Source organism: Manis javanica, chromosome 5 (genome assembly GCF_040802235.1).
Source record: "Manis javanica isolate MJ-LG chromosome 5, MJ_LKY, whole genome shotgun sequence".
Taxonomy (NCBI): domain Eukaryota; kingdom Metazoa; phylum Chordata; class Mammalia; order Pholidota; family Manidae; genus Manis; species Manis javanica.
Genome location: NC_133160.1, coordinates 18,518,727 through 18,640,967, shown reverse-complemented (window position 1 = coordinate 18,640,967; position 122,241 = coordinate 18,518,727). Strand labels below are relative to the sequence as shown.

At 48.1% G+C, this 122,241-nt stretch overlaps 1 long non-coding RNA gene across 1 annotated transcript; it reads left to right on the top strand.

Moving 5' to 3' along the window:
* Positions 1–4,846: 4,846 nt before the first annotated feature.
* On the top strand, positions 4,847–62,121 carry LOC140849754 (uncharacterized). The gene is made up of 4 exons (XR_012131938.1): positions 4,847–5,053; positions 6,798–6,899; positions 25,011–25,232; positions 61,950–62,121. It is a non-coding gene; the product is annotated as an uncharacterized lncRNA (long non-coding RNA).
* The last annotated feature ends 60,120 nt before the right edge of the window (positions 62,122–122,241 follow it).

The window sequence follows — 122,241 nt, the reverse complement described above, 5'->3', positions numbered from 1 at the left end:
GGTTCTATGTAGAAAGGCAGAAAACAACACGGACCCCAGCATCCTAGGGTATTGCAAGAGGCAGCAGGGTGCAGCAGAGAAAGAGTTTAGATTCTGGCCCAGACCTCCTGGGTTTGGATCCTGGTTCTGCTACTCACTGGACTCTGTGCCTCAGTTTTCTCATCTAAAAAATGGGATATAATGGTATACACCTTATAGGGTTATTGGGAGCATTACCTGAGCTCATGGACACAAAGTGCTCAGAATGGTGTGTAGTACATAGTAAGTACTACATAAGAATTAGATCTATTATTGCTCTGCTGGGTGGATTTACCCATAGAAAGTTCTAGGGTAATGATGCCGCCCAAGGGGGTAGAGTTGGGCTTGTAGGAGGGAGATTTTCACTTTATTTTATTTAATTTCATATTGTTTATACTTTCAAAAACAAGCATGTAGCACATGTTAAGTTAAAGCACCTAGAATATTTTAAAATAAATATTTAAAACATTTTTTAACTCTTTAGAAGCAAAAGATGAACTTTTGGAAAAATGATAAGATTTGCACCATTTAATGTAGAATACAAGACATGACAGACTCTCATCAATCTCCCTTTCATCGCATGTGTGCTTTGAAAGCAAAATTGATGAGTGGGCCTGGGTTTGAGGTTGAACTCGCCTAGTCCCCTAGATCCTGGGTTCCCTAAACTGCCCCTGCTGGGTATGGTGCAGGGACTGAGCCTGGGCCTGCAGCTCCCCACATCTACCCAGTGTGGGCCTCCCAGGGCCCCCCACCACACGCACCTCTCAGCACCTGCCCTGGTTGCCAGGGAAACGGCCTTTTATTGAGTAGAGCCATCCCCAAACCCAGCCCAGTGATTTGTCCTTGTCTAATTATTATTACTCTTTGCATTTCTCCTTTGGATGAGTAATGGGGGAGGGTCGGGAGGTGGGAGGGCACAGGAGCCGAGGAGTAGTGATTTGTGGGCTTGGCAGCTCATCTTTGAGAGGAGGACATTTATCTTTCTGGAAGCAGAAAACAGCCCAATGGAGATGAGTTCAACAGTTCCTGTGTGGATCTGTGTGCCCACATACTTGTCAGGAGTCATCTGCCCGGAATGTGCGTGCACGTGGACTCATGGTGTGCGAATGTGTGCCGGGTGCGTGCATAGCTAGCAGACCTCTCGGAGCCACGAACCCCGTGGGTGTGGTTACTGTGTGCTCACCGTGAACAGCTCCTAGAGCTGTGTGTGGGTGCATCTGCCTCTGTGTGCACCCTTCATACTGAGTTATGTAACCTAGGTTTGCCCGCTTGCGTGCATTCCAGTGACAATGTTGTACATGTTGTAAACAAAGCAAGGGAACCCTGTATGTGTGCCCATCTGCCTATGTACATGTTGGGTACATTGCTATCAAATGTGCTTGTGCCTTTGTGTGTCTCTCCGTGTACATGGACTACATGGTGTTTTCAACCGGGGACTTGTCCTCACGGGGCTAAGGGCTGTGCACATGTCTGCGTGTGAGCACATTGTGTACATTGTTATGGAAATGTAGTTATGAAATCAAATTATGAAAACTAGACCCATGAGTCTTAGTGCTGCCCTTTAATCAGAGACACCCACCTTCGAGGAAGACATGGGGTTGGGTAAATTCATAGGTGTGCACACCACATGTTTTGATAGCTGGGACGGATTGCAAAAACGTCCTCACTCCTTGCTTCTGCCTCAATCCATGCCCTTTGGATGTGACTTTGCAGTTTCTCCTCCTAGAAGCTGAGGTCTGTTTCCCCACTGCCTGAAACTGGCTGCACTTGAGACTTGCTTTGGACAACAGAGCCAGGTGGAAGGGACAATGAGCCTGTTCTGAGTCTAGGCTTCAAGATGCGTTGCAGCTCCCTGGCTGTCTTATTCCTCTGCCCAGCTGTCACATGCACAAGCCCGAGCTAGCCTGGTGGACCATGAGGGGCCAATAGCGAGCAGAAGGAGAAGAGCCCAGGTATCCAACTGAGGCCAACTGAGCTCGACACATTTGAGAGTCCAACTGCAGCTACCAGCTTTCCTGGCTGTTGGTCAGAGACGCAGGAGCAGGCACTGATGACCCACAGACCTGTGAGCAACAATAGTTGTTTTAAGTCTCTGCATATTGGGGTGATTTGTTATGTAGCTTTATTGTGATAATACACAACTGGTGAAAGCGAAAACCCTTCATGGACAGCTAGCTACACACACAGAGAAAGCCTGTATACAGATCTACATGTAGGATGGGTAGCTCTGCATACTAGGATTCTTCACTAGTTATCCAAATTACCCCTCAATTTGGAAGCTTAACACAGCAAACATTTATCTCACAGCTCCCATGGGTCAGAAATCAGGGCTGGGCTTCTTTGAGTGCCTCCAGCTCAAGGTCTCTCATGAAACTGTTGGGGCTGCTGTCCCATGCTGGGTAAAGCCTCCTTCTGTTGGGAGCCTGAGGGTCCCCGTCCCTCCTCAGCTTCAGGATACATGCCTGGAGCCCCAGTCGGGAGGCCCACTGCAGGGGATTCCTTTCTAGACAGAATGTCTCAGCTCCAGTGCCAGGACCAGGACTCTGGAGAAACGAATGTTTATTTCTATCAAAAAGCATATACACGTACACATGGGTGTGCATCGCAGTTTGATTCATAACGACCCAACCCAGAAAAAATCCAAATGTGTGTACCGGGAGAACAGATAGATGGTGGCATATTCCTTCATTAGAATATTACCCAGCAGTGAAAATGAAATATTACCACAGAGAACACCACGAATTTCGTGGACAGAATGTTGAGCTAAACAAGCTGGAAATAAAAGATGCTATAATGTGAGTCCATTTATGTCAACTGCCAAAAACAGGCAATGTAACCTGTGACCAGAGTGTGGGAGGGGCTTGCTCTTGTGGGGGGGTGGCTGGAAGAGGAGATGAGGGGCTTTGGGGTCCTGGTAATGTTCTGTTCCTCCCTTTAAAACTCTGGGTGCTGGTGTCATGGATGTGTTCACTTGGTGAAACTCCACACTCACGGCTTTCGGCCTTTCCTGTACGTATGCTACACTTGAATAAAATGTGTCTTGAACAAAAAGTCATACTAGAGAAAGTGAACAGTGGGGGACTGGGGGCATGTGGGGGAAGAGAGAGGTGACAGAGCTGGCACATCAGCAGGAACCTGATCATGTTGGGACTGAGAAGCCAGGTTAAAGATGCTGAGCTTTCTCAGGTGAGCAGGGGAGCGGTGGGGAGGTGCACAGGGGCAAAGCACATTCAGGCGTTCGTGGCAGAACTAAGGCCAGGAACTGGGGCTGAGGGGGGATGCTGGGGGGGGGAGCAGCTGGGAGGTGGGCTAGGAGGTTCTTGGCACCGTCCTGGGGGAGACAGTGGAGGCCTGAGCTCAGGGAAGGCAGAGGGGATGGAGGGGAGTTCGGGTGGCTTTGAGGGACACCTAGGAAGTTGAGTTGACAAAGCTGGGAGAAGCCTGGGCAGGGTGGGGAGGGAGAGGGCAGTGAGGGAGGAGGAGACACCCATATTTCCTGCAAAGCCCATGAGGATAAGAGCTCCCCGGGCATTTGGCTGCGAACGTAGACTTTAACCCCTGCCTAGGGTTGGGAGGCCACTCTGAGGCTCTAAAGGTACCTGCCTGCTGAACTTCCAGAAAGGCAGGCAGAGCCTTAGCGGCAGAGAGCTGGGTTTGACCCCTCACCACATTAGGGACTCCCCAGTGTGCCAGACTGTGTCTGACCATGTCCATCAGGCTGGCAGCAACTTCCTTCCCTTTTCTCCTGTCTTCCAGCCTAAAGATGAAAACTTTCTTGAAGTATAAGCTACATAAAATGAAACTCGTACATTTTAGGTTTAGAGGTCTCTGATTTCTAACAAATGTATACACACCTGTGCAAGCCCTACTCCAACCCAGAGGGCGTTTCCATGACTCTGGAAGGTTCCCTCCAGTCCCCTCGCACATCCCCCACCCGTCCCTCACCGTCCCACTGCCATTGATCTGATTCTTACCACTTTCCTCAAATCAACTTTTCATTTGCTTTTGTGTTTGCAAGTCTGTTTCTTTTCTTCTTTTTCTGTAGAGCACATACTTGTTGGTAAAACAATATTCATTTTTCTACCGTCTACCTTCTTTAATCATTGTTGATAATGGCCAGATAAGATACATACACACAAACACACACACCTACACATACATACACATTTACACACACACAACACATTCACACTTAGATTTACACACATGCATGCATGCAATACACCAACTTACACATAAACACACATACATTTTAGGTTAAGGAAACTTTTGCGAGGCTCAGCAAGACTTAGGTCGAGGTAAGGCCAAAAACAGTCTTGTTTTGACTGAAACCCTTCATGTTAGTGCACACACAAACACACGCACGCAGCTTCTGAAGCCAAGACCCATTTGCTACCTCCTGCTCCCCGACAGAGTCAGAGCAAGAAGAGAAAAATAGGAATTCTTGCCCTGTCTCAAAAGTAAAAGGGACAAATTAGTTTCTTGTCAGTGCACTGCAATAAATACATTGTCATTTTTATCCCCCAGTGAATCATAGTCTCCATTTCTCCCATAACTATTATACAGTCTGCTGGCACTATATCATTTTTTGGTAATTTTATTTTCACCAATTGTTTTATGAAATTTTTGAGTTTTATGGACACTAAAACAAATCTAGCCTGCGAGTGTTATAGCCCTTTAAATCATCAGCAGGAAATCTCAAGGTTCCTCCAGACTGTGGCGGAAGGAGGCTTTAGGAAAGAAAGATTGCCCCTAGCTTATAAACTGAGCAAAAACCTAGAGATAAGTTTGTAAAAGGGACATAGATCACAGCGGGTGAGAACTGGGGTGTAAAACATCTCCCTGCTCAGCTCGTATAAGAATAAAAATGGACTTTTATTTAGCAGAAACACTAAAGTAGTTGGAGGGAAGGACGCACAGGTCTTCCCTGCTTTCTTAGCCACCACAGCCCTGTTTTCCTCTCAGGCTGGGTGAGCCCTGTGTCAGCTGCTCACAACCAGGGAGAACCGCTGAGCCACAGACCACCCTGGGGAAGGTAAGCATGTTCATGATATCCGCACAAAGCACCCCTCCCCACCCCCTGCAAATGTCCAAGTCGCACCCTTGGGATGAAAAACAGGATAAAAAGTAATTTTAGAGCACAGTAGAAAATAAAATCTCAAGAAGATGCGAATAGCTGAATTGATTTGGAAAAAGGTTTGCCTTACCAAGTATTAAAACGCATTCTGAAGCTACCATAATAAAACCAGTATGTTACTGGCATAAGACTAGACAGGAGAATCAGTGGAATGAAGTAGATAATCCTGAATAAGAACTGAGCCCATGAAAAATGTAGGTTCACATATCAGTAGAAGAGGGATGGATTATTCAGTGTCATCTGTAAACCTGGCCATTCGGAAAACAGTCAATTTAGATTGTCATCTCATTCTAGAGACTAAAAACTAAAAACTAGATGGGTAAAATAGTTGAAAGTGAGAAACAAAACAATAAAAGACAAGAAGAAAGTATAAAAACAATAATTTGATCTCTGGAATGAGGAGGGTTTTATCCATGACCTTGGATAGAACTGACAAGGAAAATGACAGACAGATTTAGCTTCTAAAATGTTTATATGTATTTCAAGACATATTCCCTAAGTTAAGGTTTAAAGTCAAAGTGACAAAACTGTTTTACAGTTATGGTAGCCTAAGATTAATGTATATACATTCATAAAGAAAACACTGGCACTTAATAGAATGGGTAAGGGCTAAAACCTTGTAATTCACTGAAGAACAAATATCTCTAAGCATGCATTTCCAACTGAACTGGTTGTGATGGTCAATTTTATGTGTCACCTTGACTGGGGCATAGGTGCCCAGGTATGATCAAACATTATTCTTGATGCATCTGTGAGGGAGTTTCTGGATGACATTGACATGTGAACTGATAGACTGAGTAGAACAGATTGCTCTCCCCATTATGGGAGGGCCTCACCCAATCAGTTGAAGGCCTGAAGAGACTAAAAAGGCCGATCCTCCTGTGAGTAGGGGAAAACTCCCCTTGCCTGAGTGCTTTTGATTTGGGACATAAGTGATTTCCCCCACCCTCACCCCCCCACCTTTGGATTTGAACTAGAATAGCAACTCTTTCTGGGTCTTGAGCCTGCAGACTTTCAGACTGGAACTATACCATCAGCTCTCCTGGGTCTGCAACTTGCTAACTGCAGATCTGGGGCCTTGTCAGCTTCCGTAATCATATGTGCCAATTCCTTATAATGAATCTTGTTTTCTGTATCTCTCTATCTCCATGTCCTATTGGTTCTGTTTCTCTGGAGAACCCTAAAAAACTAGTCATCAAAGAAGTGTAAACTAAAGTCCCAATGATAGGCTAGTTTTTCCCCTGAGTGATTGTGGATTCTCTTGGGTCCTCTGCATTGGCATCTAGACACTGTCCAGACTCCTCCAGCTTAAACAAAGCCTCTCTTTAGTCCCATAATCCTCTCAAACCGTGAGCCTCTCTTGTCCCTTTCATAGCTCAGGTTCTTTAGACGGCCCTCCAAATGTACATCTGCCTTCTGTGCCATCTGATCACCAGGCACTTCAACCAGGTTCCCCGCCCTCCTCCGGCAGACCCGAGGTCTTATCAGCATTTCTGTGCACAGCCACACAACTGCAGGGGGCGCCGTCTGCATAGCCTTTGATGTAAATGATGCCCAGCTGTGTAATACAGATGCCCTGCTAGAAATCTATGGGGCCCTTCAGCCTTCTCCTCATGAGGGTTTTGGGTGCATTTTACTGCAGGCAGGTGGAGATGAGGTTGTATGGAGATAGAAGAGAAGAGCTCCTGAGACGAAGACCCTCCAAGCAGGCTTTTAACCAGCATTTCTGTTCCACTGTGTGCAGGTAAATGGGTACATGTCTTCTAAAAGGTTGTTTCTGGTTGTCTGTCTCAGGTAGGAAACAGAGGTTCCAGAGAACCAGCCTTTTTGTTTTTATTTGTTTAACTTTGTGTTTAAAAAATGTAGCAGATATTCAGTTAACCCTTGGAAAACATGAACAAGTTTTCCCCCTTCTCCTCACTCCCCACTTGTCTGCACACCCCCTCCTCATCTTTGCCGATGTGCACATCACAGCATGGGTGCACGGGAAGGCTGCAAGCTCTGCCACTTGGACCCGTGTTAGCCTGGTTTCAAAGTCTGTCATTTCTCCTCTGGACCCTTGTCACCTCCAGCCTGCTCTCTACCCAGCAGCCAAAGGAGCTCTCTAAGACACATTACTAAAATCCCATCACCACCCCAGTTTAGAAGCCTTTGGAAGCTTCCATGTGCATAGAAGACACAATTCCGACTCCTTCCAGGCCTTGCTCCTTGCCCGTCTTTGCAGGCTCTCTGTCCTGCCTTCCCCCAGTACAGTCCGGCCCAGCCACATTGGCCTTGGTCATGCTTCCCAGACACATAGCACTTGCCCATGGCGGGACCTCTGTCCCTGTCTTCTGCCTCTACTGCTCGTCCCCCTGCTCATCCCCCTGGGCTTCCTGGGGCTGGTTCCTTTTCACGGCTAGGGTCCAGATGACCTCACCTCACCAGTGGGGTTGCTGGGCAGGCCGCTGTCTAAGCAGCTGTGGGCACCCTGTGTATTCTTTATCTGAATTTTCTGTTGGTTCCCTCTTCAGCATTCACCTCGGTGTGCGCTTTCTAAAGCATAGATTGGCTACTTGCTTGTGTCTTGCCTGAATGTCCATCAGAAGGAAGGTGCCGCGAGGACAGGAGACTGCTTGCTCATGGTGGCACGCTTAGCACCTACCAAGCTCTTGGTACACAGCAGACAATATGCATGTTTGACAAACTGATTGATGGAGAATAAATGAATGAGATAAAGTGGTTGGAAAACACTGTGGCTTATGAAAAGCACACCTCCCCTCCCCTCAGCACTCATAAACACGTGACCCTGGAAAGGCATGGTTTCCAGGAGGGGGCGGGGGTAGGAGGGGGCGGGGGTGGGAGGGGACCGGGCAGGCAGGGGTGGTCAGTGGTGGAAGGTCTGCGGAGCAGGGGGCAGCTTGTACCAGGTGTGTGATTGACTTACTCTTGGGTCTCCCGCTATGCTCTGCAGCTCTATGCGCACAGGACTCGTCTGGCTACAAGGCAGCGTCTGGTGCAGTAGGTCTGGGGTGTGGCCTGAGATTTGGCTTTTCTAACCAGCTTCTGGGTGATGCTGAGGCTTTTGGTCCAGGGGCCACACTTAAGCAGCGGGACCCAGTCAACAACCAGGTGATACCACCATTAGGGAAGCAGTTGGTTTGAGAGGAGAGTGCTTCTGTAAACCTGTTTCCTCCTCTGTAAAATGGGAATAATAATATGGGCACCTTTGAAATGTTTTGAGGAACAAAAAAGTTGTGAGTGGATGTAGTCTTTAATATGCTGTATAAAAAGGAAGCTCCATGTAGCCCTTAGAACATGGTTTGCTATTTTACAGGGCATGGCTTTTGATAGACAAGCGTAAAGGAGGAGAATAATTTGTTAATCTAGGTTCAAAATTATCCACCAGTATACGAAGAGACACTCTAGATCAAGCGCCACCTTGTGGTAGGAACTTGAGTTGCAGGAGTAGGAGCAGAACTTGTTTTGATAGATAATGGGTGGGATTAAACAGTATCAACTCCAGCTGAATTTTTTTCACCTGCATTTTTGACATCTTGGGTCAAATAGTTCTTTGTTGGGGGGAGGGGTTATCTTTTGCAAGGTAGGATGTTTAGTAGACTCCATGGCCTCTAGTACGAGATAGCGCCTCTTCCCTGGAGGTGTGATAACCAAAAATAACTGCAGACTTTGCCAAATGTGTCTGCAGGGGCTAAATTCCCAGTGGTTGGAAGCCACTGAGCCACAGCAAACAGCAAACAGCAAACAGCAAACACCAACACCAACACCAGTAATAATATCTGCTAACAGTTTTTGAGTGCTTAGTATTTCCAGTATATTGCCTCAATGTGGGCTGAAGCAGCAGGCCAGTGGGAAGGGGAGGTTGACCTCCCCACTCCCAGCTAGGGCACAGTGCAGGAGTCCAGCGGCTGGCAGGACCAGGCAGCTGGGGGGCTGTGCATGTGTGCATGAGGGTTTGCCTAGTGAGGGTCCCTGTACCTCAAATAGCAAATAAAACCACTGCATAGGTCAAGACAGAGAGGCCATGGAAGAAAGGAAAAAAAATTATATTTTAGTACTTCTGGTGGCACATTTTTCTTGCATTTTGAACAAGGGGCCCCATGTTTTCATTTTATACTGAGCTCTGCAAAGTATGTAGCTGGCCCTGGTGACAGAAGTGGGTGAAGTGGGCCACCAGGTATGGGGACTTTTACATGAAAGCAGACGAATAACAGAGTTTGGGAGCAGTTCTATTGGTGGGGGGCAAGGTAGGGAAAATGAAGGATTATTGCCAGGATGCTCCCCTGACCCACTGTGCACGTGCAATGCTATCTCACACTTGTGATAATTGGCCTACTGCACAGGCGCAGGCTTATACACGTGTTGACAATGAGCCATTAAGGTCTGTGTTGCTATATAAAGACCTCCGCCCTATGTTGAAGGTGGATGGTGGATTGCCGGTTTGCTGCGTGCAATGCAGCAGATGTAATCTAAGCGATTAACCAGTCACAGGGGAGAATGAAGCTGGGTATGAACCCGTTTCCCAATGCTCTGTTACTGTTTTTCCGTCTGGCCGTATCCGGAGTGAACTTGCTTGGAGCTGAAATCCGGTGTTACAGGGGCAAGCAGAATGCTGACCCCAAACTATGACCCTGGAGAGGCTCACCCTGATGTAGGGCCTGGGGCAAGAGTAACAATGGAACCGCAGGCTCTGCCTGCTACAGCGAAGGGTGTTGTGCGCATGTGTGCGGATACTCAGGTCTGCGGCCAACCTCTGGCTACACCGGCAAACTGCTGCTCTTGGGCCACTCGCCCCGCGGGTGCCCTCCGTTGCCCGTCTTGGGAGGATGGACCTGGAAAGAAGCCTGTGTACATTCTGGACATGAGATCGAGGCCATTTGAGCAGAGAATTCTGGGGTGCACGTGCCAGTAACATGGCCAGTGCGGAGGATGTGGGCTCCCAGAGGGCATGACCCGTGGCTCCGTAGACGACTTGAGTGGAAGGTGAGCTTGGAAGAGAGTCAGGCAGGGGTGCCGGCCCAGGAGGGAGCTGATGCTGAGGACATGGATGGGCAGGGCAGGGCAGGGCAGCGAGGGTTCCTGTTTGTGCAGTGGGCCAGGGCGGTAGGCGTGGCCGAGGAAGAGGAAGCCAGGGAGCCTGGGAACCCTGCCCCCGCCTCCCCCCGCCCCCGCCCCAGCTGTGGGCGGAGCTGCGGGTGCGGAGCCTGCAGCCGTCTGGAGAGTGGACGGCCCGTGGCCTGCCAGGCAGGCTGCCCCGCAGCACCTCCTCTTCGGTTCCCAAGGGGGCTTTCCTTTGTCCTCTGGCAAAATCTCCTTTTCTTCCTTTGCAGCTCGTTTAATGAGACCAGTCTATTTCACCCATATTAAAATGTGGGAAAAGCATTTCAAGGGGGTGGGGGGAACAGCATGAGAAAGTCCCAGAAACAGGAGACATGTGGGCAGGAAAAGGAGGTGACAGAGAGAAGGGTGGAGTGGGGCACGGCCACAGAGAAGGTCTTCCTGTGCGGGTGGGAGGTGACGTTTGCTGTGTGGGTGATGGGATCAGGAAGTGTTCTAGCAAAGGAGTGACACGGTCAGAAGGAGTGGTGGTGACGGTGGGGAGGCTGTGGTGGTGACTTGGAGAGGGGTCTTTGGACATGGGGAGGCCTTGGGACATGGGGAGGCCGTGGTGACACGGAGAGGGGCCTTGAAATGTGCGGAGGCTGTGGTGGCGATGCGGAGAGGGGCCTTGAGACGTGGGGAGGCTGTGGTGGTGACACTGAGAGGGGCCTTAAGATGTGGGGAGGCCATGGTGGTCACACGGAGAGGGGCCTTGAGATGTGTGGAGGCCGTGGTGGCGACGCGGAGAGGGGCCTTGAGATGTGGGGAGGCCGTGGTGGTCCCATGGGGAGGGGCCTTGAGACATGGGGAGGCCGTGGTGGCAATGTGGAGAGGGGCCTTGGGATGGCAGGGAAGAGATGGGTGATGGGGCATAGGGAGACATCTGGGCAGGACTGAGGTGTGGAGGGAGAGGGTGAGAAGCGTCCAGGAAGCAGCCCGGGTGTTTGGCTTAGGAGATGAGTGGAGGGCCAGTGGATGCATCAGTTTGAGCGGGAAACTGATGCATTTTCAAACCAATTAATTGAATGCTGTTTAGTGCAGGGACCATTCCTGTGCTTGTAGGCAGGTGGAAGGAGCCCCAAGGGGCAATGGTGCACTGCCCCAGGGTAGCCACAGTGGGGAGACTTTCCCACCTGCATGAAGGAGCAAAAGCAGGGGAGACCCAGGGGAGAGCTGTGGGAGAGGGCTCCTTGGCAGGGCTGGGCCCTTGGGTAGGCGAGTAGTTACCTGCAAGGACCCTGCAGGGCAGGAGCCCAGATAAATACCCCAACCTCTCCTTCCTCCCTCCACCAGTGCCTCCCATTGTCCAAATCCAGCCAGAAGCCAGTGGGCAAGCGGTCCCTGCAGGTCATCCTCCTTGGTCACCTAGCAGGGGCTGGGGGCTGGTGAGAGGGCCTGGAGGGGCCCATGGATATAGCTGGACCAGGGAACTACTGGCAGGAAAGCTGGAGGAGGGTCAGGTTGGGGGAATGTGTGCAATTCAGGTCTGGCCTGGTGATTTTTGGCAGATGGAGCAGTCTGGGAGAGCTGGATTTTGGAGGGGAGGGCTCTCAACATTTTGATCTTTTCCCCCCAGCCTTGCTCACCCAGGCTGGAGCAGACCCAAATGTGGAATAGGGTGTGGAAGCCTTTGCAAGCCTGTCCTGTAGAACCCACTTTCCCTTTTGCCCTGGAGGACCCTGAATAGCAGCCTCTGACTGGGAAGGGCTTACCATGACCCTGCAGCCTGCCCCCTCCCAGTAGGGCCCTGGCCTTTGCCCCAGTCCTGGGGCTGGGGCAGTCTCATCTCTCCCTTGGCCTCAGGCTGGCCTGGCCAGCAATAGTTCTGTCTCCTGATGTCCGGGCTGCCAGGATGTGACTAGCAGCAGACGGCCCCTGATCAATGGACCCTGTCCTTGAGCAAGGATGGTGGGACTGGGGGCAGGATGGGGGAGCAGCCACTAATGGATGGGCGCAGGAGCAGAGACGGATGGGCAGAAAGAGGCACCATTTGTCTTGGGGAACTGAGTGGCTCCAGGGAGGAGGAGGAAGGAGGGTGGCCAGTGGGCTCGAGGGTAGAGAGAACAGCCAGGAACGGCTCTTTCCTGCCTTAAACCTGAGCTCCTAGTCCTGGCCAAGAGGATCCCTTCCAAGTGGAAGATCCAAAGGGATCCTGTGAAAATTGAAGTTAGATGATAACCTCCCCTTGTTCCCATCCAGGGTAAGTCAAGTCCTGCCTTATATTTTAGGAGCCTGCATGGTCGCCCTCACCTCCCCGTTTACCTGCCTGACCTTGCCTCCCACTTCTGTCTCTGGCTCATGCCCCACTCTAGCCAACACACTTGCTTATTCTTCCTTACGGGCCTCGGGCCTTTGCCCCAGCTGTGCCCGCTCCTGGAATGCCTTCTCCCCAGATGTCCACGCTGTGCTCTCTCACTTCCTGCAGGTCAGATGTCAGAGAGGCCTTCCCTGGGCACTCCTTATAAAACAGCAGTGGCTCTGTGTCCCGTGCCTCTACTGCCTGACACACACTGTCCCCTTTACCTTGCCTTACTATTACTGGGTGTTTTAGTACCAGTCATCTGACATGCCATTCATTTGGCTACCTGCTCGGGTCTGTTCCCCTCCAGTTGCGGACTCCATGAGGGCGAGGCGTGGTCTCTTCTGTTTGTTGCTCTATCCCAGCACTTACAATAGCGTGCAGGAGGCGCTAAATCATTCTTGCTGGTTGGATGGGAGGTTCGAACTCCAGCTCTGACACTGGCTTTGTGAGTTTGGACCCTCTTCCAATCCTCAGTGTCCTCACCTGCAAGATGAGGGGGACCTTCCCTCTTCCAGTCCCCGTGAAGTTTACACCGGGCAGCTGCATCTGTGAAGGGCCTGGTAATGGCCAGTGCCTGCAACTTATCTGTTATTACCAGGGTCTTCCACTGACCCTGATCACAAGGTCATGTCCTCTGCCTGGTCAACCCAAATCTGTGCTCTCCCCTCAGGTCCCCCTGGAATGCTGGCCTCTCCTGTTCCCCTTGTTCTCTGAAGAAGATGCTTTGACTCATTCTTCCACTGAGGGTTGGCCCTGGTGCTGGTGGCTCCCATCCCCTCCTCCACCCCAGTGTGGGAACCTCCATATCCCAAAGGTGTGGTTGAGATTCAGTCTGGCAGAGCTGGATTCAAATCCTTCTGCTTCTAACTAATTTTTGCTATTTGATCCACGGGGTGACATTTTCTCTTCTCTCACCATATGGCTGCGTCTTTAGCATACTCAAGTTGGCCAAACACCTCTTGAATCATGGAATCCATGTTCTAGGTGGGGCAAGGGCACTATAAAGCTATACTGTCACCTCCTTCTTTATACCTGTGTTGATGAATCCCTGTGTTAATGAGTCTCCCAGTCTCAAATCCCATTAGCTCCAGTGGTTCCTACTGCATTAAAGGGGGAACTTGCAGCACTCATCTTTTTTTTCCTGCTGTGCTGTATTTGGTTCCCAGGGCAGAGCATCTCATGTGCCCAGGCCACTCCAGTGGTCTGATGATAAGCTTAGAGCTTCAAACTGTCAGGGTTGTTACAGAGTCAGATTCTATCACCTTAGACAAGAGCACTTGCAAAAGAATCTGCTAAACTATAGAACTGTGAGAAATAACAAGTCATTGTTTTAGACCACTCAATTTTGAGCTGATTTGTTTCACATATTTGTTAAATTGATACAGAAGGTGGTACAGGGAAGGGGGTGTGGCTGTAACAAAAACCTGAAACATTTGGCATTGGCTTAGGTGCTGGGTGGTGGGCAGAAGCTGTGGGAATGCAGAGGGGACTGTTAGCCTGGAGAAAGGGTGCTTGTGTTATGCAGGGGTGGAGCAATTGGCAAACCTGTTGCCTGTGGTAACTTACAAGATTGAAAATGTACCTATGAACTTGGGGATCTACCTAAGACTCTAGACAGAATGTAAAAACCACAGAAGGTTGATTGCCTTCTCCTGCCTGCAAATAATAAGATGTGAGAAGAGCTAAATAAGGAGCAACTTGGTTTATAAACAGATTTGAGAAAAATACAGAAGGCCAAGGACTCGCTGTGGTTGGAAAACAAAACTATCTCTTATCCCTATCCAGTAAAAAATTCTTTAAGTGAGGTGAGACCTGGAGGCTAAAGATGAAATTAGTGATGTTTCTGTAAGACCCTTTGTTAAGACATCTGAAAGGTTTAAGGTGGTAATAGTAGACCCTCTCAGCCACCAAATGGCTTCTATGAATCTTAAAGAGAGACAGTGAGGGAAAGGACTGGGAGAAATAGAGAAAGAAAGAGGGAGAAGGGTTAATCCTGACTCAACTGTAGTGAACCTCAATCAGATCATGGGAAACCCATGAAGTTTTCAGGAGAGTTGTATCAGTGAAAACACTCAGAGCTTGGATGAAGAGTGACTGCAGTTCAAGATGAACATAGGTCTTTGTGTTGCCAATTTTTTGTAATCATAAAACAGGCTGAGAAAACTATTCATTGAAAATATTAGCCATTTTTTGCAGAAAAATGGTTGGGAGGAGAGAATCAAGAGTTCAGCGAGGAAAGCTAAGAGCTGTAGAGAACGATGGGTTGGGGAATCACTCCTAGGAGCAGAACTGGACCCTACCCAAGGGCTGTTCTCTGCCTGGGAAGCAGAAGGAATTGGCCACATGTCGCTGGCTGGATTTTAGTATTGCATGGAACTGGGGGCTTTTCCTCCTCTTTTTGGCTTGGAGTGTCTGTTGTGGGCATTCTGTCCCCTTTTCACCTTTATATGCTGGGCCTTGGGGACGGTGGTAGGATCTGCCTATGCACCTGATTCTGAATTGTGGACTAATTGCTCCCCCCACCCCACCTCCAATTAGTATTTTGAAGCCCCAACACTCCAATGTGACTGTATTTTAAGATGAGATAAATAAGGTTAAATGAACTCATAAAGAGTCCTAATCTGATAGGATTGGTGGCCTTATAAGAAGAGGAAGAGAGAGCGGTCTCTCCCTCTTGCTGTGTGTGCACCAAGGAAAGGCTGTGCGAGGATGAGGCGAGAAGGTGTCTGTCTGCAAGCCAGGAGGAGAGCCCTCACCATAACCTGGCCATGCTGGCCCCCCGATCCTGGGCCTCCAGCCTTAAAACTGTTGTTTAAACCCCCCGGTCTGTAGTATTTTCTTGTGGCAGCCTGAGCTAAGACAAAAAGATAAGATCCTGGACATTAAGTCTGAGCATGAAATCCTCTCGGATGAATTTTTTTTGGAGAGAGGGTAAGCATATTTTGAATGAAGGAGGAGTGAAAGTAAGTGTGGCAGAGAGTAGACTCTGATAAATTGAAAATCATTGACACAGTATTTTGTAGTCATTCCCATGAAGAAATAGAGCCTATTTTCCCATTCATGAACCTAAGCTGGCCTCATGACTTGCTTTGACCGATAGACTGCAGTGGAAGTGAAATATCAGAAAGAACTCATATGGCTGTCGGGAGACACTGGCTAAGCAAACAATGGCACGTGCATATGGTGGAGTGCCTCATAGCAGTTAAAACAGTGGGATGGATCTATTTCTATCAAGATGGAAGTATCTCCAAGACATACTATTGGGTTATGAAAGCATATTGACCGAATGGTAACTTGAAGTAAGATTTTATCTATGTTAAAATAGAAGCATGCAAAACAGTACCATTTAGTTCTTGGGGCCACCCAGGTGTGTGGGTGTGCCCACACATGCATCCTGTACGTGTAAGGTCATTAGAACAGAAGAGAAAGAGCAAAGGTCTGGTAGGAAACACACCAAACTGATAGGGTTTAACTCTGAGGAGAGAGAGAAATTGGGGTTGGGAGTGGGTAGCGTGAGAGGGAAGTTTATCTTTTTACTCTCTATATCTCTGTATTTCTCTTCTTAATGATAAGCATATATTCATACATTAATTGTGTAACTAAGAAAGTTGAAAAATGAAGAAAAAATACCCGTCAAACCCAATCCAGAATCTGGCCCAGGATAGATGTCCTCCCTGGCCTGTGGTCAGTGGGAACAGTAGCTTCTCCCTCTTGGAGAGAACCTCTCTGGGGCCTGGAGTGCTTCTCCTGGGACCCTGAGTGCTGTCACCCACTCTTCCTGCCGTCCTGGACGTTGGCTCCCTCACCCTGATGTCTGCAGCGGGAAGGTCATTGTCTCTGACACAGAAGGCACAGGCCGAGGTGTGGTGGGCTCAGGGTCCCTGCCATTGCTCATTGGCATGGTGTCAGTCCCAGCCCCGGCTTCCCACTTCTCCTGGAGCCTCTTGCCCTCCTGTCACTAAAACAACGCATTATCTTGTCCTGGGCAGTTTTTGTGGGGAGCCAGAGCAATGGGGAGGGAAATGAATGGGAGGTTTGGCTTGCATGGTCTACGGCTATTTGTGCAATGTTGGGCCGGCCAACACCTCTCCGCAGACTTTGCTTTTTATGAAATGGGGGCTTCTGTCAAGATAAAGGGGCATGAGGCAGGTGAAGCACCCCACACAGTGGCTGGCACAGTGCAAGTATTTATAAGAGGACTTCCCCTTTCTGCTGCTAAGTCCAGACCTGGTCATGGATCCCTCCATAACCGTGTGACTTTAGGCGAGTCACTGAACATCTCTGGGCCATACCTGTCAAATGGTGATAATGACACCTACCCCAGAGAGTTCATTCATTCAGCAAATATTTTATCAAAGAGCTACTATAGGTCAGGCACTATGCTAAGAATTAGAGATACAGTGATGAACAAGACAGACTGAGTCCACGGTCTTAGGTGATGATTGTTTAGTGGGAAAGACAGAAATAGAACACATGACTGTACAGATAACTGTCAGTAGCTTGAAGATGAAGCAATAAAGTGCCTGGAACCAGTGGGTGCTTCAGGGGGTCAGTCACCCATCACCCACTGCCACAGTCATGTCTGTGCTTTGTGAAACTTCTACTGGAGCCTGAGTAGAGAGCTAACTCCTGCCACCCTGGTCTCAGCCCTTCAATACCCAGGCACCTTCTCTTTTGTCCTGAGGGACCTCTCAGAAGATGTGGTTTTTCCCCAGGGCTAGAGCAGTGCTGTTCTGAGCAGCCAAGAACCTGAACCTCCTTCCCAACCTTTCATTGCCCTTTGCTGTGGGCTGTCTGGTTTTCTTGTGAGACATTCCTTCCATTCCCTCTAGCATGTTTTCATCGTCCTTGCAAAGCCAGAGCGTGAAGAGGTCCTCAGGGACCCCTTATCCTTGTCTACACAATAATAACCATCCATCGAGCATTATGACGTGCCAGGGCACTTTACACTCATTATCTCCTCCAATCTCAGAGCAATGCTGGGTGATATCATAATTCCCTTTTTACAGAGGAGGAAATAGGCACAGAAAGGTTGGTTAAAGTCCTCATGGCCGCATAGCTGGTTAGGGGCTGTGTTTGAATTCCGACCTGGACCCTCTCTGCTGTTCTGATGATAAGCTGCAAAAAATACATTTGAATAAGAGCTGGGGAGAGGGGATGGTGTGAGGACATGGGGGAAAGGTCCAGGGGCTGTGTAGAGGGGTGTAAGTCTAGAGGTGGGACCCAGGCATCCTTGTCTGTAGCCCGTTTGGGAACAGTACCTTCATGCCCAGGGGAAGAAAGGAGGTGGTGGAGAGGAGAATGGATGGGGAACGCCTTGAATATTTTGGTCCCAAGAGAGTATCTGACTCGTCCCTTGTGAACAATTGCACAGGTTGTACACTGCACAACTCAGATGGCATTATTCACACTGGTCCATGAGAATAGCACCCTATAAGGATATGTCATTCACATCCTCTGTTATAGGAGGACTTCTCAGCAGTCCTGGCTTGATGCCACTGGTAGGAACAGGGCCTCTGGGCTCCTGCATAGGAGAGAGATCATAGAGGGACAGCCCATAGCAGGCCATTGAGTCCCCCAGGAAGAATGAGGTGGAGGTACAGGCCCTGTTCCTCTAGCAAGCTGTCCTGGGTCTCCCCTTCACCGTGGTGCCTGCTCACAAGCAGCCGGTGGCCCCACCCTCTGCTGACCAGGGGCTGAGGTCCCCACATGCCCACACCTGGGATTGTGGGGGCCGGAGCCCAGCCTCTGCAGGGATGTGGGCTTTCTAGCCTTGCCTCTGGCCCAGTGGGTGCCTCTCCCTGCAAGCTCCCCCCGCTGGCCTCTGAGTGTCCCTCCTCTTTTCCTCAGGATGGCTCCCAGGCCCAACCTGCCCCTTTTCTCCAGAACCCTTCCTGCAGCCAACCTGGGGGTTAGGGAGGCCCAGGGTCAGTAGAGGGAGCAACTTGCATGTCAGCCCAGGCATTGATTGGCTTCAAATCCACCAGCTCTAAGAGCTTAGCTCTTAAAAAGCAGGAGAGCCTTGTAGCCACTGGCCGTCTCAGTGCCCAGTGGCCTCGCTCACCCACTCTGCTGTGTAAATCCCCAGGCCCCCTCCCCGCCTGTCAGGGACCGATTTCAGCCCACAATGGTGATGCTTTATTACAGCTCACTTCCTGCTGTGAGTAAATAAGTTTGTCTCCTTTAAATTCCCTGGGCAATTAGGAGAATGAAAGACTGAGCTTTGGATTAGCATTTATTTCCTCCAAACGTTTATATGAGGCCATTTTCCCACTGACAAATTGTGGGGCAAATTGTTCTCGAGAAAGTCTGTCTGCCGCAAAGGTGCTATGATTAAACGGCTGGTGTAAATTTGGGTCCATAAATCCTTTCCCTGGGTTAACAGGATTTATTCTCAGGAACTGCCATTATGGGTTCAAAGAAATGATAATAAATGAGGTTGATTTTGCACCTGTTTCAGGGTAATTAATATGCACACTAAAGGGAAAGGAGGCTGTTTTTACAAACTGTCTGGTTTGTAGCTCAAAATTCGGAGTTGTTCTGGGGTCCTCAGGTCAGCGGCCAGTTTGGTTCAGGACCAAGACCTGGGGGCCACAAGGCAGGGCAGTCTGGGATCTGACCCGAAGCTTTAGTGTTTACCCTCAAGCCGGCCTGAGTAATGGGGGGTTCTTATAAGGGCAAGGGGGTGAGCAGGCCATATATGAAACTCACGTGTGGATATTGGACAGAGCTCATTGGTTGCAAGTGATAGTAACTCAAGACAACAGAACTCCCAGGACTGAAGGAAACGGGTCTCAGGAATTAGGATGGAGACTTGGGACCACAAGGTCTCACTCGCAGTTTTACCCACACCCTCTCTCTCTCTTTTTCTCTCTGCCTCTCAGCTTGGCTCCTCTTTGCTCCCTCAGAGCTGGGCCCTGCCAAGAGGCCTCTCTGAAGGAGTCGGAAATTCTCATAAACAGGGTGTTATGTGCCAGCCCCAGTTTCTCTTTCCTGAGTATGGATGGAAGTAGTTATTCCTGGGGCACCTGGGAGGGGCTTAGCTTTTCTAGACCACCTCATGCCTACCCTGGCCAGAGGAGGTCTGTGGACATTCAGGGTGCTGTCCATCACGCGCTGACCCCCCGCCTGGCACCACTGCCACCGTTTTGTCCCTGTGCCTGTATGCCCTGTCTTCTGCTTGCAGACCTTGTCCTGTTCCAGCCCCTGTGCTACCAGGGTCTTCCATGCAGCCCTGGTCAGATCCTTGTCTGGGAATTCTGAGCCTAGGACTCCAACCAGTTTCATTATTGCTTCCAACACATGCATCTTAAATCCTATGAGCTGAGTCACCCCTAGGTGGGGCTTCCTCGGAGGGGAGAATGGACCCTGGACCTCTGGCTGGGGACAATATCTGTTGTGATTGCCTCTGCCTGTTCAGGTCCTGTCTGGCCACCAGCTTTTCTCCCTCCCTTCACCCCTGGCCTGGGCGGTTGAGGTCCTGGCAGCTCATCACCCGACCCTGTGGGAAAACACTTGGAGGGAACTGTCCAACACCAGTGTGATTGTGGCGTTTCCCTGAGCGGCAGTGGAAGTGCAGCAACTGTGAGCTTGGGCTCTGGAGTCAGACTGCCTGGGTTTGAATCCCAGCTCACCATGTCCCCGCTGTGCTGTCCTGGCCAAGGCCTTTCACTGCTCTGGCCCTCGGTATCCTCCTCTGGTAAATGAAGTTGACAGCAGTGTTCAGCTTACCTGCCATTTTTTCCCCCCAAAGTGTAAATGAGGTGGATTTTATGACTGTGCCCAGGAAGAAAGGGAAGGGGAAGGGGAACAGAAGCGGAGAGTGTTGCTGATCCTCGAAGCCTTGCTGGAGAGGCAGAATAACTGTGTACCTTGAACTCAGACCTTTCTCTTAGAAGCCCCTTGGGAAGGCTGGGGTAGCTAGAGAAACATTTACAGAAGAGAGAACATTGGGGATGGGGCTTTGTGGTTGAATAGGAGTTCTTCAAGTGGAGCCAAGAAAAAAGGGCATTACTACAGACAGAGACACCAGCCTGTGCCAAGAGGGAGGGATAGAACTAATAGTGTGTTCAGGGGACAGTAAGGAGCACAGGCCAGGGGGATGTGCTGTTTTGGAGCTCACAGCAGAAACTCAGATGTAAAGAAAACATCCTGTAAGATCTTTTCTTTAAGTCAATTAAATCTGACTTTACCCCTTGGCCCCTTGAACTGGTGGGAAATCCAGTGTCAGTCAGAACTGAGGCCCTTTCTGGGGTCTCAGCAGAGTGCAGAGGGCTCGGGTGGCATGTGACAGCTGGGGCACACCGTCGCATCTGTTCTCCACGTGTTCCCCTTCGCTGATGTCCTCCTTGTCTGATCTCGCAGAAGTGCCTGACACCCTGTGACTTCCTTGCACCTGGGGTTCCCATCTGGGTCCAGACTGGGTGTCGCGGGGCCTGGGGTCTTGCTTGGTGTGCAGCGCAGTTCCTCCCTGGCCTTCTGTGGAGGGTCGGGGGCTGTGGTGAGTCTTCTTGCCTATCTCCTTGCATCTGGGAGGAAATTCTCTCCTTCCTCCCCGTCGAGGATCTCTTCTCCCAATGCTCCTGCTCTGGGTTGCCTCTCCAGTGGCTCTGAGCTTGTTTTAAAAGCCAGGAAGACAACGGGCAAGGGGCTATTTTTTTCATTCTACAAAGTCCTGGAAGCAGGGACATAAAAAGGCTCTGGGCACAGGGTCAAAATGCAGAGAAAGAAAAAGAAAGAAAGGAAAAGGTCAGGCTAGTTACCAGTGAGGATTTGCCCCGGGGAGTGAACAGAATGTAGTACTTATGCCTGGGACCTGCGGAGGTCCTGAGAGGCACCACTTCGATGCCCACAGGTTATTCCAGTTCCCAAGACACTTGAGCCTGCGGACAGAGGCGAAGCTAGGTGTTCAGGTGAGAGCTCTTGAACCTAAACCCCAAATCCCTCCCTCCTTTTGGGATGGTTGTGGGAGAACAAGGGATCATGGCAGGAGCAGCCCCACGCTGCTCTTGCTGGCATGTGTCTGCAGGGTCTGTCAGTGTCTCAGCCTCCTGTAATCGTCTGCCGGGGCTGGTGTAACAGGTGCCACAGACTGAGTGAGTGGCTTAAGTAACAGAGACGTATTTCCCTCCAGCTCTAGAGGCCAAAATCAAGATGTTGGCTGGGTGGGCTCCTTCTGAGGGTTACGAGGGAAGGGTGTGTTCCAGGCCTGTCTCCTCGGCGTGTTGATGGTGGTCTTCTCTGTGTGTCCTCACGTTGTCTTCCCTCTATGAGTGTCTTGTCCAAACTGCCTCTTATAAAGCCACTGCCCTATTGGCACACCCCTTACCAAGACCCTGTCTCCAAAGAAGCACACGTTCTGAGGCCTGTGGGGTTGTCACCTCAACATAGGAATTTGGTGGGGGGAACACAGTTCAACCTGTAACCACCACCCTGACAAGCCCATAAAAGGTAGAAATGATTATTATTTCACAAATGAAGAATGGGAGGTTTAGAAAGGTCAAGGAACTTGCTCAGGGTTGCAGAGCCAGTGAAGGGACAGGCGGGGTTTAAACGCAGGGCCATTCATTGGGTGGTGATTCCCCCGGGTCCCAGGTCCCTGTGCAGGCAGAGAGCTGGACTCCTGGTGGTCCAGTCCCTGCCTGGCCCCTGCCCTGGGTGAGCTCAGGGCCAGACTTCTGGACGGCTGGAAGGAGACAGGGACGAGAGGGAAGGCATTTCATCCGAGAGTCACTTCGCTGGCCCTTTGTCTCTCCGTTCATTGCCTGCAATGTGCCTGCATCTTATTACTCAAGCTAGGTAGATTTTTGCTTGGCTGAGCTGAGATCAAAAAGTAATTTTTCTTTTTGCAACAGCCAATTAGAAATTCATTTATTTTCACATTACAGACATTTGGCAAAAATTTCTTTGGCAATTTAGCTCCATTTATATAGTCTGCATAAAGGGAGACAGTAAGGCCGGGGAAAAAAAAAGGCAAGGCCCGGGGCAAAAATTAAATGCAGAATCATGTATTAGAAATGAGATGTATTTACTATTGTTTTTGAAAATTAATGGTGCATTTTTAGCTTTTATAATGTAATTTAATGATGCAATTCATCTAATAAAAAAAAGAGAACCCATTTTAACTCAGTCACACAGACCTACTGGGGCACAGCTCTGAACACCTTTTCCATGGATAGGGGTGGGAATGGAGTGCTTGGGGCCTTTCTCTTTCTCTGTGAGACAAAAAAATAAAAAAGGAAAAGAAAAATTGTGTGTGTGTATGTGTGTGTGTGTTGTGTATGTGCACACGCTCCTATCTAGAGCATCAGCGGAAATCAAATAAAATGGACATTTTTCTTTTTCCATGCTGGTGTTTGTGCTGTTATCTTACATAGGAGCAGCCACTGATTCTGGGATGTTGGAGGGTATTGGCAGCCCCAGCGTGCTACGGAAGCTCTGGTGCTAAGACCCTGGTGGGTGGGAAGGAGAAAATGGCCCCAGAGCTGTGTGGGGGTCCGTCACTCCTGGGTCCTGAGTGGGCCTGGGGCATCCATCCGGAAGGGTTGACCACACTTGCACATTTGGGGCCCTGCTCGTCTTCCGGTTACAACATGTCTTCTCATGTTTATGTCAGAGAGCCTGGTTTCCACTTGCCACTGGTCCCATTGGGCATTAGGGCCATAGAGGCCCCTCCTGTCGTGCCCGGGATCCTGGGAGATAACCAGGGAAGGCAGAGAGGAAGGAGGGAAGGGGCAGAGGGCAGTGGCATGTTTCTGTCACGAGTGGGCACTGTGGTGGCTGTCCTGTCACCCCACTGCCCACTAAAATGACAGCTCCTTGAGGTGGGTTCATCCCTGTCTCATCCAGCTGAATCCCCAGCCCTCTGTGTGCTGCAGGCACCCACCAGGTACCATTTGCCCAGCGACTGGGGGATGACCCTGTGCCAATGGCACGGCACAGAGCATCTCACTGAGCCCTTGCTGCAGTGCAGTGGGGAGGTAGGTCCCGTTCCCGCCCCACTTCAGAGGAGTGCACGCATTGGCTCAGAGAGATGAATGAACTTTCTCAAGTCCAAAGCCAGCTAGTGAACAGCCAGCACAGCAGGGACCTAATTCAGGGTTGTCTCACACCAGAGCACCTGCTTGTAACTGCACAATGTTTGCAGTGAATGAATGAATGAATGAATGAAGTGTGAGGGAAAGGCTGGATGGCTTTTCCCAAGGTCACCTGGGATTTGAACCCAGATTTTCTGATTCCAAGTTGAGAACTACTTTCCTCACCTACTCTCCCCTCAACAGGAAGGAGAAGGTTGTGGATGGGAAAGGGAGTTTGGGGGTTCCACTGTGATCATGGGGTGGGGTGGTGATGAGAGTCGCTAGTGTAGAGGAGGCCAAGGGACACACAGGCCTAGGTGGGAAGGTGACCGGGAATGGGGTATAGAGGTGTCCCAGGGGTCAGGTAAGTGTCCACCTTATTTTCATGCATTCATTCCGCAGTTACTTACTGAACACCTACCATGTGCCTAAAACTCACCTGACCTCTTCAAGCCACAGTTTTCCTCACCCGTGAAATGAGGTGAATCCCTCAAAGTGTTTCTCAATGGGGCTCATTGGTGACCTGAGTGGGACAATCTGTTTTATTCTTTGGTGGCGGGATGCGTCCCGACCCTCCGCTGCCCCTCTCCCACCAGGCCTGCATCCAGCGGCAGCCACTGTGCTCCCAGCTGTCCCCACCCCACCAGCCACGTGGAGACCTACGCTTGGGTTCTGCCTGGATGCTACGGCCTCAGCAGGCAGGAAGGAAAGTTAGTGCTTCACTTCCCGGGAGGGCAGCTTCATCCCTTCGGTCCCTGCCCCTGCGCTATGCCAACCTTCGATATTATATTGGAATTTAGCATTTGGGGGCTCCCTAGAGAAGTTGCCAGGTGGGCATGGTAAAGAGTGTGTTTCTGGAAGTCTAGAGCTGCACTATGTTAGCCACTGGCCACCTGTGGCTCTTGAGCACCTGGTATGAGAATCGAGATGTACCGTCAGTATAAAATCTATACCAGGTTTTGAAGGCTTTGTGCTGTTGAGTACAAGCAGTTGAATGTCACACTTCTTCATTTTCCTGGATTTCATTGGAGTGGCTGCTTGTTAGACTGACAGGAAACCATCATCATTTATGTAAGATGGTTCTTTCCCTTCTCTGAGCTATGTACACCTTTAAACACCATCTCACCAAACCCCCAAAGTTGGGATTCTGACCACCCACCACTGAGCATCCGGAGTCTGTGCACTTCCAAGGGGCAGAGGGAGAACACACAAGCCCCTCCCTCTTCTAGGCTCCCAGGATTCCTGTGGAAACTCTCTTCATCCCTGAGGCCCAGCTGGAGAGCCAGCATTTCTATGAAAGCTCCACTCCTAGTATTGGGGTTAAGGCTTCTTCCTGGGACCTCAGAGTGTTATATGTACCCTATGTATTTAATTCTAGACCTGTTGCTCACCATGCCTTGCTTGGCTCATTCTCCTGGGTGCTGCACGCTGCCGGACTCACCTTTGTGCCTCTCCACCGGTCCAGGTGTGTGTCTAACTCCCAGCAGTGTGGTTTGGAGTGAACTGAGGCTATCAGTCCCACAGAGGCATCGTAGCGAAGGCCCTGGAGGGAGATACCAGACACAAAACTGACTGAGATCACATCCTGGAGGTCAGGCAGGTAAGTGCTAGTCAGGGAAGTTTCCATTTCTTGGTATAGGTTGGCCGCATACACTGAGAGTCACCAGTGGAACAGCTCACACCGACTGAGCGCTTGCTGGGCTCTGTGCTGCGTGCCTTGTACACATTAGCTCATCTCTTGCTCACAACAGCTCTGTTGGGTAAGGCCGCAATCATCCGCACTTTGCGCTTGAGGAATTGAGTCTCACAGAGGTTAAGAAAACTGCTCAGAGTCACATAAAGCAAGAGGCAAAATGAGTATTGATCTCCAAGCTGTGTGACCTGACAACCTGGGTTCTCAACAGCATGGCAGATTTGCCTGTTGCAGACACACATGTACAGACTCAAGGACATGTGAAGACACAAAGCCACATAGGTATACATATAGGAACGTGTATATGAAAGCAGAGATCCACACAGATATGTCTTCAGGTGGACAGGCCACCACATTCATGTGGTTCTGCAGATACACCTACACAGACACCTACACCTACACCTATGTACCCTTAGATACACCTACACATGCATCTTCAGCTATACCGACCTGTACATCAGTATATACACGGCTATCAGGAAGGGACACACACAGTGCACGGGTTTGCATGGGCATGCCCACGGGTATGCAGAGTTGGAGGTGACCCCCCCACTGCCCCCACAGCGAAGAGATGTGTGCACACCCAGCTGGACACTCACACCTTCACAAAGAAACACAAATACACACGCACATCAGGACACGCTTATAAGGGCACCCACTCCCAGGTATAAAGAACACCCACTCCCCAGTGCCACGCTCCCAGCCACTCAAGCACAATGATCCAATTTAAACTGAAAAGAGAAAACCAAGTTGGAAATTAGGGGGAAAAAGTCCTTCAGAAAGTATAAAGCTAATAAGCTGGAATTGGTGAGCCTGCTGCCTTCACGATATCAATAACTCAGTATTGGGTTTCCAAAAAGACATCACATAATTTTTCAATGAGAAATCCATGAGCCCTGGAGATGCTGTTATGGTGTGAATTACAATGCACGCGGCTTGTCAGCCGTCCCCGTCAGCACTTTCTCGGACGCCATAACGGGCTGGGAACACTGTGCTGCAGCAGGCATGGTTATTGTTGTTATTATTTCTTTCCTTGGGAGTCTCAAATTAAGAACCCAGGTAGCCAGCAGGTCCCTTCATCCTCCCCTCCCCACACTGTGCCCGAATCAGGAGGCAGTTTTCCGGCCTGACGTTTTCTGCAGCGTGGCTTCTCAGCTTTACGCGTCCCCTCCCCTGTCCTGGACTCCTAATTCTGAGAAGGACTGGCTCTTGGGGCTTGGGAACTAGGGTCAGGATATGTGGGCGGGGGCCACCCTCCCTTTCAGAGCCCAGGCATGCTGGAGACATCCTTGAATGCAGTGGGAATGGGTGAAATTGAATTCTCTCATTTCTGTCACCGGGCCTGAGCAATCTTATTTAGCAGAGCAAGTCTACTGGACACTGATTTCCCCTGAGGCTGCCTTTGGGCAGGATTTTAGTTTAGGAAGACAGGCAGAGGCCATGGGAGAGGCAATAAGGGATTATCTGAGTAGAGGGCCTAGGACATCTTTGCTGGGTCCTATTAGGAGGAATCGGGTGGCTGAGGGGAAGGAGATGAGTAGACCACCTGGGAGTAGGAAAAGGTAGGGAGGGGAGGACTCCTTGGGGAAGTGACATTGAGCTGAGTCTCGGGGAATGAGGTGACAGGCATGGGAAGATGTGGGTAAGAGTGTCCTAGGCAGAAGGAACAGAGAAGAGGATGCTCCTGTCAGTTGCTGGTCCCAGGATGTGAGCCACGTGGACAGACCTGAGCATGGCCTGCAGGCAGAAGCAAAGCCAGCCCTGCTGGCCACAGACTGGTGAGCATTACTGTATAACAACCAGGCTACTTGTTACACAGCATTAACGCAGCAGCAGTCTGACTAACAGAGGGGCCTCTCCTCTGTACTTCCAAGACCTCTGGACTTAGTCCCCTGTAGCACTTACTATACTGGTAGCTCAGGGTCTGGAACCACCCTTGTCACTAATGTGAGGCTTAAGGGTTAAGAGTGGGGGCCCCCAGAATCTTGTTCAAATCCTGGCATCTCATTTGCTGTCTGTGAAGTCCTGGGTAGGTCAGTTAACCTCTTTTTGCCTGAGCACCCATTTCACAGGGTTAGTTCCTCTTTCCTTCTCCTCACTCAGGTGGTGACCAGGAGCACCTGGCCTGAGAATCAGAAAAAGCCCAACTCCTTCCCGGCAGCCACCCAGCTTGCCCAGCAGTGGGACACAAGCTCCACGTCCTTTTTAGTGCCTCCAGGCCATTGCCGAGATGGCTCCCTCATCCTGGAATTCCACCCTGACATGTTTCTATAGAACCCTGGGGGTCTGGATTCAAAGGTCGCCTGTCTTGCCTGCACATCCTGAAACAGGTGCCAGTCTTTGAACACCTCTTTGCCACTCTCAGGCTCTGCTGTGGAGCAGTTACTCGTTCGGTGCTCTTAGGCCTGGGCTGCGGCTTGGGATGACATCAGCTGACCTTTCTGGCTCCTTGCCAGTTTTTAGCAGGAGACACAGAACCAATCCCCTCTTTCTCTTTCTCCTTAACTTAAGATTTGAGGCACTGTTTGCCAAGGGGAGATGAACTGATTCTGCCTGCTAAGCCACTCAGTGCACAATTACATACCTGTCACAGCACAGGGCTTTTTGGTGTAATCATTCCAGCCCTGATTTCCAGGGTGTGTGGGTCTGGGGAGGAAGGGTTGGCGGGCTGGCCTGGAGTTTCCTAGGAGCTCAGGCTGCTCGTGGGTAGCTTGGGGGCAGGGCAACTGCGCAGAGACCTCAGCTCTGGTCTGGACCTGAGTCATTTCTCATCTGGCTTGAAACCCACCTTCAAATGTTATTTCCTTTCCCGGAGCTCCTGGGATCAGCTCCACCACTGTAGAGCGGTGATCTGCTGGGAGTATGTTTTCTCTGTCTGGCCTCACATGGCACTGGGTCTGTTTGCTACACAGGCTGTGTCCTGCACAGCCCCAGGGGCACCTTCACATGGTTGATGATGTGAGCTGCGCAGCCAACAGATGAGCCCTGCCCTGGTCCTGGGTCTGCTTCCAGCTCTGTGAGCCCCGGCTGCTGGCCTGGGTGCCCTCTCCAGCGGGGGATTAGCTCCTGACCCTATGGCTCCCTCCGGAGTTCCAGAACTGGTAGCAGGCATTGTAAAGCCTGAATCCCTAGGCTGGCTTTGGGACGTTCGTTCGTTCAATAAATAATGACTGAGCTCCTTACTTTGTGCCAGGGTCTGTGCTTGTCATAAGAAAAAGGTTTCTCCCTGTTGGAAGAGCATTTAGTCTATTGGGAGAGAGAGAAAACAAATAAATGTGTGATTAGAAATTGACTCCAGTGCCATGAAGAGATTCGATAGGGAGCTGACATGGAGATAAGGGGCTGCAGTACCAACTGAGACAAGGTAGGGAGGGGAGGACTCCTTGGGGAAGTGACATTGAGCTGAGTCCTAGGGAGTAAGGTGACAGGCATGGGAAGATGTGGGTGACAGTGTCCTAGGCAGAAGGAACAGAGAGTGGAAGGCCCTGGGGCAGGAGAGAACATCACGTGTACAAGGACTTAGGGAAATGCTGTTGTGGTTGGAGGGTCATGGGTAGAAGTAACTCGAAACTTCAGAAAACATCCCAAAAAGGTTCACGTCAGGTGGATGCAGGCATCTAGCCCGGCCCTCAGGCTCCATGTCTGAATTCCCAGGAGTGGGGCAGAGTGTTAGGATGCGGGCCTGGAAGTGAAGGCTCTAATACATCCAAAGAATTATCAAGTATCTCCCACTGAGCTGCTGAAATTCTAGGCTGAGTGTCCTTGGCAGAGGCCAGACATATCCCAAAGCAATTCTAGATCCTGTAACAGAGAACCTTCCAAATGTCAGTCACTTAATAGCATAGACGTCTAATCCTCACATTTAAACACCTGTTAAACTGGGTGTTCGGCACGTGCCTTTCTGTGTGGTAGTGCAAGGACCCCGATGCCTCCCCCCAGTTGCTCTGCCATCTCGGGATCTGGGAAAATGGGGCAAAGAGAGTGTAGAGCCCTGTGCAGGAGGTTTTTATGGGCCAGGTATAGATGTGTATGTCACTTCTGCTCATGTTCTCTTGTCCACACCCAATATAACTACGATGTGTTGTGTTCTTACCCGGTGCCAGACTAGCGTGGCAGAAAGGAAAAGATAAGGAGCTCCTTGGAAATAACATGGTTGCGCTTCAGCATTCTAGGGAAGGGGTGCCTTTCTCTCAAATGGGGAGGCTCTCTGGCTGTGCTCATGACTCCTCATGACAGATAGGCGAGGACCTCACCCGGGCAGGTCAGGGTGGGTAAGGGCAGGAGAAAAAGATGGTGACATTGCTCAGCTTGGGTAGAAAACCTTGACATTCCCAGAAAACCATGTGAGGAAGAAAGGGCAGGTGTTCCATGGTAAAGAGTAGGAGGCGAATGTGTGTGGGGACGGGAGGGAGGGGGAGAGAGTGAGCACAGGCATCTGTGCTCATTGGGGCCGTTGTCTCCGCATGGCACTGGAAGTTGCCCCCTGTTCCATGATTGTTATCTTACTCATAAACCTTTAATAAGACTCCTATATACAGCTTCTTTTTATTCTTGTCTTAGTGGTGTCTTGAAGGAGTAAAGGAAGGAGTTGGTGTGTTAAGAGTCTTAGGTTCAGGCAGGAAAAAATGGATCTGACTAATTTCAGCAGCAAAGGAATTTATTAAGGGAATATTGGATAAGCTGGTGACATTGACACAGAGACTCAGGGGTCACCCTTCCAGCACTGGGTGGGTGTGGCTGCCCTTAGGCACCTCATGCTTCATGTCTTTAAAACACCCTTTCCTTCCATCCCTCTGATAAGATAATGGGCAAGAGCAGATTGATGCAGGGATGGCAAATTGTATGGCTTCTGTACTTTATCCTTGGCAGACATCACTAGCTGCTGTTGGTGCATATTCTCATGGATCCCAGAGCAGCTCCCTCAGCCCTTTATATTCGCTGTTCCAGGCAATCATTACCAATAGATCACAGATGACACACAAGATAAAATTTATTTCTCTTCCAGGGTTAAATACGACGTCCCCTTCCAAGGCATTGTATGTACAATTTATTGTCATTGTCATCCCAAAGGGGGCAGGATTTCATGCCCTGGGAGTGAAGGGTTGGTTGCCTGGCTGGGGGCCCACTGCTATTGACCCTGCTGAAGCCTAGAGGCTGCTGTTTACCTGCAGAGCCATTGATCCTTGGGCAGTTCACCTAAGGACACCAGACAGCACAGCTCCTGGTGGGTGTCACATCCTCCTCCTGACCCCGGCTCCATCTGGGGAGGCCTAAGCTTGTGCTCACCCCTGCAGTCTGTGGGCTGTGCTTTGCTCTAACCTCATGATGGCATCTGACCTCAGGGGCTCTGTCCCACAGGCAGTTATTTGCTAGCTTCCACCCAACCCTTGTTTCTAGTCAAGCCCAGGGCTACAGAGATTCATGGGGCTGCCGATTTAGCCAGGCTGAAAGGGAGTTGCCGTCAGACACATCTCAGGCAGAACTGTTCCCGCCAGCTTTGCCTCGATTGTCCTAATGTGGCCTCTAGTTGGAGTTCATTGGTTTGCTTTCCCACCTGCGTCCTCCCAGCCTTCCTAATTACTGTTAAGCCTCGATCCCTAGACTTTGGCAATTCCTACCAGTGGATGTTTTGCAGAGGATAAGAGAGAACAGTAAGATGCCTTCAAAATCAGGGCGTGGGTGACTTTATGTCCTGAGTCATCTCTTACTCCCTTTGTGACCTTGGGCAAGTTACTTTACTTCTCTGAACTCTCTCTGTAAAATGGCATAACAGCCTTCTGCTGGGATTTTGGGAGGATCAAATGATGTATGTACTTGGCACTAGCCTCAGGTGCAGGAGAGGGTTGCTGGGAAGAAGGAACTGGGAGGTAGCCAGGTGGCTGGCCTGGGCCAGGAGCGCCCCTCCTCTCTGCCAAGGAGCAGACCCCGTAAGGTGGATGTGAGAGATAGGGTAGCAGGTTAGTGCCTGATGTGTACTAGTCAGTAAGTCAAGGCTGCTCTTGCCTCTAGTTACTCTCCTTCTTGTTGCTTGGGGCTGAGGTCAAAGGTCTGGCACAGGGCGCTGTGCAGGGACTCGTACACTCTTTCCTCCTAGAGCTGCTAGATCTGAGCTCTCTCATCTATTCAAGGAAGATATGACACCAACTTTGTGTTAACAGAGACAAAACCCAAATAAATCATCCACAGGGGGACCAGAAGGCTAATAGAATGTTCTTAAAAGGGCCTTTTGTTTTGTCAAATTGCTCTAGTGCTGCTGAACCTTGGTTGCCATTTCTTCACAGTGTTTCTGGAAGGTTTGTTTGCAGGCGAGGAGAAGGGGCTGCTCTGATGTTTGTCCAAGGAGGGAGCTGAGAGTTTCTTTCCTGTACCCCTTACTCCATCCCCCTGCTCCTGTCAGCACCCACGCCAGCTGCATGCCCACCCCATTCCATGCGCAGGAGGAGCAGGGGCAGGTGGGGGCCCGCGGGAGAAGCATCCCTGCGTCCTCGGTGAATGCCACCATTAGAGCAACCACAGCCCGGGCTTGCTGACGGGGCCCATGCCCATCCCCGGCATCATCCAGGCGCGCTTTCTCTTCTCTCATTTTCTGAAAAGCTGTGTGTCAGCACAGGCGTGGCAGGTGCATTCCTCGCCGAGACTGCGCCTGGGCCCCAGCATGGAAGGAAAAATGCCGACTCGCAGAGAATCTCAAGTCAGGCGCGCCTGGCACTAGCCTCGGGTGCAGGAGAGGGTTGCTGGGAAGGAGGCACTGGGACGTGGCCAGGTGGCTGGCCTGGGCCAGGAGTGCCCCTTCTCTGTGCCAAGGAGCAGACCCCATGGGTGTGAGAGACAGGGTAGCCGTCTCCCTCCCTCCCTCTCTCTTCCCCCCTTCCTGTCCTCCAGCTTCCTTCCCTTCCCTACGGTCCCCCACAGTGCTCCTTAGTTCCCCAAGCGGGACACAGCTGCAGGGAGAGAGACTGCCTCATGGGGAACCTGGTGGCTGCACAGATGACATCGGCTGCCTTGTGATCCATGCCCTAGTGAAGGTCCAGGTCACTCTCCCGGGAGCATCGCTGTGTCTGGAGGGGCAGAGAAAGTCCCTGAAGAGCAGGGGACATTTGGCCTGCTCAGTTTTTCAGTGTGAGTTGAGGGACAGGTGTTCCTGGCAGAGGGAACAGCTCATACAAAGGCTAGGAGACAGGGAAGGGCTTGGGGTATCTGAGGAAGCCACGGGGGCCCTCAGGGCGGCCTGAGCCAGCATTGTGTTCCTGGGGACTTTGTGCTGAAATGGGTAAACAATAAACATGTATGTACTGAGCCCTGCTACGTGCCGGTCACTAACATAACTTCAAGGACGGACAAAGATGGTCATGAAATACCAGCCACAAGCCCACAGACTGATGGGGGAGAGTCGGTGACCAGTGGCCACTCCCCCAGACTTTCCCACTGGACACACCTGGGTTTCAGGCCCGTCTCTGCCCCTTCCTGTCAATGTGACTGCCAGCCAGTCATTTCAGTCTTCAGAAGCCTCAGTTCTTTCACCTGTAAAATGGAATGACAGCACCCGTGATATCCTGGAATGTTTTGGGAACTGAATTAATTCTTGTATGTGAATGTGTCTAGCACTATCTATGTTTTATGTTTTCTCATTTTACCTTTGTGAGGACCCTGGCAAGAAGGTATGATAATCTCTCCATTTCACAGATCTGGAAATGGTGGCTCAGAGAGGTCAAGCAACCTGCCCAAGGCCACACAGCCAGTAACATTGGAGCTAGAAATGTAGGCAGTGTGACTCCCAAGCCTGAGCATTCAGTAACAACCTCCCACACGTCAGCTCACAGACTTGGAACAATATGAATAGATCAGTGACATGGGCTGCACAGAACAGGCAGGGTCACGGAGACAACTGCAGGGGTGGCGGCTCTTCAGAGCTTTGAGGGGCCACGGGATGTTCTTTCTATCTGTGCAGCTTCTCGCCATCCCGTCAGTCATGCTCTCCTGGCCTGTCCAACAGCTGGAGGAGGAGGTGAGGGAGGCGGAGGAGGAGCCCTTTGTCCCCAGCCGGGTCTGGCTCTTTCTCTCTCTCCAGTTTCCTAGCATCAAGGTGTCCCTGGAACGTGGCCCTCCAGTAGGGGCCATCTGGGTTTCTGCCCTTGTAGCCGTGCCTTTGCTGCTCACATGGACTTTCTTTGTCTTGACCTCCTTTCCTCCAGGAGCTTTTGGTCTTTACAGTTCGGCCTCTATCTGAGGCCTCCCAGACTCCCTGGGCACTCTTTGTGTACCTTTGCATTGAACCCTGCCTTCTGTTTGTCCTCTCTCCTCTCTATCTATTCCCATCCCTCTCAGAGGGTGAGTAGTGTGGCTTTTTTGGTCTAAGGAAGGGCTTGGGCACCATTGTATTCCCGGACTGAGGATCAGGGGCCTTAGGAGCCAAGACTACGCGGTCCCCAGAAGAGCCCCTGCCCTCATTACATGGGTCGGCCACACGGTGGCGCCCTGGGACCATCAAGCACAGGGCCCTCGTGTCCCTGGGCCTCTGGTCCCGTCTTCCAGTGACTATTCTCTCTCTTAAATATTCCACTGGCACCAAATGGTCTCTGCTTTATCTTATCGTCGTCATCCTCCCCCGCCCCCCCCCGCCCCCCCACGCCCGCCCCCGGCCCCACTCCTCTTCCTCGTCTTTGTACCTGGGCAGCTGACTTCTGGGTGTGCTGCTTACTCTGGACAGACTCTGGTTACTTCTGGCTGTGCTAGAGAGGAGGCGAGTGCAGAGAGGAGAGTAGGGGAGAGGAAGGGAGAGAAAGAGGCTGGCCAAGGGCTGGAGGCTGCAGCAATAGGAAGGGAAGCGGAGTAGCGTAGGGGCTCAGCCCTCTGTGGACCCAGCCACCTGAAGCTGGGCTCTGGGAAATCTTCAGGAATGGAAATCAGGACCTGCGTGTCCATCTTAGGGGACCTCCAGCTGCCTTGCTTGGGGCCCCAAACACAGGTCTCACCTCCTTGAAGTGTGGTGGCCACAGCTGACACAGAAAAGGATGCCGTCAGCTGCTAGGAGCCTGAGAGGAGCTCTAAGAGCTCCCGGCTCCAGCTGGAGGCAGCCGTGATGGCCGACTGGCTGGGGCAGCTGTGGCCCTTCCCTGGACATGGCACGGAAGCTGCTGAAGCTGCAGGAGCTGCAGGAGCTGCTGGCCGGGATGGCAGGGCGTGGCCCAACTTGGGCAATGAAAAACAAGGCTACTGTTACGGAAAAAAAAAAAATCTTGGGTGACATGACCAAGAGTGAATTTTCACACATGTGCAGCAAGTGGTGACAAAACAGGACATGATACTAATGATAACCATTTATTGTGTACTTACTGCACGCCAGCCACTACTCTACGCACTGTACATGGATTATTTTGTTTACATGGGTTACCCCATAAGATACATAATAGAAGAGGATTTCTAATGAAAATCCAGCCTGGAAAGGAGACAGTCTTTGCTTGAGGGCCACAAAGCCCAGGGTCCACGCAAGCTGGAGATGAGCCTTCCTATTGAGCGCTGTCTGATAGTAGGGGTGGAGAGAGAAAAACCTCTCCTTTTAACTCCCAGTGTACACTAGGACCTGTCATTGCAGCCCCTTGCATTTCTAACCGTTTCCTCCTAGTGGGAGGAACAGTCCGCAGCTGGAGTTGGATCCTGATTTAATAAGGCAATAACTAGAGAAATGCATTTCAATTGATTATTAAGCATTTGTTTATTAGGGCTCAGTAGCTCTGACCCAAATAGCTGCTAAGCAGTCATTAAACACCAAAGAAGATGTTACTCTTTATATATTTTGTTTATTTACCATCATGAACAAACATTATTGCATCAATTACACGTCGATTAGGGGCTCCTGATTTGAATTAGATTATATGCATAGTGTCAAATCATTTTTGTGTTTCTTTTGGAGATATAATCCGTTGCTGTTTTAATATTAAAATATGGTTCAATCCATGTTAGAGGCCACGGCTAGTTGGGGGGACAGGGTGGTTTCTGTGCACTCCTAGAACTGATCTTTCCTTTTTTGGTGTGTGTGTGCAGCCTGGAAGCGTGTGACGGTGGCATTCATTCATCATTGATCATTCATGGCAATGCCTTTTCTCCATTGTGATTCTTTGCTTTTTTGTTTAATTTCTTAAAACACAACAAGAAACAAAACGAATGACCCCTCCCCACCACAATTACAAAATTCTTAAATATTCATCTCCAGGTTGGCACAGTTGAGTCGCCAAAATGAAACTAAGTTCTCCAAAATCAGCTTTGAAATCAGCATTCAAATCAGGAATGATGCAGTGGAAAGAACATATCGTTATCCTAATCACTTAGCTCAGAAGCATTGAAATAACATTGGTTAACAGCTTTTTAAGAATAATTCAAAGGAGAATTTGGAGAAATTTCTAGATTTATAAGAAAAATACTTAAAAAAAATAAGATCACATATGAATCTTTTTTTAAGTCAGAGGAGAAACCGAAGGAGGTTTCCTGGCTGGTGAGGCCACGTAGAGCTCAGAATGGAAGTTCCTTGGTCCCTAGAATATTCCCTCCTTCTAAGATAATCACTGGGTTGGCTGAAATAGGGCCCCTGTGGGAACCTGGGGCCTGATAGATCTTCCAGGATGGGAGCTGGAGGCAAAGGTGGGACGATTGAGCCTTCTCCCTTACCTGGTCCCCAGCCCGGCCTAGAGAGGTCACTGAGTAAGGCCAGCCCTGGGGAGGCCACGTTCACGCTGTCCGGGGTCCGTCCTGCTACTGGGTGGCATGCAGGGTAGAGGGCGGTGGGGCCAGCTGGGATCTGGCTCCAGCCACAGGGAGCTGCAAGGCTCAGCTCAGTGCTAGCTGGGGAGGGGCAGCCCTGCCCCTCAGGTGGGGTGTAATTTGGGATAAAGGGGAGAGTGCAGAGGACAGAGGTGGAGAGCAGTGACCTGCCTGGAGAGGCCGCTCATTTGCTTATTGAAGAGCTTCTCAATCCTCTTCCATTGCTAGCCCAGGCATTCTCAAGTGTTGTTTTTTTTTTTTAAAGCAATAGAACTCTTTTATCAAATGACAACCTTTACAAAAGTCCAATATGTAAAAAGTCTAAATACAGTTGGAGCACTGGCAGGGTGGGCAGGGTCCTTCCTACTTACCTCCTCCGTCCTCCACCCCACCGCACCCGAGGGCATCTCTGAAGAAATCCTCTTGCTCTGCAAAGCCCTGCATCTGTATCTGGGGCGACTCTAGTCTCAACGCCAGGCCTCAGCCCAGGTCTGGGCTGACAGCAGGAGAATCACCGGCATGACACCTGCTTCTCAGAGGCCCAGCCCTGCCCGTGGATATTCTGATTCTCTAGGGCTGGATTAGGCCCAAGAATATAGTATTAACAAGATCCCCAAATGATACCAATGTAACTCACAGTGCTGGGGTGAGAGGGTGAAGCAACGCTTGCTGTCAGGGGCTGACTGTGCACCTGCAGGGCTCAGAGAGTGAGGGCGCCTTAAATGCGACACTCTCGGCCCTCCTTGCCTGACCCCAGTCCTGGTGCTGGCCGTACCCCCAACACCCACCACCCGTTGAGGGTATACCTGCTTATATTGGTGCTCAGATGGGGCTGGAATGAATGAAAGCTATCCAGCCTGCCATGCGGCCCACCTCCTAGTTCCCCAGACAGCAAAGACATCAGGCTGGTGGTAATATTCATAGCAATTTTCATTACTGTTGTTATTCTAAATTTAATGATTGATGCTAACAAGGTATATGATACAGTGAGAGACAATTTATAAGCATTCCCAAATTTTACCCTTTTACCAACCCTGTAATATGAAACCCCATTTTGTAAATGGAGAAACTGAGGCTTTGAAAGTTGAGCTTTTGTCCAAGTTCACACTGCTGCTTGGTGGTGGAGTTGAGCCTCACACTTATGTCTAATACATTCCTGAAGCATGCAGTCTTTACCTTCATGCTGTATTGAGAACCTGGGCATATGGACTTTCCTTAGCATGGGGATGATGTCCCCAAATGACCCTCACTCTAATGTAAAGGGACCCATTATGGATGGTAGTAACTGCATACTTGTGTCCAGCAAGCATCCCCATCTACCTTCTCTGAAGCAAAGCTCACGCCAATCCCGGCCACAGAGGTCACATTACCTAGTCCAGGCCAGGCAGAATCCCACATTCTCCTAGACACCACGATTAGTCCATGGGAGGACAGGAGACCCACGTCAAAGCCATCACATGGCTTCCCCAGGATTCTTCAGTTAGGAGCTGGAGGAGAAGCTGTCTGGCTCTTGGGTCCCTGTGCTGGAGGGGGCTGAGGGAATCATGGCCACCAGAGTCCTAGGAGAGAACGCAGGCAGAGAGAGGAGGAGAGGGAGCCAGACCTGGTGGCTGAGTCTTGCTGGCAAGGTCCACCTCCAAGTCTGTGGGTTGTCTGAGCATGTGCTATTCCCAGCTATGTCAGAAAATTTCACTGTCTGCTTTGGGCTAGTGTTGAGTTAGTTTTCTGTCACTTGTGACCAGAAGAATCCTGATTAATCCAACATCCAACATTAATACCCCAGTCCCTCCATTCCGAGCTCCCTCTGAATCACCCCTATACCCCTGGAGTCCCAGAGGTATTTGTGGCTCCCCATCTCCGCTGTCCACGGTTTTTCACAGAGTGGCTAAGGGTTCTCTCTGAATACTAGTTACCCTCAAAGACATTCCCAGCACCACCCTAAAGCATTTATTTTTCATTTTTCATTGTAGTCGAATATGCACAGCATAGCATTTACCATCTTAGCAATTTTTAAGGGTACAATTCAGTGGCATTAGGTACATTCACGTTACTGTGCAGTCATCACCGCCATCCATCTCCAGAGCTCTTTGCATCCTGAAGGATTGAAACTCTGTACCCATTAAACACTAACTCCCCATTCCCCACTCTCCCACCCTTTGGTAGCCACCATTCTACTTTCTGTCTCTACCAATCTGACTTCTCTAGGGACCTTATATACATAGAATCACACAGTGTTTGTCTTTTGTGACTGGCTTATTTCACTTAGCATGATGTCCTCAACGTTCATCCATGTTGTATCATATGTCAGAATTTCCTCTTTTTTAAGGCTGAATGATATTCCATTTTATGTATAGACCACGTTTTGCTTATCCATTCATCCACTGATGGACACTTAGGGTGCTTCTACCTTTTGGCAATTGTGAATAATGCTGCTATGAACGTGGGTGACCTGGGTGTGCAAATATCTCTTCCAGATCCGGCTTTCAATTCTTCTGGGTATATATATCCAGAAGTAAAATGGCTGAATCATATGGTTATTTTATCTCTAATTTTTTGAGGGACTGTCATACTGTTTTCCATAGCGGCTGTATCATTTTGCATTTCCACCAGCAGTGCAGAAAGATTCTAATTTTTCCAGACCCTTGCCAATATTTGTTATTCTCTATTTTTTTTCATAGTAGCCACCCTGATGGGGGTGAGGTGATCTTAGTGCATTTTTCATAATGTCAATGATATCAACTTGGCTGCCTAAAAGCCACTCAAAAATCAGGAGCTGAAAACAACTACGATTTACTCAGCTCATGATTCTGTGAGTTGGCAAAACGGGCTGAGCTCAGCCGGATGGCTCTTCGGGTCTTGCGTTTGTGTCTAGGGCTAACGTTAGGGTTGACTGGTCTAGGATTACTTTAGCTGGGATGACTCACTGGGGCTTCATCAAGTTGCATGGCAAAGGGTCACACATAAAAGCTTAATATGGTGGAGTAGGAATTGGGACCATCAGCATCATCTACCATATTTATGCAGAGGAGTTTGGAGGTTGAGGTATTGGGGTTAAACCTACGTTGTGTGCAGGGGAAGGTTCATGCTTACTGGGAGTGTTTGATAAGCAGTTGGGCTGGACCAGCGGGAGGCTAGTTATAGGAGGAACAGGAGTCCCAGGAGAGTGAGCTTCTTCAGGGGTAATGCCGCGGCCGGCCCAAGGCCCTTACCCGAGTAACAAGACCTCCAACTGTGGAGAAAGGGGTGGTTCGGATAGACTTCTCATTTCCCCTGCACCTGGCTGGTTCCTCACTCCTGACTCCTGACTGGTTCCTGGGGAGAGTTCATTGTTTCAATAAAACTGTGAGAAGCTGGAGCCTGGGGATCGTCATTGTGCACACCCTGTGGGAGAGTCAAACATAAAGGGGGAGACGGGCTTTCTTTCCTGTGCCACAGCCCTTCATGTGGGCTCTGAAACCCTTGTGGCTCCAGAGCATCTGCACCAGCTGTGCTTGGCAGGGGGCAGGACAAGGAAGTGCCCTGTGGCAGCAGAAACAGCATTCCAGAGAAGCAGGGGCACCCAATGGTGGGGCACTGGGGCCTGCGTGTCTGCAGTGATGGTTGCTAATGAGAGGGGAGAGGCAAGACTGAGGAACGGGTGAGCACGTGCCCTCGGGCTGGAGCCTTGGAGACAGCGCACTCACTAGCCCTGTCTTGGTGTGCTCTCCAGTGCATGAAACGGTCTCAGCCACACTTAGGTTAGGATTTAATGCCTTGGCACCCCTCCCAGACTTTAGAGATGATGGGTTAATTCAATCCTATCAGGTGATGACAGAGATGGCAAACATTTTTTTCAACATCATTCCTTTGTTCATTATGTATCAAGTACCTTTTCTGTGCCAGGCACTATGGCAGGGACATAGAATCAGAAATATTTCCTGCTTAGAGAAACTCAGAACCTGGCATAGAACAAACTATGGTCTGCGGGCCAAATCTGGCCCACCATCTGTTTTGTAAATAAAGTTTTATTGGAACACAGCCATGCTCATTTGTTCGCATGTTGTCTATAGCTGCTTTTGTGCTGTAAGGGCAGAGCTGCATTGTTGTGACAGAGACTGTATGGCCTGTGGTGACTAAACTGTTTACTGTCGGCTCTTTACAGAAAAAGTTTGCCAGTTTGTTTAGTGACAGACAAACAGATAAACAGGCAATGACAATATAGCAGGACAATCCTGTGACAAAGTAAGTACATGGCTGTGGGGGTGGGATGTCAGGGAAGGCTTCCTGGAGGAGGTATGTCTCATATGAGACCTACAGGGGAGAGATCTCAGGCAGAGGGAAGCACAAACAGGCTGGAGGGAAGAGAAAACATGGGGCTGGGGTTTGGTGTAGCTGCAGCTACGGTGACTCGGGAGCCTAGAGAAGAGGCTGCCAGGGGTGTTAGCAGGGCACCGGGGACTGAGCGCCGTAGAGGTAGTGGGTGTTTGTTAGCACGGGGGCGCTCTGCACCATGCTAGTGATATGAGAGCATTTTGCTCTTTATTCTTTTTAGGGCTGGATTTTATTGTTTCTAGTTCACCGATGGGCATGGACAATACAAAATGGACATTGAAGTAAAGGAATGGTGTTTTTGGGAGGAAAGATGGGCTGGAAGGACGATTCAAGTGTGTATGCTGCATCCTCGGTGTGCTGGGAGTGAGCTCTGGTGAGGAAGTTGGGGCCAGGCCTAACTGGTGACCCCCGCGGAAGGTGTTTTGAAGACTTACCCCAGCTCCAGAGCCTCCCGTGCCTGTGCTCAGCCTTCCCAGTGGCATCTCCACCTGGAACACGGCTCCCTGGGCCGTGGGCTCAGCTGCAGGTCAGCCCTCCTCCCTCTTCCCTCTCATCAGACCTGTGCCCTTTGCCCTCTGGCCCTGTCTTTTCTGGGGCCAATGTGGTCTGCAAATCCACACTTGGGAAAAAAACGACACAGGGCAGCTGCCCTTCCACGTGTGACTGGGAGCCACAGGCGTCGTCACTCTGCCTTGTGCCCAGGGCCCACTTGCTCCGGGATCTCTAAACTTTCCCCCTGGGTCCAGACACACCTCAGAATCCTGCTCAACACACTCCATCCATCAGCCAGCGTACTTCTCATCTCTTTCTTAATCCAGAGGATGTTTAGCTCATGTAGTGCTTTCAGCACAAACCTAATCCCCCAGGGCAGCCAGCCTTTTCATCCACTCTGCTTTTGACCCAGAATTCAACACAATCCAACAGTCACCAAGAATCCACTAAGTGTCAAGGAGTGGGGATGAATAGACACGGTCTCTGTGCCCTAAGGAGCTCACTTTCTGATGAGAGATGTTCATGACCTCAGCCACCTCTGGAGCAGCCGCTTCCTTCTGCTGTTGTTCTGGGCACACTCCATGCAAAACTGAGCTCAGCCTTCCCCATCCGAGAGGGGGCCATCCGTGCATGTGGCCACGTGTTCAGGAACTCAGCATCTGGGCCTGGTGGGGCAGGAGAAAGGCAGGTGGGGAGTAGGGGAGGACCCTGGGAAAATGGCCGAAGTCAAGGTAAGAGATGAAGCCGGGTTTGGGCCAGGCGGGGATCAAGAAACAGTGCATCTGGCCTGAGCAATGGGTACAGCACCTGGGTCTCCAATATGGTAGAGACTCTGGCTACCCGTCCCCTCCAGGCCCAGAGGAGGAAGAGCTGACAAAGAGCTAAGGTATCAGGGCATCAGCCCCCAGAATAGGAACCTACCAAGAAGGAAACCGAGGCAGGGAAGTAGCAGCCCAGCTCTGGCCAGGTGGGCACACATGTCAGGACCCCCGAAGATTTGCCAGGCTTTAGAAAGATGCCGGCTCTAGGAAGCTCGAGGGCTGATTCTTCTGGTTTACCCCACACTGCCAAGCCCTGGCAAGGACACTGGCCAATGCGGTCTCCCTGTGTCAGAACTCCCCACGGGAACCTCTTACAACGTTGCCAGGTTTTCTCTTTGGCAAAATGCATGGCTATTTCAACCTCGCCACTGACTGCCGCCCCCAAGATCTGATGGTCACGTCATTCCCAAAAGGGACACCCAATGCCTTCTCAAACCTTGTCACAGTCTTTAACTACTTGCCTTTCTATGGCGCTCTCCAGAATCTACTAAGTAGATGTCATAAATAGGCAGAGAAGGGACTGCGTATGAGTGTGTGTGTCATGTGTGTGCCACAGACACACACACACAAACACAATCAGATCTACTTCATCTGTATCAGTTCGCAAACTTCATTTCTTGAGGATGAAGAGAAAAGAAAGTTATTATTAGCATATCAATGGCACCTCTATGCTGGGAACAAGATTACTCTCGGGCACACCAGCACCCAGGGAGGCACAGGCGCTGGATTTTAAATGTGCTCTGTCTCCACATTGTGTTCTCCACCACCCTGCCCCCACTCCCTGTTTATTTTCATTTTTTAATTTTTTTATTCCTCCAAGCTTGTTTCTCTTGAAATTTCCACCTTGTGGTTGTGTACTGCTGACTTCACATTTGCTGTGGTGTGAACTCCACATCTGTGAATGGATGACAGGAAAGATTAATAGCCCTTCTCCCTTCTCCTTGACTGTGGGCCCAGCTAATGAATAAATAAATAAATAAATAAACAGAGCTCCAATCCCCTAAATAGAGACCCAGAGCCAGGGAGAAAACAGCATTTTGCTGAATCCATTCTTTAAGGAAAAACCCAACCTCTAATGATCTCTGATTTACATAGTCGGCAGTTTTTCGCTAAACATTTTACAAAGACACAAAACTTTGGGGTGGAGGGATTGCCCCCGGGCTCCTGGCAGATGGAGGCAGGGGGCCTGAGAAGCCTACAGGCCAAGCTGCGCTGGCATGAAGCTTGGGCTGGTGGCAGGAAGGAGCTGATTTCTCACCCAGACCATCTGAGGCCAGGGACCACTGAGCCAAGTGATGGCAAAGAGGGCCGCTGAGTGCCCTGACGGGGGTCCCAGCAGAGGTGCCCACTTAGCAGCTGGGAGGAAGCGTGAGGCCTCATCAGCCAGCTCAGAAAGTCTCTCTGGATAGAGAGGGAGATAATTCCTTCACTCCTGCCTCTTTCTTGTTTCCAATTCCTTTGAAAGAGAAGCTCAGGTGCGTGAGCAGAGGGCTCTCAAACTTGAATGTGCGCACAGATTGCCTGGACATCTTCTAGTCACCATGCAGATTCTGATTCCCCAGGTCTAGGATGGGGCTGAAATGCCTCGTTTCCTACAAGGTCCCAGGTGACCCTGATGCTGCCGGTTCAGGCACCACACTTAGATGCTGGGGAGGTGCCAGCCACTCAGGCTCTGTCCCCTCCCCCAGGGCTCTTGCCTGAGGCTGCAGGACTGAGTCATCTCCTTGCTGCCATCCCTGGAGCTTGGCTGTTGTCTGGTTCTTCAACCTTAACAAACTCCAGGGCCTAGTTAGTCCAAGGCTTCTCAGCCCAAACCAGCAAGCACAGCCTCTCTGGAGCTGGCATGGAGAATTCTGGCCTTCCTGGACTGCATTTTTAAAGTCCTGTTGCCTCTAGCCTGGTGACTGCATCTCTAACAAGATTAGTTGTTTGATAGGAAGATGCTCTGCAGGGCCACCTGGTTGAAGGGCAGGCAGGTTCAGAAGCAGCGAGGGCATCTGCAGGCCCTGGTTGGGCTGACCAGCAGCTGGGGGTCAAGGGCAGTGGCTGTTGAAGGCCATGAGTTGCCCTCCTCTGCATGGCCTGGAGTTTGGGGGTCAGAAGCACCAGCCGTCCATTTCAACCTACTGTCCCTGCTGCAGAGAGATTCCTCCAGAAACAGAGGGAGGAAGCCCCCGGGGCAGGACATTCCCTCGCATTCATTGTCCCTCTGGCTTGAGCAGATTTTGTCTAAGGAAACCAAGCAATATTCAGGCAGATTGGCATTTGCCAGTCTTCACTTGGTGGTGAAGGGGAGCAGACCAGGCTGACTTTCTGCTTCATCTCATTCACTCAGCAAGGATTTTCAGCGGAAACGTGTCCTTCATTCCCAGGCACTCAGCCTGAGAAAGCTGAGCCATGAGTCAACCCAGTGACTTGCCTTACTCCCTGGGTCATCCTCAGAGGACCCCGTCCAGCCAGGGGGAGCTGCTGTCCATCCTACTTTGCCCTGGAGCCCCTGCCTAGTCCTCCTGCCTTCACCATCCCTGTGCGACCTGTCATTTATTTCTCAGATTCAGTTTGCTCTTCTGTAAAATGGGCGCCACAACACCTTCCTCCTGGGGAGGGAGAGGGTAGAGAAGACAACACTTTTAATGTGCCCAGGCCAGTGTCACAGCTTGTCATAAACACCTGCAACTCGGGTGGCAGCCATGCCTTTCACCTTTGCCCCTCTGCCCCTTCCCTCCTCTCCCTCCAAGCCCCAAGCCCCTTTCCCTGGGGCCCTCCTGTGTCCCGTGTGGTCGGCCAGCTGGGCATGCTTACCCCCAGGTGTGTTTCATGAAACAAATCTCATGAGCTGCTTTGCAAAACAAAGGGAAATCACACAACATTCCTCTCTTGAAGGGCAAGTTGGCTTAATGTTGCTTGATTCTTTTTGCCTTACCCAAACCCATCTGACCATGCAATGCTTTTCAGTACAACACTTGTAGACAACTGCAGTGTCAGGAGATGAGAGCAGCTGGCACTCTCCTCTTTCAAAGCCTTAGCCCAAAGGTGTGGCTGGTGGTGTCTAGGGGCAGGTCCGGCACCTGGGCAGGCTGTGGTTTGTGGGTGTGAGCTTTTTTCCACCTCTGTCGTAAGTTGCAGGCATTTCTCTCCTGTTTCTGTCCCCCATTCTTCCTGACCCTACAATTCTCTGTGGTTTTAACCTGTGGCTTTATCCAACACCTGGGCATTTTAGGGTGTTCCCTTGCAGAGGGAAGTAAGGACTTAAATTTGCAGCCCAGAAAAGCCCAACCAGATCCCCTCTGCTCTGTTCAACTCCAGGGATTAATGCACTGATGCAATGCTTCCAGGACGGATGCTGTCTGCTGCCGGTATCCCCTCGGCTTTCTTTACTCCAGGAGGTGCTAATGGACATTCCACCTCAGGCAAATGTGACTGTGTTGGAGGGATCTGTCTCTGTTGTTCTGGGAAGGCGGGAAGTGGGGACAGTCCCCTGGGAAGTGCCCTCAGCTAGTGCCTGATGGAGTGGATTAGAGTCCTGGATCTGCTGTTAACAAATTACCAGCAACTTGATGGCTTCTCACAACAGAACTTATTCCCTCACCATTCTGGAGGCCGGAAGTCCAAAATCAGTGTCACGGGGCTGAAACCAAGGAGTCAGGAGGACTGTGCTCCCTTCGGCAGGCTCCCAGGGAGACGCCATTCCCGGCTCTGCTGGCTCTGGCTGCGGCTGGCATCCTGGCTTTGGCTGCGTCGCTGGGATCTCTGCCTCCGTGGTCAGTCTCCCTTCTCCTCTTCTATTCCTGTCAAACCTTCCTCCACCCCCTCTTATGAGTACACTTGTGACGTATTTAGGGCCTGCCTGGAGAATCCAGCATAATCTCCTTATCTCAAAGTCCTTAATCATATCTGCAAAGTTCCTTTTGCCATATCAGATAACATGGGCAGATTCCAGGGATTTGGACCTGGATGCATTCAGGGGCCATTATCAGCCTGCTGCCTGGGGGTTTGTATTGCTTTCTCTTATAGCAGATTTCATTCAGCAAATATGTCATCCTATCTGTAATCATCTTGACATTTCATAGTGAAGCAGAAATCTTGGTGGGACATGAAGAGCAGAGTTTCCAACACAGCCACCATCATCTCTTTGATTCAGGGACTTTACTTTCTCCAGACATTGGTCAAACAGAGGCCCTTGTTAGGCCAAGCAGTTTGCAGGGGATGCTAAATCTTATGTGAAAGAAAGCACATGATGGAAGGGCATAGAACGGCATGAGGCTCCGGGGTCCAGGAAGAATGACCTGTCTCCATCAGCTTCCCAGGAGGGCAGGTTCTCCAGCCTGTGGTGCTTTGGGGAATGCTTTATGATGGGCTCTCCGCCAATTTTTGTGGTATAAATACTTCCACCATGACCAGTGTCAGGCTACCAACTTGTCAACTGGTTTGAAAAACTGAAGCTTTAACAGTAAGCTCTTGTAAGCCAGTATGAGCTAGCTCTAGCCCATCACCACCTCTGTCCTTTATTTCATTTTATTTTTAATTGGATTTTTATTTTATTTACTGGAAAGGATTTTTACAGATTTTACTTACATTCCAAACTTACAAAAAAAATTCCAAGAAGAGTAGAATAGCCTTTACCTTGATTCATCCAAAATATTAGTCTTTTTCCACAGTTGCTTTCTTTCTTTTTCTAAATGTGTATATTTATTCTAATATATATATTTATTGCTGTTGTTATTATTGCTGATCCATTTGAATAGAAGTCGTGGGCACATAACCCTTTATTCTTTTTTTTTTTCTTTTTGAGAGGGCATCTCTCATATTTATTGATCAAATGGTTGTTAACAACAATAAAATTCTGTATAGGGGACTCAATGCACAATCATTAAGCCTAGTTCTCAACAGTTTCCAATCTTCTGAAGTATAACGAACAAGTTCTTACATGGTGAACAGTGCAAGGGCAGTCATCACAGAAACTTTCGCATAACCCTTTATTCTTAAGTGTTTTATCATTAGCTCCTGGAAGCCATGTCTATGTAACTGTGTTGATACAATATTATCTAATATGTAGTCTGTTAAATTTCATCCACTGCCTTACTAATGTCGTTTGTAACAATTCAATTTGTTTTTCTGATCCAAGATTTGATCCAGGATCATATGTTGCATTTGTCATGTGTCTTTTCTTTCCTCTAACCTAGAATTATTTTCTCACTTCTCTCCTTGTCTTTCATGACATAGACATTTTTTCAAAAATCCAGAAAAGTTTTGTAGAATGTTCTTTAATTTGGGCATTTTCCCTCATGGTTAAATGCAGATTTTGGGGGAGATATTATGGACTCAATGTTTGTATCTCCCCCCAGAGTCATATATTGAAGCCCTAATGCCCAGTATGACAGCATTTTGTGGTGGGACCTTTGAGAAGCGCTCAGAGTTGATAAGGTCACGAGGGTGGGGCTGTCATGATGAGGTCAGTGCTTTCATCAGCGCAGGCACCAGAGAGCTTTCTCTGCATGTGCACACCCTGAGGAAAGGCCATGTGAGGGCACGGGGGGAAGGCAGCTGCCTGCAAGCCGGGAAGAGAGTTCTCACTAGAAACTTAATCTGCAGGCACCTTCACCTTGGACTCCAGAGACTTCCCAGCCTTCAGAACTGTGAGAAATAAATGCTTGTTGTTTAAGACACCTCCCCTACCCCTGCCCCATCTGTTATGGCAGCCTGAGTGACTGAGACAGAGGCAGAGATAATATTTTAAAAAATTTTTGATAAAGAAATATGCCATTTTAATTGATATAGTTATTATTCACTTAAATTACATAAGGAATATATAGGATAAAAAAGACAGGAGAAAGAAAATAACTATCATTCATTAGTACCCCACCCAGAAAGAGCCATTTCACTGTGTAGCCTTTCAGTGACTTGTCTATGTGTATGGCCTGGTTTTTTCAAAAAGGAAATTGGGTGTACCTACTGATGTGTCAAGCTTTTCTTTTATTAATTAACATATTATGTAAATCTCTCCATATCATTCAGTATCTTTCTACAACATCTCCTATGGCTACAGAGTATTGCTGTGCAGTTATATATTATTTCTCATTTTTCTTATAAAGCTCAATGCAGGAGCACATCTATGATAAGTTCCTTGAGAAGAATTCCCAGTGGTGGAACTGATACATCCGAGTTCAAAAACACCCAACAATCTTGATAGGTATTGCCAGATTGTCTTATAGAAATATACAAATTTCTATTTTACCAGCATGACGTAAAAGCTGCCATTTCCCCAGAACTGGGAATTATTTTATATTAACTTCGGCATGGACAGAAAAATGAGTACGTATGTTTTTAGAAATATTTGATTATGAACTATTACATTCAGAGAGGTTTGGGAGATGAACAAAATGAATGCTTATGCACCTAGCACTCGGTCAATTTGATCAGATCTTAACATTTTCCATTTTTGCTTCTTTTAACAGTGAATCACAGTTGACACATTTGAAGCCACCGGAACTCTTCCTGGTGCCCCTCTCACTCTTTTTCCCAGAGCAAAGCTTAGCCTGAAGTTGGGGCTGGTCACTCCAGTGTGGATTTTAGACACATATGGCTGTTTCCATTCACATTTCTGTGATAACTAATGACACCGAGGTTGTTTCCAGGTGTTTGTAGTCACCTGTAGTCTCTGCTTTGTGCACTGACTGTCCTTGGCCTAGTCTTGGGTTTGTTGTTCTTTGTTAGGATGCTGCAATGCTGGGCCGGCCTCATTTCTCTTCCCTGGACCTGTTTCTCTGCACCTCTAGTCTCTCCCCTCTTCTGCACTTCTTAGAACTCAGATCCGGCCATGACAGGTCACCCAGAAGTCCTCTAAGGACTCCCTGCTTTCATCCAGACCGAATGTGGAAGACCCCTCAGCGAGGCATATGCTGACCTGGCCTGGCCTGCTGCTCTGCCGCTCCACAGTCAACTTTCTACCCTCCTATGCGTTCTCCCAACCTTCTAGGTCCCCTGTGCCAGCCACTGTTCTCAAATATCTACCTGTTCATGACTGTGTGTTTTTGAACGGGCCATTTCCTTTTCTTGGAGTGAGTGTCCTTACGGACCGCACACTTTCATTCACCTGCCAAGACCCACATTGTCAGTTATCTGCTCCGTCCTTGGTGGTCCCATTGAAACTTGTCTTGTGGGACTATACTCTGGATGGAGGTTATTTGTGGACCCCAGATCTCCTGTTCCTTTGGGTTCTAGGTAAGATTGTTTGGAGCTCCTATTTCATGTCTAACACTTCTCCCAAACCCTCCCAAGTTCTCTGCCTCTCCCTCTGGGTCTTGCATTCTCAGGGACTGCTCCCGTCTTCAGAATTTAAGTCCTTAATTAACTCATGCAGACCCACTTGGGAAACCCAGTTCCTTCCTTGAGATCCATGAACAATCCCACTTCTTGCAAGCATTCATGAGTGTGCCGAGTGTAGCAGAACAGAAGTGAAGTGTATTTTGGGGATGAGCGGTTAATACTACAGGAAAATACCCTCTTCTTAAATAAAGGCAAGCCACTGCATCATCAGGGCTTCATCAGATGACAGAGGGGGCTGTTTTTTCCAACTTTCTCTCCCCTCCCTTCTCAACCAGTTCCCTTTTTCACTCTTCCTTGCGTTTTCCTTTCAGGAGTCAGAAACATTACCTTCCCGATAGTGTGCAGAGACCTTCAGGTATTTTCCTTTGTGGATTCCCTGCCATGCCTTTAGGTCCTCGCTGTCTGTCTGAAGTGACTTTTGAGGCCTTTTCACCAGGGCAGTCTGCCCTTGCTCCCAGAGCAGCTAGCTCTTAAGAGGTACTCCCCTCCTTTTCCCTTGGATGCTTGTCTGTTACCACCGAGGCACTAGGGAGCTCTTGGGAAGATGAAAAGAATTAGCTTCATTGTTGGAGCGGTTATAAAGATGACACAAGATCTTTCTCTTTTTTATTAGATATTGCCACTGTTACTTTTTACTTCTCACACTGACTGAGTTGACCATGCTGGTGCAGACCCAGGTGCCTATTCATCTGAGTTCTTCTCCGGCTCAGGTGGCCTTGTTCACTGGTGATCAGAGAGACCCAGATGCCAGTGTATTTGGGAGCAGAAAGCTGGACATGGCACCTCTTGGTGTTGCAGGGTTTGGAAAGCCCCTGCCAGCATAGGCACTCCCAGGAGCTGTTTCACCCTGGCTGACTCAGCCTCCATGGCAACTGCCTCCCTGCTCCCTGCCTTTGCCTGACGTGTCTGAGCTTCATCTCTGTGCCACACTTTTGCTCATAATCTTCCCCTCCAGCACCACTGCCCGAGATCAGCCATCACCAGCTTTTTGAGGTGGGTAGTATTTTTATTCCCATTTTAGAGATGGAGAAATTGAGGCCTGGAGATATTAGAAATTGATACCTGGGACTCAAATCCAGGCAGTTCAGCTCTGTGTCCTCTGCACAAAGGTATAATAAGACAGGCTGAGCCCTTGGCCTCAAGGAGAAGGGATAGTTGTGCACACTGACCACTGGGGCCAAGTGTGTATGAGTGGAGAATGACCCAGGTGTTCCAGGGACATGCAGCAGGTGTCAATGGTAGAACCAGTACTTGAGCTCAATTCTCTCCACTGGTCCTGTGCTCCTTCTAATAATACACTGCACAGTTCACTTTTTATTAGGCCATCCCAGGTAAGGCTGCGTGACTTGCCTTGGGTCCTGGGATTTCACTGTGAGAGATTAGGGCCGAGGCCTCCTGCACCCTGGCCTAGGGTTCCTTCCACCACGCTGAGCTGCCTCTCCATCTCTGCCTGATTTGCCTTCTCTGCTTCTGCTTCCTCCATGAGGTAGCCAGGGGAAGGTGCACTAAGACGCTTCTGATCCAGTTGCCAGCAGGCTGACGGTGTCACGTACCTATAGACTGTGGTCCAGGGTTCAGGGAAGCCAGTGTTGAGTTAACCTCTGGGGCTGAGGAGTGCATTAGTGGTGTGTAGGGGGCACAGGGCTGGGTGGTCCCATCTACTCACTGTCTACTCATTGTTTGCCTCATCTTTCAAGTATGTTATCACATGGCAGGCTGGGTTTCTGATTATGTTTGATGAGATCCAGGTAATGGTTCCTTCCCTACCTTAGCTCATGCCCACATACACATATACATACACTCACTTCTAGGCACCAAATGGCTGTAGTTTTGGGGGCAGACCCATCCTTTAGTTCCAGTATGATCTGGGGTTTTGGGGGCAGGTGATGGGGAGGCTGAGCTGTCACTTTGAATTGCAAAGTCTCCATTCATAATGCATAAAGGGGCCTCTGCGAGTGGCCACAGCCTCCCATCGTCCTGCGGCTCAGGGAAATTAGACAGCTTCAGAGCTCCTTATGAAAATGCAATGTATTACCGCTGCTTTTTGACTAGTGAATTATGCATTCAAGAGTGACAAATTCCAAGATGCTGCCTTTATTAGGAACTCAGTGCTGGGTGGGGTGGACAGTGCTGTCTTCCAAGCTTGTGACAGAATGTTTAATAACTTTTTCTGACTGTGCTTCCCGGAGGTGGTGTTTATAATATATATTCCTCCCCCACCACTTCCATTTTATCAAAACATTGATTCTGGAGATTATTGCTCCATTTATGCATTTGGGATCTCTTCCTGGGTCAAAGGGCAGCATCACTTGAAATGACAAAAGTAGCAACCCAAATACTTTTTTAACCAATCTGCCTCATGCGCCTGTGACTTTGAGCTTCCTGATTTTTAAAGACTCATCCGTTTGGAGGAGTCAGCTCCTTCCTGAACTTCAGGCCCCCCAGGCAGGAGACAGCATGTACAACCATCCCCTGCCATTCTTGCGGCAGGGAGGGACCTGTGATGGTAGCCAGGATACAAGACTCATCTTCCCCGGGGGTGGGTGTAGGGGAGGCTTATTGAAAAACTGCTTAGAGAATCTAAGTGTTCAGTTCTCAGGCTGGGATCCGATCCTGGCTGTCATGAAAGGTTGGGCGAGGTGCCCGTGTTGGGCCTATTTTAAAGTTCATCTCTAATAAAAAGGTTTGACAGCTGTACTCCTGCAGGGGGGCTGTGTCCAAATATCCCAGGGCTTGTGCCTTCCTGTCTCTCCCAAGACGTTTCCTGCCCGGCCACCTGAGGGACTGTTCTAGAAAGCAGCACTGACCATGTCACGCTTCTGCTTTGAAGTCTTCCGTGGTTCCGCACGGCTCATGGTGCAAAATCCAGATCCCCCAGCCTGGCCTGAAAGGTGCTTGATGATCCGGGCCTGCTGGCTTCCCAGCCGTCTGGTCACATGCCTCACTGCCATGCCATGCTCCAGCCAGACCATGCAACTGTAACTTTCATGCTCTGTAACTTTGTGTGTCCCTGAATATGCTGGGTTCTGACGCTTTCACAGCTTTACATATGCTGTTGCCTTTGCCTTCAGTGACTTCCTGTACTTATCTGTCCTGTGAATTTCCATCCATCTTTTCAGACCCAGCTCCAGCTCTGCCACCCATGGGAAGTCTTCGTTGATTTCCTGGATAGAATAAAGTCCCTCTCTGTGCCCAGGTATTCGCTGTTTGTATATACCGCGGTGAGAGCAGTAATCATCTCAGATTTCAATGATTGGCTGACTTTTCTCCCCACTTTGTTCCTAGTAGGACATGTGGACTTACTTGGTGCTCAGTAAATGTTTGCTGGTTGTTTGTGTGGCATCTGGGGTTGCCTGAGATAGAATCTTGCCCAAATTCATTCATGCATTCAACACATATATGTTAAGCACCTGTTACATGCCAGCATAGCTAGAGCCTGACCTTTCAGCTCTACCACCTAATGGCAGTGCAACTGAGAGAAAATTTCTTTATCTCTCTATGCCTCAGTTTCCACCTCTGTAAAAGGGAACAGTGGTAGCACTTAACTTAGGGAAAATCAGTGAGATTTATGTGGGATGAGACACATCCGGTGTATCAGGTACCTATTAGCATAGGGACTGGTACTCTGTAATCATACACTAGATGTTAGCTGCAATGATAATATTATCATCGTAATTATATTATTCTATATTAATATCATATGCTATATTATTATAATATAAATACTATTATTATTATTCACATTACTTGCTTTTCTCGAATTGACCAGGTTTCCATCCTTCCCTGGCTGCTCTGCCCTGCACTTGGCAGATGGGATGTGGATCATTTTAATTAGGTTTTATTGGGCTGTTATATGGGTCATAATTGTGGCCATTATTCATTTTCATGGGGCGGCTGACACAGCCTCAATGTAGACATGATGATATCTTGACAAGACAAGTCCCCATATCGAAAGGATCCCTGTTTGAGGGGCTGGAGCTGCAGCCGGACAAGTATCCTTCTGAGGCCCTGAACACAGATTCTGAGGAGATTAATGCCAGGAGTGTACATCCGAGAAAGAAGAGATTGTGGCTCACAGTGACACCCTCTGTGTGGCTGTCGGGGCCACCCCATGGGGCGTGGGGTCCTTCACACCACTTGGGTGTGTGCACCAGGCTCACCCCTGGGTCCCCAGTGCCCAGGACAGTATCAGCACAGAGGAGACACTGAAAATATTTGCTGAATGAAAGCCACCCTTCCAGGTGCTCAGGAAGGCCACAGTGGGCCTTCTATATTCCTGTACAAAGTACGCCATTTCCTACATTTGAGTGGCTGAGCACACAGGCTTATGATTGTGAGCTGGTGGACCCTCTCTGGGTTCAGAGCCTTGTGATGCTGTCAGTATCCCTGAGCAGAAGCTCAGCAAGGTAGCAATTGGTACAGGCCCATGGCTTGGTCTTGCACATGAGTGCCAGCTCTCTGGATGAGCTTAAGATAGATACACTGTTGTTAAGCAAATATTCACTCCCGTTCCGGGGGGACAGAGTCTTATTTCCCTGCCCCACTGATAGGCTTGCTTAGGTGACAATGAAACATATTCGGACTTGACACAAGAAGAAGCTGTAAACATGCTTGTATGACCGGGCTTATGCCTGTTGGGTTGCGGGTGATCTGTTGTCGTGAAGAGCGTGTCCACATCAGGCCCAGGGTGCACGTGCCTGAACCCAATCTGCAGACTGAAACCAACAGCAGCCAACTTGGAGCATGAAGCCAGCTGCCCCCTTGCCCGCCTTCATAAGCTGCAGACCCGGGCGCCTGAGAACAAGTGCTTGTTGTTGGACGACTTTGGGCTTTGGGGCACCTGTTATGCAGTGTCAGTGTGGCACTGCCTGACGAATACAGAGCCTCAGGGCAGCGCCATGTAATGACTTTCATATTTTGGACTTTACATAAAATTATGTTTGAAATAAGAGTTCAAATGCTGAGAGTAGATCAAAAACCTCTAGACCAGGGCTTCTCAACCAGAGGCGATTCTGCCTCCGAGGGACATTTGGCAATGTCTAGAGACATTTTTGGCAGTCACAACCCCGGGGGAGAGGTATCTAGTGGGCCGAGACCAGGGAAGCTGTTAAATGTCTTATAATGCATCAGGCAGCCTTCACAAGAACAGATTAATTCGGTTCAAAATGGCAATAGTGCTGGGGTTAAGAAAGCCTGCTTTGGGCTGTGTGACTCTCCAGTACCAAATATCCATCCTCCCTCCCTCTCTTCCCCTTTCCCTTCCTTCTTTCTCTCCTGCATCTTACTTCCCTCTCCCCATCCCCCTTTCTCCCTCCCTTCCTTCTTTCCTACTCTCTCCCTCCTTTCTTCTCTCCTAAAGAGGGCAGATATATGGCCGGCTCTCGGGGAGTTGGTACGGAGTCGGGGAGCGCAGACATACAGGTGTGAACCAGTGAAATCGGTGACGTGCTAGAGCGGCTGCTGTTTCAGATAATAACAGAGGGCCCACCTTTAGAAGTGTGTTCAGGGACAGGCTCTGAGAGGCTGATATTTAAGTGAAGGCCTGAAAGAGGAGGAAGAACCAGCCACGGGAGAGCAAATGGGAGAGAGTTCTCGGCTTTGGGAACAGCAAGTGCCGAGGTGCGGAGGCGGGATAAAGCTTGTGTGTTCTGGAGCCGGGCTGGTCTGATGCAGGAAAGGTGCAAGCCAACCCCACCCTCCCTGGCCTGTGGCTGGTGTTTGCTGACTGATTTGCAAGCTCCACATCTGCCCTGTGCACCCCCACAGAAATTCCTGTGGACCCCAGAGTCTCAGGGGCTTGTAAGGGTCCAAAGTTAAGGCTGGGAAGTTGCCTCAATGCCATGTTCAGTCCATTTTTTAACAGGTGTAGGGCTGAGAGTTGATTGACAATCAGAGTAATGAAGTTGGAATATTTTCATATGAGCACCAAAACCCAGGGCAGATTCTGGGTAAAATGCGCTGGGTGACGTGAGGTGTGGCCTCACGATGACACACGCTCCTGCTCAGGCGGGCTCAGCTGGATGGCGGTGCCTGGCCTGCACACTGACGGCGCTCTCTTTACCTCCACCCTGGCCCTTTCCAGTGAGGCCCCCACGGGAAAGCCAGGACACAGCGGGGTCACCTTACCCCACTCTGCTCGCAGGATAAAATCCAAACTCCTTACTGTGGCCCACACGGTCCCTCGTGATGCTGTCCTCGCTGGGGTGAGGACATCTGAGATGAGTCCCTTCTCATCCCCGCCGCGGGCCCTGGGGACCTCAGGGGGTGCCCACACCTTGCCTGCCTCAGAAGGGGGCTCCTTCTGGTTCTTGGAACTGACCAGCCATGTGGGCTCCTTTCGCTCCCCCGGACATGATGGCCTCTGTTTGGACTCGGCACCTTCGGGTTGCTGTTCCCTCCACCTGGAATGTTTTGCCTTGAGCACCTCTGCGCAGGGAAGCCCCTTCCATCCTCAGGCCCTGCTGAAACGCCTCCTTGGAAAACCTCCTGTGACTGCCCTGTCCTAAGTTGTCCTCCCCGCCCCAGTGTTCTCCATTCTCCATCCTTTTCGTGTCCTCCACAGCATCTGAGCCACACCGGGGTCATCCTCGCTGCTTATTTATTGCCCTTGCTTCTTGGTCACCTGGGATGGTGCCCAGCACATGAAAGGTGCTCATTAAATATAAATACTCACTGACTAAGTGAATGGTTGAGAATTGATGACTACCATGTTAACCCACTGTTGGCCAGAACCCCTCCTACCTGAATTGGAGCAATAGTGTGAGGCAAGAAGTGTGACCCTCAGATGGGTGGGTCACAAGGTGTGAGCAAGTGTGACTAATGACAGGGCAGCATTATGGGATGAATTGTGTCCCCTCCTCCCCCATCTCTCTGTTAAAGCCCCAGCCGCCGGTACTTTAGAGGGTGACCTTATTTGGAGACAGGGTCTTTGCAGAGGCCGTGGAGTGAAACCAAGGTCACTAGGGTGGGCCCTAATGCAGTGTCACTGATGTCCTTATTAAAAGGGGAAATTTGGAGACAGGTATCCACACAGGGAGAACGCCATGAGATCAAGGCAGAGACTAGGGTGATTCAGCTGCAAGGAATGCCAAGTGTTGCCTGCACAGTGCCGGAAGCCAGGGGCGAGGTGTGGAGCAGGTCCACCCTTGCCTGATCTTGGACTTCTGGCCTCCAGGCCCTAAGGCACTGAGTTCCTGGTGCTTAAGGCAGCCAGTGTTCAGTGCTTCGCTGTGGCAGCCCTCGCAGACCAACACAGGAGAGGCAGAGGGCTGCTGGAGGTGTTAGGGAGGAAGAGGGGAGGAGGCCGGGACCGGAGGTGCTGCAGGTGGGGCTGAGGGCCTTCTGCTAGTCCGTGTTTTGGCTCTGAGCCAGGCAGTGATGGAAGCTGCAGGCCTGTGCTGGCCTGGGGCCTTGAATGCCAGCCCTCCATGGTGTGTGTGTGCGTGTGTGTGCTCGGGATGTGGGGTGTGGCAGGGCGTGGAGGGGAGCCAGAGCCAGAGGCATAATTAGGACATGGAGAGGAACAGCCACGGAGCTGGCAGGACCTTCCTCTCCTGGAAGAGAAAAATGCAACGGCTGGTTGGCTCCGAGCTCTTCAGCTGAGTCCCCATCCCTAATTACCACCTAGACCAAGCCTCCGGTGGTGTAGGCCGGGCCCATCTGCAGCCTCTGAGATGCTGACGATCCAAGCTGGGTGCTGGTGTGCAGGTCCACGTGGTCAGTGAGTGTGGCGAGAGGACTTCAATTAAAGAGCTAATTACTGTGACTCTCGTCTGGAATACCCGCAGCCTCCCAGACAGTCTGGAGCAAGCCTCCCTCTTAATCTGGGCTTTCAGAGCCGCTCATGAGTGTGGGTGGGTATGTGCACACGCAGGATGTGTCATGTGAGTGCACTTGGGTGTGTGTTCAGCGCTTGCATGTGTCTATGATGTGTGTGTGGGCAGCCCTGTGCGCATACACCTGTACAGGTGAGTCAGCATGTATGTCTTGTGTTTCTATTTGTTCATCTCTGTGTGTAGGTGGGTATCTGGGAACACACACGTGTGTAGTCATGGTCATGTGTATGTATGTAAGTGAGGTGGTAAATACATGTGTGTGCAAGTGGTGTGGGTGTGTGCAAGCTATATAATCCTTTTCCTTTACCTATTGTTAGAGCTTTGGTGATTGTGCAGGTGTGTGTGAGCATGTGTATATGAACAAAGCTCTAGCCAGGAGCATCTGCATTTGAGCCGGGCTTTCAGAGGCTCTGCCCCAGGGAGGGAAGAAGGTGGAGACCTCTGCCTGGGTGGGTGGTTTGCAGTGAGGGGCTCAGCCTTGCCCCATGCCCTGTGGGTTGTGCTGGCCCGAGGCGGGAAGCTCTTTAAGCTAGCCTGCCAGGAACAGAGCCTGACGCTTGGCTCAGGCCGGGGGGTTGGGGGTGTGGTTGCATGGGGACCACATGAATCCCTCAGGGTGCATGCTCTGGTCTCCTAGGCGGTGTGGAGCTGTGGCTGGGTGCTGGAGGGGAGGGGTGCGTATCTCCATGTGCATACACCAGGGTGGGGTAGGGGGAAGCTCCAGGAGGCTCTATGATGAGATTTTAGGGAGGTGGTTTTATGAAAACTTTTGGGGGTTGGGGAAAGGAAATTGAAAATGTCTCTTTTAACTGCAAAACAGCATTTATAAGTTTTAAACTCCAGATGAACATGGGGCCTCAGGCTGGCAAGGAGGAAATTTGCGATGTTTGCAGAGGTAGTGTGGTGTTTGAACCAATGAGTACATGGGGTTTTGATGAGTTTCAGGGGGACATAAAGAGATTGGAGGGGTGGAGTGGGGACCCACTGGCCATGAGAAAGGTCTCATGAGCCTTTAATGATCAAATAGAGGAGACAGATTGTATGTCTGGGTCTGGGCTGGGTTCTTCAGAGTGTGAATATGTATCAGCTCTGGCTGGTGAGCTGGACTCGGGAAGAAGTTGGCACAGTGAAAATGCTGGTCAGCTCAATCTTGTGCCCTCCTTTCTCTCTTCCATTGCATAGATCACTTCCTAAGGAGTCTTCAGGACCCCCTGTAGCCTCCACTGGGGACCGAGGGTGTAGGGCCAGAGAGAACAGGTATTTCCCTGGAAGTCCAAGGCATGGTATTTCTGTGACAGCTCATTCAGCAACTTTGTTCTTTGTTCAACAGGTGTGTTGGGAGTTGTGGGTGTCATGCATGCCCCCCAGAGACCTGTCCCTTGAGCTCCTTTAGGGCCCTCAAGTAGGTGGATCTGCCCTGGTTCCTACCATGTAAAGGGCTGGAGCGTCCTTGACCAAAATAATTTAAACTTGCTAACCCATTAGAGAAATGTATCTGGTCAAGCAAAGCAGTTATTAAAATGCTGCACTTTAAGGGTGCAATTAATTAGCTTACCTATGAATTAATGAATTCCTATAATTTATTGGCTTACCATACAAGCAGTAATAACAATCATAACTATCAGAGCCACTGGTAGCCATGTAGCACCTTCATGAGAATTAGAAAAAGGCACCCTCTCAAGGTAAATAGTTGATTAAAAGGTGTCCCCTATGGGTGGCCAGTAAGAAAGAGGACTTGTCCCTCTGAGCCAAGGGACATGGTTGACAGGGAGCCCAGGCTGGCCTCCGCTGCACGTGGCACTCTCTTGGCTAGGTGCCCAGTGTGGGTGTCAACTACACAGCTGTGCATGACAGCCCTGGGTGATAGAAACATTTTTTGGGTGCTCACTGTGTGCCTGGCACTTTGCTAAAAGCTACACACACGTTATCTTATCTGACCTTCACAGCAATTGTGTGACCCAGTGTCTTGCCAATGGGTTTCAGCCCCGGGCAAGTTTGCTGTGGATTCAATGTGACCAAAGAAATTGACAGCAAAACGTTCTTGAGGTGAAAGTGTTATACCCAACTTTATTTCCAGGTGGCAGGTCAGTCACTAGAATCCCGTTCACTCAGAGCGAGTCTGCATGCAGCAAGCAGGTCTCTGCCTCTGGGCCTGTCTGCACAGTTGTTCCACATAGCCATCCTCTGGGCCTCTGTCCTCTGCTCTGCTCTCCTGCAGCCTTGCAGCCCTGCCACCGTGTCACGCCCAGAGCACTGGGCGGAGCTTTTTACCTAGACTCAACAGCCATGTATTGCCCACAGGTGTGCAGTGAGCTAGTCAACCAGGCCAGGTGAGAATCTTGGCCACAGGAACTCTCATTTTATCCACACCCAGAATCACTAACCCATGTTACAGAGAAGGTTCCACATGTTGTCAGAGGCCAGAGGGCCTTTAAGTGCTGTATCCAGGTGGTGTGACACCCAGTCCAGGTCCTTAGATGTGGTATTAAAGGTGGGGCCTGGGGCTGGGGGTAAGATGATGGGGCCTACGATCTCTTGGGGAGGCCTGGGATGGCTGGTGTGGGAGGACGGGAGCTCAGCAGAGGCCTGCCCTGCCAGTGTGTTCTCCCCGATCGTGGTTCTGCGCATGGAATCTCCACCCAGCTGAGGCTTTCCATCTGGCTGTGGGCAGGGTGGGCCGCAAGTGCTGATGGTTAATGTCTTGGGGGCAGCTCCAGCCAATGAAGATGGGAGTTCGTAGATGAATACCCCAGCTCCCTTGATGCTCCACCAGGACAACTCAGGCTTGAGGTTCCCAGTGGACCGAACCCCAGGTACCCCAGGGTCACTGGCTCATGCAGGGACACGGTATTGGTCGTCTTCCCTTCCCTACTCACCCTGCCACACCTGGCACCTTACCTCCCAGATAAACCACTTGTTCTCAGATCCTGGCCTCAGGATCCTGTTTCTGGGGGATCCTGGCCTAAGACAGGGGTCCTGTGACTTTCTTTCTCAAGCCACGGCCAGCCTTACCTGCCCAGAAAATGAGCTGGAACTTCTTTAGGAGGAAAGAGAATGATTACAGAAACTCTGCACCTGGGGCGGCACATGAAGCTCCGCGGGGGCGGTTCATTTCAGCAGAGGCTCTCAGAGCATGGCCAGCACCCGGGCAGCTTCCAGGGGCTCAGAGAAGAGAGTGTGTGTATGTGTATGTGCATGTGTGTGTGTGTGTTTGTATGTGTGTGCATGAGTGCTTGTGCACGGGCACATACCACACCCAGCTTCTGATCACCAAGCAGGGCTCAACCTCACCTAGGCCCGTGGTCCTCTGGATTCTCATGCCCCTCCCTGGGGACAAGGCTGGGACACAGGGGAGGGAGCTGTGTGGCAGGAGTGTCAGGTGACTGAAGATTTAGCAGGCGCACAGAAGGCATTGCACTGGGGGTAAGCACACCAACGTTTGAAGCCCAGTTCTGCCTCTAAGTGCCTCGTGACCTTGGGAAAGCTACTGCTCCCCTCTGGGCCTCCCCTGCCTCTGAGACCCTGGCTTCTTTGAGTTCTGCATCTGCCGTCACCCAAGGCCTCCTTGTTGTGAGTGGGGACAATGGAAGTTACCATGGTCAGGATCCTCACCTGGCCCTAAGATACTTGTGCATTGTGCACGTGCAGTGCTCGCAGGCACATGCTTGTGCACATGCTGGTAATAAGCATTAGTGACTGTGTTGCTATAAAGAGCTCCGCCCAGCGTTCTGTGTGCTGCAGGAGAGCAGGGGGTGCCAGGCAGGCGGCGGAGGGGCCCAGAGGCAGAGAGCAGCTCACTGCATGCAGACTGCCCCGGAGGCAGACGGGATTCTAGCACTTGACCTGCCACCACGAGAATGAGGCTGGTATAAACTCTTTCAATTGCAATGCTTTGTTGTTGTGATGAGGTCTCTTCGAACCCAGAGTGAACTTGCCTGGGACTGACACCTCCCGCAAGACATCATGAAAGTCAGAAAGTGGGCCCCTTCCTTGGCACTCATTCTAAGAATGAGGGAGATTGGCTCATGTTGCTTAAGTTTTGGGGGGCTAATGTATTAGGCTTCCCCAGAGAAATAGAACCAATAGGATATATATGTAGATATATCGAGGTGTATTCTGAGGGATTGACTCACAAGGTTGTGGCTGCCGGTATGTCCTTCCGTCTGCTGTCTGCAAGCTGGAGGCCCAGGAAAGCCAGTGGTGTAGTTCCAGCCAAACCCAGAGGTCTGAGAACCGGGCCAGCCAATGGTGTAAGTTCCTGTTTGAGTCTGAAGGCCCGAGAACCAGAGTGTGAAGTCTGAGGGGAGAAGATGGAGGGCCCAGCTGAAGCAGAAAGCAAGTTCACCCTTCCTCGCCTTTGTTCTATTTGGCCCTCAGCAAACCGGGTGATGCCCACTTTGTGGGTGAGGGTGGTCTTACCTCAGTCTACCAATTCAGATGCTCATCTCTTCCAGACACACCCTCACAGACACACCCCGGAATCATGCTTTCCTCTCTGTCTCAGCATCCCTTAGCCCAGGCACGCTGACACATAACATTCACCATCACAGCTGGAGGCAGGGTCACCCCACAGTGCGCAGCCTTGGACCAAGCTCAGGCCTCCCTCTTTCTCCTTCTCTGGTCTCAATTCCTGTAAATTCCTCTCCTTGAATAGGACGAGAAGTTGAGCGCTCGCAGACTCACGTGGCCCACGCTGTCACGGAGCTTGGCTGGACAACGCTGGGCAAGGCTGCCTCTTGAGCCAGCCTCCTTAAGAACCTGCCGGGCTTAGAAATAGCAAAGCTGTCATCCTGTTCCATCCGCATGGGATACTGGGCTTTGGGTATCATTTCACATCATCAGAGAGTTTGGGATCTACTAAAGATGAGTAGAGAAAACGTGAAATAAGCTCTGCTGGGAGAGAAGTCGCTTTGCAAACTGCTCTTGTATGTGCAGGCATGTCGTCCCCACAGAAATCCGTCAAGGTGGTGTGATGATTATGACTGTCCCGTTAGCAGACATCTTCCCTGAAAAAAATGAATGATGTTTCCATCTTACAGCTGAAGAAATAGATTCACAGGGATGTTATGCATTTTGTTTTATAGATGAGTCAGAATGCCTTTTGCCGCAAGTAACAAAAAGCTCCGCTAGGATTGTCTTGAACGCAAGCATAGTTTATTAGCGTGGATACTGAGAAGTCTGGATGTAAACTGAGGTTGGCAGATTCAGCAGCCTAACAGCAACTCAGGGGCTCCACACCTTCTCCTGAATGCCCTTCCCACTCTGAGCTGCTTGCCCACTTGCAGGTAAGTTTGAAGCTTTTTGTCATTCATGGGCCAGACATTGTGACACATCTTTCATGTGCCTACTTTATGGAGGGGAGAACTGAGGCCCACAGTCTCCCCAGGATGTGTGCCCGCCTTCTTTTCCTGATTCCAGGGCTCCTTCCCCTCCATGCTGCCTAACCACAGTGGGGGTATGGCCACGGTGGGATCATTCCTGCCACGGTTCTGATCCATTTCCAGGAAAACACTTCTTCCTCCTTGGACTGGGCCAAGTCACCTTGGCTCCAGCCACAGAGGGGGAGAAGGAGTCAGACTAGGGCTGGGAGCATTTGGGGCTGATTCCCAGGGACCCCATGGACAGGGCGTGACTGCGAAGGGGTCTGTGAGGGTGCTAAGGAAGCATCCCTTCCCCTCACCCCAGTGGTGTCTGTACAGAAATGTCTTAGGGAATCACTGACTCTCTGAGGGGCCGTAGACATAGTGTTGAGAGCAGTCAGGTCTGCTGTGTTAGTTTAGGTGCTAGCTGCTGTAACAAGTAAGCCCTACCATGTCAGGGCTCAGAACAATGAAGTTTACTTCTCACGTAAAGTCTACTTGGTGGGAGGGGTGGGAGAGGGTCCGCTCTGCAGAGCCATCTGGGAATCTAGGTTGATGAAGACCCTGTTCCTCAGCACATGGCTTCAAGGTCACCCTGGATTACATTAGCCACAGCCTGGAGGACAGCACAGGGGAGGTTTGGTGTGGGCCACTTGTGGGAGTGGCACATATCACACTTCATACCGTGGGCTGGAACTCGGTCATGTGACTGGGTGTGACCCCCCAGGGACTGGGAAATCATCAAATATCATCCAGCTGTGTGCCCGGGAAGATAAGGAAATGGGTTTGGGAAACCACACTTGTCATTTATTATGTTATTGACATATAGTTGATATATAATATTACATTGGTTTCAGGTGTATAATAGAGTGATTGGACAATTATCTGCATTATTAAATGCTCACCCCAATAAATGTAGTTATTACCTGTCCACCTACAATGATATTGCAATATTATTGACTATATTCCCTACACGTTGTACATTTTGTCAATAATGGCTAATTTATACCGTAATTGGGGTTTCATGCCTCTTTATCCCCTTTACCTATTTCACCCCCGTTTGTGGCCACCTGCCCCCATAAGCCACACTTGGTTTTGAATCTAGACCCTGACACACACTATCTGTGGGACCCTGACCCTTGGAACATGTTTGAGCCTGTTTCCTCATTAGAGGTGAGGATGGTGGTGATCCAGTGGTCAGCGCTGTGGTGAGGGTCTTGAGTTCTTTGAACCCTTGCTCAGAGCCATGGTCCACTCCTGGGAGCACCTGCTTCTGTTTGTAATGCCCTGTCCCTGTGGGCTTCCCTGGTGATGACTGCTCTCCTGGAGAGAGAACACCCCCGGAACAGGGGCCCCCCTGCTCTCAGTCAGCCTTGCACCATGTCAGCTGGCCTGGAGCTTGGTGCTTAGTAGGCATTCAATAAATATATGTCGAGGGAATGAATGTTTGGATGAATTAATGCAAATACTGACCGGCTAGGATTTACTCCTTTAAAGATTCTTCCTCCATAAATATTTCCACTGCTATGTTCCATCATGGTGCCCTGGGGGCCGGTGGGGAGGAAAGAGAGAAGGTGAGGAGGAGCAGGGCCATCTTTCTCCCAACCCTACCAGAGCCCAAACTATAAATAGCTCCAGTTGGAATCTGACTGCAGATTCCTGCAGCAAAGTCAGCATCCCCAGGACCTCTCATCCTAGATGGGGACCAGGAGCCCTTCCTCATTAATCACAGCTCTTTAATTAACAGCTCTGAGCCTGGAACAAAAGGTGCTTACTGGGAGAATGTCAGCGGGCCTGAACTCTGGCCGCCTGTTTTCATTTGGAGGACCTGGCGCCTTGGAGAGCAGGCCTGGCATGGTTTGACTCTGAGCCTGGCAGGGGTTGGGTTTGGAGGGCGAGCAGCTGGCAGGCCGGCCGCCTGTCCCCACCTCAGACATCACCTTGCAGAGCTGACTGGACTCCAAGCAAGTTCTTGGCAACTCCGTCCTCCCATGGAGGGGAGGTGGCTGGAGCAGGACAGTCTAGGACAGCTGTCTCAAAACTGGGTGCACACTAAAGTCACCTGAGGAGCTTTAAAATCCTCCATGCAGGGTCCCATGAGGTTCTGATGCAATTGGTCTGGGATGGGGCCAGGCAGTGGGATTTTTCAAAGCTTCGCACGAGATCCTAATGTGCCACATAGTTTGAGGGCCACTGCTCAGGGATGGGAGGCTTGGTGGTGGGTGGGGAGGCTTGACCAAGAGGCTGGTTTTGTGGTTGGGAATGCCGGAGGCCCAGGGAGACTCCCCTCAACCCCTTCTCCATGCTGGGTGGACACAGCAGGAATGGGCCTTGCGATTTCCTTTGTCCTCCATGCCTCCAAGATGCTCAGAGGGCTGTCTGGCTGGAGAAGCAGGACCTCAGGCTGGAGGGTGGGAGGAAGCACAGCCTGGCACGGGAGGCCATGGCCCTGGGGCTCCCCCTGAGCCTGCAGTGTAGTGATTCTCCCCAGTGTATTCTGACACACTTTAAAAATTGTTCCTCTGTAGAGCAGGGGCAATAGGGGAAGGGGCGGAAAAATGGTACAAATTTTCAGCTGTCAAGTGAATACAGTTTGAGGATATAATGTAAAACATGGAGACTAGAGTTGATAATACTGTATTGAGTCACTGAAATTTGCTAAGAAAGTTCTTACCAAAAAAAAGATAAATAGGTGAGGTGATGGTATGTTAATTGACGGCGGGACCCTTTCATAATGAATACGTGTATCAAATCACCACGATGTAGATGTGCACTTTAAATATCTTACAATTTTATTTGACAGTAATACCTCAATAAAGTGGAATCCCTGAGCCCCCAACCAAAACCCTTTCTTCTGTACTCTGAGCCCCAGTGAATGGGCTCTGTACTCAACAGACCTGGTGCCCCGAGCTGGCTCCCTTCTGAATTCCGAGGACCAAAGTCCAGCCTTTCCCCCTCCCCTTCCACGCCCCACTGTGATGGGGCGAAAGCATTAGGGTTCACATCCTCCTCTCCACCTTGCTCCTTCCCTCCTGGTGCTCATGCCACACCTCCAGTGCCCCCACCCATTTCCCCCCGTCTGGAATCAGTTGTTCCAGTTTTCAATGTTCTCTTTCAATCCATTGCACTCTATCCATACAGTGTTACTTTCCAAGACCCAAGACTGCAGGATGACCCCTGCCCAGCTGTTCCCTCTGTCCAGGTCCTGGCTTCCCCAAAACTCTCAAGTGGGGGCTTAAGTTGTAGAAGGGATCCTACATGGTAATTTAGCACATTTTCATCAGTGTTTCCCCCATTCCATTTATTTTCCCCAATCCATTTAAAAGCTTAAGTGTGCAGATTTCTAGACCCCATCTAAGATGTATGGAGTCAGACCCTTTAGGAGCAGAGACTGGGGTTCTGTGAATTTCAGGCACCCAAGTGACCCTGAGTCACTCTCAAGTTTGCCAATAACGTAGAGAATGTTCCTTACGCTAGATCCCACTCCAGAGGTCTTTCTCTTTGCTGGCTTCAGCCTTTTCAATTCCTTGGGGCTGTGGCTTTCCTTCTGGACTGCACATGAGATCCCAGGTGGATTATACCAGGAGTTCTGGGGGTGGGGTCCTGGACTGGTACTTCTACAAAGTCTTCTAGGTGATTTCAGTGGGTATTTAGGGCTGAGAACCATTGAATCCCTGAGCTTCTTGCTTTGGAGGAAGAAGGGAATCTTGGGTTCTCTCCTCATTTCAAGAGAAGCAGAATTCTCCTTTTCTTCGCTCTTGTGTCTTAGAGATTGGGGCAGATATCTGACTGCCCCTTTAAGCAGTGCACAGAGTTACTGTGTGTGAAAATCCCTTTTTACTCATAGACTTGGCATTCATTTCTTCTCTTGCCTCCATGAAACTAGTGGAGAATGGTGGTAATTTTGCCTATCTTCTGTCACACATAATTTAGTGCTCTTATATCTCTGTTCTCCCTACCCAGGCGGCGGGCAGGAGTGTGGTGATGTACCAAGATTTGGTTTGGGCATAAGCAGGATGGGGAGCCCCTCCCAGGCCAAGCCAGGCTCTAGGAGACGAATGTCTGTTCTGGTGGCACTCCTGCCAAGGAGTCCTCTGGCCTCTTCCGGAGTGTCTCCAAGGGGGAGCTTGCCGTCTTCTTGGGCTACTTACTCCAGATTAGAGAGGTTCTAGGGACCCAATTCACCCTTACGCCCTTGGTCCTAGATTATGGCAGAACAGCCTTTCATTCAGCCACCTGGCATCCTTCAGAGCTCAGTGTAAATGCCACACCCTCAGCAGCCTCCGTGACCACCCGGCTTCATTTGATCCCCCACTGCCCTGCTCCTCATTGTGCCGAGTTGTTTTCTTTATGACTCTTACAGCAATTAGTTTATCTGCTTGTTTCCTGTTTACCTCCTGTCTTTCCTACCCAAGGGGAAGCTCCACTAGGGCAGGGGCCAAGCCTGTTTATTCTTGGCAAGAAATAAATGTCACACTTGCATCCTGTATTTTGAGTTTAATGAAGGGCCCAGACAGGTTTAAGGGAATTGGAAAGGGAGGGTGCAGCACCCCAGGGCTAGCCACATTAAGAAGCTGTGCCTAACCCAGTGGCTGAAAGGCAGAGGAAGGGGTGGTACTGAAACTTGGAGGGGCTGCAAAGTGAGCCCTTTGGTGGAGCCAGTGTGCAACAACGTGGCAAATAGCATGACCGCCTCTCTTCCTGCTTCTCATCTCCTATTGACTGAGCCCCCCTGGAAGCCAGAGGGGAAGGGATCATTAAAGTCATCTGCTTGGGGTACGTAGCAGGGCGGGGAAGGGAGCAAGTGGATCTGGGCTGATGGAAGATACCTTACATTCACTGATGTGTACCCAGAGCCTGGCACGGTGCCTGGCACAAGTAGGTGCTTGCTAAATGTTGGACTAGTCAAGTCTGATTCTGTGTTGAAGAGAACGGCCTGGGATTCAGGTTCAGCTCCCAGTTCCTTCTATTGACCTTCACATAATGCAGTCTGTGACCCCCTCTCCACGCTGGTTGTGTTTTTCTGAGTTGTAATCACAATACTTATGTCCCTTTGAAGTATGTAGTCTAGGTGTGGTCTGATTGGCATGGAGCAATAGGACTCTCCCACTGTAACCTCTCTTAGTACAGCTTGAGGTCCCAGTATATTTTCTGGGAACATGCCGTGATGTCTCCTTGCTATTAAGTGAAATCTGTATGTACTCCCATGAGCTGCTGAATATGTAAATTCAATGCCAGGATATAGATATGCTTAGATAGTATTTTACCAGTGTTTATGGGATTTGTTCTGGACCTGGGTCGAGAGTGGCAAATACTAAGCCAAGCATACCTCCATGGCAGAGATTATTACTCACTCATGGCCATTTTTTTCTGTTGCACCTCTGAATCCTTCTCAACACAGCGCTGTAGGCGTCACTACCGTCTACTAGAGGTGGCATATGGAATAAAGCCTATTTGATAGTTTTGTTCTAGGTGTACTTTGTATTTGGGAAATGAAGCATGGAAGTAGAAACCCAAATACCTTAATGGGGAAAGGGAGTGTTTCTGCTGTGTGCTTGACCACTGACCACCTATGTAATAGGGTCTTTGTGAGGCTAAACAAGGATTCCAGTGAAGTACAGAGCACAGCACCAGGCTCCTGGTAAGTCCTTAAATTACCTTGACTTGCAAAGGTAACTGTGCATCTAACAAGTAGAACTGCAGGCACATAGTAGGTGCTCATGGAATTGAAGGAATTCCAAATGAGAGGGCATCTGTTGCTCATAGGGCAGATGGAAGGTCAGAACTGGGGAGCCAGGAGGTAGGAGGAAATGGAGGCAGAACTCTTTGGTGGGGCCCAGGGTAAACTGTGCAGAGATCTGCCATCTCTGTGTGGCCTGCAGGCACCAGCTTACCCGTTGAGTATACAGCCTGTTCCAGACATGCCATCTGCTTGCACAGGCTGGCAGAGGGCCTCTGCCTCAGTTTCTCTGCCTGGAGTCCAGCTCATTTGTCAGATCCAGATCTTTGACTGTCTGTTAGTAGAGTGGATTTTATTACCAAACCCTCAGTGGCTCAGTTGCAATCCCCCTCGCCTGGCTGATCCCTATTCATCATTTAGATCATGCTGTCCAATAGAAATGTGTCAGCTATGCACTTTTAAATGCTCTAGTAGTCATGTTAAAAGGAGTAAAAAGAAACTGGTGGAATTAATTCTGATAATACCCTCAACCCACTATATTTCAAATCTTATCGTTTCAATCAATAAAAAATTACTAATGAGACTTTTCAACATTCTTTCATTTGTACTTTGAAGTCTCAAAACTTGGTGCACCTTTTACACTAGGAGCTCATTTCAATTTGCACAGGCCACACTTCAGGCACTCAACAGCCACTTGTGGCTAGTGGCCCGCATATTGGGTAGCACAGGTTTATGTCTTTGGAAAATTCCATGACCATAGAGTTGGCCTCAATCCTTGACTTATTTGCTCCCACCTTAGGCTCTCTTTATCAAAATAGAAATTGCCATATTTCATCATTCTTGATAGTTTAATCTGTTCCTCTTTAGATATTACATTTCATAATATCCCAGGCCAGGGAGCAAACAAGCTTGTTCTGTGCACCTCTCTGTCCATCTTGCCTGGCGTTCAATAGGGGCTCAGCAAATACATGGTGAATGAACAAAGTAACAGGGCCTTCTATTCTCCAGGGACACCCCTGCCCACTACCTCTGACTTCTATGCTTGCACTTTGTCCCAGTTTCTCAGATCCCAGCACATCTCCCAGCCTCTCGGCCCCTCTGTCAGGAAGAGCTTGCAGCTGGCCTTGTCCTGAGGCCGCTGACAGCTGGGATTATTAGTGGGCAGCCCAGGCAGGGGCCTAATGGACTTGGGCAGGGCCTGTGGGGGCCGGTACTGTGCAGGGGGCAAGCAGAGCTGCCGGGAATGAAGAATAGCCCTGCCTGCTGTCCGGGAGGCACCATGCTCATGCTTCCCACCGATCGGTGCCAGCAGACATTCCAGGGACACTGCTAAATGCCTGCTGTAAATCTCGCTTAAAGGGCCATCAAGAGCAGCTTTTGGCTGCGAGCATCTATGCCATTATTCTTTACTAGGCCCTTTTAACGTAACTGGGAACAGGGCAATATTTTGTTCATCTGTAGCTATTGGAAAGAAGCTCAGTAGAGTTTAATGCCTGAAATTTGGGTAGCAGGCTTATCCTGGGAGGCATCTGGGGCCAGCTGTGGCTGGCTCTGGGGCATTTAGGGGTGGGGTGAGTCCTGGGGTGGTTCCTGTGCTGGCTTTGAGGGGCGGGGCTCTGTTGTCTATGAGGATGCAGGTAGATCCCACCTTCTCCCCAGGGACATTCCATTCTCCTTAGGTGGGGTGAGAGGCTGGATGCTTCTAGAGGCCCCTGATGACCCCTGGGTCTCTAGACAGCCAGAGACAGAGAGCAGGAGGCTCATAAGAGAGATATATTAGGGCTAGGTAGCCCTCTGTCCCCAAGTCACATGCCTTATTCCCACAGCCCCCAGTAGTCCCTGATTCACTCCTTCCAGGGACCTACCAGCCCTGGACTTCTCATCCTCAAATTATTTATGTGATGTGAAAGCTCCTATCAAGCTGTTCCCAAAGAAGCAGTAGCTCACAACCTCTGTCTTGGGGGTATACTTGTCCTTCAAGTATTTGAACTAGTGAAATAGCAGCCAAGAGTCCATCCCCACCAGCCACTGAATTTTCCTTACAAATATCAGGCTCCTTGGTGACCTTTAGGCAGGGTTGATACATTGTCCAATTCAAGGAGGGCACCATTCATATCATAGTTCAATGTGAATGGCACCTCTGCATTTGTACAGTACACAACCTGGGCAATCATACACAACAGCCCAGTCTTCAGCCTCCAGCAGGTCTCCACTTTGGCATGATATTGGATGTTGGGGTAGTGACTGACTGTGGTTCTCAGGTGTGCTGATGAGTTAGACCCTCCTGATAAACAGAGGCCACTGCAGTCACTGGTGGAATGGAGCCTCTTTTCCTTCCACTTCATAATGCTAGAACAGAGTTGGCTGACTGTGGATGCTTACTGGACTGCAGCCATGCCTGTCTGTTCATGTATTGTCTATGCTTTCAAATGGCAGAGCTGAGTAGAAGCCACGGAGATCACATAGTCCTCAAAGCCAAAATAATTTACTATCTGGTCTTTTATGAAACAGTTTGCCACTCCCATTCTAGATTGTGGTGAAAGGAGAGATGGCTTCTAAATGCTTACCTACTTGATGTCTCTGTAGGCTCCAGAGGGATTTTATTGACTACTTTGATCAAGCAAGCCCAGATATATCTACCTCTTTTCTTGCTGTCACCAACTTAGTGGGATTAGGAGCATCCAGATGTCTTTGTTTTGTATTGTAGCTGGCATCTGATTAAAAGCCATGTGACCCCAGTGCCTAATCCTGGGCATGAGAGCCAGAATTCAAGAGCTCATTCTGCAAATGTTTATTCTATCTGCTGAGTGTCAGACACCAGATGCTGTAGTACAGAGAGAAGCAGGACACAAGCCTACAGGCCCTGACTGGAGGATGTCATGGACTGGTAAGGGGGAAATACATGCATACAGATAACTGGAATATGTTGTGAAAAGCATTCTAGAACAGAAGTCCTGTGACAGACTATTCCATGGATGCTGGTTAGGGAAGAGGGGACAAATAAGTAGGGCATTGAAGTAAGAATAGAGGTTTTCTAGGCATATGAAGGAGGATTCTAAGCACATTGTCTCAGTCCTGATAATTGTTTTAGTCCCTCTGAGACTGAATGTGGGAATCTGGAAGACATTCATAAAAGTTTTACCCTGGGACTAATGTCTGATAATACCACCCTGCACATGTACACAAAGCCATCCGTCTCTATTCTCTGCTCAGGCACCCTTGTCTTTATGTAGGTAGACAGTTATGTGGGCATGCTTGGACAGAGGTGTTCTGGGACACGCTCATCCCCACATATGCCTGGCACACAGCTTTGAGCACACATCTGTGCACACTCTGAGGCTGGAGTATGCACATACACAGACACCCCCACACAGGTGCACGTGCTCCTTGGCCTTCTGCCTCCAGTGTAAGGGACCGCCTATACCCTCTGCCGTCAGTGATAACCTAGCTGTGGAGCCCAGGATTGAAGGACTGTTGACTTACTCAGCAGTTGTGTCTCTCCCATTTCTTCCTCCTGCATGCTCTATTCCCCATTCCTAGCCAAACTTCCCTTTTGGATGAGGATTCATGTCTGTACTATAATCTAGGAACAAAGAATTGGGGGCTTTATCCAGGCTAGCGCCAGACATGAACTGTCAGAGAGCTCACTTTTATCAAGGTGAGGACCCAGAAAGCTGGGTTATTCACTATCCCATGGCCTTGCATCTGAGCACCATTTCTGCCATTGGCTCTAGCAGCTGCCTCTTGGAAATCAGGTCACCAGGAAACCTGTAGTCCACTTATGGAAGGATCAGATGAACATGAGACCAGAGACAGGAAGATGATAGCCTTTAGGACTGTCTCACCTAGGGGTCTTCTGAGGGTGGCTTCTTGCTTCCTCTTAGTATGTGTGAGCCTTGGGCAGTCGACTGGTGTTCCTCACTGGACCGAATGAAAATGTCTACAGACTTCATTGGTCCCACATATTTCCATATTGCAGATTTCATTATGGGCAAATGTTCTTGATATTTTCTACTATTATGTAATAAATACTACAGGAAAAGTTGAAATGATAAACTGGGCATGGTAGGGAAAACAGGAAATATTTGTACATGGCAAAGGAACAGTATCTGTAATATATAAAAGGCACCTATAAGTTAATAAGAGAAAGACAAATACTTTAATAGAAAAACTAGCAAAGGCCAATAACAGGTAATTCACAAAATAAAGCTGAATATCCTCCAAACCTAAAAACATTCCAGCCTTCACAAATAATTCAAGAAATGCAAATGGAAACAGACCACTTGTTCCTGGAAGATGAACAATGATTAAAAAATAAAAATAACTGATTTCTTCAAGGTTGTAGGGAAGTGAAATGCTCATGCACTGTGTGTGGGGGGTCAATGTAAATTCATTCACCTTTTCTGGAGACACGATGTGAGAAAGTTTATCTAAATTTTAAATGTTTGTGCCATTTAAGCTGTTGCTTCTACCTTTAATCATTTATCTTAAGGTAATACCTGGACAAATTCACAAAGATGTAAGTTTGAGGCTATTTATCACAGCATTGTGGATAGGGAAAGAAAAAGAAAATAACTTAAAATCTCTCTATATGGGAATATCCAAATAAATTCCTAAAATGGCTATGAAGGATGGAGATGTTTTCAGTAGCACAGAAAGCACTCCTTGAGATGTGAGTTAAAAAACAAGACAGGTGGTGTAATAGCATGATCTATAATACACAACCCTATGAGTAAATATATATACATAAATAACAAATGAGCTGAATGTTGATGGGTGGTTGTCTCTGAGTATTGGGACACCAAGGGATTTTTGATTTCTTATTTGGACGTTTCTGAAGGCGTATAGTTTTCTATAATAACACAAGGTGCATTATCTTTGTGACTTAAAAATAAAAACTTGCCGTGCCAGACCACTGGATGTTTGCTATTGTTGGTTTGGCTATAATGAAATCTATAATAAGGAAGTGCCCGAGATAGACAGAAGCTGTGGACATTTTCACTCTGTCCCATGTGGGACACCAGCTGACTGCCCAGGGCTCACACACGCAAGATGGAGGAGGTCATTTTCAGACCCCTGGGTGAGATCACCCTCTTTTTTAGATGGGAAAGTTTTTTCATCTCAGAGAAGAGAGTGTGTCTTTCATTTTTGCTCTTGGCTGGAGTCCTTGCCACTCCTTCCTGCCTCTCCAGTGGACCTTTGACTGTGTGGGGCTCATCCGAAATGATCTATAACCAATCAGCCAACAAAGAACTCCTCCGCCATCGAGGGCTCCTCATGAGAATTGAAGAGCTGAAGGAGTTAGGAGTGTGGTTAGCCCGGTGGTCGGCAGGCAGTCCTGGCTGGGAAGTTCTGTTCTTAAACATTGTCCTGTGCCGCTATCTTGGACATCAAGCTTCATATGAAACCAAAAGGAGGCAGGGTTCTCCTGTGACAGGCAGGGGCTTGAATGAAGGACCCAGGGCCGGAGGGCCCTGGGATGTGGCCGTATGGGAGGGCTGATGGGTTGGGCTTGCTACCAGCCCTTGATGCCCTACTGGGTCTCCTCTTGCTAAAAGGCAATGATACTAATTAGAAGGAATTTAGATACAGTGATAGTGGTCCCTTGTATTCCTTCAACTGCCCTATTGTCAAACCTTATTATCCCGTTATCAGGTACTTGTCTTGATTTTTGGTTTGGGAAATCAGGCCCCTGCACTTTTAAAATGTTAAATCTCCTTCAGCCTTGATGAGGAAGACAGGGGAAGGAATTTGGTATTTAGGTGTGAGTGTGAGTGTGAAGGAGCAGGAGGGTGGGGTGGATGCCGGGGGACCCCGAGATATTTTCTTTCTTGTCTGTTTTTTCCACCCTATTTCTTTTTCCTCCATGTCAACACCAAACAAGACAGGACTAAAATTAATGGGGAAAGCAGCAATTAGCAAATTAGGTTAGCGGCGTGTTGCCGAGTGGCACGGCTGCCAGGTGCGGGGTCTCTGGCAGGATATTTATTAGGGCCTGTCAGAGAAGTGACACTTTGATAAATGGAGTTGGGTAATCAGCCCCTCTATGACAGCAAGCATTGTGAGACCTCAGCAGGCGCCACCACGGAAGCCAAGCTTTGTTATGATTTAAAAAATTTTAACGTTCACAAAAGTAACACAACCGCAATGCCTGCCGCCGCGGAGAGCGGCCTGGACCCCGGATGCTGATGTCTGGGGTGGGGTAGCGGGTGGGGGGGGAATTGCGGTGCTTGAGCTTTCCCTCCGGAAGGGGCACCTGGAAACCTGGCTCAAAGTAACTGATGTGGAAAAGCCTCTCTGAGTTTTAGAAATGCCCTGGAGCTGCGATAAAAGAATAGGAGTGGGTTTTAAAGAGCAAGCGGTGGGGAGTTCTGTTTCCTCTGGGGTCGTCTGGGAGGGGGCATTGCTGAGTCACCAGAGCGCTAGATTGGGGTGAGGGGGACGGGAGCTCTGCAGGGTGGTGGGAAGGCCTGCGTGACCTACGTCTCTGAGAATGGCTTCCCCAAGATTCCTGTTGCAGGGATTCCAAACCCCTACCGGCAAACAGATGCCACTTGGCTTTCCTCTGCAATGGCCAACTTCCTGGAGGGAGGTCTCAATAACCAGGTGGAGGTTAGCGTGCTCGGCCAGCCACAGGGCTTGCGGGGAGGGCCAGGTCTCTGGCCTGAGCTGGGTCACTGCCATTTCCAGAAGGCCTGCCATCCCAGGCAGGTCCCATCAAGGCCCAGGCTCCATGTGAACAGGGCTGGCAGGGGAGCCCCTGCCTCTACTCCCTGGCTGTGAGCCTGCTGCCCTCAATGCCAGGGGGACCTGATGTCCATCAAGTCCTAGTTTTTCTTTAGCCATCCGCTGAGCAGGGTTTCTGGCTCTGATCATGTGGCACTACTCAGGACTTACTGAGTAAGGGAGAGACCAAGGCTTGCGGTGTCTCAGGTGCTGGGGTCCTGCTCTTGACTTATGCTTGCCTTGCTGACTCTTGGTTCTCTCTTAATATTTCCTTAACCCACTGGGCCCTGTCGCTCAGTCCCCAGCACTCTCTTGTGTCCTGCTCTGGGATGGACCCATCTGGATACTGATCTAGGCTGAGTGGAGTTACTTTGCAAAACCTGTTTGGACATTGGATACTGGACTGCCTGCTGACAGCCCCCCTGGGGCCAGGGCCACCACCAGATGGTCTGCCCCCAGCCTGCCCAGCCCCAGCTTCCCCTTCTTCCTCATCTGCCTCCTTCTGAGGTTCAGTGAGCTACAAGCCCAAAACCGCCCCATTTATGACTCTTGTGTGAGTGCCCGGGTCTGGGGATAACCTCCCACAGACATGTCCCAAAGCTGACTCAGTTGTCACCCTTCCCTAACAACACAGCTGTGAACGAACATGTGGCATATATGGTCCAAGGAAACTGGTTTGGCTTGTGGTTTGACTGGTGGTTCTGGGTGCTGGTCACCAATATCTGCTGCTTTGCCCCCAAATTGGTCCTGAGTCTCTGGACCTTTCTTGGGACTGGACCCAGAGGCTGATAATAGAGCCAGTCCCCTTCTCTGGCTTTCCCCGGGGCTCACTGTAGCTCCATCTCCGCTGAAGGAATGTGAGGCACAGGGGATGGCTGGCTGGGCTGTCACTTGAGGGGAGGCAGAGAAGCCTGACGTCCTTCTCACCACCTTCAGGGGGTCCGGGTTTGGGGTGAAGGGCAATGTGAACCATGTCTGAACTCACTTGCTAGCACCTCGCTAACATTCTGCCAAACACAGTCCTTGTGGCCACTGGTTTGGGTGGGGCTGGGGGAGGGCAGAGCCCTGGACTGGACACAGGGCCCCAGGCACGCTCTGTGCAGTGTGACGCCTGACGAGGAGTCCCCTCTCCTGACCCACATTCCTAGTTCTGCCCAGACAATCCTGTATCTTACAGGAGGACCGACAAGCTTCCGAATTCTTTCCCCTGAGCTCATTCCTGTGCTTATGAGATGCATATTTTGAACCTCAGTGTGTGACACTAGAATGACCCCTGTGGGATTTCTTCTGTTGATTTTGTTGCAACCTTCCAGGTTGTGGAAATCCTTTTGATTCTTCCATTTCAGTTATTTGTCAGCCTCTGAAAGTGGAGTCTCTACTTTCTGAGTCTTCACTCAAGTAATGTACAAAGTTAGAAGAAAACATGGCAAGAACTGAGTCTGTGGCCCACTTCCAGAAACTTCTGCAATTCTTTTAAGCACCCAGGTGAGGTTTATTATCAATCGTTAACCTTAGTGTTGTGAGAGTTATTTTCTAAAGGACGTTTATGCACAGTTTCCCTTTGACCATCACAGTATCTTTGTAATAGACTCAGTAGGTTGTATTTAGGGCCTTCCTCTAAGAGACAAGAAAACTGAGACTATGTGATTTGCCCAGTTATTCTGTTACTAAGTACTAGAAGTTGAATCAACCCAGGCCTTTTGTTTTAAATCAGATATGCTAGTTTTTGGTTTTGTCTAAACTAAACTAAACAACTTATTTTTATTAGTAACTTTTGGAAGTGTAGAATGCAAACAGAAAATACACAGATCGTACATGTCAGCTTGATGAGTTTTCACAAACCAAACATTCTCATGTAACCAGCACCCAGATCAAGAATTAAGCCCCGCACTGTCCTGACTTTTAACAGCATAGATCAGTTTTGCCCATTTTTGAACTTCATGTAAATGGGATCAGACAGCATAAAACAGTCATTTCCAGCTTCTTCCATTTACATTATCTTCATTGTTACATGAAGTTGTGTGTCAGTCATTCTCTTTGCTGAAGGGTATTCTACAGTGTGACTATACTGCATGTACTTACCATTTTTCTATTGATGGGAATTTCTGATAATTGTGAACAATGCTGCTGTGAACCTTCTAGAACATGTCTTTTGGTGAACCTGGTTCACTTTCCTTTTGGGCATAAATCTAAGACTGGAATTATTGGGTCCTAGGAGTTGTGTATTGGACCCAGGTCTTTTATTTTAAAGGCTGCCTTTTACTATATTCTCCCATTTACTGATTTACTTCATTAATGTTTCCAAGAAACATTAAAGGGCACGTTCTCCTATCTTGCTTGACTCCAAGTTTCTGCACCGAGGTAAAACCCAGGTCCACGCCTTATATACTTGCAGCTAAAGCCAAATCCTCCCAAAGCCCTTGGTTTGTCCTTCCCTCCCCTGCTTTCCCCTCGCCTCCCTCTGTGTCCCCCTGGCTCGCTCTACTTCGGCCAAGTGGCCTGCTGTTCCCACACAACCTCACACGGTCTTGGGCCTCAGCACATGCTGTTTCTTCAGCCTGGGATACGCTGTAGATCCACGTACCTGCCTGGCTCCCTCCCCACCTCCTTGAGTCCTGCCCTTTGTGCCATCGTCCCCCGCTACCCACTGGGTGCGTTGACCTCCCTCCTCCTCAGTGTCGCTCCTCAGTTGGCCTTGGTTCTGCTGCCGAGCTCATTGCCATTGGTCACACAGTGTATGCCGCCCAGCTGGGTCCTGCCTCTGCCTCGCACTTTGGGCAGCTGCCACCAGGACGTGGGTTCTGCTGCTTTTGTTCACGCTGCACCCACAGTGCAAACACAGAGCCCACCTCTGGTGGCTGCTCCAGAAATATCCATTGAAGTCATAGTATCTAAAGTGCAGATATTATCAGTCCCATACAAGGCCCCTTATCAAAAAGGAAATTAGAGTAATTTTACTTGACATTCTCCTGGGATGGGCGTTAGAACTTGGTAATTGCCTCATTTTTTGTAAATGATTTGCCAACTGACCAGTTAATAAAGAAGGTCTAGAATGGTTTTTGGGATTGAATCTGATAGTTCTCTTTTCTTGGAAAATCAATATATTATTTATCTTCTGACTTCTCTAACATTCTTTTTTGTGTCTCAAAAGTCCTTCATGTGATGCTGAGATGACTTCAGCGGTATTCTGCTGGGCCCCCACCTGGTCTGCGTTACTGTTCAAAGCAGGGTTTTTGCATCATCATCAACCTTTTCTGTGCACCTGCCCATTGGAGGGTGCACAGTTGCTAAGTCTTTTCTCTGACCTGGGCCTTGAGGACAAAGGCACAGAGGACACTTCCTCTCCTTCTGGAGCTTTCTCAGGAGTCAGTGTGGGGAGAGAGCTGCAGCTAAAGTGACAGAGGCCTAGTGAAGCTGTGTGTGGTGAGAATGCATGCTGGGCTGGGTGGTGAGTGTGGTGGGGCAGGGTTACGTCAGCTTGGGCATGGGGACCTTGTGGGCCCTGGCGGGAGGTTTTCTTGCTATGGATTATGCAGTGAGCACCTATTTATTGAGCTTCTACTATGAGACAGGCACTATGCTGAGTGCTGGGGACACTGTGGGCAGATGTGGGTCCTGTCCTTAGGAAGCACAGAGCATAAAAGGGGTAATAAACAAGAACACAAATAAAAGAATATATTACTTGCTGTAAGTGCTAAGAATGAAATAAACATGGTGATTTTTATTCAAGGTGGGGTGAGAACTGTTTAGGTGGGGGTGATTGGTGCAGGCTTCTGCAGGAAACTGGCCATGGAGAATGAAGGAAGGTCACTCCAGGCACTGGCAGAAGCCCCAAGGTGGGAAGGGCTTGGTGTGTTATAGGAACCGAGAGGAGTGTGATGGGTGGGAAAGGTGGAAGGTAGCACCCAGTGAGGCTCAGACCATACAGGGCCTTGCAGCTGATGAAAGGGCAATGGGATTTGTGTTAAAGGTGATGAGAAGCATTTTGGGGAATGGCAGGGTGTTATAAAATCCCTGTGGCTATGACATGGAAGAGAGATCAGAGAGGCACAAGAGGAAAGGCAGGGAGACCGGAGGGGAAGCTGCTGCAGTTGTTCTGGAAGAAAGGGTGGTGGAGAGGCAGATGAGTTGGAGAGAAATGACTGGATGTCAGAAGTGTCTGGGGGTTTGGTTCAACAGGTCTTGCTGATGAATTGGATAAGAGGTGAGGTTAGAGAGGAAGCCAGGATGATTCTGGTTGCCAGCCTGAGCATCTGGGAGGATTGTGGTGCCCTTTACAGGATGAGCATGCTTATCCATGATGCTTTTAGAGTGCGTAATGAGTTTTCAGTCTCCCACGTCACCACAGGTGTGACCACATTCTTCCCATTACTAGAGTCCCAAGGAGAAATCTATCTGCCTTTATTTTGCAGTCACGGAGCACCTCAAGCCTGCCAGACCCTGTGCTAGTAAGCATCTACCCTTCTCAGGCTTTGCACAGGTTTGGGGCTGGGGGTTGGGTGGTTCTGAAATGAATCAAACATCCCTGCTTTCAAGAAGCTCACAGTCTGACTCAGCTTTGTGCCCCAACCCTGATCTGTTAGTAATGGCTGGTGCTCTTTCAAGTCTGGCTTTAATGGGAAAGAGTGTTACAATCAGTAGTAGTGTCTGCGATGGGCACAGGATGGAAGAAGTGGAACTCACTGTGCTTGGCTGCTTATGTGCTGAGATAAACCACCACACCACCCACAATGTGGATATGGCTCTCAGAATTGGTGAGTCCTTGGGGCAGGTTTTTCTGATGCACAGTTGCTAAGTCTTTCCTCTGTGCAGGTGGTATGGTATAGTAGGCCGAGCATATAGACTTTGGAGTCAGAAAATTCTGGTCTGCCTTTGCATGCCATGGTCACCACTCATTTACCATGTAGCCCTGTGCAATTTTCATTACCTCAGAGCCTCAGTTTCCTTATCTGAAAAATGGGAATAATGCAACCCCTGGCTTGCAGAGTCTTGAGTATTATGTGTGATGGTTTCTGGCACATAGACTCTCAATTAAAGTAGGTTGTGAACTACTATAGAAACCCTGAAGCCACATCTGATGCCATAGACCTGAGGGAGGGTTTTATCCTGACCCAGCAAACCCCAGGCATGTATATTCTCATCATCATGTGGACACCTGTCTACATCAGGGGGAGCAAGGCAGCTTTGAGCCTGCTGCAGCTGAAGGGGCTTTTAGGAGCACTGGTTTGGGTTGTGTGTTGGGGGGAGGGAGTTAACTTTGGGCAAGGTGCAGTGAGAACTTGAACTCTTCAAATGTTGATAGTGGTATGAGGCTATGTGGAATGGCCAGACAGTTTCATCCAGAATGGGGTTTGGACAAGATGATGCATCCTGAGGCTCCTGCTCTGACAGCAGTCCCACATCCTAACAGAAACAAAGACTTAGTCCTTGTGGACTGGATTCACATTTTTATACTCCCTGCCATTACTATCACCACCACTGCCACCTCCGTAATCACAACAAACAGCAGTAACAACACAAACAACCACTGACCCCAAAGGAAGCTCTATAATGTTTAATTATTATGACTCACCAATGTCTAGAGCAGTGCCTGGCATAAATATCTACTATGTATAGATTATTACTATTACCATTGTTAAAAATAATAGTGTTTACATTTTAAATCTAACATTTAAAAATGCTTATATGCACATCTCATTTAATTCTCACAGCAACCTTATGATACATGGCAAGGGGTTGGAAACTACAGCCCACATACCACATCCAGCCTGTGGCTTTAGGCCCACAAGCTAACTGTGGTTTTTATATTTTCCAAGAGTTGTAAACAAAACAAAGCAAAGAAGAATATAAGAGACCATCTGGCCCACGAGGCCTGGAATATTTATTATCTGGCTCTTTGCTGACCTCTGATATAAAGTATTTGTCAGGCTGGACTAAGTTATGCTGCAGTAACAAACAGCCACAACCTCAATGACAACCTGAAGAAGGTGTATCTCTTGCTGACTCAGAGTCAGCTGAGGGTTCATGCAACCTTCCAGGACATCCTGCTGATCATCCATCTGGGCTATTCTGATCCTGTGGCTGTGATACCTTAACAGGAGGCCTATTTATTGTTATGCCAGGGGAACAGAGAGGCTGAGAATCTCACGGGGACTTTTCACTGCCTCAGCTGAATGTCACTCTTGCTACTTGCATGTGTATTTCATTAAACTGGAACTCATCACATGGCTCTGCCTAATTTTGAGGGGCTGAGAACTGTAAAGGAGCACCTGGAATGAGATGAGGAAACTGACTTCCAGAAGGTAAATGTCTGGCTTGAGTTTCTACAGCACAGGAAAGGCTGGACCAAGATCCATGCCAGGTAAGCAGGATTTCCAAAACCCATGGTCTTATCTATTGTATTTTTCTTCCTTTATATGCTCCTTGTCCAAGCTGCAAACTCCATTAAATATCTCCCTGCTCTGGAGTGGCTCACAGAATGTGCCCATCGTTGCTAGCTCATCTCCTAGAGAAGTTCTCTTAGTTCTGTGCCTCCCTCCCCCAGCCTCCGTCCTCCTGGCTTTGGCCCCAGTGTGGGTGGAAGGTGCCAGGGCCTGAGTAACTCATAGCCCCATTGGCTCCCTGCGTTGATGAATGACACCCATCCATTGTGGGTCCTGCTGATGGGCCAGCTCATCCATCATGACCTGGCGCTCCCAGGTGATGTATTAGTGCCTGGAGAATGGATTGCTCAGTAGCTGGTCTGCTTGGGAGGGACACTGAGCCAAAAAGTGGATTCAGTCTAATTCCTGCTCAGCCGAGCTGGGCTGAGGGGCACTGCGGCAGTCCGTCCTTGGCTTCCTGCGGAGACGTGACTTGCAGTTCTCGGATCACCAGGTCATTCCCAACTCATTGCTGATGAACAAGGCATTATTCTGAAGGAATACAAACGTTCAGGGAGGAGCTATTAATGGGTTTATTTCATGATGGGAAGCCAGGCAGGCTAGGTGAGTCTTCTGAGGGCAGGTGAAGTGTGAACCAAACAACACTGGTGTGAGGAGTAATTGAGGTGGATCAGAGGGGCTGGGTCAGTGGGCAAGTCAGTGGTCAAGACTGTGAGCTCTGCAGTCATGTAGACTTGGGTTTGTGTCCTATTTCTGTCACTCACTGTGTGACCTTGGGTAAATCATTTAACCTCTCTGAACCTCAGTTTCATTTTCTATATAATGAGAATAATGATTGTGAGGATTAAATGGGAATATTTCTCTCTTCTTCCCTCAAGTACCAATCATAACAAACCTGGTACACAGTAAGTGATGATGATGGAAGTGATAATAATAATTATAATTAAGAATTCCGAAATTGTTCTCCCTGCTCTTTGCCAGGGAGGCAATGGTGATAATAATGGTTGCAAATTACTTGTTACTCCCTTCTGAGAGGTGGGTAGATTCATGACTGTTTCAACCAATAGAACGTGAAAGAAGTGATAGTGTGCCAGTTCTGGACCTCACTAGTCTTTAAGAGGGCTGGACCCTTCAATTTCCTTTTTCTTTGGACACTTGCACTGGGAAAAGCCAGCTACTGTACAAAAAGTCCAGTTACCCTGAGACTGCCATACTGTGAGGAAGCCCAAGCTATCTACCTGGAGAGGCCATGTGGAGAGAGATGCCCAGCCAACCCCTAGCCCTTCCAGCCATCCCAGCTGAAGTGCCAGATGTATGGATGAATAAATCATCTTGGATGTCCAGCTATGTTGAACCTTCAGATGACTACAGTGTCAGCCACCGTGCAACTGCCCTCTTGAGAACTGCCCAGCTGAGCCCAATCAACCCACAGAAACAAGAGAGGGAATGACCCATTCATTGTTTCTTAAGCCACTAAGTTTTGAGGTGGTTTATTATATAGCAATAGATAACTGGAACAAGAGCCAATCTGTGTAGTGGGTTTATTCAAACCAGTGTTTACTGCCTGCCTAGAACTTTGCAGGGAAAACATCCTAGTGGATGTTGGTCTTGAGGACAGAACCAGGAAGAAGTGAGCAAAGTCCAGAGACAGAGAGAGGGATGGAGTTCTGACAAGTATATCGCTTGAATTCCATATTTCAGATGAATTCTACATCTTAGGCTTCCCAATTGTATGGGCCAGTATGTTCCTTTTCTGCTTATTTTGAATTGGGTTTCTATTACAGCCACAGGAGTTTGGATGAATACACTCATAGCACAGGGGTGATGAGTTCATGGTACTTATTTCCCCATTCCTGTTAATAAATCTCTACACTCTTTCTCACCAGCCCTAAACTTGGCTTCAGAATCCTTCTCAGCACAGAATTCCAGGCAGCCTCTCTCATCCAATCAGATGAAATAAGATGAAGAGATACTTGTTATCCTTAGGGGAACATAGGATGCTGTAGGTTTCTGCTTTAGTTTCCTGACCTGGCGCTGGAGGCCTGACACATGCTTAGCTTCATCATCTCTGCTCTTATTAAGGACTCTTTCTCCAGGACCCAGGCCTTTCATTTCCATCTGCTGCCTGGTCCTGCTCCAAATTTACTGAAGTCCTGGGGTTATGACTCTGCCCTCATGATCCCACCTAGGACCTCCATTTCCCAGAGGGCTGTGCTTGTGCTTCTCTGTGCACTGGAGCTCCCCACCAAAGAGTTCACCCCATCCCAGGCCTGCCTGGTTGTGTTTCTGCCCCTTTCCCAGACTATGTCAATGAGTCTCCAACAATGGCCATCACCATCATCACACAGTCTAAGTGTCCCATTAAAGGCTGACATTGTCCCCTTTCAGTCTCTCCTCCCCACTTCAGCTGGGGTGGTCTTTCAAGGTGTAAAGGAGACCATGTAACTATCTGCTTATAACTTTGCAGTAACCTTCCATTCCATTCAGCTTAAGGTCCGTAAGTGCCAACTTCTTACTGTGATTTTCAAGGCCCTGCATTCTGGCATCTTCCCACCCCACCATATCCCAAGCTGAACAACCACCACCTCACCATTTGTGGTGAAGCCATCTGAGCCTCTACCAGTTTCTGGGATGTCCCATGCCCTCTCCTGTCACAGAGCCTTGCACACAATGTTCCTGTCGCCCTTGCCCCTTCATCTGCTTAGTTCCTCCTCATCCCGCAGTGTCACCTCAGCTGCTGTCACATGAAAGCCATTACTCATCTCTCTGATTATGTTAATTCCCTCTATTTGGAAGGTCCAATTGTAAAAAAAAAAACTAACAATACATAGTTCTTACTTTGTGTCAAAAACTATTAGAAATCCTGTATACCTATTATTTCACTTTATCCTCCCATCAGCTCTGTAAATTGGTGTTCTTATTCTGTTTTACGCATGAGGAGCCTGAGGCATATGTTACATCCCCAGGTACCTCTGCTTCATATCACTTTCCAGAGCTGGAAATTTATGTTTATGTGTGCTTTTTAAAAAATTTAATTTAATTTTTTAAATTTTGGTATCATTCATCTACAATTACATGAGCTACATTATGGTTGCTAGACTCCCCCCATCATATGTGTGCTTTTTAAAAAGAGATGTCTCCCCACCCCTCCCCTACGAATGGGAGACCCTGTAAGCAGGAATTGCATCTGCTTTTGGTTCTCAGCTTGTCCTTAGGGCCTAGTGTGGGGCCTGACACAGAGTTAGTGTTCAGTGAGTATTTCCCAACCCCTTTGGCAGCTCCGAGCCCCAGGGGCCTTCTTGGTCATTGGCCCCCAGTAGCAGTCCCTAGTCGCTTCTTGTGACAGATTTAAGATGGGGCCAGGGTGTCTGAGACAGAGAGCAGGGGCGCCACTGCCTAGTTTCTAGCAGCCTTTCAGTCGGTGAGCATCGGGGCCTGCAGGATGACGGGGTGTTTGCGTTAAGGACTAGCCAAGCAGGTGCAGCGGGGGTGGGGCAGACTTTGGGCACAGCTGCCTTGAGAGGACAGGTGGCGGGAGAAGGGGTGAAGCGGGGCTGCAGAGGCCAAGTCCATGACCGATTTCCTGGGTGGTAGGAGCTGAACTCTAGTAGTAGCCTTGGTGGTGACAGTGATTGAACTCACTGCCACGGAGCCTGTGGCCAGGGTTAGGCAATGAGTGGGGACCAGGAGCAAGCTGTCCCGAGGTGACTGTGTATGTGTGCACGGGTGTGCACATGCATGATGGTGAGGCGGGAGGGAGTAATGGGTCAGGACTTGTCTCCTGCACTTAGACAATAATGTGTGCCTTTTAATAACTGAGTAAGGGGACACATATCCTTAGGTGGCCCAGGGATCAGGTGTGTCCTACAGAATACACTGGACATCGTTGGACACCACGCACTGCCCCAGCTCACAGAGCCCTTTCGCCACTATCACTGGGGCATTCCATCCCTCTGGCAGAAGGAACTCCAAGCAGTCAATATTGTTTGCTTCTGGAAAGTGAGGAAGAGACAGGCTTGCAGAAGTTAAGGAACCCTGGAATGGCATAAACAGGCATTGACATAATGGATAGGGAACAATCCCTGGAGTCAAATCCTGGTTCTTCTACCTCTTATTAGCTGTGTGACGTTGGTAAAGATAAAAAATTGCTTAAATTTGATGTCCCACATAAATTTTACTTGGCACGATGTCTGACATATCATAGGGTTTGAAATAACTACTTCTTAAAAAACATGTATGAATACCTACTGTGGGAATTATTTTGCTATTTACCAATATTTCTGGTTTTCAGTCTCCTAGACACATGGTGGGACTGTATTTTCCTACTTCCATTGAATTCAGGTGCAGCCATGTGACCTATTTTGGCCAATGAGATGAGCTCCAAGGCTTGTGGACCCATCTGGATGGGCGCTTAAGGGGCATGCTCTCCTTCCCTTGCTTTAGCAACGTGACATCATGGAGATCAAGTCTCCCTCAGCCTGGGTCCTTGAGTGAGGATCATGTGGAGCAGAGGCCCCAGCTGACCTGTGATCAACAATTTGTGTAGAAAGAAACACAACTTTGCTGTATTAATCCAGAGATTTGGGATTGTTTGTTACCTAGTTTTAACCTGCCTGATAAACTTAATATACAGAAATCTTCTGCCAGTTTTGTCTTTTAGTCTATCTGGAGGTAAATATTTCCCCTTAATTCACAAATGGCAAAATAGGATTGGAACCTGCAAGATTTCTCTTCAGTCAGTAAACAGGATCAGCCTTTCAATAAAAAAAAAGTGACATTTAGGATTTTTGGTACCAAGAGGGGTCTGCATGTGCGAGAATGGGAACCTAGTCTCAGAAACATTTCTGAGAGCAGTTGGCCAAGGGAGAGCAAACAGGCTCCCCTACGCGGAGGAGGATCGGCAGGTGTTTTCTGATCTGATTCAGATAACAAAGGAAGCACCAGGGTGGGTGAGGGTGAAAATGGAGATTTCAAAGCTGGTGTGATTACAACTGCATGCAAAAACATGCAGGTTTTTGAGTGGACATAAGTTTTCAGATCTTTTGGATAAACACCAAGGAGCACAATCTCTGGATTGTATGGTAAGAGCATGTTTAGTTTTGTAAGAAGACACCAACAGTTTTGTAAAGTGGTTGCACCATTTTGCATTCACACCATCAATGACTGACAGTTCCTATTGTTCCATGTCCTCACCAGCATTTGGTGTGTTGATGTTCTGAATATTGGCCATTCTAATAGGTGTGTAATGATACTGCTGTTTTAATTTGTATTCCCCTGGTGATACATGATGTGGAGAATCTTTTCTTATGCTTACTTATATTCATCTGTATATCTTCTTTGGTGAGGTGTCTGTTAAAGTCTTTGGCCCATTTTAAAATCAGGTTGTTTGCTTTCTTATTGTTGAGATTTCAAAGTTCTTTGTATATTTTGGATAATGGTCTTTTATCAGATATATCTTTTGCAAATATTTTTTATTTTCTTCCTGTTGGTGGCTTGTCTTCATTATCTTGACATTGTCTTTTGCAGAGGAGAAGTTACTAATTTTAATGGAGTCTGACTTATCAATTATTTATTTTCTGGTGTGGGCCTTGGTGTTGTACCTAGTAAGTCTTTACTATACCAAAGGTCATCTATGTTTTTTCTGATGTTGTCTTCTAGGAGTTTTATAGTTTTGATTTCAACTATATGACTCCAACCAAATGACATGCTGGAAAAGATAGAACTATGGAAATAATAAAAAGATCAATGATTGCCAGAGGTTGGGGGTGTGGAGGGATAAATAGAGAGAACACACAGGATTTTTTAGGGCAGTAAAAATACTCTGTATGATGCTATAATAATGTGACACATGCCATTATACATTTGTCCAAACCAATGAACACACAGAAAGAGTGAACCCTAAAGTAAACTATGGACTTTGGGTGACTATGATGTGTCAGTGTAGGTTCATCAGCCAAAACAAGGGTACCACTCTAGTGGGGGATGTTGTTAACCAGGGAGGCTATGTATGTGTGTAGGCAGGAAATACATGGGAAATATCTGTACCATCCTCTCAATTTCACTCTGAGTCTAAAACTAAAAGAACTCAAGTCTGAAAAGAAATTAAAATCATCTAATATTCTGCTGCCTAGAGATAACCACTATTAGGACTCAGCCTTCCAGACTTTCTCCATACATACTTTAGAAATGGTGGTTACATCATATATATATATTATTTTATAATCTTTCATGCCATTTAACACATCATGAACAGACTTCTGTTTCAAGTAAATATAGAACCACACATTATTTTAAATGGCTGCATAATATTCTATCATATGATTCCTTTATTTATTTGTTAATATTTCTTAATAATAACCATAAGTTTAATACTTCTGGATCTTCAGGCTGTTTTCAAGCTCTTGCTGTTACAAACAATACTGTGATGAAACACCCTGGAAGATACATCTTCTGGCACTTGCCTAATTATTTCCTTGGAATACATTTTTTGAAGTGGCATTGCAAGGTGAAAAGAAATGTACTTCTCAAGGGCTTTTGTTACATATTGCCAAATTGCTTTCCAGAACCACCATATTAATTTGCAGTTCTAGCAGTAATGCATAGGAATGCCCTTTTCTTGATTTCCTCGTCAAGACCAGGTATTGCCGATCTCTTAAATCTTTGCTAATTCTAGCAGTGAAAAATTACACTTCTTTGCTTCAATTTACATTTCTTTTATTCCTAGTGAGTTTGGACTTTTTAAAAAAAAGGTACATTGTTAGAATATTTTCCTGGTGACCCTGATGCAATTTCCAGAAGGCAGAGAAGATATGTTTCTTCATTCATTAGACACATAAATGTATTTGCACCTACATGCTGAAATTAGAGCAGGGAACAAGACAGACACAGGCCCTGTCCCAGAGTCCACAGAAGGCAGTGTGTGTGTGTGTGTGTGTGTGTGGGTCTGGGAAGGGGTGTGGCAGGTGCTGGACACTTGGATCTTAACCCTAGGGACATCAGGCACCTGAAGATGCAGTGAAAGAAATGCAGAGAGCAGTGGCTCAGTTAAAGTCGTTGCCGTGCTGAGCCATATTGGAACCTGATGCAAAAAGAGTATCAGGAACACTAATCCTGTCATTATTCAAATTTTGATACTTTATTCATTATGGATTTTTGCATTCATGATGACTTAAAAAAATACTGCCGTATAGTGTTATTTATCTTGATCTCTGAGTTTTCTTGGCATAGGTTTAGCTTTTATACCTGAGATGCCTTCATTCATCTTGTCCTAGTACTGGACTTCCCACTGTATTCCTAATTTCTAAAATGTCAGTGTGAGCACAGGTGAGGTGCTGCAAGCTAAAGTCAGGGGTGTCCTGACTTGTAAATGGATGCTTTTCTGACCTCACAACTGTAAAGATTTCAAGGCAGTCTCATGACCATTATTTTGAAGAATTGCTCTGCCAGTCCCTGTGTCAGGCACTAGGGCTATAAAGTCCATGCACTCAGCCACTGGAGGTGAGACTCAGAGGCCAGAGTTGATAATACGTCCTGTAATTGTCCATCGGCTACCGCTGTCCTTAGAAGAACATGGCAGATCATTATGCCACCTTGTTCCCATCCTGGCTGCCATCTTTGGTGGCTTGATTGGCATGTTCTCAAAGGTCTTGGATGACCAAGTAATAATAACATTAAACATAATTATAATAAGTATAAACTATTTAAGTGTCCCCTATGTGCCCAGGACTTGTAACAGTCAGGTCCAGCAGAGAAAACAGAAATAACTCTAAATATTTGAAAAAGAAGGAATTTAAGTGGGGAGTTGATTACACAGGTGATGGAAAAGTTGAGAAGCTAAACAGGAAGTGGTGAGGCAACTCAGAGTTGATGCCATAGCAGAAAGCTGCCGCAGCCTCCAGGGCTGGAGAGACCAAAGAAGGAGATGCGGGTTCCCAGGACCCAGGGGCAGATGCTGGAATCTTCCGTGCATCAGTGGTCTCTTCCACAGGAGCTAAAACCATGGAGGAGATTCAGCTTCTGTTAGGGATGGTGCCTGAGGAGGGAGGAAGAAAATCATGGAAAAATACCCAGGTTTTGCCCTCCTTCTGCCTCCCAGTCTCCCACCAATGCCTCCCATTGGCCCATCCCCGCTGGAGACCAGCTGACCTTGGAGCTGAGTCAGAGGTCAGCTCTCTTTATGTTGGAGATGGAAGAGGGAGAAGAAGAGCTGATCTGCCAAACAGCAGCCCCCTTATGCCCAGAAACCATTGTGCATTCTCATTACCAGCCTGAGGTTAATAAGTACTCGATTCCATCTTAAACATGAGGCATCAGAAACCCAGAGGAGCTAAGAGAGTTACTGCAGGCACATGTTACAAGCAGTTAGTGGGACGGTATTTGGGGTCAGACTTTCTTGGGGCCAAGGTCACACCTTTCCCACGCCATAGTCTTGCTCTCTGCCTTGAATCCTACCATCATTCAAGGCATCTTCGGGGCTCTGTGGCCACCCATCCAGTGCCTTTGCTTCACCAGTCCTGGGCTGCTTCACCTTCAGTGATCTTCACTTTTCTTCAGCGCCACCACATTGCACAACCTTACCAAATCCTGTATGAATGTTATTCCCAGAGTTATGCCATGTGATGGCTGTGTCGGCAGCCACCCAAGCCTATGGCTGCGTCTGGTTCTAGACATTCCATCTGAATTCTTGGCCTCTGAGATCTTAGATTCTAAGACTTCCTCTTTTGTTCTCCTTCTTCTTCCTTTCCTTCACTCTCATTGACTTGCTTTTTGGACCTTACTCTGACCCATTAGTATTTACATCCACATTCTTACCAGTCTATTAGTTCTTCCTGGATCTACCCTCCTCCATGCCCAGTTTGGGCCTCAGGGTCATGTACTACTCCATGACTTCCATGCTATTCTCTCTGGCCAGTCCTGCTTGACCTTTGGTGGTGAAAACCACACGAATTTGGAGGTTGGGTTCTTGTAAGTGTATGATTTTCATGCCTGTTTAAGGACCCTGGGGAGTCCTCTCTGCTCAGCTGTGGTTTGGGAACTTCCCTCTTCCCCATAGTAGCTACTGCTACTACTTGCCCCTTGAACCTCAGATTGCCATTTCTGGGAAAACTGACTTCATTTCTAGACTGATACCAATGAAATGTCCCAGGAATAGTTGAAAATGCAGGAGCGAGAGGACAAGGGAAAGCCCAAAGATTTGGGGTGTCTTACTGAGGAGAAACACCAGAGACAAGCAGAGGGGCCAGAAGTTTGCCATTTTCTTCTAGTGCATGTGAAATGCTCCCCTTCCTTGAGCTTTCCAATTTTCCAAGAATTCTGGGCTCAGAGGCTTCACATGGGTTAACATACTCTCTTCCCATCATGTGGCCCTGCCATTAATTACTGCTGTGGCTGCAGACCCTACATGGAGGCAGGTTCTTGTTGCTCCAGCTTCAAAGTGTTTTTTTTTTGCCAACCACGCATTATAAAGGTCTAATTGTGAGCCCGCTGCACCTGCTGGTTCCCCTTGTGGCTGGGACTCAGGGACTGGGGAGGGGTTATTAATGAGCTTGTTGCTCATTATAGTAAAACAATGGAGAAGTTGGCAAAGGGGCTGGAGGTCCAGGTGTGGTGTCAGAGAAGGCTGGCTGGCATTTCTGGAAACATGACTTCACAGTCTTATCACCTGCCTCCTTTCCTGGCTTGTGCTGTGATATCCGGTGATAGAAGAGCTGTCATCCCGAGGGACACACACAGTCCCTGTGAGTGCATGGCCGGGGGTAGCCCCCTGGATGGAGGAGTTGCGAGTTGCTGAGCCAGCGTAGGGATGGTCTAGGACACTGGGTGTGCTGGGACCTCAGCCCCAGAGTCGTGGGGACAGACCTGAGCTTAACAGATGCATCTGAGAGACGGGGTGGAAGCCAGAATGAAACCTCCTGGATTTTGAAGGGCTCTAGGTAAGGTTCTGCTTCTGGTACAAGTGCAGGGCTGGGGCTGTACACAGTGGTATGGTTCCTTTTGTGTCTGCTTCTCTGAGAGCTCTGACTAATACGCCTCTGAAGAATAAAGAGGAATCAGAGAAGGCAGGGAGATCCTTCAGACGGCAGTGCAAGTCTGTCCCTGTGAAGGAGAAGGGGAAGGGAGGATTGGGCTGGAAGGAGGAGGGTTTTAGACTACAGTGTTGTTCCCAGTTTCCAGGGTGATGGGGGTTTCCTGAGCCAAAGCTGCCTGGTGGGGGAGCCCAGTGAGTCCCAGGAATAGGCCTGCATTAATACCCTGCTGTGGTCTGTCACTGCTGGGAGCCACCTGGGGGAGGTGCAGCTCTGGCACGAACAAGGTGGTGGAGCCCCAGGGACAGCAGTCGGGCCATCACTGGGTTGTGCTTTTGCAGCAGGAGGACTGAGGATGCATTTTTGGGGCTGTCACAGAGGGTCTTTTATATATCTTTGAGGGTTTCTTACCCTTCTCCCCAGTTTGCAATATGCGTCAGATACTTTGGGGTACACCTCTTTGATCACAGCTTTGGGTTCTCGTTGCACATTTCAGAGCATCAGCAAAGGTCCCTTTCAACATCCTGTTCCAAGCCAGATACAAACTTAGGGCATGTGCCAAATGTGTACTCAGAAAAAAAATCAATAGTTTTAGTTACTTTCGTGATGTAGCCAGAAATAATAAAAATAAGCAAACTGAATGTTAATTTTGATATGCTAGAGGAAATACAAGGAATGCATAATGTAGAAACATAACGTAAAGTTTGAAAGCAATGAATTAGTAGAAAGAGAAAACATTAGTGGAACTGACAAAAAATCCAATGGTTGGTTCTTGGAGGAAAGGCAACAACTGAATAGATAAATCATTAGCTAGTCTAAATTTTAAACAATCCCTGGGCAAAACACAAATACTCCAAATCAGAAATGAGAAAAGGCGGTATAACCACCGATAAAGAGTATCACAAGATAATGAAATTTATTTTAGCACTCAAGTGTTTTTTATTTTCTTTGCATTTAAAAATTTTTCCATAATCACCACATGTAATTTTTATAACCTGAAAAGCAATTTGGTTTTATATTTTTGTTTTTATAAGGGGTATAACTTTTTTGATTTTTTTTATTGCAGTATAATGAATGTATAACATCACACTAATTTCAGGTGTGCAACAAGAAATTTTAAGGTAATATTTTTGAAAACCCAAAGTCAACAGGTTTTTAAACACATTGGGTGACTTGAAAAATGCTTAAAAAAATCTGAACAAATGACAGTGGAAGAAACTGAAAAATTGTTGACGATCCCTTCAAGGCACTGAACCTAGATGATTTCATATTGGAATTCTTTCAAATATTCAAGATATTTCAGCTGTCATTCAAATTAGCCCAGCAGATAGAGAAAAAAGAATTTTCCCAGAATTTTTAATGATTCAAGCCTCATATTGATACCAAAGCCTAACAGAAAAGTCTCAGAGCTACTTTATTTATAAAGATGCAAAATTCCCCCACACCACAAAAATAATAAAATTGGTCAGCATCTTAAAAATTAATATATTCTAGGTAGGTCTCCACGAAGGAATAACAGGATTATTCAATATTAAGAAGTCTATAATTATAATTTGTCATATGAATAGGTCAAAAAATGTAACAACTACTGTGAATTCTGAGAAAGTATTGATAACATCTCATGTCTATTTCTTCTTAAGGTTTGTAGTTGAGAGGGTGGTTTTTTTCCCCCCCTGGTGCCAACCAGTTCTGACACCAACTGGGTGTTTATAATTCAATTCAATTCTGACCCTAACCACCCTGATTTAGCATCAAACTCCATGGGTTTAAAGGCTTAGTCCTACAAAACCATCTTCACTTCAACATCAGTGGCAAGTGTTGGGTCCCCAGGCTACCCACACTTCTGTCCAAACTGGGAGTTCTCACATCTTCCCCCCTGTTAGGTTTGGTAATTTGCTGGAATAGCTCACAGAACTCAGGGAAACACTTACATTTACCAGTTAATTATAAAGGATACAAACGAACAGACAGATGCAGAGGTACTTAGGGTGGGGCCTGGAAGAATCCTCAGTGCAGGAGCTTCTGCTCCTGTGGTGTTGGGGGGTGCCCCCACCTTTGGATATTTCATCAATTTGGAAGCTCTCTGAACCCTGTTGTTGAGGGTTTTTTTTGTAGAAGTTTCATCATATAGGGTTATGATATCAGGTCTATAAGGTCTTAGTTGACTCTTGATTTGCTATAAATAAGTAGGGTGATGTGGACCCCCAAACCAGTTCATCCTCAGGCATTGGTATTATCAGTATCACAAGAACTGAGAGACAGGGCAGAGAATGAGAATTCAGTGGAGGTGAGTATCAGATCCAGATATATCAGGTGAAGCATAAACCTCTTCACTTCCCTCAAAAATCTTTGGAGGTTTAGGGAAAGTGTTTGGTTTCCCATTTCATGAAGGAAGGCCTAAGGAGAAGAGAACCATTCATCTATGGAAAACTGTAGGACTTAGAGATGTCCAAGAGGCTGACTGACCAAGGATGGACCATGTCCATGGAGGTTGTGGGTTCCTTGTCAGTAGAGGTATTCAAACTAGGGAAGGAGGCTATGGGGATGATTTAAACATCGAGTGGATAGATGGACTAGTTGCCCCATAATACAATCCCTTTTAGTTCATGGGGCTCTTTGATTCTCTGGATTTCCTGATGACCCCTGGGGTCACCTGGATCAGGGGAGGTACTGGTCATAGAGGTGGGGTAGCTGCTGGCCTGAGACTCTCAAGAGGTTGATGAAGGTCTGAGTCTTCCCAGGAGGGGCTGAAGTACTGATTTAAGCCTCCAGGAGGAAATGTACTATTTCCAAGCCATCTGTGGGTTTTGCCACAGAAGGACACGCTGAGCCAGAATTGTGGAAATGAGGGGTCATCAGACTATTCTCTAAACTCGAAACTTTTTGGACCTTGGGAAGAACTGACTCAGGGCTGGAAATGACCAGGTGCTTTATCCCTTGCTCCTGTGAATCATCCATCTGTGGGTTCATTAATCATTAGTCCATGATGGGATGGGTATGACTAGGGGTAAAAATGAAAATTGCACTTAAGTTACCCAAATATTTACAGAGCACCTGTTAAGTGCCAGGCACTCTGTAGGAGCCAGAGATGTAGACAGGAATCAAATATGGTGTCTGGGCTGGAGACAGCTCTGATGGAGAGGACCAAAAATCAAAAAGATGCTTATGGGGGAGGGCCTCTATAGACAGTTATGCCAGGTGTAAGAAAGCCCATTGTAACTGCCCGTGCCTGGGGTAGGGGCATCAGGGGACACCTTACTGAAATCAGGCCATGGGTGGCAGTGCTTTATGTGGGTCAGAGCACGGCGTGGGCTCTCCAGCTAGGGGAGACAGAATGTGCAAAGGCCCAGTCTTGCAACATCCTGGTGTGTTCTGGGAATGGCACACCTCCCTGGGTGGCTGGAAGAGGGAGGTTCATGGTGAGGGGTGAAACGCAGCAGATTTGGAAATGACATTGAACACCACGCTGGGGCACTTTCACTTTGCTCTGTTGGCACTAAGGAGCCACCTGGGGCTTTAAAAATATGACAGGGGTATGATCAGGTATCTCTTCTAAAGGCCACCTCTTGGAGTCCTGGAGTTTGTGGACTAGACAGGGGCAAGTCAGGGGACAGAAGACCAGCTGGACCCAAGGTGCTGGCATGGAGCCCCTTCTTTCTCTGCTGCCATTAGGCTGCTCCCAGAATGGACGATCCATGGACAAATACTTGCCTCTCCACCCTTTTCTTTTGGGACCTCATTGTCCTGGGGGAGGTGCTCGGTGCCTGCTTAGTAATCATAGGTGGGGTTCCCTGAGAGAACCCCAGGGCCTCTGAGGACAGAGGGGGAAGTCAGTGTCTGCTGCCCGTCTGCATGTCTCAGGCACTTTACACAGGCCATCTCATTCGCTCCTCACCAAAGCCTGAGAAGTTTCAGGTCTGCTTCTCAATGTGGAAAACGAAGCGCAGAGAAGCGACAAAACTTGCTGAAGCCCTCCCAGCTTGTCAGAGGCAGAGCTGGGATTCAAACCTGCCTCTACCGACTTCCAGTTCAGTGCTTTCCACTGTACACCAGAGTCCCCACCTTTGCCTCCTTGTGGAGCTGCTGGGGAAGGCTGGCTGGGGCCTCCGAGGCTGGCAGACTGCATGTCTGGAGGGTCCAGCGACCCTTCAATGGAGGCACACAGGGCTCGTCAGCGTGCTGGCCGTCCTGCTGTCCTGTCTTCAGCCCGTCTCCTGCTCAGATTAATTGCTGCCTGCCCACAGTACGATGTCTCCCTGTTCCGGCTCAGGTGGGAGGGGTGGGAGCCGTGTAGCCATGCTGATGGGAAGCCTGTGGGCACAGCTGGCAGCCTGCACCGCGCCCTCATCGGACAGCGATCCATCAGCGGCAGCCGCACTGCCAGTGAGGTCCAACTGCCGAGCTGGCACCTCTGCGCCTCCTCAGGTGTGACGGGCCCCCTGGCTCAGAGTCTCTGGGCTGGGCCCGTGTGTCTGCCTCGTGGTGGGCTTTCAGGGGGTGGGGAGTGGGAGCCTGGCCTGACTGCACCCTTTGCACTTGGGGTCTTGGAGAAACCCTAGGCTGGGATGCTGGGTACCTCTTGAAGAGAGCCTGCTTTTCCTCTGCCGGCTCCTAAGAGGAGCAGGAACCCTTCAGACATTACCCTCCTCAGCATTCCCCAGTAGTTCCAGAGGCTGGAGGGTCCCCACTTATCCTGGCAAGGAGGCCTGGAGGGCCAGGTAGAGCTTGGGGTGGCCCAGCTGGGTTGAGGGTGAATTTGCATGGAAGAGGAGGTGCACGGGGGCTCGCCTACACTCACAGGGTTCTCCTCCTTCCTGCGCCAGGGGCCCGCCCCCTTCCCAGGACCTAGATGGGATGAACTTGAAGTCCTGGGTTTGGAGCAGTGGTTCTTAAACATGCCTATGTGTCAGAATCAACTACAGGCCTTGTTAAAACACAGACTGTTGGGCCCCAGCCTCAGAATTTCTCATTCACTAGTCCAGGGTGGGGTCCAGAACTTCCACGTTGAACATGTTCCCAGGTTATGTTGATGTGAGCTGTCCATGGTCCACACTTTGAGAACCACTGGTTTAGAGGAAGACCAGAGCTCTGCTTCAGCCCTTTAGGAATTTTCATAAATATAAGCTCTTCTGGTTTCTTTGGGCTGTTAGTTTCTGCTTAATTTTCTGATAGCCTCCCCAGCCTGCCTGGGCTATCCTAGACCTGGAATTAGGGGCAAAGCTCCACATTGGAGACTCACAGCACCTCTTCAAGGTGGGGCCAGCTGCCTTTGGTGATGGTTGGAATAGCTGGAGCAGGGTTCCTACCAGAGCCATACAGCTGTGATTTTCCATTCAGATGCTTGCTCTCTCAGCTGTCCTTTGGTCACGAGGCATTTGAGAAGATAACCTGAGATGATATATGCAAAAGGTGAGATCTAGGCTAGTTTTGCCATCCGTCTCTGACTCATTAGTAGCAACTGAGCCCTGGGGAGAGCCTTGGGAGTAACTCAGAGTATTTCCCTCCTCTTGCGGCCCATCGCCATCTCCTCTCCCAGGTCCTTAAGCCTGTGAGCACCCAGGGGTGGACCTGTCTTCTCCCAGATTTTGTTCCTTTTACCTTTGCTTGATGCTAGGATCTGGCCTTGTGATGGTTCCCAGTTAGTTGACCTTATTAAAGACCCTAGGCTGCTCACACCACTTTCTTTAGGCAAAATCCTCAATTTCACCTCATCCCATCTCCTGGGGGTTTCATCCTCTCTGTCCAGTGCTGTCTACCAGCTGCTGGGTGTCCTGCAGTGGTGAATGGATGCCCAAATTTTCCAGGACCCTGACCGGAAGGCAAGAGTCTCAGATACTTCCTGGGGCTTAAATTTACTGCAGGATGGATGGTTTTGGTTGCGAGTGGCAAGTCCAGTCTCAATCCCGTGTATTACTGTAACCACAGGACTATTCTCGTCCTGTTCCATCGCCTATTCCCATCTGTTACCCACTGTAATGTTTCCAATACCATGCACGGAAACATGTTCAAGTTTACCTTTTGTCCTTTTGAATTTCCAGGGGGAATTATTTACCTCTTTCTTTTGCCCTAATAACTGGGACCTGCAACTGGGGAAATGGCCCTGATTTCCCCCAAAGCAAACATAAGAAGGTGCTTCAGCAGAAGGGACAAGGATGTATTTTCTCCTAGATTATCTGTTCCTTGCATGAGGTGTGTAGTCTTAACTCCCTGTTCCATCTCCTGCTTGCTTACCAGGGCTGCAACAATAGCTAACCCTTCCCACCCCTACCTCCAATCACTGCAATTGGCTGGAGTTACAGTGTCCTGGGCAGCAGGGTTACCAGCCTCTGATTCTGTTTCCTGGCTCTTCTATGAGTGGAAGAGGCCAAAGCTAGGACAACAGTAATTGAAAGGTCAGACAATTGGCATAGACTGATCAGATGGGGCCTTATCTTCAGCAAAGAGAATTTTTTATTTTAACAAGGATGATTTTGTTAAAAATGTTGTAATTTTTATTTAAGACATGGGTGATTGAATTCATTATTTTTGCTTTTTGTAACCCTCTAAAAAGGAAATATCCATTCACAAAGCATGGAGTAGAAGGAGGTCACATTCTGAGGCTTGGAGTTAATCCCCTACTATTGGGACAGGAAATAGAGGTTTGGGGTTTTTGAGTATTGAGTATTGGGTATTGGGACCCTTAGTGCGTGCCTCAACGTGCCCCAGGCTTACCCTTCACGTAGCCTCAGGAAACAGTAGGCCTACCAACCTTTTCTGTGAATCTTGCCAGTTTCTCTTTGCACCAATGCATAATGTCAAATCAGAGGCCCCCACCAAGGCGCCTGCTGCTTGCTGCCAGGCACTCCTGATGACTTCAGCTAATTTCTGAGTCTGGAAGCATTGTTGACAATGTGATTTCTGAAACGTGAAAGGCGTTATCTCGTCGTGCCATCTGCAGCATGTCTGTCTGAGTTGGGGCTTCCGCTGCTACTCTGCCCCCTCCCAGCAACTCTCACTGCTCCGTCATCATCTCCCACAGCTAATTGCTCCAAACTGACAAGGAGCCTTCTTTCATTTAGAGATACAGGGACATGGAACTTTCTTGCTGATGTTTCCAAGTCAAGCATGCCTTTTGGAATTGTAATTTGAGCTTTTGGTAGGGGAGGGGCTAAGGGGGGGGGTCTAGTTTCAGCACTGGGTCAGGGACAGCTCCCAGGAAAGAAGGAACCAGAAGTATTGAGTAGCATGTTAAGAAACTTCTGTGATTCTAGGTTACAGGCACCTGGCATGAAATGGAATGAACCACCTTGTAAATTCTCTGTCACTGAGGTATGCAAAAGGAGATGATTTTTTTTTTTCTGCTTGGAAAACCCTAAGTGGAGCTAAATTCTGAATGGGTGATCTCTTTTAGCTCACAGAGTCTCCTGAACTGGTTATATTCAATAGAAATGTGAGATAGGGGAGGGTAATCAAGGGTCAGGGCTAGTGTAGTAGTTATCTATCACTGTGTAACAAATCACCTCAGCACTTCAATAGATTGAGACACAGAATCATTTATTTTCTCACATGGCTTTTGTTGGTCATTAATTCAGACAAGGCATAGTAGAGATACCTTGTCTCTTTTGCTCCATGTCTGAGGCCTCAGCTTGAGGTCATGAAAACCAGGAGATTAGAATCATCTGAAGGTTTGACTGGGGCAGAAGATCCACTTCCATTCACATGACTGGCAAGTTGGTGCTGGCTTTTGGCAGGAGGCCTCAGTTCCTCACCTTGTCACAGGCACATCTCCAGAGAGCTGCCTGAGTCCTCATGGCATATAGTTGGTCTTCTCAGAGTGATCAATTTAAGGCAGAATTGCAATGTCTTCTATGGCTTACCCTTGGAAGTAATCCATTCTCGCTTCTGTAGTATTCTCATGGTCGTAGAGGTTAGCCTGATTCAATGTGGGAGGGACTAGGCAAGAGTGTGAATACAAGAGGCAAGATCCTTAGGGGCCACCTTGGAGGTTGGCTATTACAGTGAAGTGATCAGATAGTAAATCAAGGAAGCCAGCTTCTGTTAGTTGAGAGAGTGAAGACAACTTCTGAGCTTGATCATAGTTAAGTAGCAGGAAATTGACAGAAGGCATTAAGTCCAAGAAAATTCAGGTTGACATGAGACTTGCTCTCTTCTCTCTTTGCTCACTCTCGCATGTGGTCCCCTGCACTGCCATCTACTCTGGGCTTCCACATTTTTGCTTCTAGCATTAACCTTATCCTTGAAGTTCAGATTTGTATTTCCAGCTCACTCCTACTACTCTGGCCTTCTGCCAGCTTCTCTAATACATCATGCTCTTTCATACTTCAGGCCTCTGCACATGCTGTTCCTTCCGCTAGGAATGCTGTCTCTAATTTGTCATCTTCATCTCATCACTGGTTGCCTTATGTTTATCACTGAGATCTCAGCAGAAATGTCACTTTCTTGAGCAGTCTTTGTTGACCTCTCCTGTGGCAGATTGTATTTTCCAAAGAGGGCTACATTAATACATAGATCCCATCCCACATGCTCTTCTTATAATGTGATGTTGATGTCACTCTGTCAAGACATGGGTCTGTGTTTCCTCATCTACAACTTGGAAGGGTCTTTGAAAATTGCCTTGATTAATAGAATGTGGCAGAAGTGATGCTGTATGACTTCCAAGGCTAAGTCATCAAAGGCAGGACCTTCTTGCTCCTCTTTCCCCCTCTCCACTTGATGATACTCAACCACCATTTTGTGAGGAAGCCCAACTAGCCCATGAGAGCCCACTTGGGGAGGGAGGCAGGCCCCCAGCTAAAAGCCGACTTTGCCCACCAAGTATGTGAGTGAATGAGCCTTCAGATGTTTCAGCTCCAGTTTTTGAGTCTTCCAGCTGAGGAACCAGGCATCATGGAGCAAAGATACATTGTTTCCACTGTGCCCCTTTGGAGTTTCTGACTTACAGAAATTGTGAGAGGTGATAAATGATGGTAATTGCTTTATGCCATCGATTCGGGGTTGTGTTGCAACCACGGTAACAGATAATATATCTCCAGACCCCATCAGGTTTCCTTATAATGTGCCATCATAGTTTCTGATACATTTCCTTCATAGCATTCTTCGAGAGTTTGTAATTATGAATTTACATGTCCAATTAATTTCTATAAATTTATGTGGTCAAGCACTATGCCCATTTTACTCCCCAACACCTTGTCAGAGCTTGGCATATAACATGTGCTTAATAAGTGTGTTAAACGGATAAATTAACGAATGATCTTCCTCGCCGGGTGTCCCACAGACATTCAAGCTCAAGTCATCATCTTCATCTGCTGACGTGGTATCCCTCTTCTTGCATCTTGGCAAAGGCACCATCACCTCTTGGAAATCATTTTAGTCTTTCTCTGTGTTCCTTGCCCTGTTCATTCTACCCCTTTGTACTCTCCACTCCACCCCAACTGCCCCACTTTGGTTCAGGCTCTCATCATTTCTTTCCTGAATCACACCAATAGATTTCTGACCAGTTCACTTCCCTCCAAACCATAATCTGAACTGGCAGGTTGACCTTTCCACAGTGCATATCTGAGCCTGTTATTCTTCGGATCAGAATTGTTCACTGGCTCCACACTGTCTTTACAATAAAGTCCAAAGTCCTCGGGAGCCTCTCCAAATCATTTGTGGTGATAGGTGGGATACACATGAAACACAAAAACATTTGGGGGTGAGAGGAGGAAACACTACAGGGCCTCTGTGACCTCTCCTGGGCTCAGCCCTTCCCCTGCCTCTCTCCCTGCTCCCACCCAGCAAACCGTGTGCTCTAAACACATCAAACTCTTTGGGATGATCACAAATCGTTTGTATTAATTTGGTTGCAAGTGACAGAAATCCAATCTGAGCAAATTTAGGTAATAAGAAGTGTTCATTGACTCACAGATCTAAGGAACTGTTGCAAGGAGGGTGGGAGAAGAGCCCTCGGAACTAGACCAAGGATCCAAGCCTCTCCTTCATCTCTCCTATCCCAGCATGTCAGCTGCATCCTCTCTGACTAGAGAAGACCTTTCTCTATGCTCTGTTTATTGCTGTGTAACAACCGCCTTAGTCTTAGGGGCCAAACACCAACAATCATTTATTATCACCATCTCCCATGGTTCTGAGGGTTAGCTTGGCACAGCTAGTGGTTCATGATGTGCCTTCTACCGGAAGCACATTTTCATCCTCTCCATGCTAGTCACTATTCTTTGCCTTTCATCTCTCATCTCTGGAACCACTTCCTCCAGGAAGTCTTCTCTTCTTTGATCCCCCAGGGCTGGGTTAGGTGTTTCCTCCTCTCACTCCCAAAGTCCTCTATTACTTCTAGTACTATCATCTCTCCCTCTCCTCATTCTCCTCCTTTTAAAATCTGTCTCCTCCACAAAACTGTGAGTTTCTTTAGGGAAAAACTCATATTCTTAGTGTCTACTTCAGGATCTGGCACTTAGTAGGTGCTTGATAATTACATGTGTAATGGGTGAATTAGCTGGAGCACTGAGGAGAATGTCCGGGAAATGAACTGCTCTGTCGCCTGGTGTGAGCAGATGGCCCAGCTGCTGTGTGCTGGGGCAGAGAGAGGCCAACCCCCCCACCCAGCTGCCGGGGGAGGAGCATCTATAGGCTGTTATGGGGGTCCCAAGCTGGCCTGACAGATGGATTTGGCTGAAGGCTCCCAGGCCCACAAGCCCCACAGTCCTTTTGAACCTCACTGCTGCCGAGGGGCCACAAGAGACCATGAAAACATCTGGGGGAAGAGATGGTTTTGGGAGAAAGCATCCAGGCCAGATGCTGAGCTGCCTGCAGATGAAATAACCAGTCCTGGGTTGGGGTTTCTGACATCTGCTTGTGTGGGGGCTTGAGGTGAGGAGGTCCATGTAGTCTCACCAAGGAGAGACCTGATTGATTGAATTAAGCCGGCTGAACCAGAGATGTGGGGGCCAGGCAGACAAAAAGTAAGTAGAGTTGTCATTTATTGTGTCCCCACTATGTGCCAAATGCTATACTAAGTGCTGTGCTTGTATGGTAAATGCTTTTAACCCTGTGAGGGAGTTCCTAGAGTTGCTATTTTATAGAAGAAAGCAAAGTTCAGAGAGGTGAAGTAACTTGTCCAAAGCTACATAGCTCAAAAAAGAGTACAGCTGGGATTTGAACTTGTGTGTATGACTCTAGGGGCTCAGCTCACCCACTGTATTTTCAGAAGAAAGGACCAGACCCCCAGAGGTGATGGTGGGATGTGACTGCTCCAGATACAAATATAAATTCTGGGAGAATGTTGGCTAAGACCTAGGTTAGGGTCTTTGTGTTTCTGGGTGATGGGGTCTGATAGGCTTTGATCATGAGCTGCAGAAGGGTGACCTTAGTAGCTTTGATTCTTTTCCTTTTAGTGCCACTTACATGCTGTCTGACCTCTAATGCCACACTGTCCTCCCCACTGCATTATGAAAAAGCCAGGGATCTGGAGTCTGAAAGCCTGGGTTTGTACTGTGGGGCTGTGTTTTCCTAGCAGTTTGGCTTTAATCATACAGCTTTTGTTGTTTTTGTAGCCTGCATTTCTCTATATAAATCTGGCTTTTAGATGGCCACCTCTCTCTGTGCCCTTACATGGCAGACAGAGTGAGAGAGAGAAAAAGAGAAAGCAAGGAGATACCATCACATTGGGGGTTAGGGTTCAATGTATGAATTTTGGGGGACACAAGCATTCGATTCATAAGATGCTCATTGGGATGAGTGATACTTGGGGGCTTACAGATTCATCCCTTCATTCATATGTTGATACTGAGTGCCTGCCATGTGCCAGGCACTATACTGATTTTTCCATTACATGTTCAGTAAGTCAGGAAGGGGGTGAGACAAAGGGCCCCCAAAGGTAGGAAGGTAGGGAGTTAAGAGGCTGGCCAGCCACAGACAGTGTGGTCTTGGTGTCCCTTTACATGGTATCTGTGCTCCAAGGTGGCCCTCAGTGATGGTTGTCTGTTGGTCTTCACATCCTGGTATGGGTGGAGTGTAAGTACACCAAACAGGGCTTACCTATGTAATCAATGATAATCTGTAATCTGTGAAAATGATGAAGTATGACTTCTGGGGTTAAGTTGAAAAAGTTGCCACGGCTTCCGTCTTGCTTTCTCGGGGCTCACTTGTTGTCATGTTGTGAAGACACTGAGGCAGACCCGTGGACAAGTCTGTGTAGTGGTGACCTGCCACCACTCAGCACAGGTGTGACAGCTATGTGAGTGCTACATCTCGGATCTGGATCCTCCAGACTTAGTCAAGTCTTCATATAATTGCGTTCCCAGCCAACATCTTGACCAAGACCTGACGAGAGACCCCGAGGCAGAACCACCCGACTAAGCCACTCCAGAATTCCTGACCCACAGGAACTGGGTGAGATCATACATGTGTGTTGTTGTCTTAAGTAGCCAAGTTTTGGACTAATTTGTTATGCAGCAATAGATGACTAATAAGATTTTGGTACCTGGGAGAGGTGCTTCTAACCCATCAGTGGGAGTGGCTTTGGACATGGCTGGGGGCAGAAGATGCAGGTGTTTGAGGAGGGTGTTACTGAAAACCTAAAGTGCCTTGAACAGACATGACTAGAAACCTCAGGGGCTTAGAGCAGGATGTTGGTGAGGGCTTATAAGAAAATGAGGAAATGTTATTGGGAATAGAAGGAAAGAGGATCCCTGTTACTCAGCGGCATGGAGTTTAATCTTGTGGGTGAGTAAGAGTCCAACAGCCTAGGACATGATGATGGAGGTACCGAGTGGCATGTGGATGTGGATATCAGCCCTCAGTGTTAGAAATGTACGGCAGGCTTGTTCCTTCCTATTTGCCTGACACATTCAGAGAGGCCTCTCCATGAACCTGTTTGAATTTATTTGTATATCTTCATTTACTTCCTTTCCCCTTTTAATTGCTCCCTAATCAGCAGCTGATGATGCCCACCCTATAACCTGAATGTGATGTCATCCTTGGTATCATTCAAGAAATAGCACTTAACAGTTGTTAAATAAGGGAGTTCATTTTTAGAACGCTGCCTGTTGATCGTACCCTTCTTTACAAAGGTGATTAAGATTTATTTTTACTTGGATGAAAACAGCCTTCATTGATTTCTGCCCAATAGAGAGATGGGAGGGCACTTGCATTAGCCAGAGAGGAGGTTAACCCTTCTCTTACCACTTCCGAGGCTACACAGTGCCCTTCCTTGAATTATGTGTAATGGGTAAACAGAGTCAGAATTGTCTTGCTTTGTACAGAAGCCACCAACGCTGAAGTCAGAGAATGTGATCTCTCTGTGCTCAGGAGGGAGTCTATTTTGAGGGTCCCAGCTCTTGGGAATCTTCTTCCAGGGTGACTCACAAGGCAGAGTGTGACTTGCCCCAAAGCAGCTCTAACCATGGCCTTCATTCTCTCGGGCTGGGATCTGCACTTCTTTCCTCTCCCTGACCTTTCACAACCTCATGCCCCTGAACTCTGTATCCGCATCTTGCAAGAGACACTCCACACATTTACGTACTTGTTATAGCAGCATCCCACTTCCAGGTATCAAAATCTTTATAGTATCAAAATCCTATTGCAGCTCTCAACAAATCACTATACGCATAGATGCTGAAAATAACACAGATTTATTATCTTACCATTCTGGAAGTTTGAAGTCTTATGGGACCGAAAGCAGGGTGTTGACAGGACAGTATTCTTCCTGGAGGCTCTAGGGGAGTCTGTTTCCATGTCTCGTCTGGCTTCTCAAGGCTGCCCACACTCCTTGGCTCATGGCTCCCTTCCATCTTCAAGGCCTACGAGAATGGCCAGTCAAGCATTTCTCAGGATGTCATCTCTCTGCTTCCAACCCTCTGCCTCTCTCTTCTCCATTGAAGGATCCTTGTGATTACATTAAGCTCATCTAGATAATCCAGGGTAATCTCCTTATTTCAGATCAGCTGGTTAATGACTTTAATTCTATCCAACCTTAAATACTCCTTAGCATGTAACCTAACCTTCACAGGTTAGGATATGGACATTTTGGGGGGCATTATTCTCCCTATCATCATACCTAAATCTTTTGCTTTTGTCAAATGTGCAAATGGACATTTTTTTTTTTTACCGGCTTAGAAAGTTTTAGGGGTCAGGGACATAAGAGAAATATATAGTGTATAATATCAACAATTTCAAATCATTCCTATGATACTCTTCTTCTAAAGAGTCTTTGGCCACTGCAACTATGTGACTTTTTTCTTGGCTACATTCTCCCTGTAGTTCCCAGCCTCTTATTAGGTGGATGGCTAATACTTCCCTGTCCCAGCCCTTACTCCCATCCAGCGTGCCCAGACTCTAGAGAATAAGAGAAGCTTGGTGTGTTAGTCAGGGTTCTTCAGAGAAACCGAACCAATAGGAGATTATATATATGTATATATAAGCAGGAATTGGCTCCTGTGATTGTGGCGGCCAAGAAGTCTCATGATCTGCCATTTGCAAGTCAGAGAACCAGGGAAGCTGGAGGTGCGATGCAGTCCAAGTCCAAAGGCGTAAGAATCTGGAGGCTGATGGTGTAAGTCCTGCCCTGGGTCTGAAAGCCTGATGTTTGAGGGCAGGAGAAGATGGAGGTCTCCTTTCAAGCAGAGAGCAATTCACCAGTCCTCTGCCTTTTTCTTCTATTCAAGCAGTTAGAGGATTACATGATGCCCACCTGTGTTGGCAAAATTGGTCTTTACTCAGTCTCCTGATACAAGTGCAATCTCTTTGGGAGACGCCCTCACAGACACCCAGAAAAATGTTCTACTAGCTCTCTGGGCATCCTTTAGCCCAGAGAAGTTGACACAAAAAATTAGCTTTCACATTTGGTAAGAGCTCAAGGTTGGGGGCGGGAGTCCACAGGGGGCAGATTATGCGGGACATTAGAAAACATGGCAACATGTTGGTATTTACTCTGAGATCCATGGGATGTCACTGGTTTCCAACTTCCCTTCAGAGAGAATGAAACATTTCTGTATTTCTAGCTCTTGGTTCAGTAAAGTTTCCGCCACAGTTATTAAATGAGTAAGTGAATGAATGCACGACTACCTATGTCCCATGCATGTTTAATACATGCCTTTAAATATACATACATATGTGACTATGACCTTTGGTTTCCACCTTCCCATATGTGGCCTTTATTAACTTGGAAGAATAAGTAGAGTTTGACAGAAGCCAAGTTATATTGCAAGCAAAGCAGTTAGAGCACGTTTCACCTTCTGGAAACATGCCATGAAAACTTCATGAGGGACAGGCCAGTTCCTAGAGAAGCATTTAGCTGGTAAAAGAACCTGACATTAAATTTAAATTGACTGATGAAGTGGCACCTGCTTTGCTTGCTGCCAGAGAGTCTTTGATAACTTTTGGAAAATCCCAAATTTATTTTGCAGGGGGAGCTTGAGAACTATTATTAATAGGCAAATCAGTGGACTAAGAAAGGGTTACTGGAAGTCCCAAACTCAGAAGCATGAAATGCTCTTAAATTCTATAGCTTTCCAATAGAATTCTTGCAGTAAGTGAGAACAATGGTCAGGAGGACTATATAGTAACATGAGGAAATGCTTAGTATTAAATGCCAAGTGGAAAACAAAGTGCATATGGAATTGTGCAAGTGATTTTTTTATGTTTATGTAAAAATGTGCCTAGGAAGTACCGACATCAAAACATAAATGGTGGTTGTGTTAGGATAGTGGGGCCAGGGTTAATTTGCTTGCCAATAAAAACAAAAATAGCAAACTTTATTGAGCATTGAGCATGTGCCTGGCATTCTATTCAGCATTTTATGTAGATAATTTTATTTAGCCTTCATAATATCCCTGTGAGGTAGGTGCTCAGTGGGGAATGAGGCCGAGGAAACAGGCTGAGAGTGGTTCAGTGGTTTCCACAAAGCCACGTAGATACTAGTCAGGATAGGGTAAGTTATGGGGTGGTGACAAAATCCCCAAATCTCTGGTTCTATAAAATCAAAGTTTCTCTCTCAGTTGTATCATGGTCTGATGTGGCTCAGATGGCTCCTCCTGATGGTTTTACTGGAAGGGTGACTTAGGGACCCTGGTTGCTCCCATATTATAACTTCCCTGTTGAAGTTCTTATGTCCAGCCATGCAGACCGGATAGAAAGCGTGCAGAGAAGTCACACTGGAGCATTCAGAACAGCCTTGGACTGGAAGTGACACTTCCCTTTTGCTCCCATTCTCCTTGGTGAGAACTTTGTCACATGCCTCCTACCTGAACACAAGGGAGTCTGGGAGAAGTAGTCGTTCTGTGAGCAGAGGGGGAAGACATAATGTGGTGGACACCTAACTGCTTCTGGTTGGTGTCTCTAGGAGGTGGCTGAGCTTGAACTTGAACCAGACATTCTGACTCCAAAGTCTGAGACAAGCCATTTGAGGACAGTGTCTTATTTCCATTCTGCTGATAGCCATTTAGAACTGTCTGAACAGTTTTGTGTCAAATAGAATTTTTAAAGTAATGCATATGGAGTGGGCTAATAATTTGATTATGGGGTTTTTATTCTGGTAAAATACACATAACAAAACATTTGCCATTTAAAAGTATACAATCTAGTGGCATTTAGTGCATTCACAATGTTGTGCAACCATCACCACTATCTAGTTCCAGAACATTTCTGTCTCTCCACAAAGGAGACTCCATATGCATTGCCAGTCATTTCCCCATCCTTCCCTCCTGCCCAGCCCCTGACAACCTCTGAGCTGCTTTTTGTGTGGATTTGTCTATTCTGGACATTTCATGTAAATGGAATTGTACAATATGTGGCCTTTGTGTTCAGCATAATGTTTTCAAGGTTCATCCGGTTGTAGCATGAATCGGTATTTCATTCTTTTTTAATTGCTAAATAATAGTGTATTGTATAGATACACCGCATTTTGTTTATCCATTCATCGGTTCATGGATGTGAGTGTGGCTTCACCTTTTGGCTCTTATGAATAGTGCTGCTGTGAACATTTGTGTACAGGTTTTTGTCTGCACACCTGTTTTGCATTTCCATAATGATAATGATATGGAGCATCTTTTTGTCTAATTGTTGACCATTTGTACATCTTGGGAAAAGTGTCTATTCAAGTCTTTTGCCTGTTTTCATTGAGTTGTTGGTCTTTTTGTTGTTGAATTTTAAGAATTCTTATATATTCTGGATATTAGACCCTTATCAATGATATGCTTTTTTTCCTAGTTAATGTGTTTTTTAAGAATTCCTTCCCTGCTGTCTTTTCCTGCTCCACTCCAGCTGCCATAACGACTGTCAGAGCACACTACCCCGGGGTGGGGGGTGGGGAGCGTGGAGGGGGAGTGGTACAAAGAAAATAGAGATCGTTTGAGTTAATGTGCATTTGCAGGTCTATAGCAAAAGCGGTAACATTAATAGCCATGGCTTTCAATTGCAAGGGCCAGAAATGTGGGAGAGAAACAATTTTGGAGATCCCAAAAGCCAAAGTCTTAAGAACGTAGAACACAGACTTCATGCTGTGAAACGAGAAGGGGAGACAGATGATGACACAGAAGTGATTCTTCAGCCCAAAAGGAGGTAAAAGTTTCACCAAGAAAGTTCTTTGTCTAAGAGAGGATCTCTATGGTGAGACCAGGGGTTTTCATACTGGTAGGTCCCTCAGAAGGTGTCCAGTGTTGCATTTCACAGATTGAATTTTGGGAAAACTTGCAAAAATGATAGAATTCCTCATAGACAACTCAAATGAAATTAGGAGAATCCCACAATAGATGAGACCATTTTCAGGCATAGACCTTGAAAAGCAACAAGTTCAGAAAGAAGCCCTCTGGTCAACATGGCTTCCTGTGGCAAGGTATTTGGGGGTCTGGGTGGAGGGCCTGAGGGCAGCAGCATGCAGTTTGCACACTGATGTGAGGCAAAAAACCATCCCTAAGTCCTCCATGGTCTAGGGGGGTGCCAGCACACCACCGTTGCGGGAAGAACACCAAGTTAGGGTGAGGAGGGCATGGCATCCTCATGGACCTCATGGACCCGTACCCATCTACATACCATGTTGCTAAGTGAGCCCCCACACCTAGATTCTAGCCAGATGTGGAAGGTTAGTGAGATCTACAGGCAAAGGAGTAGTTGCTCCAAAGAGGCTACGTTTTAAATCAGATTTTTCCAAGTAGAAAAGAGGCTCGTTAGCCAAACAAGGTCATTTACAGCAGTGGTTCTTGGACTTTAGGTGCATCAGGATCATGTGGAGGGCTGGTTAAAACCCAGCTAGCTGCACCCCACCCTCGTTTCAGGGTCACTAGGTCTACGGTGGAGCCTGGGAATCGGCATTTCTAACAAGTCCCCAGGAGAGGCTGAGGCCACGCTTGGAGAACTTTCGATTTATAGAAGATCAGGAATGTTATGTATTGAGATTTATGAAACTGTAGATGTGAAATATTCAGGTAACTCTCTCATGGTAAAGAATCAGGCTGCATAAAGTGAGTGTTCCTTCCCTCCCTGGACCTGCCCCACCCTGTCTCCCGAGGCAGCCGCTAGAAACAGTTTCTTGTGTATTATTTAAGTTGTGTTCTATGTACTCAGAACGACATATCTAACTATGAGTGTATGTATGTGTCATAGATCAGTTTTATACAAACATAAGTTTGCTATGTTCTGTTCTGCAACTGGCTTATTGCCTCAGTGTCTTAGAGATTCTTCCAAAAGATGAACATGTAGATTGTCAACATGCTTTTTAACACAGCTTAGAGTTCCCACTTTCTCATTATTTTTCCTAATCATTTGTAATGAAGTCACATTTCTTCTGTAGTAGTAATAATAGAACATTTAAAATAGCAGTAGAATAAAATAGTCGTAACAGCAATTTTTTTGAGGGACAACTTATTAACTACCAGCACTGTGCAGGTCTTTATGCATTACTTTATTTAATCTTCTTCGTAACCCTTGGGATAGGAGTTATCATTGTACATTACAGATGAGGAAACCAAGGCCTAGATGGATTAAGTTAACTTGGCTCAATATATTTCACTCAGTGGGTGGTAGAGCCAGGATCTGAATGCAGATTTAACTTCCTTCAAATAGAGTTCTTTTAACTATCACTGCTTGATGTTTCTAAGTATTTATCAAGGCCTATTCTTTATATGACCCAGTAGAAGCCACTGAATCACATTCAGTGATGAGGGTAACAAGAGTTGCATGTGAAAAATTAAGGGATGATGAACTAGTTTAACAACCACAGAGGACAGAGTTATGAAAAATGCCATGGGGAGTGACTGGCTAAGTGTACCTGGAGTAGGTCAGATAATAGTTGCCCCTTTCTCCATGGTTTGGGGTGAGCTCTGTGGACTGGAACAGTTCATGTCAGAGTCTCTAAGTTTCCTTTAACTTGCTCCAGGACAAGACTCCTTAGCACAGCTTAGTTCAGTAAGAAAGAGCTAACTCTGTCTTATTCTGTGCCCCCTTTCCTTCTATGGAATATTTAGATTCCTTGTTGTTCTTCCTGGCCCAGTCCTGGACCCTAGCATTATTCCCTGACTATAACAGTTATGACACTTTTGGTTTGAACAAAAAAAGAAAGCCAGTTAACATTAGCTTAAATGACAAAGGAATTTATTTTGGCTTGTGTAAGACTGAGAGATCAGCCTTCAGGTGGAGTTTGATAAGGGTTATGCTACTTTGTGAGTTATCTGGGCTGGTTTTGTAATGTGTCAACTTGGCTAAGTTGAGCTGCCTTTTCCAGAATTCCCTTTCTTGAATGTTTGTTTTTAGGGTGGATCACAAAAGACATTGTTAGGCAAGATTTAGAGGGCAGAAGTGAAGCAGCAGCCATTTTTGCTTTTTATACCCAAATGCTCAGAATGTTGGGGCAGGCACATGGAATTTGGAAGTGAATCAGATATGCTTTTTCACAGTCACATGCTCTATCACTGGCCCTGAAGCTGTGTCAGGGTGGCTGTACCCAGAGGAGTTTCCAGCCTTGGCTACATATCCCAGAACTGCGAAACCTCCAGTCTGGGGTTGAATATGGGCCACCTGTCCAGGCTCCCTCTCCTTTCTGGTGAATCTTCTATCCTTTTGTCCTGAAAATGGACAGACTGTCCAACCACCTCAAAGATGTTCTAATAATGTCGTACCTCATTCCTAGGCTCAGGTTCAGGATTTCAATCCCTTCCTTCCCAAGAAGTATTTGCCCTTAGGCACGTGAGCCTGTGGGGGTGGATGTCCCTGCCAACTTCTCTGGCCCCTAGCCAGTGATGGAATGGTGTGTGAGGACCAAAGTCCAGCTCTTATGCCCAAAGCTGGATGTAACTGGAGGGGTAATTCATGCCCCAGAGCTCCCTGCAGAGTCAGGCTGAGGGTGATTCTTCGCCAGAAATTGTATCTTTGCTGTCTCCTCTTACGTCTTTCTTCCCCTACAGCCTGACCTTTTTTCTGAGTACATTTTAAACCGACCTCCTACACTCAAATCCTTAGCTCAAGCCCTGCTTTTAGGAGAACCCAGCCTAAGACAGCCTCTGTTTCCCATCTGTGCCTTGGGATAGACCACTGCTTTTAACACTTGGTTTTGACTGCACATCCCTTTCTGTGCATGACGTTCTGTGAGAAGCCCCGAAGGCCCAACAGGTGGAAGTGGCACTGCCGAAGTCGGTGTGGGGTCCCCTTCCACTACTCCCAGCCATCTTTGTGACTTTGGGAGCAGCCCGTGGACTGCCCTGTGGATGCTAAACCTCTTCCTGCCCCCTTGGGATTCTGTGGGTACAGTGTGAATGAATGCCTTCCAGCTCTGCACCGTGACCTTGGCCTCCAGAGCTGGTGTTTGTCGCTGCAGGTTCAGGCTGGGAGTGGCTTCGTGCTACTGAGCCCAGGGTGCTTCCGAAGGGCTGCCACCATCCTTGCTGGGATCTTTATCCCAGGGGCAGTGTCCTCCTGGGAGGCAATGCTTCTGGCCAATCTTATAACCTCACAGTCATCTCTGAGACCAAGTTTGCAACAACGTTCCCACAGACTAGGAGCACACAGAGTTCCTGATTATTACTTTGAATTTGTGTGCATGGATTTATGCCGATGGACTTAACTCCTGGTGATACAAAGACAACCACATTGGGTTGGAGCTAAGGAGAAGTCTGAGGGGTCCATTCAGCTGGGCTAAGTCAGCACAGGCCTTTATCAACTAAGTCACTGAATGTGGCAGAACCTGAAAGTGAGAAACAGGCTTAGAGCTGCTCTGGGCTTTAAGATTGTCCACATTCTATTCATGTTGTTGATGATAATGATGACAATTTTATCAATCCCTTTAACACTTACGAGGCCTAATTATATTCCAGGCATTGTGCTAAAAAACATCTAATCTTTGCAATAGCCCTGTGAAGTAGGCTCTATTCTTAGTCCCATTTTACAGATGAAGAAATGGAAGTTAAACATTTTGAACAAGGCCACACAATTAATGTGCTGGCATCAGCTTTAAACCCAGGTAGTCTGATTCCCGATCACCCCCTTCTCCAGTAACCACAGTCTGGTGCCACCCCAGACACACCCAGGAGAGGGCGTTCCTGCATGTGTGTGTGTGTGTCCTGGTGTGTGTGTGGAGACACACATGCATGCAGGACTGGGGGTGCCGGGGAGTTAGAGCGCAAGTAGGAGAGAGGAATTGTAACCTCTTTGCTGCGTGTGGGTGCTGTGTCTGCGCTCAGGCAAAGCGCTGGCCGGTTCTAGCTCACTTTTATGTTTTTATTTAGAAGCTTCAATACCAGAGCTGATGGCAGAAAATGTGCAGTAAAACGCAGGGAGGCCGCTGGGTAATGGCCCCTGTAAAGTGTTAATTGCCTATTGAGACTGCAGACTTTGTCGATGGTGGGGATCTGAGCTATTGACAGGCTCTTATTTATTCCAGGCCTACAAAGCGGGCTCCTCCTCTGAACAGGCTTCCAATCAGTCACGCTTCCCTGGGCCCGCAGAGGAGCGAAGTCGGTAAGTCTGCTGGCTGCCTTAACCCTTTGAAGCTGACAGTGTGGTCTGTGGGGCTGGCTTATTGCAAGGGAAACTCCACCCACGGTGGTCATGAAGGGAAGTCCCGAGGATCTGTGCAGACTGTGCCTGGCACTGGGCTGTGCTTTGCATGTGTTACCTCTGATGCTTGCTTGGACCGGGACACAAGGGTAGCATCCATCTGCAGGGGAGGGGCAGCCCCGGAGAATGGGTTTTTAAAAAGGTGATCAAAGTTGAATGAGGTCATTAGGGGAGGTCCTAATCCAACATGACAGTTCCTTATAAGAGGAAGTGAGGACACAGACACACACGTGGGGAAAACTGCATGAGGACACGGGGCACAGGCAGCGACCTACAAACCAAGGAGAGAGGCCTCAGGAGAAATCAGCTCTGCCAGCACCTAGATCTTGGCCTTCCAGCTTCCAGAAGTGTGAGAAAATAAATTTGTCTAAGCCACCCAATATGTGGTACACTTTACTGCATCCTGAGAAAATGGATATAAAGTCCAACCAACTGGCCAAGTGTACATGCTGAGAATATCCCAGAGGGAGGGATACGAGAGAGGCAAAGCCTGGACCCGAGGGAAGGGTTCCTGGAGGAGAAGGTGTCCCTGTGCACGAGCTTGCAGCTCCTCTGGCATGATCATGTCTGTCTTTTGAAGGAAAAGAGCAGGCCAGCTGCTGTGCCCAGAGAATGGGCGTAGGATGCAAGAGCGGAGCCAAGAGACTGGGGAGGATTTGCACACCAGGCAGGAGAGGAGAGTGGTGGCAATGGAGAAGGAAAGAGGCAGGCAGACTGGAAATTGATTCTGGAGATGCAGTTGGTATGACTTGCCGATGGACAGGGAGTGGAGGTCGAGCAGGAGGAAGCTGGCAAGGGTGGTGCTCTGGTTTCTGGCTTGAGCGACCCGGTACTTGCAGGAGCTATTTACCAGGAGGGAAGATAGAAGAGGAATGAATTGAGTGGCAGATGGTCACTGCTTTAAGTGGACTGTCCCCTGGATAGGGCATATTTATTGAAGGAAGTTTGTGTGAATCCATTCATTCCTTTTCCCACACCTCCTCATACATATAAGTTTTAAATGAAACAGAAATATGTAGATCAGAGCCAGAACTATATTTTATCAAGGTAACGCCAATTTTCCCCTAGTCCTCTTTTCTCAAAGCCCTGTAACTAGTCTTGACCCCCACCATGTATGCCTTTTGCAGTGTACATTTGATACTTTAACTTCTATATATAAGGCATATTTTTCATTGTATAATATTTATAACATAAAATTATTGTTTAAATCCTTTTAACATGGATACTTCTTGGGTAAGATGTGTTAGCATCCTATGGAATTGGTGTTTCACAGACGCAATCAAGGGAAATGATGAACTATAGCAATGCAGCGTCAGCAACTCCTCCGTTCTAGGGAATCAGCATCCTGGGGGTGAAGCCCAGGAATCAGCACAATTAGTAAGTGCCCCAGGTGATTTTGATGCTCAGTCAAGTTTGGAAACTACTGCATTCAGCTAATTATATTCTGTTATTAGGAAATGCCTTGAAAACATATTGGTAATTTCAATCCAACATAAATTTCACCATTTCCCTCCCTGAATCTAATAAGAGTATCAATCTATGAACCTTCAAATAGGTCTCAAGTTCTTCTTTCGAACTTGGGAAACGTTCCTTACCTGGTCCCCACTAGAGTTGTCTCTTATCAAGTTGTGTCTTTGCTGTCAAGACTGAAAGCATCTTGATGTTAAAGAAACATTCACGTAGACATGCCACTGGCTATAATTCTGGGTACTTTGTGACTTACCTTGTGCTATCTTTTGGAATGTGTGGCTGGTCCTGACTTGTGATAGGTTTTATTGTGCAGAGCCTAGATTCAGAAAATATTAGTGAAGGAGGAAGTTGTTAACTAGTGTTTCAAGGACACAAGTGTCCTGTGAGAAAATGAGCTTGGAGAACACCAGGTTAAACAAAGTGATCCAGGTTCCTTTTCTACAGGACTTCTCAGAGCCTTGAATATGGTAACAGGCAGTGGGTATCCTAAAGTGCAAATAAGCTACAACTTCAAGTAACCCAGTCTGGACAAGGACAGCGGGATCCCAAAGGGAAGAGTTTCTGGGTGGCTAGTTTCTGACACCCTGAGTCTGTTTTATCAGTGGCAGAAATACAGGAAAACTCCTTGAGGCTCTGTACTGAGGAAGGGGTCAGTGTGAGAAAGTGGTGATGGTAGTGGAGGGTACTGGACATTGAGCACTGAGATCCATTCATTGATCCATTTTGATCAACATCCACCAGTATCCTTATGTCCTGGCTATGTGGCTCACCTTCTGGTTCTGAAAAGAACCACTTTGGCCTCTGATGAAGGCCTGGCAGACCTTGTGACCTGGGCACTGGGGCTGCTGCCATGTCTGCCTCTAGTGCCACATAGATGTCTCAGTCACATCATTATCATGTCGAACTGTATGCACATCTGTCTTCTCCATGAAGAGCCACTTGTTTATCTTTCTTTCCCCAACCCCTAGCACAGTACCAGGCACACAACGTGTGTTGGTCAGTATCTGCCTGTTCCATCAAGCTGCTGGGATACTCTGTTTTGTAGGAAGGGAAGAGAGAAGAAGTAGGTAGGGAAGGAAGGAAGCTTGAGAGGCGAGGCAGCTGGTAAATTCTCAGGGGCCAGAGGGAGTCAGGAGAGGCTGACTCCAGAGCCTCAGTCTCTGGGGCTGCACAGCCATTTCTGTCCAGATTGTCACCACTAGAGAGCACCGTGTCCCTAGGAAGGGCTGCCCAGTCCTGGCGCGGGCCCAGCGCAGCTCTGCGCAGCCCCCACCTGCTCCACTCCTGGCAACACCTCAGCGGGCAGTGGGGATCTGGACGAGGCTCAGCCCCCTGCCTCAGACACTTTGCAATCTTAGGCCTAATTAAAACGCCACAGACGTTTTGAACCCCGCATTAAAATTTGATGAGGAATTGATCAGCCAAGCGAACAGGAAATTTAGCTGTGAGTGAAGGTGATGTTTGCTCAAATGTGTAATGAGGCCCACGGGGAATATTTGGGGACCTCAGTCATGTCTAGATCTACTCCTTGTCTTCAATTTCATCTTCCCCATGTGTCTCTCCCTCCAAAAATACCAGGATGCTTCTGGTGGGAACAGGAAACTGGAAAAGTCTTGGTTTGAAACTTAAACATTTCCTTTGAAAACCCAAGGAAATCTAAAATCCTCCACCGTGGACTGGAACAAGAGCACAGGAAAGAGGCAGACCTGGGGGATGTCCTGGCTCTGCCATTTGCCAGCTGGCGTCTTCAGTTTGCAAAAATCGCTTTAGTAATTAGTCACTGAGCACCTACTATGTGCCAGCTACATGTTAGACCCTGGTGGTAGAGTAGTGTGCAAAAATGTCACCGTCTCTGACTCCATGAGGTGTGCAGTTGACTAAGAGAGGCTGTGAGCCCAACTTCCCCAGCTATAAAATGGGGGTGTTATTATCTTACCATGTGGGATTTTTGGCTGAATTAAATGAGAAAAGAGACACAAAACACAGAGGACAGGGCCTGCCTAACAGTGTCAAATGAAGATTCCTTTCTGCCCTTTGATTCATGGCTTCATAGATAAGTTGATTGTGGTCTTCAAATTTGTAGGAAAATCTCTTTCCTTAGTTCTAAGACGTATGCTCCCTTACCTCATGTGTTTTAATGTCTCTGAATTTAGAATGTACCTTATAAAAAAATGTCAAAAGACAATTTCCAGCCACAGGTAGAAGAATCTTGTCATTGCCTTAGCATTCTTTAGATTTTCAAAGATGGGAGAGTCTGGGGTCATTGACTCCTGTGTCCTGGAGAACTATTTTTCAGATACATGATATCTAACCAAAGCAATGACTGATTTCCAAGTGTAGCTGTTCAAGTTCCATTAATATGGAATTCCATTAAGGAAAAAGCAGAAGTTGTAGTTTAACCAAATAGGATATGCAGAAAAAACTCTGCTTCAGATGATAATCCCTCCTTAAGCCCTTAAAACAGCCAGGATTGCCAGCATAGAATTAGGGAAGAAGCCTGTCACCCTGGTGTTATGCATAACTGCTGGTGGCCAGAAAGTTTCATTCAGAAGATCCTTTGAGCACTGAATATGATTATCTGTTATCTTGTTGCCATGGATTGGATATTTTTCATTTAATTTTTATGTGTCTATTGCTGACCCCTTGGAAAGCTATAGATTTATACATATTCATGTTATGTCTTATTATCTAGTGAAATTCTCTTATTAGTTTTTCAAATTCTTCTATTATGTTTTCTAAATTTATAATAACATTTGCAAATAATACCTATGTTGGTTCCTTCTTGTCAATAGTTAATATTTCTTTTTCTTTCTTAGCTTATTGCATTGGCTAGAAATTCCATTAGAATCAGTGTTTTCAGATTTTCTAATACTTACTGGAGCAATTGTGGTCAGTATAACATTGTCATTTTTCTCAAAAATTACCCACAGTGTTTTTTTAAGATCATCCAGTATATAGCTATGCATTTTCTCTATTAATTAAAAAATCTCCCTTATATCTGTTCTCATATCCCCCCTTTCATTATTAAAGGTGTGTAAGCCAAATGCTATAGTCTCATGAGTATTAGAGTATCATTAAGAAAATTCCCTATATATTAAAGGCTCTGAATTTCCATCTGGTCGGGTCCATGTATTGGTCCTCCTTATTTCTTGCTGGTATGGCCAACCAGTGTGGAATTTGAAGTCCTATCAATTTTCTGATTTTACCTCCCAGGTGTAACCACAATGAACATTTTGGAGTACAAAGTGCCAGTCCTTTTACTGTGCACATGCCATATGCATAAGCATAGTTGGATATGTACACAGTTGGGTTTGTATTGTTATTGCTTTGTAACCTGTTTTTTTCCAGTATGTTCTTTAATGGCTTCCAAATATTGTACAATATGGATGAACCATATGCTATTTACTTATTTTCTTGTTGTTTTATAGTCAGCCTAATCCATTTGTTGGCCATCATAAATAATTTTATGATGAGCAGTTTTATAAATAAATATTTGTTTACATTTCCAGTTATTTCCTTGGGATGAAATCCTCAGGTGGGTATGAATAATTTCAACCTCCTTGATACATATTGCCAAATTACCCTTTAGGAATTTGAACTAATTTATACTCCCAGCTGCAATATATGAGTGCCCAACTTGCTAAACTGTCACCACCATTGAGTTTTCTTTAGTCTTTGCTAATGTAATAGATTACAAATGAAATCACATTAATATCTTAATTTGCATTTCTTTGATTATGAGTAGGCAGACCCTTTTAATTGTCTTTGCCCTTTATAGTTCTCATGTGACTTTCTGTCTATCCTCAAACCATGTTTCCCCATCTTAGTGTTTGCCTTTGTATTGCTCTTAAGGGTGCTCCAACCTTAAACATATTAACTCTCTGTCACATGTGTTGGCAATATCCATATTTGACATCCATCCATCTACATGGAGCCACAGTCTCTCCAAGCCTCAGGCCTTTCAGGTTGCACTGGCCTCCTTACTGCCTTTTCTCTCTTCATTCTCAGCATTTGTTCTCCAGTTCGTGGTTCCTCTCTGCCATCTGCTTTTGTTCCCATTCACCCTCGTCCATTGTGCATGTTTTTCTATCTCTGAACCTCAAGGAGGGTCAGAGTCTTGGGTCCCATTTTAATGGAGGGTAAAGTCTTAGTTCACACCCTCTGGAGACAAGGACTTAGCTGTGGGCTCCTTTATTTCTCTAGAAGGCAATCTCAGAAAGCAAAAATGAGTGAGTAGGGAAAGCAGGACAGGGAAGGAGGAAAAGCCACAGAAGTGGCATGCCAATAAGTGTAAAGTTACAGCTGTGGGCAACTGGGGCTTAATCCTGCTGGGGACCTGCTGAGACACTGTGCAGTATGCACCTTAAAATCTCCCCACTGGAGGGTTGGAGGCAGGCCATTTATCCCTGACTTCCTTGCCCCACTGTTTGGAGGTTGCTCCGGGGGCATTTGTGCTTGCAGGTGGTGGGCACATTGAAGGAGTGCTGGGTAAAGTCGTGAGGCAAGGAGGAAAAGATATGCACCAACAGGCAGTGCAGGTGGGGTGTGCCAGTGCCCTGGAAACATTGCCATCTGCTGCTGTAGGTAGCGCGGGTGGGCTGAGGACAAGAGGTGGGGCATCCACAGCATCTGCTGAAGAGGAGGCTCTTCATCCACTATGCAAATGAGTGGATTCATCTCTGTGGGAAGCTGCCTAGAAACTGTTACAGGAAATTGATGGAAGACGCTGACATCCTACTAGTCGTTTGGTTCCAATGGGCTCAGCCTACTCCACCTTTTCCCTTTTATCATCTTGTGTCGAAATCACTGTGAGAAATCAAGGTCAGAAATGGGGAGTTTAAAAAGTTTACATTCGCACATACTCCTGGAATAACATATATTCCAGAAGTTCACTCTCCCTCTCTTTGTCCCTTCAGTATGTCAACTACAGTCACCATATTACACATCAGCTCCTCAGACCTTATGCATCTTATAACAGGAAGGTTCTACACTTTGACCCATCTCCCCCACTTTTCCCCACCCTCCAGCCCTTGGCAACCATTGTTCTACTCTATTTCTATGAGTCAGACTTTTTTTTTATGGAGTCCACACATATAAATTGTACTATGTAGTATTTGTTTTTGTCTTTGGCTTATTTCACTTAGCCTGATGCCCCGCCCCCCACGCCCTGCCAGTTTCACCCATACTGTCTCAAATGGCAGCATTTCCTTCTTTTTCAGGCTGAATAATGTTGCAGTGAACATGGGAATGCAGGTATCTCTTCAAGATCCTGATGTTGTTTCCTTTGGGATGCGAACCCAGGAATGAGATGGCTGGGTCATACGGCAGTTCTACTTTGAATTTCTTGAGGATGCTCCATACTGTTTTCCATACTCACTCTGTTTATTTTAATTTCTACCAGATTAATATGTTGCCATAAAAGCAGCTTCCAAATGCAATAGTAATCGTGACAATCACTGCAAAACATAATAGGTAATTATATTGATGAACAATTATTTTTAGCCAGTTGCCACTATAAGAATACTTACTGATTTCTGTCTATGGGTCACTGTTATCTTTTCACATGTCTCTTACTGGCCTTCAGGCTGTGGCTCTTTGTTCGGATTAGTAGACAGAAGTCTTGGGATTGACGTGGGAGGTTTGCCTGAGCCCTGGCCGTGCCAGGTGAACAGCGTCTAGTTTTGTGCTCTATGCATATGAGCTAAAGGAGCTCCATAGGAAATGCACAACATGTTTCTGACGGTGAGGAGTTGTTTGACTTGTGCAGGTGTTTTGGATGACTATTTTCCCACATCTATATGCATTTGCTTTTCTCTTTGCCAGCCTTTGTTGATTAACCGCATGCTTCTTGCATCCCTGGGATGCTCCAGGAGAGAGCATTCAGCACGGTGGCCTGGCTAGGCAGGCGGACGACAGATGATTTTCTACCAAGAATCCCCACCCTGGTTTTGCTCCCCTTCTCAGCAAAGATTTAAGAGGTCAGCGGTTTAGAGACTTCTCCAAGGCATTGTTACTTTGTCAAGATATACCAGGGTAATTGACTAGTCTGCACTTGGTATTATCATAAATAATTAAAAGAGAGCTGCGCTTATCAAAACAAATGCACCAAGAAGTGTGCCTGTTTTGCTGAACACCATGTTCAGAGGGATTAGAAGACTTAGAAATTAACCAAATCTGTCTTTATTCCCCAAATGAGTGGCTGTATATTGATCTATGTCCTGGAGGAAATGGCATTGTGACCGGCCATGGTTTAATAAAATAGGGTAGAGAAGTGGGGCAGCAAAACTGGGTTAGAATTCTGATTCTTTCTTCATAAAGATGCCCTACGTAAGCTTGTGTGTTTGGGTTTCTGTTACCACATTGATGAGATAGGATAATAATACCCATCCTTCAGGAGAACGGTAAAGGTGAAATGAGAGAATGTATGAGCAAACACTTTGTAAATTCAATAATGGTATGTAGATGTTACAAGCTTTTGTCATTAAATATGATGTATAGCCCACTTATCCCTCGCCTCTTCCTGGTTTCTCTAAGACAGGGTTTCTCAACCTCAGCACTATTGACGCTTGGAGGTGGCTAACTCTTTGTTGTGAGGTGTCCTATGTCTTGTAGGATGTTCGGCAGCATCCTGGTCTCTACTCACCAGATGCCAGTACCATCATCCCAGTCAGGACAATGGAAAATTTCTCTAACATTGCCACATGTTTCAGGGACATAAAATCGGTCTTGGTTGGAGACCACTGCTTTAGGAGTAGAGGAATTGCTGAAAAGTTCCTGGAAGTTCTTGGGACTTCGCTTCTTTACTAGTTGGTGGCATCTCTATCCGTTAACAGTGTTACAGTCGTTCTCTGCAATTCTCTTTCTTCCATTCCATGCTATTGGGGGGATGTATCAGTCAGATCAGTCTAAGTTACACTGTTGTAACAAATATTCCCCAAATCTCAGTGACTTAAAATAGCAAACATTTATTTCTTGCTCACACTGAATGTGTATTTCATATTGGATATGGCTTTCTTCCTCGTTATCTACCTTTTGGGATTCAGGCTGATGAAGAAGCCTCCGTGGGACAATGGGGTGCTGTCAGTTTGTGCTAGAGGGAAAGGAAAAGCATGGTAAGTCATGAACTGGCTCCTATAGTTGCTATGCAGAAGTGGCACTGGTTATCCTGCCCATGTCTTCTTGGTCACCTAAGTCAAATGGCCACTCTTGATTTCAACAAGGCAGGATTATCTGATCCCCTTACTGAGAGGCATAGCACAGGTCAGTGTTCAAATCCAGTCTCGGTGGGGTGGGGATACAGAATTGTTCCCCAGGAAGGGCAGTGAATATTTTGAAGAATAATACAACCTACAGCAGTGGGTGACTTGGTAATACAGGTCCTCTGTATTGCCATTTTTCTCCCATGTACTGGTCTGGTGGGGCTAAGTGCCCATGATTTATATTCTGCTTTGGGCCTCTTGGGCTTCTCTTCTGGCTCTGCCCAAGCTCCATGTTGGGCTGTCAGGCACATGTACAGCTGATAATCAAGGGTCACTGTGCTTTTGCTCACATGTATGGCTCTGGGAATGCCACCAGAGAAGCCTTCGAGTACAGAGGTGGCTAAACCGATCTGTGTGTGGCATCACAACATGCTTGGTTGGAAAGTCACGCAGCCAGTTAGTCATTTAGTTGGTGTGTTAATATAATGACAGTCACTT